The sequence below is a fragment of the Rhea pennata genome, chromosome 18, assembly GCF_028389875.1.
Source record: "Rhea pennata isolate bPtePen1 chromosome 18, bPtePen1.pri, whole genome shotgun sequence".
Lineage (NCBI taxonomy): Eukaryota > Metazoa > Chordata > Aves > Rheiformes > Rheidae > Rhea > Rhea pennata.
This window is the reverse complement of record NC_084680.1, coordinates 11,004,915-11,147,008: the sequence shown is the minus strand read 5'-3', so window position 1 is coordinate 11,147,008 and position 142,094 is coordinate 11,004,915. Positions and strand designations below refer to the sequence as shown.

General features: G+C 53.2%; 1 protein-coding gene across 1 annotated transcript; it reads right to left on the bottom strand.

Annotated features, from left to right (window-relative positions):
• Positions 1 to 25,120: 25,120 nt before the first annotated feature.
• Positions 25,121 to 136,328, bottom strand: RXRA (retinoid X receptor alpha). The gene is made up of 10 exons (XM_062590732.1): positions 135,986 to 136,328; positions 69,599 to 69,864; positions 62,509 to 62,659; positions 61,366 to 61,545; positions 44,765 to 44,934; positions 38,766 to 38,895; positions 33,311 to 33,443; positions 32,108 to 32,199; positions 30,184 to 30,289; positions 25,121 to 25,846 (listed from the first exon to the last, which is right to left on the bottom strand). The coding sequence occupies exons 1-10, from the start codon at positions 136,011 to 136,013 to the stop codon at positions 25,699 to 25,701; spliced, it is 1,404 nt and encodes a 467-aa protein (XP_062446716.1). The 5' UTR covers positions 136,014 to 136,328; the 3' UTR covers positions 25,121 to 25,698.
• Between the last annotated feature and the right edge of the window lie 5,766 nt (positions 136,329 to 142,094).

The following is a 142,094-nucleotide window of genomic DNA, read 5'->3' as shown; positions in this document are numbered from 1 at the left end:
CAGTGGCCTGCAACCCTCTCCATTCGTCAGCAGGCTCTGCACAAAGTTCGTTCAAAAACAGTCTTCAGCTTGCAACGCTCAGAAATCCCTGCCCAGTTTGAGGTGTTATGCTAAGGCACATTTGCTGTTGCTGTGGAGGCAGGAGTTCGAGCACAGATATGGTGGGAAACGCAGATGAAGGAGATAATGAAACTGCCCTGGCCTCTTTCATTTTCTGGGCTGAGGCAAAAGCTGAAAGCAGGCAAACCTGGAGCAACTCAACCTCTCCGCAAGCGTTTTCCTGCTCAGGAGGAGTCAAGGACTCTGCTGGGGTTTGCTAGAGCTAAGGAAAGGGAGATATTACAGCCTAATGCAAATGGCACAAAGAAAACTGAATGTAATTAAGGCCCTAACAACAAATGTTGGACTTAGGTTTCATCTGTCAAAGAATCGCTTCATTGCGTCCCTGCAGAGGTATAAAATGCTGAGCAAACCTGGAAAAAAAAGACAGCATTTTTCATTTCCTAGACTGATTTATGCTCTACAAACAGTATCACATGCTGTCGCTGACAATTTCATGCTGAGTTACTTATGCTGCCTTCCCGACATAACGATATGTACAGATGGGAAGGAGGTTTGGTATGCCTCAAAAAGAAACGGGGGAATATTTCTAGTTGACAGCTTGTTTTCTTTGGTCAATGCATCGAAGGATTTCAGTTCATTATTTCACGTCTAGGCTCAGTTCCCAGCCACCAAAGGGACAGCTGAAGTTGGGGAGGTAGATAGAAACTGAAATACTTCCCCCAGTTTCGCCTTAGCAAGTGAGCAAGGCATGCCCGGGGACACAGAAATGCATTAATTACTGTAATCTATGTTCTGAAAGCCTAGGTTGAGCATTGTAGTGGGTAAAAGGGGGAAATCAGTGCTTTAAAGCACCTCTAAAGTTAAATGGCACCCATAGCACCCCCAGAGCCTCCGGTCCTGTTCCAGGAGGAGAAACTCTCGGAAGCGGGAGGAGGAGGAGGAGGAGGAGGAGCTGGCTGCAGTGCCCACTGGAGCTTCTCCTGGGAGCGGGGTGGCCTGGAAGCGCTTCCCAATTTCAGGCAAGCTGCAGGCAAGGATGCAGCTGATGGGAGCAGGGGCTCGGTGGGCTCCTCCGCACGCTCCAGGAGCTTTGTTCGCGGCGGTGTGTGGTGCCCTCGTTTTAACCCTACCTGTTTAATATCCATACATGATTTAGGATTAGTCTTGACTTCAAACAGGGAGGGTAGTGCTGTAACTTGATCTGAAATAGCGCACGGTAATAGCCTGTGCGAAGAATAGCAGTAAAGAAATAATGTTTTCTTCATATGGCAGTTTGGAAAGCCAAGACAGGAGTTGGGGGTAGGGTGCGGGGGGCTCAGTTATCGCCGCAGAGGTGGCAGCCCTGCAAGCAGGATTATCGGGAGTTACAGCAGGAATGCTTTGATAGCCAGACATCTTTTCTCTCATAGCATGGGATGACTTTCTGCCTTGCACAGAACGCTGTTACTGGGTAACTGGCTGCAAACTCCAAATGCAAGCAAAGCGAGTTCTGCACCCCCAATTCTGCCCTTGCATTTACCCGGCCGCATCCATGCCTCGCACAGGCCAGGGCTGCTAGCTCGGGAGTTGCAGTGCAGGAAAAGCAAGCTGCTCTTACTACATTTGTGTGTTTAACTCCAGTATCAATGAGAGGCACAAGCAATGTGCTCCCCTTTTGTGCTGAGAAGAACAAATCATGTGTTTAAGGACAGGGAGTCGAGCCAGTGAGAGTAAAATTGTTGCAAGTCCTTAAAGCTGGATTAGCATAAAAAATTATCTGACTGCCAGGGCCTCGTCAATACAGCGCCGAGGTCCTAAAGTTATGTTAAACATCCTGCTGATGGAAACTGGTGGGACTGAGGTCCCTAACTCTCCCTGCAGGCCTGTGCCTATCACCCCAGCACTATCTGTGCCAGCAGAATCCCTTGCAGAAAGGGGTTGGAGGCAGCTGGCTGCTGAGCCCCATAAGCTGTAAGTGCTCGAGATCTCATTTTCACTCCTGTCTCCCCCTAACAATTTGCAAAAAGCCAGACAAGCCTTTAAGGATGCTGAGAGGTCTGTGTGCACAGTGCTTATAGCGTCCTACTGAAGCACCTAACCTGACTCTCTCCAAACATGTCAGGAGAAGATATTTATTGCCACTGCAGAAAAATCTTGCAGAGGGTTCAAGACATCATCCCATGGACAGTGTTAACAGCTTGAAAAGGTCAGGCTAATAAAAACATACACACAGAGCAGCTGAGGTGTAAATTGGCTGTGCAGAGTCCATGTACAAATGGAGCGTTAAGTGAGCATGGCCACCTTGTTCTCTGCACAAAGCAGAGACAAGAGCTGCACTGTGCTGCGAGAGCAGGTCGTGCCCTCAGGAGCGGGGACCTGGTTTCTTCTCCTCTCGAGGGCTCTGTAGAATGAGCCTCAGCTCAGATTTAAAGTTAATGCAGAGCTGTTTATACAAAAGCAAAAAAAAAAAAAGAAAGAAAAATAGAAAAGAAAAAAGAAAGAAAAGAAAAGAAAAAAGAAAAAAAATTGAGGTAGAATCTTAAACCTCTACAGCTGTTCACTTCAGTGACCTTGATCTCCCAAGGACCCGGGCACCAAACCTCTCTTCCCATTCCCTCTCTTCCTCTGTACCCCATACTTTCCTCACTAGTAAGCTGAATTGAAGACACCTCTGCTCCACAGTGCCCTTGGAGACCTCCTATCAGAGCTTTTGGCTCCAATAAATGAACTCTCATGCTTACAAATTAAGCATGCGCTGCAAAAAGCTGCTGAATTGGGGCCTTATTCAAACTCAGCTCCCACTGCAGCCCACCCTTTGGCCCTGCACAGGCTTATAACTTAACTCCAAGCGCAGAAGGGGTCCTGGGGAAATCATCAGCAATGAAGAATGTGTGTGTCTGTGGTCCTAGAGCCTTCCTTTTCCATTTCCATTGGCTTCAGAAGATGGGCCATCCCTCAGAGCAGGGCAGATGTGCACCACATCACTCCTACACCTGATAATGCTAATGAGCAGCAGACATGGGGAGAAAGGTCTTTGCGTGTGCAACTGCTTAAACCCAGCTATAATTGTTAATGCACCGTATTTGCAATCCTGATATATTTGCTTTCCAGGAACATTTGTGTTTCATTGTTTCCAATATGCATGGAGATTAGCTTTTGGCTTTGATAACCCACAAAAAGCAGCAAAAATCCCATTCCCTCAGAGCAAACCTCACCAAAAGCCTGCTGGAGTTAGTGAAGGATTTGCATTGGCTTGAGTAAGCTTTAAAGGGGGCCTGGCTGTCTTCTACAATTATAATACACTTTAGGGAGAATGTCTCCAAATATGCTGATTGGAACTGCTCGTTTTGCTAGGAGTTGCATGGGTTACGAAGTGGAGCGGACCTCCATCGTGAGAGACGGCGTTCCCCAGCACGTGGTCTGGATGTTGCGCCAGAGGAGAGCTGGGCACTGTAAAAGTTCATGTTCCACTTCAAATAATTGTATCTGAGGAAAATATAGGCACTTGTGGAGCTTGCTAGCTAAATGACTAAATGTGCAGCAATTGCACAGCTAAAGACTCCACACAGAGAAAAAAGGAAAACTGGTGATTTCACACCAATGGAAAAGTTGCTTCTCCTCCCTCTGTCCCGTCTCTACCCATTCCCCTTCTTTAGAAGTCTGCAAGATCTTTGAGGTCAGAGACTCTGGAAATTCAGGATCCATCTCACAGAGTCTTGTTTTGTATTCTAGTGGAATAACAGCAGACTCAGGTAATAATATTCATCACTGGAATCAGGATCCTAGTTAAAATCTATCTAGGTGTGAGACACAGAGGTTTCTACAGGAACCTGGCTTTGGTTTAATTCCAGCTGGCTTCTCTATGGGCTTTGAAACTCCACTTTGATGGAAGCAGAGTTCAAAGCAAGAATTTGGCCCAGGTGCCACATATTGCCAACCTTAAAAAAAAAAAAAAAAAAAAAAAAAAAGAAGAAGAAGAAAAAGAAAAGGTCACAGGAAGCCACTGAACTTTACAGCTTCCACCTGAATCAGTTATTGTGCAAAAGTCAAGACAGACTCTGGGGCTGCCCCACACGATAAATGCATCTTTCAGCTCCTCAAAGTGGCCTACAGCCATGCAAACAAAGCAGTTGGAGGCTGTAACACTCTGGAATTGCAAGGAAACCACATCCAAAATGAGGCAAGAGACATCCGACTCGCCGGCTTGGGTGAGGCTTTTTTCCTTGAGCTCTTTCCAAGGCGTCTACACAATTGCAGCAGATGAGGAAATATATCTTCCTGACCTTCTGGTCCTCCCCGCAGCCAGCACACCTCGCCTCCTGCCTTGGGCTGTCCAGCAGCCTGAGGCATGAGCAAACACCTTCACGTGTTTGCGCAGGGCTGCTGGCCAAGCCCGGGCTGAGGTCCGCAGGCCTGGGGTCCTGCACCCCAGCAGGAGGGTTGCCTGGGTCTGGGGGAGGCAGCGCTCAGCTTCTCTGGGCTTTGCTCAAGTTGAAATGATGGGAAACACCGTATGTTTTAAATGCTTGCAGATTAAGGGCTGCTATTTGGTTACCCACAGACGAGCTGCCTTGCTAGATCATCCTCCGCAGCAACCGAGATGCACAGGGAACGTGGGGGACAGGGCCAGGCTCCCTTTGCATGGCCTTCCCCACCAGCAGCACAGCCAGGCCCCCACTTTCCAGTGCTCTGCAAACTCCACGTTCACTGCAGATGGGCCCCGAACTGAGAGCTAAGTCCAAAGTTTGCAGCTGGGTCTGGCTGAAGGCTGAAGGGGCTGAAGCAAAGTCCCGGTTCTCCGAACACAGCTTGTGCTGGGAACATAGGGACGTAGTTCAGCACCTGGCCATTTGCCAAGCAAGGGGGACATCCAAAGCCGGAAAACAGCTTTTTGCTCTAGTGATCCAGCCTGTGAGCTGTTCCACCTGCGATTGCTCGCGATCTCCTCCTCCGCCTGCCACCTCGTTGCACACGTCTTGGGGCCAGCTTAGGCAGTGTGGCTCCCTCCCCCAGTGCAGAGGCCAGGGCGAGACTCACTCACCCCTTTGCTTCCAGGTGATGCTCTCCTGCTATGTGTGATCAAGTTGCCTCGGCTGCAAAAAAAAGCTAGGAAGGTTTCCCAAGAGGAGCAACTCAAGAGGTTTCCCTCATTAGGAGGGAGGTCCCCATCCACCCACACGCAGACATGACTTTTTCACTCTCATAGTTCGTTCACACAGACCCAGAGAAGCTTTAATCCGACGAGGTCCTGGAGGTGGCATGAAGGTCCCAAGGGGCTGCACAGGGACCTCCGCACCCTCCTGACCCTCCTGAGCGCGGGCAGGGGTTTCCCAGAGCTGGCCAGGACAGAGTTCGGGGGGTTTTATGTTCTTTTTTTTTTTCTTTTTTATTTTTTTTTGCTTCTTTTGAAACCCAAGTTTTCTCACTAGATGTTTCACTTCAAACAGTCCTGGTCTGATGAAACCCAAGTTTTCTCACTGGGTGTTTCACTTCAAACAGTCCTGGGTTTTTACAGAAACAATCAGAGTCTGTGTCTTCGGTGGCAATGAGCGGAAAAATTCCACTGAATACTAATGTTTTCTGAGTTTCCATAGCCAAAAGATTAGGAAACAATCCCCTTTTCAGCCAAAACTCCCGGAGAATCTCCTCTGCCCTCACTAGTGATGAGCAAAAACACGCACATCTTCTTTAAAAAGAGACTTTTTCATACAAACGTCTGCATCAACAGCATCTTTTTCCTCCTAGATATTAAATAAAATTATTTCAGCCCAAGCTGTGGCCCTTTCCCACAGCGATTCCTTGGCACAGCAGCGAGAAGGGGCCCTCCGAGAGCAGGGCAGCTGAGCCGACCTCTTGGGTAAGGGTTTGGAGAGCAAACCCCCAGTTCTCCCGGGCTGCCGGCAGCGCGCACGGGAGGCTGACGGGCACCTTGCGCTGCCGCTTTGCGCCACGTCTCCTGATCCGGCCCTGGGAGCAATGCTCTGAGTGCACTGAATGCATCAGGATCAGCCACACAACCAGAGCCCCCAGGACTGATTTTCTTGCAGGATTAGAAACTGTTTTCCGCATTCCCAAAGTGCCACGATCTCTGGTAGAAAAGCCAAGCTCCGGGGGAAACTGAGGAACAGAGCAGGGATGTGGCACACCGCAAGCTGGGGCAGGGATGGAAAAGGTCCTACCGGCTACCTCGCTGAGCTCCCAGCTTGGGGAAAGGAGCGGGGAGCCGACACGGGTTTGAACTCTGCTCTGGGGTTTCCAAACGAGCCGGGTTTTCCGTCCCGCAGGGTTTTTCTCCCTCGCCGCCACGTGCCGAGGCCCGGCTCTGCTCCCCGCGCCTGCCGCCACCACCGCATCCCCGCTTTGCGGGAGCCAGGGCGTTATTCCAGAGGTTTCCTTTCACTGCCTCATGTTACGTTTTCCACTAACTGTTTTTTTTATCATTCCCCAGACTATTTTATGACAGTTTAACTCCTGTCAGCTAAAAGCCCAGCTCTCCTGTAGCCTCCTGCTTTTTCCAATGGAAACTCTATTAAATCTGATGGCAGCATCACTTCAAGTGACTCTATCCCAGTGCCAGACTCTCCGTGTAAAGATGCTGCATCTGGGACTCCTGAAACTCCCAGGAATCAGCACCAAAACAGGCAAGATTAGCTAGCCGTAGCCTGACAACAAGAATCCTCATGGCTATTAAAAACAGGAAATATTTGTGCTGGGCTTTAACCTATGTGAATAGACCACAAAGAGCTTTATCTAGGGAGCAAATATCCTAAATCTCATTTGGGAGAGGAGGAAGCAGGCAGGAAGTGGTGAAACGGCTAAGCCGAGGTTATCTCCGAGGCTGGAGAAAAGCCCCAGCCTCGTTGCGTCCGTCCTGCCGTGGCGCGCCTGGGGGAGTTCGCGCTCTGCCCACCCCGGGACGGGCTGCGCTGCACGAGGCTGCCTTGCAACGGTTTCTGCAGCAGAGCGGAAAAGGGAGCGCAAATCCCACAGCTTCTCAGCTTTCAAACCTGTTTCATCCGCAGCTAAAATGCCCCCCGCGCGAAGGCGCGAGGGAGCCGGGCAGGAGAGGAGCAGCGAGGGCTCCTGTTTAGCCTGTTCATGAGCACTGGGCTTTGAAAAAGTAAACAGTCACTTTTCAGTGCAAACAAGAAGAAGCCGGCATGGGACGTTTCCCAGCCTCAGCTCTGTCTGCTGGATTTCCGAGCCTGCGTGGGGCAGGAGAAGACCATTGCAAGACCGAAGAGCGGTTCATTCAGGTAGACACAGGAGGCATTTCTCCCTCTCTGAAGAGATCCACAAGACACAACGAAGCTTAGAAAAGCAATAAAGGAAAAGCCCATCTGGTCGGTGCCCTTCTTCTGATTCATAACGTTAAATAAAATGCCAGAAACTGATATTTTTTTTTCTTTTAAACAGCCAGTAGGTCCTTCATATTTTCCCACTTACATCATCCAACATGGTTTGAATCTACAGTGACTGGTAAAGCCTCAAAGGCATAATTGCAGTTGTCTTAGGAAAGTGAAATCATATGGTGTTCCCAAGATCCCTTCCCCCTTGCTTTTTTCCTTTTCTTTTCTTTTTTTTTTTTTTTTTTCCTTTTAATGTTTCTCACTCAGCTTCCAGATGTTTCCTGAGGAAAAAAAGAAAAAGAGCAAGAAGTGAAGCAAGGCGGAGAGGAGGTTGGAGCAGCGGAAAAGGCCACGTGGCAGCAAGAACTCCCCAGTTAAAGGAGGAGAGAGGTGAAAGCTGCAGCCTGCAGCCGTCGCTCAGAGCAGCCCCCAATGGCACTTTGGTTCCCAGGGCAGAGTGACCCGTGCTGGGCCACCCTTGCCCCATCTCACTCCAGCCCATCCCTTGCCATCCCAGTCCCACTGGAAGCTGGGCCAGACTCTCTGTCACCTCCATCCAGGCTGAGCCACCGTGGTCCCCAGGGATGGGCATCCTTGAGGGGCAGTGGACATAGGTGGCTTCACACCAGCCAAGTAGAAGAGCCCTGGGTGGGAGGTTGGAAGCCCTTTGCAGGTCCTGAGATAAGCTGGGGATGCTGAGCATCAATGTGTACCCTGGCACAGTCTGCCTTTCCCTTCGGGTAAATCCCATAGGCCTGCAGGACTTCTCGTAACCTTATAACTCAAACCCACTTCCTCATCCACTTGTCTCCCCATATCAAGGTGTTAGACCTCTATAGAGCCTGGACTTTGAACATTTTTTTGACAAACCACCATTTCCATGGGTTGCCAGTTCCCTCATGGAGGTACTTCCACTCACCCACAGACCTTGGGCTTGGGGGGGGAGTTTATAGCTAGAGAGCCTCACATGAAGCTCTCATCAGCTTACACTGAGGCTCAGGCACTGGAGGCATCCAAGCCCCACTGACCTTCACATGGGATAGAGGGTGAAAAAAATGTATGACTGTACCCGAGTGCCAGATGGCCTGTCGGAGGCGCAGCGCTGCTCGCTGACTCCAGAGGAGCTCCTCTGTCACTGCAAACAACCTCAGCGCAAACAGAAATGTTCACCCCATGATTTAGGCAAGCACAGAGTAGGCATATTTCCAATTAAGGCTGTAATTTACTGAGCTGGCTTGAAGGAGGGTAACGCAAACTCATGAAGAAACCCTGCCTCCTCTCTCCCCCTCTCCCTCTCCTTAGAGAAAGGAGAGGAAGGGTTATACCCCGCTGGAAATGCCCCTTTCTCCCTGCACTAACCCTGCTGGGCTGGGCCAAGCCTGCCAGACACACCAAGGGTAAAGCAGAAAACTGGGAAAAGCTCTAATGCCAGGGGATCAGGAATATGCTGCATCCTTGGGGGTACCTTGTGCTAAAAAACCCTCTCATGTCTCTCCCTGCCCTGAGATCTGAGGAAAAGCCGCACTGTCAATAGCAGAAGGTAGTAAAGGGTGAATTCAGGCAGGGGAGAGAAGGGCAGAAGGCTTTGCTTGCCATGACCGAACAGACCGGTCTTGTTTCCCCTCCCAGCAATAAAATCTCATTCTGCAACGTTTTCCTGCAGTTTTGTAGCAGCTGTAAGAAAGTGGAGGTAGCCACATTTTGCAGGAACAACCTTCCCTCATGGTTCACTGGCTTTCTCAGCTGAGGGAGCAATGGACTCTGCCGAGCTATAAACACTGTTTGCCTGCAGTATGCAGAAGGTGGGAGTCTCAGGAGGCTGCCACGATGATACGACTTGGCCACCAGGCCAGGCACACTTGTTAGGAGGCGAGATGGATACAGTTTACCAGAAATGAATCAAGCACTTCTTAGGGACTAGAGAGGTTCTCAAACTAGTACATTGAGGGGGTGGGAAAGGATGCAGCCAGCCAAGCAGTGTTGGGAGTCTGGGTCAAATTAATCTCTGAATCAACTTAAAGACCTCTAAGTTAAGTCATATCCAGTGTCTTTCATAGCATCAAAATCCTTATAGTGAAGGGGTGGTTTCCAGCCCCCTGTTGGGAGTACAAATGTAGTATGTCCAAACCTATTCCAGATGTTCTGCCTTTGCTGGAAGGAGGGAGGGACCTGGCTGCAGCCCCCTGAGTCTATTTCTGAGTTGCTTTAGAAATGACAGAGTGACTGCTATGTATCCTATCTCACTCCTCAGAACAGGTCTATTTACTTAAAGGACTTTTTAATTGTGCAAAATTCACACCAGAGCAGGGAGACAGGCACAGAAAGGGTTAAATGAAAGCCACATGGGAGCACACCTCATCTGAACAGCACCAAACACTGGGATGGCTTGTGCTTCATCCCAAAGCCAAAGTGGCCTCCTCTTCCCTCAACACAGAGTTTACCATTCCCAGCAGAGTGGAAATCTAGCTCCACCCAAGACAAGAATGAGATCTGGCTGGAGGCTCCAGAGCAGGAATGGGAAATCTGGGTTCTAGAAGATTACCTTGAGCTTCTACATAGTCTTAAGTTTTGCTTCTCATCTTAGGCCAACCAGATGTTGCTATCACAAGTCACTGCCCACCTCCACACAAAGGTCTATGTGCATAATCTTCCACATACAATAGGTCTCTATGTTCTTCTTCAGAGAATTCAGCATATAGGGATTGAACTTCAAACAAGGCATCACTATCTGCACAGCATGCAACACCTGCCAGTGTAGCAGCTCAGGAGTTACATGTTGAAAAAAATGAAAGAAAGGGGGTACAGAGAGAGAAGGAATGAATGAGAGAAATTGTATGGTATTCAGCTCTGGGAGCTGCAGTCACAGAGGCAGCATTAGCAAAGCGTTTGCTCTTGCACAACCCTCCCTAAATTTCATTTAGGCTTTTGGTAGCAATTTGACCCCAGTTCCCTATGCTGCTTTCCTCCTCTTTTTCTGGGTGTGCTTTTGCCCACACGCATGCACACACATGCGTGCGTGCACTAGGGCGCAGGTGCTTCCACCCTGCTGCCAGTCCCCCAGGGACAAACACCGGGCAGGCAAAGGGGAAAGGAGGAGAGTCCGTGGGAACCCCCTGGTGACACCGACGGCCGGGGAGGAGGGATGGGGAGGGGGGCGCAGGACCCGTTGCCAAGGCGTTGCCACGGCGACGCTCCCGCGCAGCCAATGGGAGGGCGCGGCGGCGGCGCGGGATGCGCGGGGAGAGGGCGCCACCCGGCGGGCGCGGGGCGCTCACGGCCGCGGCGGGGCCCGGCCCGGCCCGGCCCGGCCCGGCCCGGCCCGCGGCTCTCCCGGAGCCCCGGGGCTGGTTTAGGCCGGGCAATGCCGCGGCAGAGTGTGGAGCGGAAGGAAATTCGTTCTCCTTGCTTTTGCTTTGCTATGGATCAGTGGGAACCTACGCTCCCAAGTTTGAAAGTTTCCTTCCCCAGTGTAAGCTCACCATCACATCACCAAGCTTCTTCTGGATCTCCCCAAAACTGCTCTGAGATGGGCACAAGCTCTCTCTTGTTTGCACGAGAAAACAAAGATGATCAATGACAGCTGAGCTGTCAAAGTACTGCCAGCTTCCTGTGAAACTCGTTCGTAACACTGGTTAATAACCCTGGTTTGCTCTGGTTTCTCTTCACATCATATAAACTGTATAAACACACCAGACCTAGGGAGATTCTCCTCCCATATGATGCTAAATTGATGTTCTGGATTTTAATTTCAGATTGAACTTTTCCCATGGGGGAAAAAAAAAAAGATTGCTGTTTACTCAACATTATCAGAAGTGGAAATACTCCCTCCTCCTGCTCCTGGCGTTAAGGTTGCTAGAAACAAACCTGTGTGGGAGAAGGGCTAAAATTCACAGCACCTGGCACCAAAATGCTTTGCCTGTCAGCAGAGCAGAGAGCATTAGCGCAGGTCAGGGCTGTCACAGGCAAAAAAATAGCTTAAATTACGAAAGCTTACAAGCAGGACATAAATGGATGTACATGGAGGGGGAGGTCAAAACCTGGTGAGTGCAGCACTGGGAGTGCTGAAAGAGTATGTGTGTGAGATAATCAAATAGGGTAAAAGCTCAAATCTCATTGATTCCTAAATGAACCCCAATATCCATATCCACTCATGGTTTTCCCCTCTGTGCACAGGATCAGAGTGACCCCATACAGCCCTACATGCTCCAGAAACCTTGTACTCCTTTCTACTGAGTTCTACTCTGCCTCAGGGGGAGGCGAAGAGCTCCTCTCATTTGCTCTGGTTTCTCCTCAGACCATTTGTCCCGTCTTTGCACCCTCCTCTATCTCTGCTAAGCTCCTGGACCTTCAGATTTCAGTTCAAGTGTCCCTAACCATCCCCAGGGATCTCTGTGCATCTCTCTGGCTAAAACCTCCCTGCCTTTGTACCCAAGCACTGGGGTGGAAGCTGCTCCAGGCAGATGTCACAGGTACCTACCGTCAAAGCCCCTTGAGCAGAATGTCTCGCAGAGCCACAGGCTGTACTGTGCTGAGACAGAGGACTTTTGCCTAAGGGCTGGACATCTGAAGCCTTTGGGTGATCAGGGCTTGCTATGAAGAAATGCCCAGGCAGAGGCTTCAAAATGAGTCTTCAGGTTTTTTTTAGCTCCATAGGACCTGGATCTTGACTTTTAAAACCCTTTTATAAAACTCTCTATAAATAAATCATATTCTATGCACTTGAGTCAACATTAGCCTAAAAGTGCCTTTCTTATAGCTCATGTCAGGCAAATAAGACAGGCTTGATAACTGCAGAGAATGATTTATAAAGGCACCATATGGGAGCTTGTCTAAGGATTATAATTGATTAGCAAGCAGCAGAAATACTGCCTTGGTCCAGAGCATGAGTTTCTCAAAAGCTTATTTCCTTCCTGGGGCCTGGTAGTACAGTGACTGCAGTGTTAATTCCAAACCCAAACCCAGTGAAATTACCCTCCATCCACACCCAGCAGCAGCCAACTGCCTGAGGGTCTTTTCACCTATGTCATTCAGGAGCACAGCCCTGAAACTGGGACAGCGCTGATAACTGAAAGACATGTTTCACCCAACGATAGCAGAGGTGGGTGTTTAACTGCAGCAGCCCATAAGCCCTTTTATTTTTTTAGCACTTCAAGAAGAATTTCTCCTGGCCTGGGATCTGTCTAGACATTAGGAACAGGTATCAGGCAATGGTTATGCTTGTAGCAACAGCTCTAGGTGCTGACAGACAGCCTCAGGCAAAGCAGGGAGGGGAGGAAAGTATTGTGACCTCCATCTCAGTTGGGGATTTGGGGCTCAGAGAAGGAACAAGATCCCGTGGCACAGTGAACACTCAATACGTGTCGGTCCATTCTGGCCCCATTGCATCTCAGCTTACATGTGTGCCCAGGGCCGAGACGAAGCATCTGTGGTGGACCAGAAGCTGAGTCTTAAATCTCAGTATGAAGCTGGGAAGCTCTCAGCACTGCCTATGCCTAAAAACTTCTTCTTACAGACTTCTCTCAGTAGGCAGGAAGAGACAAATAAAAGGTCCTATTTAAAGTCTGTGACAAAAATTCCTATTTCTAGCAGTAGGCAGAATCCAGTGCACATAGACTAGAGCTGAGTTAATCAGAAATGTATATTTGATACCCAGTATAAACAGGGCCCTGCATGTTGCTGAGGTTTAATAATTGATTTGTAATTTATTTGCCCATTAATTCTTCCTCTTTCAGAGCGAAGCCGAGAGCTCCTGCACACTCGTCCATCATCCTGGCCAGCAGCGGCTGCAGCCCCTTCTCCCACAGAGCTGTCGGGGGTGACAGACTGGAGCCTCGTGCAGGCTGTAATTAGTTACTTACTTCAGGAGCTTTTTATAGGAGACTGTGTGCCTCTTGAGAAAGATTAACAAAGGGTTTATTTCCTGCGGGCTCGGGCCGCGTGTCAGCAAAACCGAGGCTCCAGAAATTATTGATTTGCTTTCCATAAGGTTTGTATTTTCAAGGTAAGTGATCTGGCTGTTACAGGCATCACATGTCCCAGGGCCCCATTCATCACAGCGCAGAAACAGGGCTGACCGAAGCACTGGGGGCAGGCTCAGGTTTAAACAGCGGCTGCAACACTTTCTCTCACTGTGACCATGCATTACAGCAGGAAAAAGGCTTTCCAGGGTGCTCCTTCCCTTCTAATCACAGAGAAAACATAATTATGCTCCTGTAGGTGACTGCAAGCCTCCCACTCCCTAATGCCAACAGAGAATCAGAGGTTTTACAGGCTGACAGTGATGGCAGGTTCCCACTGCACCTGGAGAGATCTCAGCAGCAGCTAAATCACAGTAGCCACAAATGGTGAGGAGCCTGGCTTGTTAATTTGAGCTATTATCCATAACCCTCAACTCAGCCCATTCAAAAATGAGTATCCCCAAACCATGAGAATGCTATAAAATCATGAGATTTAAAAGAAAAATACATATCCTCCTTCCTTTTATTTGCCATGCGGTTTCTGAACCTTCAGGACTGTAGCTGGGTCACAGTTTTCAAGCCTTCTTCTGCAAAGCAGTTAAGAAGCCTCCACTGTCTTTCAGAGCATGTCATCTGGGAAAGCAGGATCTCCATTTCTCCCCACTGCCCCAGTGCAGAAAGTCTTTCCTCCCATCTCAGCACATCTCATCCTCTTTCCACTGGCCTAAAAATCTCTGGCTGTAGGAAAGTGCTCTAAAGATAGAGGTAATAAAAAGAGAAAGAGAGGTGACATGGGTGTTGTGCATGCACCATCTGCCAGGGACAATCTGAAATGGGGAAATGATGTAGGGATGACTGGGCAATGGCAGTTCCCCAAATGGGCATGGAAGCAACATGGCAAAGCCCCCAGGGAAGATCGAGAGGCCCTGAGGCAATTTTGGCAAGAGAGAAGAGCATGCAACAAGCCAGTCTTCATGTGTGAAGTCTCACATAGAGCTGCTGCTCTAAATAAGGATGATGGATCAATCTCCATAAATCATAATCCTGCTGACGTCCCAGAGCTCTCGTGAGCAGGAGGGATGTTGAGGTGGTTGGTTGCTCTCCCTTGGCAGAGGCAGGAGAGAGATTAGTCACTCCTTGTGTTTCCTAAAACCATCTCCTCCCTCTCCCATGAGGCGATGTCTTGAAGAGAAGGAAGGATTTTGAAAATCCTTATGAAAAAAGCTACAAAGGGTCTTGGATCCTAGCAGAGGAGTGATTCCTTGGGTTCTTCAGGCTTGTAGGATCAAGCCCCCATGCTTCTGGGGTAGTGCACAGCAGTGGCATCTGCTTGGAGGATGTCCTGCCTAAACAGACACAAGAGCAACAGAAACTCCACCCAGGGCTCTGAACGGAGGCACAATGTTGTTCAGTGGTTGCAACTTGGGACTGCACAAAAACACCCTTTGCTGCTGTTTGATCTGGTTGTAACTCCCCCGAATTCGATAAAATTGTTCCTGATTTACATCCCCACAAAGAAAAGAGAATTTGACCCCAGGACCACATTCCTCAGCAAAGTGCAACAGTCAGACCCCACCAGCTCCAGTAACAGCCCTTAGACAGCAGCAGCCAGGGGACTGCTCCCATCTTGTGAGTGCTTTGAAGACTTTTCTGCGAATGTACTTCTCTTAAAGTTCAAAACATTCCAGGCATAAATTCTTCCCCTGCCTTCCATGCTGCTGGAAGTTTGCTACTGGCTGTATATTTTTAGATTTTAAAAATGTCACCCTCAACCACTCTGGACGCACGTAAGTACTGTAAGAAACAAACCATATAGACTTCCCGTCAATAACTCCAGCCTCAGATGGACTCCCTGCAGCCCTGGCAGAGTAAATTATAGCCTTCCCCCCCAGACGATGGCTGGTTGCTTATTATTGGCTTTCATCTTTATTGCCTCTTAAGGTAAAATGGTTGGAGTGACAACAGCAAATAGTTAGCCACAAATTGTCTCTCCTGCCAGCCTTCCTCCCACCATATCAAGGGGCAGAGAAACTGAGAGAGCCCAACATGGGCTCAGCAATGGGCCAGCCCAGGCTGTGCATGTGCCCTACTGTGACACTCAAGGACCTTCCTAAATCTCACCCAGCCCTGGACACCCCACCTTCTATCTTCCCTTCTCCTTCCACAGTCCCTGTACAGACCATGCTGTGCCAGAGGGGCACGCACCAGTGGAAAGACTGGATGGTGGCTCCATTTCACCCTGTCAGACATGTGCCAGCCATCTGCACTACTAGCTCTGTGCCTCTGCTGCAGGGTTTTATTCATGTAATAGCATCCTGTATTAGACACCAGTGACCCCACAGGCAGATGGATCATGCGAATGGCTCTAGACATAGTGAATGTTTCAGCTGGCTCATCTATTGATAACTACCAAAAATCAGTCCATGAGACCCATATTTGTGCCCACTCCATTCCCTCTGCTGCAACCAGAATGGTCTGTTTTGTGCATGGGGACTCAGGGCCAGGTAGGGTCAGAATTAAAGGCTGAACTGAACCATATTGGCTTTGTAATGCATAGCCTGAAAGTCATGGCAAACAATTCTGATTTACCTTCAGGAATCTCCTGCTATGAGTCTTTTCCAAGGTGTAAGTCAGAGACCATAGGGCAGAAGACATGGGAATTTCCAAAGCAGAAAGATGACAGATGTACCATTCTTCTAAAATGAAAGGAAGATATGTCAACGTGTAAAGGCCAGGCCTTCCTACGTAGGGGTTAATCCATGGGGTCTTTGGGGACCCACCTCCTCCCTCCAGATAGCAGAAAATTTTGCACAGTATGTTCTTTGCCATAAGGAGGGAAACATTTTTGGAGCAGGAACAGACAGGCCAGAGCAAGCTTTTCTCATCCAACTGGAGTCTGACGGGAGGATTTGGTTTCAAAGAATTAGGTAATGTCTTTGAATCTCCCAGGAACCCAAGTCCTGATGTGTCTATTCAGGCAGTAAGTCAGGAAGGGAAGCAGATGCTGGTGGCTGCAACCACACTGGAGCAGCTTTCCCAATCTTCTCCTTGCTTAGCACAAGATCCTGGCTTCCTTGCTCACCTGCACCAGGTTTATGTTATGTGAACTCTACACTGCAAGGCAAGAAAGCCCAGCAAAGGTCCTTTTATCTCCTCCCAGGCACAGTGGATTCAAGGAGGAGGGGCTGGAGCAGGGAGGGCTGCGCTTGTGGAAATGTCAGAGATTGGCCATGGCCAGTGATTGATGTGGGGCAAGACACCCTTGGGTGCCCTGCACTATCCGTATCTTCTGTTCTTGTGGCACCTCTTGGTCAGAACTCAGCTGATTGATTGACTGTTTTGGGGTGAGGAAGAGATTTTGCTTATAGCTGGACTGGTGGGATTGGCAGGGGAATACAAGGTTCCCTCAGTCTGTAGCTGTTGTGTAACCCTCTGCCCAGGCTTCACTGGGACATTTGATCCAAGTTCCCTGCCAAGCAGATGAAGCTGTTAGGCTTCCCAGTCTCCTCTTGTGTCATGGCGTTACTACAGCTGCATTACAGTGGTGACAACACCATACCTGTGCTCCCTTCTTGCCACAACCAAGACAACCAGAAAGAGACCACCTGAGCTGGGAGAAACAGGCAGGGAGCAGAAGGAGCAGGCTACAGCATGCCAAATTCACAAGCAGCAAAGCAGGAGCCTGGTGGGAGGCTGCCGTGGGTGGACAGGGATGGGTGACAGCATCCTCTCAGCTCCGCTCCCAACCTTGCGGGTAACCTTGAGTGAGGCAATTGCTGTTAGTTCGTATGGGGTAGCTCCTACCACTAAGATGTATGTGGCTGCACTTATTACAGAGTAGGATGCTTTTATGTTATAAATTAAAAGGTCCAGACAAAATGAACATCAAGAGCTGTGTCCTTAGGAATCACAGTGACTCAAACACAAGCTTTTTGTAAGAAAATAAATTAAATGACTTAGCCATTTTACTCATTGCTTGGGTCAATCTTTAGCAGTATCCTAACAAACACTTGTGTCTTCATTTAATTTTCTTCAGCCTAATACCTACCATAAAAGAAATATAGCAGAAAGCCTGTCTGATACCTTTAGTGAATTTCCATTTGACCCTCCCCCTGGGTTTTGATTTGAGTGTTGAGTGAATGAGCTTTAAAAGCATCTTTTCATTTAGTCTTCCATAGCAGAAAATCACCGAGCCAAGAATCATACCTCACTTTGTCAGTAGAAAAACAAGATGTGGGCTTAGTGGAATTGAGTTGCGTTGGAGCACGGTATGGAAAATCTTGCCTATAAAGCCAAACAAGGTTTCGCTGCCAGTGTTGTAAGGGAAAGAGAGATGCAGAATTTTTGTGGCTAGTATTTCTCGCCTGTGTCTTGGGATCTCAAGTTCTTTGGAAATGAAAAATACTCATTTTAGGCAATGCTTTATTTTAAGCATTTTTTAACTCTTTGTCATACTGCAAGGGGAAAAAAAAGAAAGCCCTTGTGTTATTTGAAGGAGAAAAAAATAGATGAAGTCCTCAAGATGCGGCATTTGGTGCAGGGGGTGTTGATCTGTGCGACTGCTGCAGGGAGTTTCTGAGTCGGCATGAGGAGGAGGACACAAAATAGGGGTGAACGGGGGCAACGAGCTGATGGGCTTAGAAAGGCCTTAGGTCTGGAGACGGAAGGGAGGAACCCTCTGGGGATGGGGACCAGCCCCGGCCGCCCGGCACCGCGGGGGTCTCCGTGGCCGGGAGGTGGCAGCAGCACGTTGCCTTTGGGACGCCGCCGCCACCGCCGCTTCCAGCCTCGGCCCGGAGAGACCCGCGTTTGCACCCTGGGCTGACCCCAAAGCGACGGACCCCGGCCCCGGCCCCGGGGTGAGAAGGCTACTGGGGAGAGGTCACGAGGAGAAAGCTAACCTGCTTTTCTCTGGCAATTATTAAGTGACAAATTACCAGGGAAGGAGCTCAGCTGTCTGTATTTATTTGTAAAGCCTCTCCGCGCTGCAAAGCCGAGGCATGGCGAGGCCCAAGGCTGCAGCCCTTCTCCTAAGGGTTTCAGCACAGCCTGCTGACACCTCGCTTCGTCTCTGTCCGCGGTGGGGATGTGCTGAACCGAGGTGGCCAGCTTGGTGCCACCAAGCAAGTCCCAGCTCCACGAGCAACCCCCTGCACCCCTCACACTGCGTGAGGACCAGGGTGGTGGGCTCGCAGAAGAAGCTGAAGTCCTCCCCCAACCCCCACACCTCCCGGAGCTCCACGTTTAAGGAAAGCTGATATCGGGGGCTCATTTTATTACATGACAGCAATCTCCCGTTACTGAGGAATCAGGCGGGGAGGCAAACCAGGCCCTCTGATCCCTGCAGAAGCAGGAGCAACGGCAGCAAGGTGCAGCCACCCCCTCCCTCCCCGCCAGCGAAGCGGGGAGCAGGACCCTTCCCACCGCCCTCATCCCCAGGGAAGGGGGAGCGGGACGGGGTGGGGAGACGCCCCAGCCTCCCCCATGAGACGGCAGCAAGCACCCATCAAAAAGAGCAGAGAAAAAAGAAAAAAGAGAAGAAGAGCACCTGGGCTCTGCCCTTCTTTCTGCTGTTAGTTTCCTTAAATATAGAAACGGAACCGGTTTGCAGGGCGAAGGGTGGCTTTCGAGCCAATGGGTGGGGGCAACGCGGCCAGGCAGCCCGCTGGCCGGAGGGGAGCACCACGGCGAGCGTTGCCCCACGGCTCCCAGCTCGCTCCACCCCGGGAGAAGCGGGGGGAAGGAATAAAAACCCTCGGGCAGGGAGGTAAATATTTACTCTCCAAACACAAACTGCTGCCTGGAGGTTAACAAGACAAATAACCAGCCTCCGAAACGGGAGCAAGCGAATTTGTCAATGCAGCAGGCCCGGCGAGCAGCCGCCCTCGTCTTGCAGCGCGGCGGCGGGACGGGCGAGCGGTGGGACGGCAGGACGGCGGGACGGCAGGACGGCAGGACTCACCCTCGGCCTCGCAGCGGCGGTCGGCAGCTGGCCGCAGTTGGGCGCGATCCCACCCTAGGGAGCAGCAGGCTCCCAGCGCCTCGTCGCAGCTCGATCCCCCGGCCGCCCTCTTCCCCCGCCCTTTGCAAGCCGCGTCCCAGAGCTTTGCAAATGAAAAAATATCGAGACGAGGTTGGAAACACACAGATCGTCACTAACCAAATTGAAGCTCTTATTTTCCTTCTCCATTTCACTGGCTCTGCAGCCGTCGGAGAGGATTTATCTCCCCTGTAAACCCAAGAGCAAGTTCAATCTTGTTTGTACCTGGCAACAAATCCAGGTTAAGCTAAGGCCACCGCTAACAGCTCCTGTTCACGCACACGCCGCGTTAGGGGCTCGCAGCACCTCCCTACGCAGCAATGTTCCCGCTCCAGAGGCAGATTTGACACCGGGAGGCGAAACGGTTGGAAAACAACACATTGTCCCTGCGTCTCCGCCAGGGGACAGTTTGTCAAAACGCTGTTGTCTCCGCCTGAGCGGTTAGGTGTGTTGCAAAACCACCGTGACCCCCGCGAGCGTGCCCCGTGCTCAGGACGTGTCCTCGGGGCTGCCGGCTCCCCCTTACGGCTCCGGCGCTTCAGAGGGAAGGTGCCAAAAGCCGTCCGAAAGCCCTCCAACGTGCCTGGCTCCGGGGTAGCGCCCAGGCGACCGCGAGCAGGAGCGTCTCCTTTCAGAGCCATGCAAAACCACCTCTTGGCGTGAGCTGGCCATACTTGGCCTGACGGAGGCTCGCTGTAGGCTATAGGAAAAGGTGGGACAGGACCCTGTGGTGGGATGGGGATCCCATGGTGGACAGGGCTCCCATGGTGGGACAGGACTCTGTGGTGAGTCGGGGACTCCATAGTGGGACAGGACCTTGTGGTGGGATGGGGATCCCATGGTGGGACAGAACCCTGTGGTGGGACAGGACTCCATGGTAGGACAGGACCCTGAGGTGCTATGGGGAACCCATGGTGGGACAGGACTCTGTGGTGGGTTGGGGAACCCTGTGGTGGGACAGGACCCTGAGGTGCGATGGGGAACCCATGGTGGGACAGGACTCTGTGGTGGGTTGCGGACCCTGTGATGGGACAGGACCCTGTCTGTGGTAGGATGGGGACCCTAAGGTGGGACAGGGTCCCTGTGGTGGGACAGGACTCTGTGGTGGGTCAGGGACCCCATGGTGGAATGGGACCCTGCTGCCCACAGGACGGGGCCCTGAAGGCTGCCGCTGCGGCACCGGGCTGAACTTCGCTGCCAACCACGGCGCTGCCGCCCACTCCAGCCCCCGCACCATCAGCACGCAAGAAAAGGGGATTTTCCATCAACTTCAGTGCGACCGGAAATAGAGCCTTACGGAATAACTCCAAAAACACCCACAAAGAACAAAAGAGGACTTGGACTGGGTTATATTTTAAAATGCTCATATATTTTCCTTTTTTTTTGGCCTTTTTTCTTTTTCTTTTTTTCTTTTCCTTTTTTTCACAATTCTAATACAATTGTTCATCAAAATACTGGCGTTTCCAGCAGCAGAATCTTTTTTTTTTTTTCCTTTTTTTTCCTTCTTTTTTTAAGTGAATAATAATATACGGTAGTGATTTCACAGTAAAACAGACCTGCGGGAACGCCGGATATACGTGACAAAAGACACCCCCAGATCAGCCCACCCCCTCCCCCCAAAAAAAAGGTTTTTGGAAGTGGGGGAAAAAATAAAAAGTTCATTCAAAAAATTATTTCAAAACAGGTTTCATATAAAGCCTTTAAAACGCGGTTAAAAGTTCATCACTCTTCTCCAGATCCCTGTCCCTGTGGTTGAACATTTACAGAGAGAAAGAGAGAGAAAGAGAGAGAGTTTATAACAATCTCTATAGAAGAAACAAAACAATCCAGAAAAAAAATATCCAAGAATACGTAAGGGATAAAATTACATTTGTACAAAAATAGATTTTAACTTTATTGATGCTTTAGATATTTTTCCTTTTCTCTCTTTTTTTTTTGTCATTCTAAATTTTAACGTATTTTATTTTTTTTTAGCTATGCACCCCATAGCCAAGGCATCCATCGCTAAGTATTGGGAATTGCTAAAGCTATTTTACTCAAAACCACCTGCTGCTCAAAACACAAAAACAGAACAAAAAAGCATCTTAAAATAGATGCATTTCCTTTGTCTCGAGTTATAAAGATCCAGATTTGGCGTATGCCAATTCGGGAAGGGGTTCAGATACAATGTACTCGCTTACATGAAGCAAAAAAACGTACGAGGGAAAAAAAAAAACAGGAAAAACAGAACTGACTTAAAACAAAAACACAAAAAGTCTGTAATTGCTACGGTTATAATATATGTATATATGTGAGTGAGGATATTTATACAGTGTATATATCTACAGTACATACATGTATACACACGCACATATGTATCAACTTAAAACAGGTCATGCAGGCGGTGGGGACAGCATCAGCTGGGGAGCCGCGGCCGGGGCGCGGGGACGCGGCGGCGGCCGCGCGTCCCCTAAGGAGGCGGCTCCCGCGGGGGATCCCGGCCCCGCTCCTCGGCCCGGCCGGCGCGGGGCCGTGCCGGGAGGCAGGCGGAACTCGGAGCGGTTTCGTTTTACGGTTCGGTTCCGCCACGCACGGCAAGGCGGCGGGGAGCAGCCGGGGTGGCGGGCGGGTGGCTGGAAAGCTGATGTTTGTGCTATCTTTAGAAAATTAAAGATTGTCCCACCAACAGAAAGAAATTTTTTTTAAAAAAATTAACATATGAATCACCCAAATCGAACCAGATTTTTGCAGGAATACTAAGATCTGGTTAAACAGAAGTCCTACCTCTCTAGTGAATAATGTGCCGCTTTTTTTTTTCTATACCCATGTATCACCTCTTCAAACAAGCATGTAGTATAGTTATAATTATTATGATGAAGCAAAAAAATTAAAAAGCCGAAAATGAAAAAGAATACAAACACAAAACTCAAACTCATGCAAAAGCACGTTGCTTTAAGGCTGCCGCGGCGGATGTTGGCGGACGCGCGAGCTTTCCGGGGCCGTTCGTGCCGGGGTTTTGCCAGCCAGCGCTCTGCAGGACGCTCGCGTGCGGCAGGGCCGCCGAGAGCCCGAGCGAGCCGGGGCGGCCGCGGGTCAGCGCTCCGCCGAGCGCGACGGACGGACGCTGCGCTGCAGCAACCCCGGAGCTCCCGCAACGCCCGCCTACGCCAGAAGCTCACCGAGAGCCCGGGACGCTTCTCAGTCTTGCACCAAATCGCTCTCCAGCGGGAAGTGTGACCCGAGACGTGCCATACGCTGCTGTGCCCGGGGAAACTGAGGCACGGAACAGCCCCACCACCACCAGCAGCACCACCCCGGGGCTGGGAGACCCAGCCGGCTGGCAGAGCCTTTGCTCTTTGCCCAGGGCCCCCGTCACTCGTGCCGGCGCGGTCTTAGCAGGTCAAGCCCCGACGGGGAAGGGATGCCCGGGCGGCGCGGGGGACGGGAGCCGAGCCGGCCGGGAGCAGCGCTCGCAGCCTGCCGCCCCCGCGGCTCCAGCGCCCGCTGCCGGCCCCTTTCAAGCGTTCGATCAGGGAAAAAAAAAAAAAAAAAAAAAAAAAGTGGTTCTACCCAAGGGAGATAAACAACAGTGAAGGTTTATTCTAGTGCAAGGCCGGCGGGCGCTTCCGCCACGCGCCGTCTCAGCGGGCCCCAGCGCTCCGGCCGGCGAGCGGGCTCGGAGCCGCTGCGCCCGGGGGCTCCGCTCCGACCCCTTCGCGGCGAGCCCCCGGCGCGCCGGGCTGCGAGCGCTCCGCTGGCCACGAACAGCCTGCTCATGTTTACTGGCGCCCTGTACGGATTTCATTTCTCTCGCCTAGTTTTCTTGGCAAATTCTTCCAGGGTGAAGCCGTTTAATAATATTTTCGGCGGCACGCAGGCTGCTGCGGAAACCCGGCCAAAACACTTTCCCTGCCTCTGCGGATTTGCCACTTCAGGCCAGCCTAAGGGAAAGTTACGACCTGAAATCCTGAGTATTTATTTAGCAGTGAGATGGCCTTATTAACGGCAGGGGGGACGGAGCCGGGGCCGCGAGGCGCCGGGCAGAGGGAGGACAGGCGGGGTGACGACTGCGCCCCACGAGGAGCAGGAGCCGGCGGGCACCGCGCCGTCGCCCTCGCCGGCACGCAGCAGCGGCCGGACGAGCCCGCTACAACCCCCGGGGAGGAGGACAGCAAGAAATACATTGGGACCTAATAATTTATGGCGTTAAAGCACGGAAAAACTAAAAGCGGTGGGGAAGGCCGCGGTCCGCAGCCGAGCACGGACACCTCGCCGCCGCGTTCGGGACAGACCGTCTCTGCTACGGAGGAAAAAAACCCTCAACAAGATCCTTCATTGTTTGCTCTGCTTTTTCTTCTAACTCATTTTTTAACTGGGGCTCTGGAGACGCCCGATTAAAGTGAAACCGCGAGGTGAAAGGGCAAAGCTCTCCGCGGCCGTTCGCCTCTGCCTCCCGCGCGAGCCGGCCCTGCGGCGCACGGGCTGCAACGCCAGGACGCGCGACGAGCATTAACGCGGAGGGCATCAGCCCGCGAAAGCCAAACCGACCATCCGCCCCTCCTCCTCCTCCTCCTCCCTGCCCAGCATTGCTCCTGCTGCCCAAGTCCATCAGCAAGTGCTCAGGCTGCAAAGGGTGAAAAACGAGCCGGAAAGAGCTGGAAACTTCCCCGAAGCGCAAGACCCGGCTGCCGGTGACGCAGCTTCGCCCCGGGGGGCTGCGGGTAGGACCAGCCGCGATCAACCGCGACGTCCCTCGGCAGGGCTGGGGGAGCCCCCACAAAGGTTTAATTAAAGAGCCGGGCCAAAGCCCGGGGCTCCGGCCAGCGGGGAGCCGGGGGCTCTGCGCCCGCCCGGGCAGGGGCTGCTGCCCGGCTCCCCTCCAGCCGGGACCTCGCAGCACCCGCCTCTGCCTGACGGAGGAGATTCAGGGAAGCAGAGGGGCTCCCAGTTCTTGCTTCACCACTAATTAACGTCCACAATTAACAGCCTGGCCAGGCACTCCCACTAATTGCTGCCTTGCAGTGTTTCGAACTGCAACTGCTGAATCAACAAGAGCAGCCCCCCGAAATGGGTGGAAACACCTGGTACAGGCTCAGACCCCCCCCCCCCCCCACCCCGGGCTCCCGCGTACCTGCAGGAAAGGAGCGTTTTGTGGGCGCCCGTCCCCAGCCCTGCCGAACCGGGGCAGGACCAGGCCACGGGGGAGCGGTGCCGCGGCCGCCCCAGAGCCGCCAGCCCCCGCCGCTCGCCCAGGGACCATCGCCTCCGCCGCAAAAGCCCTGGCGACGGACGGCAGCCGCGACGTGGGGCGGGGGTAGCGTGGCTTGCACACACGCGGTCGGCGTGGAGGGAGGCCAGCGAGCCCCCCGCGAGCTGGCACGGGGCGACGTCGAGTCCCTCGCAGCCTCAGAGCGAGCGCTGCAGACCCGCACGTTCCAGTTGGCTCGCGTCTGCTTGGCCAGCTCCGCAGCCGGGGGAAGAGTCATCTTTGGAAACAGCAGCGGCGCCCAGCTGCCCTTCCAGACGGGAAGCGGGACCTTTCCGGCCGCACCGAGGGGCAGGGGGGCTCCGTCTCGCTGTGCCGCTGTTCATCTCTCCGTGCAGGTCTTTATTTGCGGGGACGGGGGGAGTAAGATCAATCCCAAATCCTCTGCTTCAAATTGAAAGAGAAGGTGCTGTGCAGCCACGGGTGACTCATTTGCAGGGCACGGTGAGGGCTGCCTCTCCCTCAGAGAAGTAACTACTGAGACTACTAATAATAGTTGGAAACCAAAAATAGATTTTTTTTCCTCTTCTCTTTTTCAAAAACTCCATCCTCTGAAAATAGCCAGCTGCAATTCAGCGAGTTAAACCGCTCCCCTGAGCTCGTCCGAACCCCGCTGCCCAAAGAGCCGCCGCAGCCGGCTCGGATCGTCCCCCGCTCCCAGCCCCACTCGGCCCCGGGAAACGCAACCCTGACTCAGCAGGCACAGGGGGTACTGCAAAACCCGGCCCACGGTTCACTGCGAATAGCGAGGGTGACCCAGGTGCAGGGGAGAGCCACGGTCGCTTGTGAAAAACACTCCGTTCCCGCTTCTCTACATCTACCGTAGGGAAACAGTTACCAGCTCTTTAGACGCAGCAATGACAGCAAATGACCAAGGGTCAACATGATGAAGAGGCAAGGACTTCAGGGTGTCACCCCGGGGAGCAGACGGAGAAGATCAGACGGTGTCTCCAGCATCAGGGAGAGGAGGTAGGGAAAGGGGCCGGGGCAGAGGAGGAGAAAAGCAGAGGAAGGAGCCCCAGGAGGCCCCAGCCAGGCGGTAGGGACTGACCCAGCAGCAGTTCTCTAAGTCATTTGATGAGGTGCTTCCAGCATTTCCATCAAGAAGGTGTCGATAGGCGTGTCACCTATTAGCTTGAAGAAGAAGAGGTGCTCCAGGCATTTCAGGCCGATGGACCGGAGCGCAGGGAGACGGAGCAAGAGCTTGGCAAACCTGGGAGGGCAGAAGATGCAGCATGGTTAGAGATCCCACTTGTGACTTCATTTCTGCCCGTGCCCTGCAAAGCTTCTGACACCGCTCCTGCTCAAAATGGATCTGAGTCAGACATAGCTGGGGTGACCTCTTTTGCTACCAAAGTCATGGGGCTAAACCCAGAGAAATGACTCATGGGTATTTGTATCCCAGTCCCTGAAGATCAGGCAGCCATGGTGAAGATGATATTCACAACAAATAGCTGGGAGCAAAACCGAAAGAGTAAAGTAAGAACTAAAGGCAGTCCCCTCCGGACTGAGGTGCGCTTGGCTTCATGCACGTGAGTCACGCTACATGCTTCGCCAGCAGCTGCTCCGAGAGTGCCCTGAAACTTTTGGGAACTCCTTATGCCACAACCAAGGAGAGGATAAACATACTGAGCTAGGCTTTTCACGTTCAGCAGCGCAAGCAGCTTACGCCAGTTTGATTTTGATCAGGGAAAACTGAAACTAGCCATGGGGATGAGGCGGGATGGAGTAGATGCTGAGTGTGGGTATCTCACAGAGGTAAGCAGCAGTTTGCCTGGTGTTGCCTCTTTCATACAAGGATTTGGCACCTCACATGCAGCTCTGCACAGATGTCACTCCAGGTTACTTGCTGCCACTGCTCTGAGCCCTTAGGGCCTGCTTGCATGGCAGAAATCTGGGATGAAGGCACTTCTGGGGTGAAGCCAATGAAAGGTGACAGCAGCTTTTAAAGCAAAGGTTTGAAGCTGGCAACAGCCCTAGACCTAAAGCAGATCTATCCTGGGGAGGCACCAGGCAGCCCCCTTGTCTGCACCCGGGCCGAGGGGGTTTACAGCAGCTGTTTCCCTGCTCCCTGCCTGGCACGAAGCATCTGGTGGGGCTCAGCTAACCCCCAAGCTAAACAAAAGCCCTTTCTTCCAACCCTGCCCCGCAGAAACGCTTTTCAGGTTGCACCCATGATGCTTTTAAGAGCACTGACAAGCAACGAGTGCTGCATGCGGCTCGGGGAGGGGAGAGGCAGGGGGGCTGGAGAGAGCCGACAGCGCTGGAAGAGGGAGTTCGTGAAGGACAAAGCGACCAGCGCAGTTCCAGCTTGGAGAAGCTCAGCCTCGCTCTTGCTCTAGGCAATTGCCAGGGTCCACTGACTGCAGCCAAATCTATGCAGGCAGAGGAGATGAAACCAAGGGCTGGCCAGCTGCACTGGGGAAAGGCTATTGCACGCTGGCCTCCGGGCCAGAGCAAGCTGATCAAGCCAGCTGGCTTGGAGGCCTGCTGGATGATGCACATTGGCAAAGGAGGCCACAGAGCAGGGAGAAACCACAAGCTTCTCTGCACCAGGTAATCTGTGCCAGGACTCTGGAGCAGGCAGCAGCATGGCCCCCGGAGGTGGAGGGTGCCCCCATCTCATCACATCTGCCTGCATGAGCATCACTGTAGAGACCCTCGGGTGGACTTCGTGCGGTCTCAAGAAGAGTCACACTGAGGGATGTCACCTCCTTGCATGCACCCCACAGCTTTTTGTGTGCGCTCTCGAAAAGGAAGAAAGGCCCTTTAACCATTGAGAGCGCCGTTGTTTGTTTTCACCGCTGCAGAATCAGGGCTTCGACACAAGCAATGCAGCACAACGGCCGGAACCGAGCCAGCACAGGGAGAAGGGGACTCTAAAAAATACATACGTAGAGAGACATGCACAAACATGCAGATATTATATATGCATACACACTTTTCTCCCCCCCCCCCCCCTTTTTTTTTTTTTTTTTTTTTTGCTGAGCTGGCGAGAACAGTGGGACAAGAGCCAGGAAAAACAAATCAGTCCTACCATCCCATTCAGGAAGTTTCACTTTAAACCAAACCATATGATGGCTCCAGCCCTCAGATATGTTTAACTGTGAGATAACCAGCCCGCAGTGCAATGTGCCAGGGCTGCGGCTGGGAGGGGAGAAAATAGCCCTGATTACCCGCGGCTGCTCCATGTCACGTACACGCCGTGCCCTCCCTGTCCAAGGAGCAGGGGGTGCCCTAGGGGAGGGAGTGCTGCTCAGTTTTTCCTAGGAATGTTTTTCTTCATCTCTCTGCAACAGAGAAGTTCATTTTTGGTGCCATCATGTTTACGCTGAGCTTGCAAGCCCTTGATCATGGACTAGTTAGCCAGGACTTTGCTGAAATCACGCACCAAAGGGTATTTGAAATTTGGCAGTGGCAAAGCTAAGCGTTCACCGCAGCGTGAAACAGGGGAGGGTGTGCAACGCCTGCACAGGCTCAACCGTGCATTTGCTCAACCACAGGAAGAACTTGTTTCCAGCCCCAGATGGTGATCACATTGTGCCATTAGACCAGGAGGATGGAGAGCACTCCTGAGAGTTTTCATTTCGCTATTGTGTAACTCTGGATTCCTAGCCTACGAATTAACCTTCCCGAGCCATTTGGATTGAATTCACTGTTGTCCTGTGCCATAACAGCGAGGCAGTAAGGTTAGCAGTGCTCAGTCATGGCTCTCATACGTACTGCCCTAAGTGTGTTGTCCCTAAAGCTTTTTGCAAAAGAAGGTGTCAAGATCTCTTTTACAGAGGGAAACAGAGAGGCTCAGGGAGGTTAGCTGCCCAGTTGAAGATCTTTCAAAGCCAATGGGAGATCATCATACTCAAGAGCCCATGGTCCAGGCCACTGGATGTAAAACACTCCTTTCTGTATCACTGATCACTGGTGTAGCACCCCTGGGGAGCAGATTTTGACCACTGTCTCAGCAGCTTTGCTTCCTCATGCAAGGCCACTTTGTGACAGTTTGGCAAATGAAAAGTGGGCACAACTGAAAGTGGTAACCAGAGAGGCCACATGCTCCTGAGACTTGTCAATGTGCTGTCCTGCTCCCAAGTCCCACCCTAGCCTGTAGGAGTGAACCAGCAAGGAGCCATATGCACGAGCCACAGGATTCAGCTGCAGACACTGGATGCCTGTTTGAAGCTAAGAGAGCTTCCCACGGGGGGAATATTCCAGGAGAGCTCCTGGCTGGATTTCCAAATGCAGCTCTCCTTGTGCCATTTACGGCTGGCTGCACATTTTGAGCCCAAAGGGAAACAGAGCTCTTCTGAAACTTCAGAACAGCCAAAGTCTAGGATCTGGATTTGCCTAGGGGGTGCATTTAACAATGCTTTACAGGAAGAGCAGCTAGTTGGCCTGGGGTCCAAGCAAACTACACAGAGGGAGGAGAGGTAATCATCCCTGCTCTATGCACCACGATCATCACTCATTTCCCCTCCTTGCTGCAAAAATCAAACACACCCAATGGTATCTTCATCCTAATTTTCCCCTTCACAACCCAATCATGAACATCCAAGAAGCCTCTTAACAATGTGTCTGCTTTCAATCGCCAGCACACTGATATCCACAGCGGTATGTGGAAGGGGGAAACACAGTGCAATATTGCTTCTGAGGCAGTGATCTGCCCACTGCATTCACTGGTCTAAGAGCATCTTTTTTTTTTTTTTTTTTTTAAAGACATCCAGGTAAGTAAGGCCAGGAATGCAGGTGAGATGCAAATTCTAGTTGCTTGGGCTGTTTTTCCCAATATTTACGTCTCAGCAGTGATATGTACCAGCAGCAGTTTCCAGTGCTTTGCTTGGTTTCTTAAATGACTGTCAATAACTTAGCTGGCAGTTGCCAGCTTCAGGCTGTAACTGGGAAAATGCGCCCACTCAGCTTTGGAGCAGTCCAGGAAAGCATTCCTAATTCCCCCTCCCATTCCCAGCTGGATTGGAGGAGGAGGGGAGGGGAGAAGAGAGCATCAATTGAGGCTTTCACTTCCCAGCAATGATGCTCATCTGCCACTGAAAATTAACTCCGTGTGTGTCTTGTTTTTGCTGTGTTTTGTTCTCAGTGGTTTCCAAAAGGGAAATGATACCCGTTCCCTCGTGCGCTCAATCCACTGTTGTTGCAGCAGGAGCCAGGACGCTCCAGGTCTCACCGTTGCCTTTACCACGTGACCTTTACTCTTGGACTGGCTACACCATTCCCCTGCACCACACTTGCCATTTGCTAGCATGGGAATAAACACCTCTCTCCCCTTCATCATGGGATTTTGTAAGGATGTCCATAGTAAAAGCAGGTAAAAAGTTTTCTCTGCAGAGAGCTTCCCACACTCAGAGGGCTTGGGAACACGGTGAGAGCCCTAAATAAAAGGGACCCAGCACTCACATGCTGCATGTGCAGCAGACTATAACCTGGAAGGTGGGCTCTCAGAGACCTCCTCCAGGCTGCAATGCCATTTCTAACAAGTCTTTGCAGTGGCTTGAGGTACGCACTGATGGGGTCGAGGGGGCACACCCAGCAACTCACCTCCCAGGCTGGTCGGGGTATTTGTGTTTGCAGTACGCCTCCAGCGACGCATACACCTTCTCCCTTAACGCCTCAACTTCAGCTGGGTTGGAGAGACCTTTCGAATCTGCAAAGCAATGAAAAGACCATCCGTCAGAAGGGACGCAAACTTCAAAGCTTTTTAGGGTGGTACAGGCAATAGGCACTTCTGGACTCACAACCTGGTGAGCGTGTACAGTCAGCTCTACCGTGCTGGCCACCAACAGTCCCAAACAGATGAAGGCACAGAGCCTTTCTGTGGTCACAGGGTCTCAGCCCTAGATTACTTGGGGCATTAGCCAAATGCATCAAGGCCTTATAGGTTTGCTCTGTGACTACAACCCTATTTCATCAGATAGGTCACATCTCAAACCCAACCATTTTGGCTTATTCAGTGGTTGCAGAGCCTCATCCAAAGGCTTTACCTCCCCCTCAAGTCACGGGCTTGTGGGATTTCTCCCTCCAACATGAAGCACTGTAACAAGGCTGAAAGAAAAGCCCCCACACTGGCAGGTCTCCCACAATTCAGCAACTATCTGCAATCCCAACTCGATCCAACCCGGGACTGTGGTGCTTCCTGCATCTCCCAGCGGGGCTGCAGTGGGAGGAGACACTGTGGCTGTTTTTAGTAGGGTGAAAGGGACAGGCAAGTAAATGATATCCCCAAACCCATGCATGATGGGAACCTCTCTAGATTCCCCTTCTTTTACCATACATGGCTACTCCCAAATTACAGATGATAAATTACTGATGATTACAATAATAATAAAAAAAAACAAACAAAAACAAGAAACAGTCACTGAACCCTGCTAAAATGCACTGGCCTGGATAGGGTGGGAAAGGCCAGAAAAGGAACAGTGTTCGTGCACAACTCATCGTTCCTGTAAAGAGCAGCAGAGGGCACACAGGCATAGGTGGATGGGGTGGCTATAGATGCAGAGGTTTTGTTTCTGCTGCTGGACCTGTTTCTGCTCTGGACTGACTCACTTTAAAAGAGAAAATCCCCCAATAGAGATAGGCAGGCATCTGCATCATGTCAGTACATCTACTGAGGTACCATGACTTTGCTACCAGAAATGCTAGAGATAACCTCCAAGACTGAACCTCCTTCCCTTGGGCAGCAAAGGCCAAAAGGGAGCAGTAATCTAATTTGAAAGCATCCTGGATTCTGTAGAACCATACAAGTTGAGGACAAAAAGGTTCTTGTCTGTCATCTTCTATTTTATGAGCTAGCTTTGTACCCTTCACCCTTTCCAAGCTCTGCAGGTGACTTATCCAGAAACCCCATTAATAAAATCTCTAGGATGTTGAGATTAGGCAATAGAGGATAATACCCATGCTCTAACTTTGCCCTAATCTTAGATCTCTGGATTCACGTTTGCCCCTATTCAGGAACAGCTTCCTAAAGCATCAGAACCTTCCTTTCACAGTCAGCTGAAATGCTAAAAAATAGGAAGACCCTGCAAATCAATAACATTGAAGCCCCTCCACTTCAGCAGAGAACACAGCCCATGGTAGAAGTTAGTCCCCAAAAAGTGGCATTTGTCCTCTCTTCACAAGACCTCAGCTGAATAAGGTTGCACTTGCAGGGAGAACATTTTGGCACATGAAACGTTGCCCTCTACAAAGATCTGTTGGAAAGGGAGGTCTGGGGAGTTCAGGTGCAGTTACGGGTATGGAGCTAGATCCATGCCTGGCCTGCCAGCAACATACTTGAAAGGTGAAAGGCGCACGTGTAATACTCATTCTGCTTTCACTCCTGTCTTCTGTCTCACCCTGTTCTCGGGGCCTGGTGCCTAGAGTGATTTGCAACAGAGCTTTAGAGGTAATGAAAGAAGGAGCCAAAAATACAAAGCATCACTCAGGAGAAGACTGGAGAACTGAGAGAGAAGGCAACTGCAGGTACCGGGATTGAAGAGGACAATGGCTCGCAGGCAGCCTAGCTCTGTCTTATCCATCTGCATGTCTCGCATTTTTGACACGAGTTCTGTCAGTACTCTGCAAAGGACACAAAAAAATCACAAGTGTCAGTGTTAAAAAGAAATGAAAAAACACGGGTCAGACCCAGAGTGAGGTCCTCTAGGGCATGTTTAATGAAGTCATGGGATAGTGGTCATTTATACCAGCTCAGGATATGCCCTCATTTTCCTCCCATATCAAAAATAGTTTGTTAGGAACATCAATAGTTCCTGTGAGATACAACAGGGACCATAAGACTTGGCTTCATACATTCACTGAGAGGCTCTGGCACTAAAGCAAGCTGCCTAAAAATAAAAAAATAAAAAAAACACACAGGTATCTAAAAGCAATTTCCTCTGCCGGTAATTTTTATTAGTCCCATTGCTCTTACTGCAGGTGCTGGTCTTGAAATATTTTCCACGCATTGCCCATTTTTTCCTGTTAGATCTTGCAGTGAAGTCATGATCTTGCACTTATGACCTCACAGGAAACAAATGATGTCACCCAGGTCTGAAGAGCAATTTCCTTGCAAAGCAAAAAAAGCAAAAGTGCTCTGGTTTCAACTAAGCCATCTCAGGATGAGTCTTGGATAAAGAAATAATTTAAGCAGTGTCTGGAGCCACACTGTGGGTCATACGCTCTGGCAGCCGTGCTTTAGAACACTTCTCCAAAGCACAAGATTAAAAGGAGGGGATATGCACGTGGAACCTACTGGGTACTTCTGGTGAAAATAGAACCATATCTTGGTCCAATTAAAGATGAAAAGAAATAAATGAGTGCCCTTCTCATAATGTTATAAGCCATCTGGACCCCATGAAGGCAGCTTTGATTTACACTGGGCAGTCCTCTCAGTGACTATTTTGGGCTGTAGGTTTCTGCAGTTTTAAGAGGAGGGATTTAATGCTCCTGCCTGCAGCAAAGACCATGATGTTTTTGTGCAAGCAGCAGGATGGATACACCTCAGCCTGGGCTCTTCTGACCAAGAGCCTATCTGCCAACAAACCTCTATCCAGACCTCAAGCAGGCTGCAATATGAGAAGCGGACAGTGCATGCCATGGGGTAGACCAGTGGACAAATAGAGATGGAAATGTCTAGTCAAGACAGACTGAGATGCTTTCCCCACTGTCCATCCCCTCCCCATCTTCCCACCTGTCAAAGATGGCACCAACACCAGCACTGTGAGCACTGTTCCGATGCACGTGGAGCCCGGTGGCTAAGAGGATCCCATCTTTCACAGCTATGGAGCGGTGGGAGAAGGAGGCAATTAGGAGCTCATTCCACCCTGGGGAGGAGAAAACAACCAAGGGTCCAGGTTAGAGCCACGAGGTCATCAGGGGGTTCAGGAATCAGCAGTGTCACTTCTCTGACACTAATCTTCTCTAAGAGAGGAGGAAATGACTAAAGATCTGCCAGCACTCCCTAGCAAGTTCCAGATGTCAGAAGATGAGGGACCATTCCCTGACACACAACCCTTTCTTGGGTGTCAGGAAAGGGGAGAGAAAAAAAAAATCCATAAGCAATGAATGCACTAAAAACGTAATAAGGAAAGTAGTTTCCTCCATAACCCTTGTAGGCACTAGTGCAAATAACCCTCCATCCCGCTTTTCCCTGTATCAACCTATGAGTGGGTGTGCAGCGTTGTGCTCGCAATCTGTCTTTACACTCCATGCCTCGTAGCAGTTAAAGAGCAATTACTGTTTTCTATCAGCTAATTAGGTTTACTTTTAAGCCACAGTGAGGCACACAAGTTCATTCACCATGATTCAACTACGTAAACCTGGACCATGAAAACTCTTGCTGAGATTTGTCTCTTCTGGCCATCTACTTTGACTGTAAATACAAAGTTGAAGGGAGCAACTATCTTCAGACCCATGGTTGCACTGCACTACTGCACTACTACGCAGAGGTCCCACATCCATGACTGGTCCACCAAGGTCCTTCCCACATGGCCAGTAACAAAAGGTTTCCAGAGCTGCTTGAAAAGCAGCATTTGCCATATTCGCCTGGATGCCAAGGGAGTAATTTGAACTGGTTACAGACTGGAAAGGGAAGAAAGACACAAATTTCCTCCCAGTCTCCCCATTCCCCATCCAAATTTAATACTTTCTCAATTTCTAGAATTTGTTACCAGCTGAGTTAAAAAGTGACTGAAACAAACCCAGAACAGGTAAGTTTGAAGGGCTGAAGTTTCAATGACTTTCAACCTGCTGTAAGGAGAGGCATCTGTGATAAGACATGTTTTTTTGCAACCCTGGAGAGTCTCACACTCCTCCTGGGGCCAAGATACTCGATCTGAAAATGTTCTGATGTCCAGAACACAGAATTGCTTGGTAGGGTCCAGAAATCTTGGGATATTTGTGTTTTTTTTTTTCTTCCATGCTGTAAAAGCAAGACAACAATATCCTTCATCTCTCCTGCCACAGGAATATGCCTTTTCTCGCTGACTGGGGCTTGCAGCTCAGGAATAAACACAAGGTCCATGTGTGCCGTATTTACCCACTGTAGCAGAGAGGAGTCGTGCCATTAGAAATGTTGACAAGGAATAAAGTTCACTGTTTCCTAAGTGGCTACAGGATGTTTCCACCCCAATCAAGGGAACATTTATTTGGCTATTTACTGGGTGGAGCCTGGCACTTCCAAAGGGATTGCAGCACTATGAAACACAAGGAGAACTGAGCTCCAAGACTGAAGACGCCCTCTTGGAGCCAGACCAAGGGTGACCCACAGAAAGGCGCTGTAGGTGCTTCCAGTTGTCCATCACATGCAGACTCGCAGCAATTCCACACATAGATCTTCTGCACAGCTTTCATCAACAGCAAAAAACCCAACACTGGTTTGCAATGTCCTTCCCCAGTGCCAACTTTCGTAACTCTGCCCTCCCAGCCATGACCTAACACCCATCTGCGGCAGCTCTGCAAAACCCCAGTGCCACCAATTTGCATCACCCGAGCAAATCCGCAGCCAGCCTCAGAGCAAGGCTTGCCAAGACCATGTGAAAGTGTTGTGGCTGCAGGGCGCCACCAACATCTGCACTGTTGTTATTCCAGCTAAGAAGCGTGGATTAATCAGCATTCCCTCAGAAGAATTATTGCCATTTAGAGCTGGGATGTTTTGGCTGAGATTGGGACCCTACTTCTACCTGGTGCTTTTGGCACAGAATTCCTGCCCCAAAGAGCTGACGAGCTAAAGGGACAATGCAGAGAGCAGGGGAAAACTAAGTACTGCCACAGGTAGTAAATCCGAGTTAAACATTAAAACAAGTTTGCTCAAAGAGTTTTGCATTTCAGTCGACCCACTGAGAAAGCAGATCAGCTTTCCTGAGGCTTGCTAGTCCTTCCATTTCAAGTACAGGAACTGAGCAAAAGCTCCGAGGATGCTTTTGCCCACCGCAGGTAAGGTGCACTGGCCAGTGCAGTGACCACTGCACTAGCCCATCTCACTGCAAAGCATCCCCCCTCACCAGTCAATCCTAAAAACCGAATTTCCATTCTAGAGATCTGTTTCTCTGCCCTGCTTTGCAGACTGTACTCAATGCAGAGAAAGCTTCAGGTGACTGCCATCTCAGTTGCAGCAAGTTTGGGGAAAAAAAATGAAAACTTGAGGAAAACAGGCTTGAAAAGTCAGGTTTCCTTCTCAAAAAAAGCTCAAAGAGTGAAGATTTTTAAATGATTCAGGATTACCAAGGAAAGTTACTGCTGGCACAGCCAGCACCACTCCTCCAAAGATGCATGTTCCACTTAATTTTGCCTCAGAGGATGCATGAATGAACCTGACTAACGCTCTTAGCTAAATTTTAAGACTTAAATATTTCATGTGCAGCTGTTCTCAGCAGGCCGCTCTCTGCACTCAATAATAGATAGAGCCACTGGTTAAAAGACTTTGCGGGGAGGTTATCTGAGGCCCCACTCGACCGAGGCGCTGGGAGCTGCGAGCCGGTGCCAGGGCCGCTCCTGGTGCTCTGCCCTGCTGGGTGCAGCCCGTCCCGCGGGCACGGCTACAGGACACGCCGCAGAAGCGGCCGCACGGCAAAACACGCATCGCCTGGACACAGCGGGGTCCGTGGCCACCTTGCCCACCGCCCCGCGGAGCCACCCTGGGAGCTCCCCCCCAGATCCGCAGCAGGTTCGCACGCTGCCCCTCTCCAGGAGGGGACCCCGGGGCCGGGCGAGGTGGCACCAGGGAAAAAAAGCTGAGATGGAAACATCAAGAAAGGGGCCGGAGCCCAACTTTAGCAATAGATACGCTTGATATGAAACAAGCCAAAAAGAGAGCGTAGGGGATCGTTTAAAAAATAATAAGCAACAACATAAAAGCAAGAATGTCAGGCCACCAAGTCTCCAATTTAGAATTTATTAGCTGCCTTCCGCACAGAAAACAAAACCTTGAACTGCTGTTGTGGGTTTTGTTTCCATTTCACATAAGTGAAATATAGCTTTTTGTCTGAATTCAGCTCTTCCTCGTAGTACTTGCGGAAAGCCCTTACTTCAAAGACTTCTGCAGAGATGCTTCCCCCCCTTCGCTCTTTCTCAACAAGCAGCTCTAGAGACCCTCTTCGAAAATACACCCTTCCCATTTTCCAGAAGCAGCCCTGAGCCAGCTGTACAAATACCAGTGGGCTGAGCCAGCACTCACTGGAAGCTCCAAGAAACATCACTACCAAAAGGCAAACTGGAGCAGTCAAGAGAGGGCATGTGACTTGCTCAAGCTCAGAGTTCAAGTTTTGTTCCAGAGGAGGAATAAAACCCCAAGATTCCCCATTCCCAGACTATTGTTGTAACCACAAGACAAAATACATGACCAATATCACATTTTAGTAAATTAGAAGTGTGGAAATTCTACGCGAGTAAATGGTGGGACTTAATTGCCTAGAAACCACTGAGGCCCAGCATTTTATTGAGATTCCAGGAGGAACAGGATATTTGTATGAAGGGCCAGGATATGTAGTTACACTAGTCAACAGTTAATGAAAAAAATGCAGAAAGTATTAATAGTCATGCATTTGAGCTACAGTCATCCTCTATTAAAAAAATCAGACCAACAACTAGTGTTATGTGGTGGGAAGGAGAAAAACAGTGATCCCATCATTTTCCAGCTCTGGAGCCCTTACACTTCCTTCTGAAACAACCTTGACAAACAGACCATGGATCAGACTGTTCTGGTAGTTCTTAGTTTTGTGTTGAAGTGAATACCTGTGATTCTTAATGCATTTTGCTGCCCAATTGCACAGGCATCTATTTTGTGGCATACAGTTTCCAAGCAGTAAGAAATCAGAAATGCTGCCATCAAAGTGGATCAGTAATGGCTCTTCTAAAGAGGCCATTAAACTGAGGTCAGACCGTGCAGGAAGAGGAGCACGCACCCTGCAGGTTTTTCCTCTTCTAAAATTCCTTATAAAAGGGCCTTTTGGGGAAACAAGAGAAACGTTAGAAGTATCATCTCACTACCACTTCATGACAAAGCATCCCACCAGTTCCCAGTGGGAGGATGCCTCTAGCTGCCTTTGCTCATGAAACAGGGGCCACTTCTATTCAGAAAACAAAAAAGCGTAAGTTTTCCTGGTGGGCTTCAGAGTCGCCGTCTTGCTCTGGCTTTAGATGGCTGATGGACTGGTTTGTTCCACTTAGTTCACCTGTTCACCCCAGTCTGCAGCTGCACCTCTGCTCCACTCCAATTCCTCCTTAATTCCTGGCTTCAAGTAATTCAGGGTTTTTTGCTTTTAATCGCCAAGCAGAGAACTGGGCATCACAGCCAGCTGTCAAAGTCTTTCCATTTCCTCTCCCAGTTTCATCCTTCATATCAACTTAGTCATTTGCTGGAAGCAGTTTCATGTGTCCCACTGACAACTTGACTTCCTCCTTGCTTAAACAAGAAAAATTCTCCACTGCGTCAAGCCACAGCCTGTTTAATCACTTATCTGATGATTGGAGCTATGTAAAGAGCTTCATGCCTAAAATGCACCCTTGTCAAGATCTGCCCTTGATTTTTTGCCCTCCCCAGTCTTTGTACATAATCTGCCAGCAATAAGGACTTGAATTTACTTAATGGAAGAAGGTCCTTTTCACAGCTAACTGCTTTTAACCTCCCAAAGCCTCCATTCCTGCAGACTCCCTGCAGCGCAAGGAAATTTAAAATAAGCCTGAAGAATTTTATTTTCATCTTGGTGGGTGGGAGAGGGAAGGTTATATGTTTTTCTCTCCTTTCTGTTTTTAATTATGATCAAACATCTTCTACAAGATTTCATGGCATCCCAAACCCGCTTGTCTTTCAAGCGTCTGTTTGGAAGATAGTGCACAGTTCCCCGATTTAAATAACCCACCACGCATCTCTGAGAGCCTTGCTCCTCAGAGATGAAGTCGGGCCATTTTTCAGCTGATTGGCAGCTGGTGCTACATTTTGGAACACATTCAGTAACAAGTCCCTTGGGGCTTTTTAAAACCTATTTAGCAATTGAATTATCAGAGGCTATTATTCAGAAACAGCTAACGGCTTTCAAGTTGCAGGGAACTAAATCTAAGCATAGTATCTGTCACTTGCAAGACATAACAGTCCTAGAGCCCTGATGGGGCTTCTCACTGGCGCCCACGTGGTGAAGCTCCCCACTCACCTGCTCTGAGCAAGATGACCTGGTCATCCAGGGGCAGCTCGGAGAAGTGGGGAATCCTCTTTGCCCACTCCACCAGGGTGAAGAGCTGCTTGTCCGCTGCCTGGCAAATGTTCGTTACCGGGTCATTGGGCTGCAACGAGAAGATTTAAAGGCTCAGAAGACGTGGAGCAGGAAGAAGAGGAGAGACTGGACAAGCAGCTGAAGGGGCTTCCTGCCTCTATGCAGTGTTTAACAGTGTTATTCACTGTTCAGGCTAAAAAGCCAAAAGGCAGGAGGGAGCAACAAGGCAGGGGAGGAAGAAGGCTCATCCTGCAGGACAGCTGGCTCCAAAACAGGCCCCAGGAGTGCTGAGACACCAGCGAGCGCCCTGTCTGCTGCACCGACTAACCAACTCACTTCACGCTGGCACCAACTCCAGCCAAGGGAAGGACAGTCTCCGGCATTCACGCTACCCAGCCTGTGCGACTTCCCAGTGCTGGAATCTCATAGCTCAATAAAGCAGCAGTAATGGGGGCATTACAGAAAAGGAGAAAAACCCTTTCTTTTGAAATAGGATCCAGTAACAGAAACCATCTGCTCTCAAGGAGGACAGTCAGCCTAAACAGACCAAATCCCTGTTTAAAGGAACTGCTAACAGCTCAAGTGGGCTTGTGATTAGGAACTGGAAGAGACTGTCTAACCCTGGCAAAGAAAGACCTCGCTAGTGCACAAGTGTATATATATGGTTTACCTCTCTGGACATGGATGTATGAGCCCCTCCGCATATCCCACTGTAATCCCCACCGATTTCTAGCAGCTTTGATTGTACGATTATTTTTCTTCCATGCCCTTAAAAGAGCAGTTTCATAGTCAGAGGAGAAGTGTTTATTTCACCTTTGGATCGCACAGGGAAGGGGTGCAAATTCAGCACAGCTGAAGCAGGAGCATGCACTGATATCAGTGTAACCTCTCCCGCCTTTAACAGTCTCGATTTCGTCAGGAAAAGGCCATTGCTCACTGAGAGTTGGCTCTGCTATGGCAAATACTTCTCCCAGATCAAGCTGATGAGAACCACACAATTCACATGTCTGTGTCCCACCACATGCTCTCTTCAGTGCACAAACCTCCATTCTTCCCCCTTTTTCACCTGCCTCTTTTCTACTGGCCACACTGCTAAACTCCCACTTGCCTGCTCAGTTATTTTCTAGATATTGCAGCTTTCCAAAGCACATGCCAAGCATGGACACTACAGCCATGGGGTCTCCCATGCCCCCTCCTTCAGCCCCAGTCTGCTGCTCTCTTACTGCCTGTCTGGGATGAGCTCACACACTCCTGCAGCCCCCCTGCTGCTTCCCAAACCCACAGACCTGGGGAGAACAGACACACAGGGCTGCAAGGGGAACATCCTTGTCTCAGAACGGCGCACAGAAGACAAGGCCACCACCACAACGGGCATGACACTGGGGATGTTTCTGGCCCCAAGGAACAGGGAGGGAAAGCTAACAAACAAAAGGTAGGAGGTCAGGGAGCAAAAACATCTTGAGGTTATTTTTTTTCTTACATCCCTTACTAGCTGCTTGATCAGAGCCATCTAAATACTCACAAAACAAAGGAAGGAGAGAAATGCTACTTCTAGAGAGGGCCTAAGTCCAAGGAATAAAATATAACCCCTCTCTGTTACTCACCAAGGGTCCAAATCCTCTGCCCCAGCAAGAGCTCTGCTCTTGCACTCATACAGAGCCACTTCCAGGGACCCTTGCTGAGATTGCTCAGCAGCTGCCTGACAGCAAATACTAACCGTGTGCCTCAGTGGCCAGTGCCTCTGGTCTTCTGGGCTTAAAATAACTAGCATCTGGCAAGCACAGAGGCACTCGACTTCAAAGTATTTTCACCTGTTGCTTGCAGAGATTGATGGGAATGGGCTCATGTTCAGCATTACTGCTGAGGAGCTGGGAGTTTCATTAAGGGAATTTTCCCCTCCTGGCTCTGCCCCTGCCACAGAGCACGACTGACAACCTCCAGGGGCTCGAAACAGATGAGCTTTGCCCCAGGAACCAGTGCTCTTCCCCAGGGGCAGGAGGAGTGAGGAGGGACTGGGCTGTCCCCTAGCAGATGGAGGAAGAAAAGTAAGACAGGATTTCCTATAGACAACAGGATTGTCTAAACTGGGTGGGAAGAGGAGATCTGAAGGATTGGGTGTTTCATTGGGAATATGGGCAATGTCAGCATTCAGAGGAGTTTGAAGGGGTGCTTTAGGAAAACTAGATGTTTTTGCCAAAGACTTTATTGGGGCTTATACTTCTGTGCAGGTTGTCACTGTCTTTAAGACTCCTTCCTTACACAGCAAGCTAGGCTCTAGGTGTCACAGACCAGACTACCACTGCTTCTCTGAGAGCGGAGTGATCTGCACCTGGTAGTGCTTCAGACAAAGTCTCTGAAAGGAGCCCAGCCTGCAAGGTCTGAGTTTTCAGCAGCTTCAGGAAGCACTGATGAGGCCAGGACCATGGGCACACCTGCCCTGGGGACAGGAGAAGGGCCAGGCCCTTGCCACTGCATGAGCCCATGCACATGCTTTAATTACACTTCAGACTGCAGTTCCAGGAACCATCATGGTGTTTCCTGGCAGAATTTTAATCACTGTAGCTTGAGAGGCAGCTGAAAGTATCATTCCTGCAGGCTCAAAGAGCCCTGCCTGCCTCCAAGAAAGGATCTACCAAGCAGTGCTAGAAACTCTTCCCATGCATGGTAAGCAAATCCCCTCCTGCAGTAAATAGCAAGGGCATGGTGCCGACGTGTGACAGAACGAAAGGACACTCGGGCACCTGATCCTTCTGGAAAACAGGAGCTTGGAGACATCTTCCAGAAAATAGTGACTTGAAACCAGCCGCTCGAAGACCAATTAAGAGCTAATGGGGATACCACTTCTCAGTTACAGGAGTTGCCTTTCACTGGCCAGAAGCACATCCAAAGTGGTGCTTACACTGCAAGAGCCCAGCTTCTCAGCTGCTGGGGACACAGGGGCTCTGACACGCAGGCTCAGGCAGAGAGGCAAAGGCATCCTTGTACGTCACCTTACTGCTGAGGGACAGGTATGATGCACTGAGAGTGTACAGCCGTGTCCAACTCTTGAGGGGCAGGGGAGCACATAGGGGTCTCAGGGCTTCCTTGGACACAGACCATATACGAATCCTGCAGAAATGTCCATTCAAAGCTTGTGGGAGCCTCCCAATGGACTTATCCACTTTCCTACTGTCAGAAGTCTGACAACTGTCACAATTAGCACCTATTTGCAGTGGCTGAAGAGCTGTTATCAGAGGCTCATAGGTGCTGTTATTTCAAGTGCGTGTTTTAGTGGTAGTCATTGAAACACCAAGTCTTGGCAGGCTCCCATCATGCAGGGCAGAAGGACAGCAGATTCAGTGTGCCAGATCCCTCTGCCTCAGCTGCTTCCTGCGTGGCTCAGTGCCCTCCTCTTCTGTGCCCTGCTACCTGCAAGGATCTGACCCCTCTGTACTTCCCTTCACCAGTGTGGGGTTCAAACTGTGAACGTACCCCATCTGCTCTGATGAGAGATCAAGGTGGCCTGACAGAGCCATGCCTTCCATGAGTCTCACTCCACAGTTCCATATCCAGCCTCAGTTCAAGCAGCACGCTTCATCATGAAAGACTTGGTTAGATACTAGCAGAGCCCAACTGCCCTCTCCTTTTACTGGCTTTGAAACTTGTGCTAAAACCCCACAGTTCGTGTCTGAGGCTGTACAAGTGGAAGAAATCAGTGGCGGTGTCAAAGCTTGGCAAAGCAGAGGGACCTGCTTCCACCAGAGGAGGGTCTGAAGGCCAAGAGCAGTGGTCTGGGAGGCCATGGCAGGAAAGTGATGGTCACAAACATGAGAGCATCTGGGAGAGGAGGTGTTACCTCCCACGAAGCACTGCCAGCTCCATCCCAGCCTGACACTGCCTAGTGGAAAAGTCCTGTCAATCACTGGAGCTGTCTAGCTCACTGGCAGCATTGAGAGCGGATGTAGCAAGGTGCAGGGCCACAAATAGAAGGACTCAACGTATGAAGCTAATAGGAAACAGCTTGTATTTTACCCTGTGTCTGTTAGGGACTGAATTTGTCTAGGTTTCCATCACATCAGCTCTCTGGTGAGGGCTCGGGAGGGCAGCTTCTCCGGCCTTCCTCTCCTCATCTGGTGGCCTCGTCACTGCAAGTTGCTCATCTCATACATCTGCTAAACCTGCTACAAATGTCACCTCACTGACAGAAGCTGCTTGACAATAATAGGGCATTTCAACAAGCCTCCTGCTTCTATTTAGATGCAACACACATCCCTGTTCACAGTAATGTGTGTTGAATTATGCAGGAAGCAGCTTTCAATTTGCTACAAGAGGCTGAGGAGACGCAGTGCCAGACGAAGCCATTTATTTCAGCTCCCTCTCTGGGGTTTGTTTTCAAGTCAGCACAACACAGGCTACAACTCCCCTGAAGTATTTTTAATCCTGATAGCCAGTGGAGCCTTTCCGACCCCCTCACTAACCACAGCAGCACTACCTCCTACTGCTTCTTCCCCAAAAGCCAGCTGCAGCTTTACAGGGACGGGGACCCTCCACGGCTTTGTTAGGATGGTATCACTGCCTGTGGTACGTAAGTGAGCTTCAAGCACAGGCAAACACCATGCCCCTGCATCCACTTCTGGAGAGCTTCATTTAGGAATCAGCTCTGTCCTTAGCAGTAAGTTACCTTTATTAAAAAACCTCACTTACCACGTTAGCCATAAAGCACCCTGGTAAATAAAGGCCAAGCAGAGCATCCCATAGGAGCAGTCAAGACTTGGACCGCTCCAAGGAACAGACTCTGAGATACCCTACCAAGACCTGCCAGATAAGGTATTCCCTACTCAGTCCTCATATGAAGAAAGAGATAAAGCATTATTATACAGCAGAAAATAAGTACTGTAGTCCCCTTCTACCTCCCAGAAATAGCTACATTTCATGGTCTCAACCTTATAGATACCTAAGAAAGAGCACTGGGAAACACAGAGCAATACTTTGGCTTATGCTTTCTACTCTCTTGGTTTAGCTAGCCCATGTGCTCCCAAAGCTCTAGGTGGATTTCAGTGCCCTCCAAGAAGACTAAAGAGCCCAGGAGATGCCCCCTTTCTCTGCATTAGGGCCTTTTACATGGACTATGCATAGGATCTAGCCCAAAAACAGAACTTTAGAGGATAGGTTGGCTCTTGTATTTGGAGACAGTTGCTTTGCAGAAGGACTTTCTCTGAATATGGCTATAACCAACAGCAAAGGGAACCTGTTAGGAAAGGGGATGAGGACAGTTTGCCTCTGTGTAGTTTCTCAGTCTTTTCCTACATTTCTATCAAATACTTGCTGTTTGGACAAGGTCCTGTTAGAGTCCAGGTGCTTCTAGCAGGCTCAGTGATCATACAAGCCTCTGAATATGAAAGAAATTTGAAAGCTAACTTCTCTATCGGGCTTTCTCTTATTAGAGCTAAGCAGCGCTACAGTTCAGCCTTTGAAAAGTCACGCCCCAATTTTATAGCTCTTATCTTTTTGCACTTCAGTTACAAAGGTCTGTTTATTGGTTTGATTGGACTATGAGCTCTTCTGAGCATGGAGTGTCTTCCTGGCTTTTAGCACTAACGGCTGTAACTAAAACAAAACCACCTCTGTGAGCCCTTTTAACTCTGCCTTACAATATCTGTTCCTCTCTGTGGCTCTGGACACACTACCCTTCACTTCAGCTCTGAGACAGAGCTCATTACATGGGGAAAACAGGCTTTGCTTTTCTCATACTTTCATTTAAGGTCATATATGGAGTCTAAAGCAGGGTCAGGAGGTGCGTTTCAGAGCCTTGCTTTAATTCTTTAACATTAAGATAACCCATCCTCTGATCTAGGCTCACTGCTGCATTCATGCTACATCAATACTGAGGTCCCACAAGCTATTCACCCATGCCTCGCGTGCCTGGGATGGGGTCATGGCCGAGCGCAGAGGTGCCTTACCGAGCTCGGCGTCAAGCCCATATTCGCTTCAATGTATGTCTCTGTCTTTGGCTCCACTGCGAGTTCAGCTTCCAAGATCTTCTCCACGGGCATGTCCTCGTTGGCGCTACTTGTTGACTCCACCTCGTTCTCGTTCCGGTCCTTGCCTCGCTGCCTCTCTTCCTGGACAGCTGGAAACGGACATGAAAGGGACAGCGTCAGCCTGGGGAGCCCCGCTGCGGTGCCACGGGCCGGACGCTGGGATCCCAAAGCTCCACGGGTCACTTAGCCGTGGAAACCTATAGCAATCTTGGTCCTTGCAGCCTGTAGGAGCACACACGCAAGCTGCCTTGTTCTTTCATTTGACCTTTTCACCAACACCCTCAGTCTCTGACAGTCCCGCTGGGTGTGAGATGGGGGGAAGTCACAAGGCAGCTCTCCCGGCTGGGATGAGCCGCTGCGCGCACATTCCTCCACGAGCACAGCGAACGAGACTGCTCCAGCTCAAACCTGTCCTGTGCCCACACGGAAGGTCCCCTTTCAACAGAGGGAGAAGTCCTAGAAACAAAAACGGTTAAAGACACATGATAAAAAGGAAAGAGTTGCTGCGGGAAAAGGAAATGGTTGGGTACTGATACAGGGGAAGAAAACGACAAGGTGAAGTGCCAGGATGAAAAAAGAGAGATCGGTCAATTTAAAGCACGAGTCCACAGTTTGACCATCTCTTGAGCCTGTTAGTGCTGAATTCCCACGGAGGTCATGCGGGTGCATCTAGCTCCTTGGCTCTGTTCGTGACGCTAATGAGGCTCTTGGTGGACTTAGGGTAACACCATCCTGCCACAGATTGAAACTGAGATCTGCTATCATATGCCCTAGGTAAACACGATGGAGACTTTGTCACAGAGCTCTTTCCACACGGACAGGAGAGACCTGTCCCAAATCCTTTGCAGTAGGATTAATCTAGCCAGAAGCATGTCACATGCTGATGACTTAATGTCATAGTACCTAGATAAAAAATGCTCACTAGATGCTAATAACATAATATTAACTCTCTCCTTTTGAAATCAGTACCCACACTTTCACTAAACCTAGAAAGCAGCTTCATGCAGATAGCTGCACTTGTAGTTTCTTTTCAAGACATAATGTTAAACCCTCTAAATCTAATACCCTTGTGCACATAGTTGTTTCCTGCAGTATGTTTTAGCATATTCTGGTTCACCACAGCTCAAGCAATAGGTGTTTCCATCACTTGTCATGAGAGATGACTTTATTTAGCCAGCTCTTTGTTCAAGACTGAATGAGGCTTTTAGTAATGCAGAAAGCCCACTATTTATCCTAACACTCTACCTCTTTGCTGAATTTGAACCTGGTTATGTGATGTTAAGAGAAAACAGCAGGGGCACAGATACTGTTCCAGCAAAATCAGAACTGCCTGTAACACAGTAAGGCCTTTTAGATAATCAGTGAAACCAGCTCCATGCCAAGTGCAAAAATAAAATCTAGAATACAAAATTCATTTCTTAAAATACAGGAAATTAAAACACATGCTAAAAAAAAATCCTATATGGACTCTAATCGTAATAATGCAATTCCACCCCAGCATGAGAAGGCTTGTGGCTGATTTCCATGGGTCTAACTCCCTTCCTACAGTAACCGGAGGTGCAATGTGTTGCCTGCTGCATGCCAACAGACCTTATGTTTCGTTTTCTGTAGTGTTTAGACTCCTTCAAGTATGAAAGTTGTTATGCAGAAAAACAAGAGATTATTTTTGAAAACAGATCTTGAGGTTACAGGCTGCATACGCGACAGAGGCACACACTGGTTTTTGCCTGGCTTATCAGACCCAGGTAGATTGCTGTTGTCAAAACTCACAGATTCGTGTCAAGGCTTTTGTCCATCTGGACCCTATCTGACGTGGATCATCTCTTTACTTTTGCAGGTACTTTTTCAACATAAAACACTGCTTACATTTCTTTCTCCCACCTCTACTCTTGTCTTCCCAATCTTCAGAAAACTAGAAAATTTTGCTTAATGCCAACCCTTCCTTCAAATGCACAGATGTCCCAGAACTCCTTTGGGCACATTTGAAGAGATAAAATAGCTACTAAATAACAGAAAAGCCTAAGAGAAAGGCAAACCTTCAACAAATGGGATTTTACAAAATGACTTAAATGCCAAAGATCTGACGCACGGTTGCAGCAGGTCTCAAGGATAAAGGTACAAAGCATGGTTCCCCGCTCCGAGAGTAACAACTGCAAAAGGACAGCCTCTGCCGCCCGGGGCCAATCTGTCAGGAAGGGATGTTATTCTGAAAGACACATTCTCGCTCATCTACAAGCGACTGCATCGGGCACTGGGATTCCTGGGAAAGCTCTGTAGAGGTCAAATGAGACAGTGGCTACTTACAGTCTTAAACCTACAAATCTCAACCCCAATGAAACCAATAGAAGCATCCTCGAATGTGAGAAATCAGATCTGCTGGAATGGTTATGGGGAGAGACAGTCTTACAGGACATCTTGGGTTATGATGGCATTTGCTTGTGATTAAACTGAATTTTGCTGATACAAACAATAGACAGGAGAGACAGATGGAAAGAGATTATACACGTAAGTACTTATTTCTATTCATTTGAGTTTAGAGCTGCTACCTGAGAAAGTTTGTACCGCTGTTTGCTGTTGGAGCTGGTCAGCAGAAAGCTGACTCATCCTAGCCTGCTTAGCCCAAACCTAAATCCTCGACACTCACCCTTGCCCAGCTGGCTGCCTGCAGCGACGACACACCAGCCAGAGCAGATGGCATATTCTCACTTAATATGTCAGGTAGAAAGATAAACCAAGCCCTTGCAATGGAAACTGTTACCTGCTTTGCTACTTGGCACTTCTGAGACCATACAGCACTTCTCCAAAGCCAAGATGTGCCTGATATCACCTGAGACTCATGTGTCCCCCCCATCCCAAGCCTGAGTGACCTCCATCCAGCCCTTATTCCTATCTCTCTGCCAATGCTTAATCCAAATCTGGGCTCACCCTCCTGAACCACACAGGTACCCTGGTTGCAAGAAAGCAGCACCACGCTCTGAGTGTCACTATCTGCCCTCCCCACTAAGCAACTCTACACATGCGACTTCATCTGAGTTTGCATCAGTGGTGACTGTCCCTCTCTGGTCTGAAGCAACATAATGTCCAGTTCCTGTTTCCTTCGAGGAGAAAGCCCAGGCTGAAGTAGCACACTACCAGATTAATCTCCCACACTTCAACCACAAGCACATCCTGAGAATTAAGCATCTCAGTGGCACAGCATGCTCTGATTTTATCAGCACTGCTCTCCTGTCACCTCCTCTGCAGGGCTCAGCACAGTGAGAACAGGAAGCCACAGATTTGACAGCCTGTAGGTAATACAGAGGGGTGTTTAATTAGGACTTTGCTGTCTGCCTGTGAAGTGAGAACCTAACCTGAGTGTCAGGTCACTTCAGAAAGAGAAGCCATTCAGAAGACCAAGCACATCAGAAATGCAGTGGAAAGGCTAAACGGTCGCACAGAAAGGTCATCTCAAGCCTTCCCTCTCCACTGCTTTGAGCAGGAAACAAGAAGCGGCTGCAGGAGAGCTCTAATCCGCTGACACTGTCGAAAAACACAAATCAGCCTGCTTCATTTCACCGTCGGCAGAATCTGGGTGAGAATAGCTTCATGCAGACAGATTAGCTCAAAGGAGAGTGTGTTTATGAACCTGACCTGTTTCTAATGTTTCTAATGTGGAAACACTGCAACACACCACCCAAACCTTGGTTTTTTTGGTTGCAGTTTGAAAGGCTTTTGAAGATACATGTGAGGCAGTAACTGCTCTACAGGTTGACTCAGTTTCAGCCCCTTGTAGAAGCTATTTTCCATCCCTGTGTAGCAGCTCTAGGAACAAAGTGGGAACAGCTTCATTCTTCATGTGACCAACTAATTCTCCCCTGCAACAGATTTACGCATGGCCTTAGGCATAGGCAGGGCATTTTATCCATGTCATGTGCTCATGAACACCCCTCATCAGCACACTCAGATGGTCTTTTTACAGTCATCTTGTTGTTTCAGGTGTGGCATTCTCAAATTCTGTCTTCAGGATCGAGAGACTGAATTGCCTTTCTGCAGTTCTCTGCTTTTCTATTTTCAGATTGACTCTAGAGTATTACAACAGCTCCAATGGTGTCTTGTCCAACACATTATCCTGAAAAAATCAGGGATTTGCAGATTGCATTCAAGACTTACAATCTTTGAACTCCAAGACTGGATGTTGGGCTACACACATGCACTGATCTTTACATCCACTGGCCTGAGGTTCAGAAGTGAGGGGACATCCAGGGTGCAAGGAGCAGACAAAAGTATCCAGGGAGCTGCTAGTCATCCGACTCCTTAGCAGAGTCCTCCACGCCTTTCTAATCTCCTCTATGAACCTGGCAGTAGATATCTGCAATTTACCACTCTCCAGCCTTAACCAATACTCTCCTGAATCTGCAAAAGACCTGACATGATGGTGCTTTTTTGTAGGCAGGACAGGACACACTCCCATTTCAGAAAAGGACAGGGACTGTGTGTTTATTCAGATGCAGAAAAAAAAGCAGGTGGGGGTTGGGAAAGGAAAGAAGGAGTAAATGGGCAAATCTTTTTTTTTTTTTTTTTTTTTTTTTTTTTTGTCATGCAATATGGGATGTGAGTGTAAAGCAAAGTCTTCAGCAGTGAGGAGAATCCTCATCATAAACACCTGAGGCCTTACCTCTGGAGTCCACTCCCCACTCCCACCAGGGATTAGTCACAAAGAAGAGCATGGTGGAGCTGACAAAAATACATTTTTCACAGAGATTTCTTCTGGGAGTTGGGCTTCTCTTTGGCTTTTTTTTTTCCTCTTTTCACTTATCTTTAAAAAGAAAGAAAAATACAAACTTTGGTAGCTGCATTGCAGCTTATCTGGTAATATTGAAATGGGAATACCTTGTTCTTCTTGGCTTCCCAGAAGTCTTGTGGGCCGGGATGGATGGTGCTCCATCCCTGTAACACAGTAAAATTTAGAAACAAAGATCATTATATCATTTGATGTTTGTTTATTTCTGTTGGATTCTGGAGGGATTCTTCTTTCACATAAGTTGTAAAGTTACAGGGTTTATCTTGTTCTAATTAAATAATAGTCCTCTCTTAAGCATAGGGGGAAATTCCCTTGGAGAGATAGTGGGAAAATTAAGTCCCTTCCAGGAATTTAATCGTGTATGCCAGCTAAACTGCACCTTTTTACAGAGGACTATACAACGTGGAGTTACTTGATGCTTTCATGGTATCACAAGAAACAGAGGCAAAGTAAAGGTGGACAGAAAACTAAAGGGATTCTGTGACTTGCTCCTTCAACCCAAATTCTCTCTGGTGGCAGGATCAGCACACACTGACTGTAAGAAAAAATAAATATTCTTGGTTCTGGAGAGGCTATCTGATGTCCTTCCCTCCTATCTTACATGCAATGCTTTGCAGGATTAGCAGTGACTTGGCAGAGCCTGGGAATTTAGGAGGCCTGGTTCTGCTGCTGGCTCTGTTCTCACTCTGCTCATCTTCCGCTTTTACTTTTCCCCTCTTCCTTATTGTCCCTCTCTGTTTAGTGAGCTAGGTAAAGAAACATCCAGCTTCTATTCAGGAGGGTCTTGGGAAGAGAATTACACAACAGTGCCTGCAGTAGCAAGGCACTGGCTTCCATGGCCTCACGAGAACCTTTCCAAACCTCTGTTGAGCCTTCTTGCTCTTCCTGCGATATAATACAGTGATAACGAGCTAAAGGGCTGCAAAACATATCCCCACTCTTCTGTACAGAGCTACTGCTCATCAGAGCAAGGAAAGGTCTGACAAGGATCCCTCAAGAACAGCGTGACTCTGCTGTCTCCCATCTCACTCATCTACTGCCTTGGCAAGCAGGGAGCAAGGTGCTCCTTCAAGAGCAAACAGGCTTGTCTGGGCAAACTACAGAGCTTGTCCAAAGCGGAGCTGGGAAGGCCAAAGGGGAACACTTGTGCCCTCATCCTTCCACCCCATCGCTCCAGACTGGACCATCCACTGCACATGCTGTGAGTGTTAGATGAGATCCACCTGTAAGACCATGTTATTCTCAACGATGCAGATTTTTCTGTCCGTCAGGATGGCACAGCTCTTGACCAACAGTGAGGCTCTGTTCATCTTACATGCAGCAGGTGAAGCAGACATATTGCTTGCTGAAACTCATACTCAAAAATACTCCTGTGCGAGACAAAGCAGTCCCAAGCTGTTATTACACCAGTCCGGTCTCATGCATTGTGTTTTCAGAGATGAACTTCCGCATGTTCTTCTCTGTGTTGATGACTGTGCCAGTGCTTTTATTTTTCTTCAAGGAGATTCATATGGTTGAGAGGTTCTTAGTCTGATTTTCTTAATGCAAGGGAAGCATTTAAAACTTGAAATCCACTTGAGGAGAAAAAAGATGTTGCAGTCAGAGAGCTCTAAGAGGCAGCCCCACGTCCTCCAGCTATGTCTCAGCTGAGCCAAGGACAGAAGCTTGTTTTCCATGGCACCTGATGAAGAGGCTCTCATGATATTTTGCTTGATTTGGCTTGTATTTGCCTAAGGCTGGTTGCTGTCATTTTTCATCTAGAGCTCTCAAGCCCATCTGCACTTCCCCAGGCCTTGGTACAGCGAGATACAGAGCCCCATGTGTTAAGATCACTTTTCAGTGGCCTCCCTCTTTTTAGGATTGCCTCATCCCATGCATTGCAGACGAACCTCAACCGCCTGGGCCTGAGGGCTGATGTGCCAAAAATGTCAGCTCTATCCAGTGTCAGTGTGCAGATCAATACCCAACATGTTGCCTTTGCTCTTGCCGCTGCATCTAAGACTGATGGCTATGTAAGTGGGTTTGAGTCCATTTCAAAGTGAACTCCCAACCTAGCTCAGGTTGCCCTAACCCTTTTAGAGCATTTGAAATCAAACTAGCAGTGTGGGTAGCTGTAGTTGAGTAATGAATTTGGCAACTGCAGGAGAAGAATAAGGTGGCCACTGAGGCTGTGAGGAGGACTAGGAAGGCACAGCAGACAAATTACTATCGTATCATCAACTCCTGTCATTTCATCACAAGCCTCAAGATTAGCATCATAACACTCCTGTTAAAATTTTGAGTCATGTGATTACCCAGAATCCCAATTCTCCTTCAAAAGCTTCCTTTCCCTTTCAAGCCTTGGACTTGCGGTGAGAAACCTGATGCTGTGATCTGCACACCAATTAGTTAAAAAAAAATCAAACATACATTCTGTTTTAAAAGCATGGCCATAGATGCAAATAAAAATGCATCTTGAAATTTCTCACACTGCTTCAGCAATATTTTGCTGAGTGGCCTGGATCAGTTCACAGGGTGTCAGGGTGAGGGTGGCAAACACAGCCATACCGCACACATGCAGCGCGCTCGGACAGCACATTTAGCCCAAGCCAGCTGCGAGAGGAGCCTGGCGCCAACCAGCTATTCCTCCCATTGCACTACCCTGAGAAACCAGTCCGCTCTCCACCCTGCTGCACCTAGGTGCCCGTACCTGCTACCTCGCTCAGGATCTCCAGCTCTGCACCGTTTTTAGTTCAGCTCAATTTACCGCAGCAAACAGCCTTGCACGGTCAGCGGAGTCTTTGCTTTGCAACCCCCATGGTCGCCGGCCACCTCGGGAGCTCCCAGCTGACTGGCCGCGTTGGGTCAGCCCCACTCCGCAGAAGGGACAACGACAACAGGCACTACACTCCCCGCGCCCCGGCCGCCCGCCATGTGCGCTGCCACCTTCGACAGCCACTCTGCTTTTGTGTCCGAGGAATTTTAATGAGGGAAGCAAGAGGGACAAAAGGGTCAGGGCTTGCCACCAATGCGGTTGCCAGAACGAAGCATTTTTTGAGAGCCTCCATCAGTAGGAATATCACAGGGCTTGTTTGTTTGTTCAGAGAGCTGGAGGCTATGGCAGCTTGTAATTACCACTTACCCTGCGTTAATACAGATGAGCACTTGTTTCTGAGACTAAAATCTATCCTTCCAGGAATAATAACGGGGATGACTGGCTGAGCTTTGTTTCTTTTTGTAAGGGAGAGGAAGGGAAAGAAAAATTCACTCTTACCAAAAATGAATCAAATGGGTTTCACTTTGAGAGAGAGATTCAGCCTTTAGATTCCCCGAGCCCAGGAGCCCAGCATGGCAGGAAAGGGATGGACTGGCTGGGGTAGGGCAAGCCCTGGAGTTCAATCCAATTACAAAGCGGACTTCTAGTGAGCAAAGCACCTTTCTCTAGCGTGCACAGCACTGTACGAAACGCCAGAACAAGTACTCACAAATGGTCAGAAGCTCCGCCCTGCAAAGCAGGACAGATTTTGGTCCAGAAAGGCCTGGTCCAGCTGTGAGTATCTGCACCTATCTGACCTCCGCTGGTCCTTCACAGACCATGGTCTTTTCATTCCATCTATTCTGGCATCTTGCACATAATAATAGAGGCCTTACATAAGCTAAACACCCACTCCAGCTTTGGACTGGCGTCCTCCAGCCATGGTGTACTGAGCTATCGCATGTCCGAGCAAGCAGGCTGGTGCAGCACAGAGCTGCTTCCCTGTAACTGCCTTGGGACAAAACAGATGTTCTCGGTGGTTAAATACCATTTTTCTATTCCTTGGCAACTCTGTCATCATCACCTATCCCTCCACCAAAAAACAGCCAAGTGCTATAAAGACATTGTGATTCCAGGATGCATTCACAGACCTATTTGCTCGTCAGCTCTCACTAGCAACAGAGAGGCTTCAAGCGAGAATTCAGGCGATAATGAGTCCAGATGCTCATTCTAACATTTTAGCTGTAAAACAGCCTTCCCAGCTTTGGGACAATTGTTTTATAAGCATCCCACCCAAGGCAGTAACGGCCAGAGCTACAGAAATAAAAGTCTCCTCAAAACCTGAAAGCTTTCTGAGCAGGTTTCTCGCTCCAGGTAGGCTATCCTTTCCTTTGGACAACACACTGAGCCAGGCAGTGTGATCTTCTTCCACGGGAATTTGTGTTTAAATATCTTCCTCCTCAAATGAGCACCACATACAAATAGAAAGCAGGTTGCCTATATCCTGGCCAGTCACTGTGATTTGGACCAATGCCTGCTAGAAAACCAGCTCTGTAAGAAGGGATGCAAGAGATGCTCCCCTCTTTGTTCCTTGCCATTCTGCAACAGATACAGGGATCCAGAGGGCAAGCAAGGGTAATAGCCTAGGGCATTCGGACCTTTCTAATTCAGATACATTTTGGAGACAAATATAGACCTCATCACCAGGTCAGCCAAAGGCCTCACAGCATATCACTGCTGCCATTTCATGGTCTGGGAAATGAGACACCAAACTGAGACATCAAAGCCCAAGCTTGCACATGCTGCTTGGAGCAGAGTTGGGAGCTGATGGTATCCACATCTAACTCTCTACCTGTTGGGCTACGCTCTTATAAAGGTGGTGTGTACACTTTATGCCTTTCAGGAGATATCCTGGTACAGGTTGCTCACGGGTGCCAGCGTGGCAGAGGGTCACCTCTGGCTCGCAGCCCTCCTCCTGGAGAGCCCAGATGCTCTGATGGCCTCCATGGGGCAAGACCCAAACCTGCTCAGTTCTACAAGCCTAAAAGTGGGTGGCTGCTTTATTTATGAAGTGCTGGGTGGAGAGTTATTGGGGATTTCCATTTCACAAGTGGTGGAATTTATTAGGCTCTGATGCCTTTTTGTGAAGCTACATTTTAGCCATATATCATAGGCATCTTGAAGTGCTTATGCCTGAGGTACCTGTATATATCAAAAATGCCATGATACCTGACATAACTAATTCAGACAGCATTTATTCTGCTTCGCCTTCATGTAACTATGCCTCTTTTTTAAAGATGAAGGTTTCTATTACTGCAAACAACACTAAAAGCTGAGACACAAGAAAAAAATGGTAGCCTTTTCTTTAAAATTTCAGTTGAATAATGTATTTCGTTTTTCTTTTACAATAGGCAAAATACTGCTGCAATTTAAAAAAATGTAAAAATGTAACTTCAGTGAAATGGAGTGTTAAAAGTGGATTGAAACATTTCCATGCAGTCAATCCAAAAGGGAAACTGCTTTGGAAAACAAAAGCAAAAAGCTCATTTCACTATCAAAATCTGGACACTGCAAAGTATAAGCAAACAGCAACTTTGACAAAGAAAGCGGACTAAAGCAACGAGAGAGAATCACAAATCAACCCCCTTTTCTCAACCTAACAACATCCTTAAAGAAATCATTTAACCAGCTGGTTTAAATAGCAACTCTTTAAAAGGATATAAGAAACAAGCTCATTAAGCTGAAAAGCATTTTCCATTCCAAAATTACCACTAAAAATAACTGTACTCTTGAACTCTGCCCCTTCACTAGGGTATTGCCATTTGCCTGCATTTACATTCTCTTGGAACAGCACGTTGTAAACCTGAATTCCTGCTCTTTCTCCCCAGATTCCTCTTGCTCTGTTTCCCCAAGCTCCATGAGATGGGGATAGCGTGGTTGCCAGGGAGTTCTCTAGATTCGGGCATTGAAAGGGGGGATGCACAGCCACAGCAGGAGGAGTCGGCACAGGTCAATGACAGCTGTATCACTCCAAGAGCTAAGCACCAACTAAGTCATCTCAGGATAACAACACAGGGAAAGTTTGGTCCCTCTGGAGTAAGTGATTTATCTGAGCAGTTCCCAGGAGACAAGGAGAGAAGCTGAGCTTTCTAAGTTGCCGGCAAAAGTAACTTCCTGGAGTGCTGCAAGCTAAACTCACCCTGGGCTTAACTCCCTCAGCCCTGCTGGAGCTTAACGGCAGTGCAAACAACAGGAAAAACAATACACAAATACAGGGGAAGAGGAAGCATTATTTTAGACAGTGAAGTTTAATGAAGTCTTGGAGTCAGAGATTAGACATGCAACAGGATGGAGAACGTCCCAGATCCTCAAAGCACTCCTCTGGATCATGTCATGGCAGCAGACAAAGGCAAGCTGCAGCCAGACCATGCTGAGGCCACTGCGGTTATAATATCTGTCCCAGGATTTTGGGAACGATCTTGGGAGTCAGTCATGCAGCGCGAGCTGCAGTCACTGGGGGAGGACAGATATCTGGCCTCCAGATGGGCTAAGAGTTTCCTGGTGGAGTGGGAAGAACAGTATGCTCCCATGTGCTGAGCTGCAGCTACATCTGTCTTGCCCGGTTGGCATTAAATGCCACTGGGCAGCAAGCCTGGATTGCAGTCTTAGGATCTGCTAGTTGTAGCCCTCAGTTTACAAACTGATGATCTCAGCATGTCGAATGGAGACAATTTGGCGCAATCAAGAAGCCACCAATGTCAGGACACGGCGCTCCACCACTCGCCTCTCCTTCCTGAAGCAGAACTTTGCTGCGCAGTTTCCCAACGTCTGCACTGTGTGAGCTGTCCAAGGCTGCCGGAGGGAGCATGAGAAAGGGCTCCTTACTGGTATTTCCTGCTTGTGTGTGATCGCAGCAGACTCTCCAGCATTGGATGGGCTGGGACAGTATCACACAAGATTGCAATGCACAGCAACACAAGACAGCGGAGTCTGTAAGTCTCTGAAGCTCATTTTACCAACATCTGCGATGAAGCTGGATTTTCTGGCTGGCAGCAGTTCTAATCCCTAGCGATCAAACTCATTACATCCCCCAAGCTCAAGGAAAGATCCCTCCTTTTAAATTGCTGCACAGATCCTAGCCACCGTAAATAGGAGAGCCTTGCAAGGGACTCTGTTCAGCCCTCAGCTAAAGGTACTGAATGCAAGAGGCCTTTATCCAAAGACCTTCAATGTATGTTCCCACTTCTTCATAAGATGTTTTCCTCCCTGAGGAAACTCAAAAGCAGTTTCTTCCATTAAAATATAAGGCTGCTGATAAACAGAGGCACTAAAGCTGTTTAAGGAATCAAGACCATAGACCCACCATAGACCCTAATGAATAACAGATCAACCAGAGAGACTTACACTCCTGGATACAAACAGCCACCCCCACAATAATAATCCCTGTATTAGTCAAGATCCCTGATGGTAATCTTAATTTTGTTGACTATCTGGTATTTAGTGGGAGAGAGAGTACAAAAAACAAAGCCAAACACAGCTGGCAATAACTTATAGGGGGGAGAAAGTGCTCTCTGTTGCTGGTTTACTATGGCTTCAGTATATCAGATTCCATAAGGCCCATTCACTATGAATATGATGTCAGTATCTAAATTTTTTTTAACAGAGAACAGCCAAAAGAACTATAAGAAATCTTCCACTTCTGTAGCCTTTCACCTCTTTCAGCCAATCTGCTAGATCTCATCTCTTAGGCAAAGCCTCACACTACAGAAGCAACCCACCTCCCTCCTAAAAGTACCTTGCAGCCACCCTGCATCTCTCGCCTCTGTGGACGTGCTGCCACGCCTGTGCAGGCCAGACTTTGGAAGGCGCCTCTTTTCCAGAGCACATGGTCAAGGTCCATCCCTCCAGGTCTGACCAAGGCTGCTCCTGGCACTCTGGGCTGGAGACCTGCCAGGGGTTGGGGTCAGCCCCTTCCTCCAAACATCTACTGACTGCTAATACATTGGATTTCTCCTCCACTTCAAAGATCTCCCTCACGTAATCCCCGCATCAGAAGATCAGCCAGCACTGCCTGAGTGCACTTGTAGAGCTATGAAGATCCCATCTGTCACACTTTTAATAATTGGCTGATCATTATGAATTCATTTGGTATTCGTTGTGATAATGTTAATCAAGATGAATTAATAGAGTCCTCATACTGTATGTGCTCCCTGGGGAATTCTACCACTATTTAGAAACTAATTAATGGACCTATAATTTTAGTGGTGCTGCCCATGTAATCACTGTTAATGGTAGGCATGAAGCAGTAACCTGATGCTACACAGGATGTCAGAGTAGTCAAGCCAATAGGAAGGAGATGAGAAGACTCCCAAATCATCATAAGTGATGGCTAAGTAAATCCCAGCTCCAGATGGTTTCCTTCTTCTTCAAACCGATTTTACTGTACACTGGATTCTGTCCATAGTCCTAACTCAGGGCTGAAACATTGCTGCCCCTGATTCTGTGCACAAATGCTGAGCTGGGCTGACTTCCTCAAGGCTCAATTTATTGAAACACAAGACTTGGTTCCTTGTGCTCTTTTTAAGTGCAAGCGAGCTCTTTGGTCCTCCTGGCTGGGCAGTCATTTTTCTCCATGCAATTGTCCTGCATGCACTGAGTTCCCAAGCAGGCCTTAGCCTGCTCTGCCCCTTGCATGCATCAGTTTGTTCATTCCCTAGAGTTTGCCAATGGACCCATCTTCCACACACTCTTCTTCCTGATCGCATTTGGGTGAGGGTCACCACATTTGAATGTCTGCTCTCCTTTCAGCTAGGAGAAGGGCACCACGCACAATCAGGCGCCCCTTCCACATGTTTCTCCCATCCTCAGAGAGCTAAGGCTGCATGTCCTCAGCCCTCATCACCACGATACTATCCTAGAGAGAGAAAAAAACAGGCACAGTTCTTCTGATGTTACGGTTGTCAGGTCTCTTCGCAAGTATCTTTCCCTCACTTTGGCTCACTGAGTTCTGTCTCCATCACTGGTAATTCCTGTCAAGTTCTTAAGTCTTGCTCAGCTCCGTCCTTCCACCTCCTCCTTGGCCAGGCACAGCTGGGGAGATATTTCCAAAGAGTCACCTCAGAGATGGCGTGCCCTGCCTCTAGGATGCCACTACCCTTGACCTTTCCTACAGCAGTTTATCAGACTTTCTCCACTCTCTGTTCTCCCTGATGCCTACAGATTTAACGCATTATTGCTGATGTTACTTTTCTTACAAATGTCAGCTAAAATTTCCAAGGGCCTGAAAGAAAAGGAGGCCTCTGCTCCTGATGAAAGGCTCTGAATGCAATGCCAGCCTTGTGCAGGAAAGTAGAGTAAATAAATGCTCTACATCAATATAGACCTGTATTTTTCCTCCGAAACATGCTGCTGCTGAACACACAGGAGATTTCTTGGCTTCCTGTTAGTCACTTGAATCTCTCAATAAAACTATTCAGTGAGTACAAGCTGAAGAGCTGTGACCTCTCTCCAACTAGCAACTCCTTATCCAGTGCAAAATCCCGTATCTCTCAGTTCCCCCTAATGCTATGTGACAGCGCTCTGTTGGCAGCAGTGCTGCAGCTGGGCCTCTCCCCAGACTGCATCTTTCACAGCTTTTCCAAGACATGGCAGCTCTGCGACACAGCTTGTGACTGTGACTCCACAGGTTTCTTGAGAGGGGAGGCACGGCTTGGGCGAGCGCATGAGCGGGTTAGGGAGGATGGGATGCTGGTGCAAAGGGGCGCCTTGCCGACAGCTGCCTCCCAGTGGTACCTACTGCCCGCAAAGAGCGACTGTGCCAGCAGAGAAAGCAGATTGCGCAGTCTTGCCTGCTCCCAAAACAGTCTGGTGCAGAGTCTAGATCGCCAAATGCTTTTGCTGAATCACTTTCTCTTGCCTCTGCTAAGATGGAGTTGAGCAGAAGCCACTGTGTTTTAGACCCAATCCTGGCAGCATGCCACGACCCAGGATGGCTCCTGCACAGCGGTGCTCTTTGCTGGAGATTAGACTTTCCTCCCTCCATTTCCTCCTTCTCCTGCATGTTCCCTGCTGGCTTCTGAATGGATCGTGGCTCTGCCCATCGCCATCCCAGCAGAACATCCTCCTGGGAGCCAGGGTTATAGCAGGACGTGGTATGGGAGATGGTCACTAGCACCCCCAGCTCTACCCAGTGGTGTATCTCAGATATACCAGCTGTACATTTTTGTTTCTGATGAAGGCAACAAATTTTCATCTCTTCCACTCACTTGAACCACATGCTCTCTCAAACAAGGTTTCTGCTACAGCCCCACCTGGCAGAGCCACTTCTTCATGTGCGGCCCATCACCTCCGGTCTCAGAAAGCTTCATTTCCAAGCACCAAAGGGTTAAACTTTGCAAGGCCACGGAGATCCCTTTGGAAACCCGGTGCTCGCTCGGCCACACCAGCTGCCCTTTCGGTCGCTCGCCGCTGGAATCTCCCAGCATCGCGAGCAGAGGCTTTGACATTTGAAGAATCTGCATGTTGTGGGTCCTTAGGTAACCCCGTAAATCGAGCGTGTCAGGATTTGTTAAACACTAGACACAGCTCCAGCACTGCCCTATTTAATCAGTGCTCCAGACAAGACTAACTGCTCTCCAAAGAGACACATTCTGGAGCTCTGCTCTCTGCAACCAAAGTGACTCCGCAGCACTGAAGGAAGGGGTTTATTGCCAGCCAGAGAAGCAAATATGGCTCTGAAGACGTAAGGTGAGAAGGTATCAGAGAACTGAGTAGGACCAAGGGATCATTTTCACATCGTGTCTGTTAAAAGCCTATTCTGCCAGCAGTTTAAAAGAGACACAGTCAGCATTTAAAAAGAGCGTTTAAAAGAGGCACTGCCGGGGAGTTTAGAACCTAAATTTAAATTCCAGTAAGGGCAGGGATATCTTTTTATGAGACTAAACTTCTGTTTTTCTCCCAATAGGAAAAAAAATCCTGTATTGCTACTGCTAGAGAACGCCACTGAGTTAAGAGCAACCTGATGCTCTGAGCCAGTGCCCGAGGAACAGGCTCTGGCGAAAGGAAGGTAACTCTCTGTTTCTTCGCCCATGCTGAGCGAGGTGTAAAATACAAATGGGAGTGCAGCTGGGAAACACACACGTCTCATCTTCTCCCTCGCAGCACTTGGATTAGTAACTAGCATATTAAACACAAGATCTTTATCTTGACAATGTCCCCTTATCAACGCTGGTTTTCCAGGATTCAACATCCTGTGTTGCATGGAAAAAGAAAGGCCAAGCCAGGTGGCAGCATTTGTCACCTGAAATACATTTCACCCTGAAAGCCTTTTACTGTAACTGTTATACCCAAGCTCACCTCTTTCCGAAGGGGCTCTACAGGGAAAGGAAAAAAACTTCTCTCCTATTACTGCTCCTGGTCTTATTTAACCCCTTCTGAATACGACCCCGGACTTGGAGGCTTTCTTGTCCCAGATACACAGACAGGCTGATCCGGTGCCTTGTGGAAACGTCGCTCCTGCCAGTGCGACTGGGACAGGCCACTGCTGTCTTTCTGTGCCAGCACATTACACCTCCCTGCACAGGGGTACGAGACAGCGGATTAGGACACACTGGGGAAAGCTTTGGCCCTGCCAAACCAACAGCTACATTCCCATCACCTCCAGTGAGGTCAGGAACCCAGTATTTGTCATCGCCGTTCCAAACATGTGGCAGCCAAATCAAAAAGGGTGTGAAATGGAGAATGCGAGCTCCAGGTCAGCAAGTGATCTACAGAGCGCTACTCGGTTTCAATGCACCCGGGCGGCTCTCGTGAGCTGCGCCGGGCAGCTGCTCAGTGTCTCTGCGCACCGGTAACGATGGATGCTTGCTTACTAGCATGTAACCATCCACCACTCTGGCACTGCTTTGGGACTTACCACTATTTGGAGCTAAGAGGTCACGGCTGTGGCGCAAAGGCAAAGTATGAGAAACCCGTGCTCAGGTCAGTCCACTGCTCTCTTTGCCTTACCTTCTCGCTTCATTCCCATTGCAAGACACTTCTGATACCGGCAGTACTGGCACCGGTTCCGCTGGCGCTTGTCAATCAAGCAGTCCTTGTTGTCACGGCACGTGTAGGTCAGGTCTTTCCTCACTGTGCGCTTGAAGAAGCCTTTGCAGCCCTCGCAGCTATAAACTCCATAATGTTTACCTGCAGGGGGGATGCGAAGGGTTATGCGAAGGACTCACCAAGCGTCCAGGGCACCCCCAGGTCCCCATTTTGCTCTCCCTCCCCACCAAGACCTTTCAGTCTTCCCAAGGCCTTTCATAGCAGTGCTTGGGAGAAGCAGACGTTTCTTGAACCAGTGAGCATGTGTTAAAGAGCAGTGGCTTTGTCTTGACATTCATAAAATCAGGAGGCCCTATCTGGACTATTTACACCTTGATCTAGAAAAAGCCCTCACCGCTCCTTAGCCATAGGTAAAAGGATACACAACACTGCAGTGAAACGTGGGGTATCATGGAGCACCTCCCTTTACTCCTCATGACCTGTCTGAACTCACCCTGTCACAAATCAAGAGTCAGCTTGCTTTCCATCACACACCTACCCCTGTTCCTCCTTTTCCAGTCATGTGAGCCTGACAGGAGGCAGGAGGTGTCCTTAAGGACCTCAAAAACTAGATGACCAGAGCACTTACGGAGTGGAAAGCTTTTAAAATAGCATGAGAATACAGGGAAATAGCACATCTTTATCTCCCAAGAGTGCAATGACTCTATGTGAAGCACATCTTTTTATCTGGTGCTATATGACGAGACCAGCTATGGATCAAAGGATAGGGTAGACAGAGGGACACCGAACTAGCTACACTACTTAGAATAAAACCCTGTTAGGCATAGATCTTGGGTATTTGCTATACTGAGGACAAGGCAAACTCTCTTGCTAAATTCAGGATATGATGAAGAAACGAGACCTGAGTCAGACACATTTCCCTTAGCTCTTGTCAGAATCTACCTCCAAGATCAGACAGGCTAGAGGATGCTTTTCTTTAAGGGGTCTTTTCTCCCCCCTCTCTGCACTCACCTAGGGAGTCTGCACACAGATACAGTCCAAAATAAAACAGGCCACCAGCCCTGCTGCTGCAAGCCATTTTCTGAGCTAGGCAGTGAGTCTTACCTGAAGATCTGTCCCCGCAGATGGCACATATGTGCTTGGTGAAGGAGGCCATAGTTCCTGAGGGATGTGCTGGCACTTTGAGGACCCCATTGAGTCCCAAGGGTGGTTTAATGTCTTCTGAGCTACTGACGGGGTTCATGGGTGAATTGAGCTATTGAGACAAGAGCACAGTGGGCAGCGGTCACAGGGGAGAATGCAGTCACAACACACCTGGGACATGCACCCAGGACATGCACCCAACCTCCTCCCGTTCACACTCAGTCAAGCTCAGCCATCTTCACAAGACTCTGAGGATGCTCCCAACAACACATGGAAAAGGGTCCAAGCCACCGCTACAGTGGGCTTGCCTGTGTTCTCAGACATAGGGAGCCAAGAGAGATAGGGAGAGCTACATCTCAGGGCTCCCAAATCTGCTACACTTAGCACTTCCCATGCAAGCATCCTGCTAATGCTGACACCCCACTTCACAGTCCAATCCCATCCTGGCTTGCAGCCTCCTCTGCTACTCTTGGCCTTGGCTCTATACCCTGATTGTGTCCAAACCCATGGAAATTACTTCTCATGAGGCCAAGCACAGCTTAAAACTCATAATGTCCATAATATTGAACCAAGATGAGGATTCGGGCCTATGACTCCAGAGGTGAAAGGCCTGAGTGCTCATCTGCTGCCCTGGTGTAAAAGCAAGTATGATGCTCTGAGATGCTGCCAGCGAGCAGAGCTGGGCACTGTGTCTGGGCACCAGTATGACACCAGACCTCCCTCCAATCCAGTCACAGCCCCAGATGGAAGGAATGAGGGTCAGCCCATCCCTTGTACATCTCCAAGAGAGCCACAAAGAGCTGACACCACTGCCTAATCAGCCAGCCCCATAAACGATGTTCCTGGATGATTTAATGGGAAGGCAAATTCCTCCTGCACTGCCAGACTTCCGCCCACCTCCACAGGAGAGCCCTTATCTAAACGCACTCAGAAGACTTCCCTGCTTCACGCCACCTGGGGATGCGGAGCAGAGAAGATGATTTGCAGTGATGATTCGTGGGAGAGCTGCTGGCTGAGAGCAAGAGCTTGCAAGGATGATGAAGGCCAGGACACTAGCGCTTTAGCTCAACAATTTATATATATCCTTTTAGCATTATCTCTCCAAAGGAAAGCTTCACAGCAAATAAATAGATCCCAGATGCAACAGGGCCTGGCTTTCCAGAACTGGCTTGTGTGGGACACTTCCCTGCAATTTATGGCCTTCCAGCAGCCTCTCTACACATCTCTCTTTCCTACCCTGTTGAGCACATGGTTCCCAACAGAGTCAGTGAAGAGAGCAGAGCAACTGCTGTTAAAGAAGCACTTAGACCAAGGGTTCTGGCGTAGCTGCATAGCTCTGGTATTTGAATGAACAATTCCCGAGCCTGAGTTTATTTTCACATTGCCCCTATGCAGCAGGGCAGGACTATTTTATCCTGCAGTGTACAGAGAGAAACTGAGGCATGGAGAGATTTAAGATTGCTACACCTTGACAGCAGAAACAAGCTCACACCAGCCTGGGTTGCTGGGGCCAGACTGATCTAAGCTATCTCTGCTATCTCTGCCTCTACCCACCATCTACACAACCCTAAATAACCCCACCAAGGCATGGAGGAAAGGTGCAGGAGAGGACAGAAAATAGCCCCAGCTTCTAAGTTACAGGCTGGAGTCCTTATCTCTGTGGCCCTCCTCCTCCTCATGATCTCAGTGGTTATTTGCAACAGTCATCCAGAAGTTATAAAACATTTTGTGCAAATTATCAACAGAGAGACCGAACTTCACATTGCTCCACACTGCTGTCACGATGCGCTCACAAAACCAGCAGCCTCTGTGATGCACAAACATGCCAGACCCGGTCCCAAATTCCCTCCACGCACACATTTGTCCAGCAGGTCACATCCTTTTTCTGCATTGCTGCAAACGGTTCTGGCACCAGCCATGCCTGCAGGATCTGTGCAGCCAGCAACAGTGTGGGGGCACGAGTCGGAGGAGTCCCTGTGAGAGAGGCCAGGGAAACTGGAGGTTCCCCCTTATCAGGCTGCCTGCCCCACACGGGCTGTGCTGCCTAGCTCCACAGCTCAGTCCCCACACCAAGGCGCAGATGGTCCTGCAGATTGTGTCCGCACAATTAGGAGGCATCTCCCAAGGTTGCAGGACAGTGGTAAGAGGAACCAGACAACTGAGGACTTAAAGCAATACTCCTTGCCTTGCCTGCAACACTCTACCTCATCGAGGTTGTTTCAGGGCTGGCCACACGGCAAACAAGTCTTTCATAATGAGCCTTTCAATCCAGCAACCAAAGGTTTAACACGCTCTCAGGGCTGGATGGGGAAGTCTGGCCTGCTCAGCTCAGCGCCAGTGATGAACGGTGAGGCTTCTCATCCAGGGGAGCAACCTGCCAAGGACTGCAGTAGCTTCTCCCCCCCCCCCCCCCCCCCGCCAAGTTCCGAATCCAGGTTGCATATGCGGAATTCATGCTTTGGTTTGTTGTGCTTCTCTTCCCTAATAGAGACACGCAGCAATTGGACTTGTCACAAATTAATTCAGGGAAGTCCCAGAGCTTGTGGTATGTCAATTAGAGGAGCGCAGCACTTCCTCTGATTGTGAAGTCTCCAAGCTGGTGGGGAATATGTGGCAGGCATATGACTAATAACTGCAGAACTGAGCAAGGCAAATCCACCCTGGAGAAATATGATGGATCTACCTCCCTCTTCTACCCTACAGCTAATGAAATCAAAGGTAGCTGGGACTTGGAGCTCGCTGAGGAATATGCTCCTGGGTTTTACTGGTGTGAGTGGCGTTCAGCTACCCTGTGCTAACGAGGCAGGTGTGATGAGCAGATACGCAGGTGGGAGCCTCTCTCTTCGGGATTTGTCACAAAATCAGTGAGAAAGACATGAATTTCTCCTTGCTCTGTCAAGACCAAGACAAGACCTAAGTCCTGCTGGTGGGGCCACAGCTCTGTGCAACTCTGAGAGCAGCAGCCGGGGCCGCAGGCTCTGCAAAGTCAGCAGTCCCTTCTGGGGAGCATGCAGCAGTGCTCAGCTCTCCCCCATGGGACAGCAACGCTGCTTGTACACACTGCCTCGTCCCTTTGACTTTTGGCCCTTTTCCCCTCTAAGGATCAGACCCTTCTGCCTGCTCAGATGCCAAGGTTTTTGAGGGAACCTCCTCTTTCACTTTAAAGTCCTTGCAGCCAGTCTGCATGCTCCACTAAGGTCAGCTTCACACAGGATGTCTGGCCCTCACGCTCCCTCCTTGAAAATCTCCAGAGACAGGATGAGGCATCTCAGACCCCTCCAAGGATTTGGTGTTACTGACGCTAGTAATTTGCTTCACTGCATTTTGGGGGAAATGGAGCCACTGGCCAGTTGCAGCTGATGGCTATTGCTCATATCTTGTTGTGTCACCTGTCCCGTCCGAGCACAGAGCAGGGCAGCTGCCTGATGGAGATAAGCCCCTTCGCCACCACTTCCCCAGCACCAGCAGCCCGTGGCTATTGCAAGCCTATGGGGAGCAGCCCTCCAACGTGGCACAGTGAGGCTGGGCGAGCACCGTGCTCTCCAGCCTCGCCTTTGCGCCAGCCCACGGGGAACGGGGGTCCTGATGCCGCCCCTCCGCAGCCCTGTGAATCAGCAGGATGCCCCGTTGGGAGCTGAGTCAGCTCCCGCGACTGGGAGAACTCCTCAGTTCCCCTTCCAGCGCTGGCCCGAAACCTCAGCAAAGGCGCCACGTGCACCCCAGGGTTCCCACACTCCCTCCTGGCGCCTGCCTCGCGCCTTCCTCTTGGGTCTGACGGCTGCAGAGCAAAGCTCGCGGCGCGCGCACCCGGGCAGGAGGCTGTGGGAAAGGCAGCCTGGCAGCCCGGCTCGCGCCTCCGCGCCGCTCGCCGCTCAGCGCTTCTGCTTTTGCTGCAGACAACCCCCGGCTCAGCAAGTAAGAAAACGGCGGGTTGGAAGGAGGAGGAACTGGGCGCTCCACTTCCCCGGCGACGCACAGCGGCGCGTCCCAGCAGTTGGATCGCTGCCCGAGCACCACCACGACTCTGCGGCTCCTTTCCACCTCCTTTTTAGTTCATTGCTCCTGGGGACCAAACCACGTCTTTCTGGCCTCCCGGCAACTAGCGCTTTACTTCTCCTCCCACCCCAAGGAAAACAGCCTTCACTGATCCCCTAGATATCCTTAAAAAGAGCACTGTCTAGAGGCACAGCGCAGCTCTGGGAAAGCAGTCACAGCCTAATTCTGCATCTGATCTCTCCCCACTCGCCCCAGGCGCCTCCAGAGCTGCTGTCAGAGATGCCTGGGGGCGTCTGCCACAGGCGGCCGCTGCTGTAATTTTGCAGCTGGGTCCTGCGAATAGCACTGAAATGAGCAGAAGCGAGAAAGAAATACCCAAAATGTAAAATCCCTCCCTCTCCCTCCTTTTCATCTCTTACTGAAAATCCATTCCCCCCCCCACCTCCAGAAACTTTAGGTAAGAGGGTTTAAATATGTTTAAATCCTTTAGGTAAGAGGGTTTAAAACAGAGGAAACATCAGAGCTCCTAGGTGCAACCTCCTGGCCAGGCCAAGACTTTGCTCACCCACTGAGCACTGAAATCCTGCTCTCGACGAAGGCAAACTGCCCGGCACGCCGCTGCTTTTAGCCAGCTCCTCTCCCGCGCACCTCACCCTGCCCGCCCGGCTCAGCCCAGCATCATCAGCACACGCCCTGGCTCTCCTGCGGGGGGGCTGCTCACATCCGCCGAGGGAAATCGGAAAGGATTGGAGCTGGGAGCCGACAGCATCCTTAACCCTCCCCGACAGCTCCCTCCCGGCCCGCTGCCGGCAGGAGCCCGGGCTCCGGGGGCTCCGGAGGGGCAGAAGGCGCTCGCGGGGGAGAGGCGCCCGGGGGGGGCTGTCCTCGCCTGGGGAGCGTGGGACTCACCGCCCCGCACACCTCCGGCTCCCCGGGTCCTTCTGCTCTGCTAGGTTTCCGGAGGTAACAAGGCATGGCCTGATGGCAAGTGGCATCTGCCATCTGATTCAAACCACCTTCCATCAGCGCTACCTCCACTCTGCGACGCGGGCCCCACGCTTCATTAACCCCGGCGCGCTGGGGACTGGTACGACGACAAGGGGCTGCGTTCCTGCGCTCCCGCCTGCTGCCCCACCGCTCTGCAAGCTCAGGTAGGCGCCTCTGCCTGCCGCTGGGGCACGGACTTAATGCACTCAGACAGGGGACAGATGGTAGAAGCCATTAGACTGAAAATGTCCTGTCTCCTCTAGGAAAACCACTTAAGACAAGTCCATGAGCAAACGACAAGCGCTTGCACCGTATCGTGAGGGCATGGAGTCGCCGCAGGACCGGATCAGTCGCCGGCGCGAGCTGACCGCGTTCTCAGTTCCCCTTTTTACCCTGTGGCTGACTTTTATTTCGGTTCCTCTGGCCGGTTTGTCCCCAGAACAAACCGCGCCTTGTAATTGGAACTCGGGCTGCATCTCCTCTTCCCCCTTTCTCCTCCTGCTTGTGGCTCACCTCCATGTTGCTTCACATCTCCCCTTTCCACCCTTCTCCCCCATTCCGCCTCCACCAATTTGGCGCTCTCGCTGCTAATTTTGCTCTTGCTGCCAGTTCCCAGGCGTCGTTTCAGTTCTCTCTTCCCCACCCACGAGACAGGCGGCATCCCGTCTACCCCAGCACATCCTGGGGAGAAGGAGCCACCGAACCCAGCCGTGCAGGGCTGGACAAGCCGGGGGGGAGGCCGGTTCCCAGCAGATCAACGGGGTCATAAACTGGGGGACTTGATTCAGCACGGGAGAAGTTTGGTGCAAGGCAAACAAAACTACCTTCGCTCCGCGGCTGGTTTGAGAACGAGCTGAGCTTTTGGGGAAGCCGCGTGGGAACCCCGCGGAGGGCTACTGACAGCGCTGTGCTTAACTCCAGCCCCAGCAGACACAGCACGTCCCTCCCCAGTCGCAGGATAGAAAGACCTGTTATCTCTGGAAATAAATCAGGCCAATATTTAAAAATAAAGGTGCCGGCAGGTGTTTGACTCCCGGCAAGGCCCTGAAATAAATAAACCAGCAGTGAGTGGCAGGTGGTAGCCAATTCCTTAATCTGCCCTTTTACTAAACATATAACGTGCAAGCAGCCAGCAACAGGTGGCAGGGGCTAGCCAGCTCTCCCAGTCCTTGCTATTTTTAAAAAGAGCTTATCTCTTGATAGCTGCAGGGTTTTTTTTTTTTACATAATCTTCAATCAGCAACCAGCAGTCTCTCCTTCCTCGAGGAGCAGTAAGCCCTGCCTGAGGGAGGAGAGGGGCAGCGGCAGGGAAGGGCTGTGCTCGCAGGGCAGGCGAGACCCCGGCGCGCGTCTCGGCGGCTGAGCCCTGGTCCGCGGAGGGGACGCGCCGCTCGTTCCCAGGAGAGCACGGGATTGCTCAGGGAAGCGGCACCGCGTCTAGACAGTCCTAACCTGGCTCCAACTTATCCCAGGGTAAAATCAGCTCGCAGCTGACCCGGAGATAGTCACTGCTCCCCTTTCGCCCTCCACCTGCGAGGCTGGCAGGGCAGGACCGGAGGGGTAAAGCACCGCGAGCTGTCAGACGGCTGCGCCCCAGCTCTGCTCTGCTCCCCTGCAGGTCCTGCTTACCCCACCAAAGGCAGCCCCAAACCCGGCCGCAGCAGCTCTGGCAAGAGGAGCAGGACGTCTCTGGGTCTGCTTCCCAGCCGCGTTTCTGCTCTGCGTCCCCAGGCTGTCCCGGACAGGGCTCGCGCTGCGGCTCCTCCGGCCGGGGGCCGGGCGCGAGGTCCTACAGCTCGAGCTTCTCGCTGCTGCTCTGGCTCGACGCGCTGCCTCGGTCCCAGCAGAGCCGCGGCTGGGCCGGCAGGAAGGGAGCTTGGCCGGCGCGCAGCCATGCGCGAACCCGCCGGGCTCGCCACGGCCAGAACAACGGCAGCGGCACGGTCCAGAACCGGATCTGGGACAGGAACCAGCGGATCTCGGCTTATGCCCCACTAAACGGGAAGCAATTCATTTCCCACGGCCGAGTAGCTTAAACCCCCTAAATCCCCTGCTGCCTTCGCCTTACCTGCGGGCTGCTGGTTCCGAATCCCAGGCTGGGGGTGGAGGGGACGGACATCGAGTGCGGACCCATGGGGGAGCTGATGACGGAGAACGGGGGCCCCATGCCGTTGATGGGAGAGCTCAGGGTGCTGATGGGTGAGTGGAGCTGACCCGGGGAGCCCAGCGAGGAGCCGATGCCGGGCCCGATGGACGGATGGAGGGAAGGGGTAGCCATGGGGCCCCGGCTCGTTGGAGAGTTCAGGGATGTGGAATTGACTTGGTTTGAAAAATCTGTAACAGAGAAAAGAAACACCACAGATTGAAACTCCACTCTAGGACATGCTCTGGCGTATCTCCACACCAAGCCCTGACGAGCCCACCCACCTGTGCTCCCCAACCACTCCCAAAAAGCTGCTTTTCAACCCCCACACCTTTGCTTTCTCCGACAAATTCCTGATACACCCTCCTATTTCAACTCAATCTTTAGAAATCATCTGCTGGAGTACCTACAAAGTCAGTAACACAGGCTAAGAGGCTGAAAGCAATTCCAACTTGGGGGTTCATCCCCACCGCCGCAGCCGTCCTTGCTGCACTGTAATTCGGATTTAACGCAGACGCTCGAGCTGGGCACGCAGTGCCGGGCCAGGCCACGCACGAGACGCACGGGCGGTCGAGCGGCCGCGAGCGAGCTCGTGAAAGGCGGCGCGGCGGCCTCGCGGCTTGCGCTTGCGGCGGGGAGCAGAGCCGGGCCGTGCCGAGGAGGGGGCGGAGGCGAGCAAAGCTGTTTTGGGGGCGACGCTCCGGAGTGCGTCCGTGCATCCGCACGCGCGGTTCGCCCATCTGTGCAGGGCATGGGCGTGCGGTTTGACTCCGCGACGGAGAAGCGAGCGCGTGTGCGGACGTGCGGCTTGCGTCCACAAAGAGGAAAACGCTCGTGTGCTGTACGGGTCCGGCAGAAGACGGAGCTCGGAGGGGAAGGCGGCGGGGCTATTCCGCGCTCCTGCGCAGGCAGGGCCGCGGGGCGCTGAGCTACCAGCCCGCAGCGGGCCGCGCCGTCGGCAGCTTCACGGAGCGGGGTGCTCGTGCGCCGGGCAGGCCCGGAGGGCGCGAGTGCCTCTGCAAGCTGACCCAGCCAAAGGATGCCCGGGTTTCCAGGCCACTTCAGGACTTTGAACCGGAATTCAACTTCGGGAGCTTTCTGCAAGCTCGCGGCTCGCAGGCTGCGTCCGTCCCGCTCCCGAGCGGCTCTGCCGTCCCGGGGGAGCGGGAGGAGGGGAGCGGGAAGGGGCGTTTTAAAAATAGACACCAATTCTCCGGAGAGGAGACACGGAGCCGTTCCTGGCACGTTTCCTCCTCATCCTGTCACGCTGCTTGCAAAACAATCCCGCGCGAGGAAGAGGCCGGCTCGCGGGCCCTCGGGGCGGCCCGCGCCGAGGAGCGGCCCGGAAGGCGAGGGGGCGGCCGGCGGGCCCCGCGCCCCACGGGCCGCCCGGGTTTTCCCCCCGGGAGCACGGCACCGAGAGCGGGAGGCGCAGAGACGGCCGCGGGCGTCTAGGGGCTGTCCGCCATGCCGCGGGGGGGGGCCTTGCTTTTGGCCCCAAAGGTAATTAAATTCCCGGAAATACCGTCGTTAGTCACCTGCGTGGGGTTCGTGTGTCCCCCCAGGAGCTGTCTGCCAGCCCCACTGTCCCATACGGCATTTTGAGATGGGTTGATACGGTGGCAGAGGAGCAAAGCTTGGTGATCAGCATAACCCCACGACGTCAGGGGAGGGAGCGAAAGCCGAGAACGACCCAAAACATGTCGCGTGCCACGTAGCCACAGGGCCACGGGACTTCGAAGCATCAGTTCGCAGCTTTACACGCCGGAAAAGCGCGCTCCCGGGATGCACGCAGCCAGCCCACCCCCGGGAATCTCCCATCGCGGGCAGGCAGACGCCTCCGGCGCTTTCTGCCCAGCCTCGGAGCACCCAAGGGCTCCGCTCCCCGCACGGCCGGGGGGCCGCGAGCCAGGCCCGGGGGGGCGGCCGCGGCGGCCGGCGCTGGGAGCTCCCGCCGCGGCCCGTAATCCTCCCGCCGCCGGGCCGAGCGGCTCCCGCCGCGCCTGGCAGGCAGCAAGCCTCGGACGCGCTCTCCCAAACTTGTAGACATAACAGGATTACAAACGCTAAGAAAGAGGCTCGTTCCCCGCGGAGATAATGCCTTAAACGAGAGCCAGAAACGGCATCCCCGGGGCAGGGGGCTCGGATGCAAAAACGGAGAAGGGATTACTGCACTCCGAAGCCGACGCCTTGCCAGCTCCCTGTGCCGCGGGTTTCCCGTCCCACCGGCACGCACCCGGAGCAGCACCTGCGGGGAGGCTGGCACGGGCTCTCCGCAGCTCGAGGCAGCGGAAATTCCGGCATTCGGGAAGCACCAAAGGAGCGTTGGTGCCTGCAGTGCCAGGGGCCCGGCCCCCGTCTCCGCCGGACACGGCTCGGGGCGAGGGGGGTCGGGTCCCTGGAGGGCTGGCCTCACGTTGGGTCTTGCAGGATGTTGATATAAAATAATCGCCGGCCACCACGTCACCCGTGGCCGAGTGACGTGCGTGCGGCACAACAGGAACCCTAGGAAATTCCTTGAGGCTGCAGGATTTGTTCTTGGGGTTTAGCAGATTAGGACTGTGCTTCCTGGCTCACCGCTTTTTGGTTTCTGGAACAGGTCAGAGGAAGAGTGGGGTCCGGCCAGTCCAGATCCCCAGGCTGCTGGAGGACAAGATCCTACACTGTACCTGTAGCCGCGTGTACCTCGGTATTCCCATCCCGAGGGGTGACACAAGCCACAGGACTGCGCGGGCAGCCAAGGGCAGCTGGCCACCATCAGGTCCTGAGCACGGAGCTGCTCTGCCCGCGCGCGCAGCCCGCTCCTTCCCGACGGCACCGCTCCAGCAGCGCCTCTCCCGTGCCACTGCTCAGCGGCAAGGGGGAAATGTGCGGCAGAACTGGCCTGGCAAGAGCCACAGCAGATCCCCGTGGTCCAAGAGCAGGAAGAAGCACTCAAACAAAGCAAGGCCGAGCCTCCGAGAGCTGCATCGGAAGGTGCGTATCGGTCCTCTTCCCAGTAGGTGTGCGGGGGAAGTAGGCACTTGACCTGATAGCTACAGAAAGGAAGTGAAGGACGGTCTTTTCTCTTAGAACAAGATCCTGAATATTTAAGGCAACTAAGTAGGAAAGGTCATAGGCAGGTTGCTGGCGACCAGCCCGTGCCTACTCCAACACATCACCCAACTAAGCATGAGCTGGGCCCAGCCTGCTGTCCCAGCTCTTCTCCCAGAATAACCATCCCCCTGGGGTAAAACAAGCACCCCGAAGAACGCAGCTCCCCGTTCCCAGGCGCCTGAGCTGGCTCCCTCACCCGTCCTGTGTACATGGTTGCTTTCCAAGCAGACGCATTCCCCGGCACCCACTGAGGAGGAACTGGGTGTGTTTTGCAGGGCTGGTTTGGAGAAAATACTTCAGGCAAAAAAATGGAAAAAAAAAAAAAAAGTGAGAGAAGGGGAGGAGTAACCTTGTGTTGAACAGGATGTCGGGGAGAAATGCGCATCGGCACAGACACGTGTTTGGGTGTGTTTTCATCACAGCCAGCCTGCTCCAAACCCCTTAGCCAAAAGCTCTGAAATCTGAACCAGACCTGAACTCTTTCAAGAGCATCATGACTCAAACCCTGGTTCAAAGCAACCCCTGAAGTTTCCACTCTTTATCCAAGTGTTGCCTTGTCTGCAGTGATGCAAAACGTAGCTATGAAGGAGCACAGCAGTGGGAAATGTTTACAGCTGACAGCTCCAGTAAGATTTCACCCAAACTGTCACTTAACTAAAAGAAAACAAACAAAGAAACTTAAGACAAAACATTCATTTTCCAAGTAGCTCTTCAGAGCTTGATGTCTCTCTGGCCGCAGGTAGCAGCTCTATTTCTGCAGTTGCCGCAGGACACATTTCTATCATTGCAATTTCTTGCTTTCTCCATGTAACAAATATTACCGCAATCTCACCCGGACTTTTGGTATCCTCCCCTGCAGGAGGGTGTTAAAACCCTAAAGTGCTCCAGGGTTGGCAATAAGCCTTCCTGGCCAGGTCAGCACCAGGGGACCTGCTCGAGGATGGACAAGGCTGTTCTTTGTTCAATGACCGGTGTGCAAAGCGATTGAAAGGATTTAAATTCACCCCCATCAGTGTATTGCCCAAGACACAGAACAAGTTCTGCCCCACGGGACAAAGACAGCAAAGGACCTCATGCCAAGAAGTGGTGCAAACTCCAGTGAGGAAAGACTGGACTGAGTTTCTGTACAAATTCAGACGCACAAGTTTCTGCAAAGCTGCCCAGCTGGCACTATCCATCTCTGCTGAATACAAAATATACATAATGTGCAAGTAAGTGGAAAAAAGGCGTTGCACTTTTCTTTTCCTTAACAAGGCATGTACCTTAGACAACTGACTCGATACAGCTGTTGCCAGCCCCCTGGCTCAAGCGGAAATGCTTCCACGGGAAAGATGTGTTTGGGGAGAATCATGACCTAAGGCATCAGGGACGCTGGAGCCATACGCTCAGGGCCAGGGGTCTGCACAACACCTTGAAACCATGGCCTATCTGCCAAAACTCTGCTGCCACTTCTGAAAGACACTTCTCCTCCAGGAAAGTCCTTGTTTTCCCTCCTCTGCAGAGGTTGAGGAGGTGATCCTTCACCATCTCCTGGTACTAAATGCATCAGCCCAGGGGGGAAATGAGGTTCACCTTGCAGGACTCAAATTGCATCTGAGGCCAAAGCAGGGCACACAAATACAGCTGGAGTCACCCCATTCACAAGCCAAGCACAGGATGGCACTGAAGTTAAGGTCTTAAATATCAAGGCTATCCTCTCCCTGGGGTTCAGCTAACTCAGCAGCAATTGCATACTTATAAGGATCAAAATTTGAAGAAGGAGAGGCTGTATTTAAGCAGGAGCTAAGCCACGAAAATACAGAGCATTCGGCCATTCCTCTCTCAGATCCCAGCCCAGCCCGCTCCATGTTCAAGGGTTTTCATTGGGACCCAGCTGGCTCCCCGCAGACCCCAGCCCACTGCCACCCACTGGCTGCTCCAACGGGGCAGCACTGCTAGCTCGCCGCCTGGGACGAGGGGGTTAAGGAAGCAGGATCCCCAGAGTAGGATCCTGACCTGGACATGAGAAATCCACCCTCCTCTCACCCCGCAGGCTGCCTATAGGACCTTGAACATTAAAAGAACTTCAGAAACAAACAAATTCCAAAAAGGAAGGGAAAAAGACGGTCCCAGATTAAGAAAACATCTTTAATATAAACAAATTTAAACAATTAAACACCAAAATTGATGGATACCATTTGGACTGCAGCAGACTAGGGAGGTATTTTTCCAAACCCATTTTCAGTTGAATCAATGTGAGACTATTCATTTTTCTTATGTAGCTTTGCCATTTATAGCAGTTTTGTGTAACTATCTCTTGACCAAAATAAACTCTTTGCCTGTTTCTAAATACAACAAAAAAAAAAAAAATCTCAAAGCATTTCCCCTCCTTGCCGCACCCAAAAATTGCAGCTATTTTCTCTGTATATCCTTTGTTTAAACACAACGACCTCTTATATCTCTTGTAAGATGCCCCATGGCAGCTGAGAGATTGGAAACAAGAGCTGTTCAACAGCTAAACAATTTGCATTGACGCTCTTTTCTTTCTCTAAACTATGAAGCCATGAGCCACAAAATTTGGAAAGGAATTTTCCCAGAGTGAAGAATTTTATGGTAGGGCCACATGATCCATCTGAAGCAGTCGAGTTATGTGGCTTCATGGAGCCATCCTGTGATTTTAGCTTTCCTCCATGGCAAAGCAACACGTTTTGGCTTCAACCATTGCACCAAGCATAGAGACAGCGGGGGCTGAGCTGGCGTCAAGATAAGGAACCTGTTTCTTGTTTTTCTTGCACACCCTGTAACTTATACCATGCCTGTCTTGCAATATCTCTTTTGGGTGACATAATCTCTGTTTCACATGTGGGGAAACTGAGGCATGGACAGGCTTTAGGACAGGTCCACAATGCCCACCCTCAAAGAAACAAGAGGAACAATCCCCAACGAAGCTGCGCCTGCAGCAGCCCTGCTAGCAGACGCACTCAGGCCCGCAGAAGTATGGCGCAGGCTTGTGTGACCTTGACCAAGGTCAGGCAGGAAACTGGAGCCAACGCTGGGAATAGATCCTGGGTATTGCAAGTCCCAGGCTAGCATCTCAACTGCTGAATCAACCTTCCCCATATTTCTTCCTTCTGGCTTCGTGACAGACAGCACTCTTAAACTATTATTAATTTTAAGTAAAGAAAGAAAACATCTTTATGAAACATTTGTCCCTGTTTTCAACCAGCTGCACTATATACTCAGACCAGTGCAAACAAGTACAAAATGTCCCTGCGCAGCCTCACTGGTATTTTCCATCCCCTTGGCAATCTTTGGGCCAAGTGAACAAACACCTTCTTTGGACCGACAAGCTTCAGATGGGGCCGGGAACGGCAGGCTAGACCCTCCCGTGGAGCTGCACGTGCTGAACACGCCACCAGCCCTTGCAATAGTTTCCTATTGCATCTTACTATGCTGTACACTGCGATCTTCAAGTGTGGCTGCTTTTCCTGAGTATGTCTGAAGCATTAGTAGCCTGACACCCAGTAAAAGCTGTTGCTGATACGGTAACATCAATAAAGACTGTGATTTTAACTTTTCTATACCAGCAAAATGCAAAATGCCCCAGAGCAGAAACAATTACAATGGAACAGAGGTATTTTCCCAGTATAGCTCATTTGTACTAGAATAAACTGTACCAGCATAAGCTTTTGCCAGTATAATCTTCATTTATGCTTAAGAGGCTTTTCCAGTAAAACTATAGTGACCTAGCTCTATTGGTAAACATTTTCTAACATATTCAGATAATTTACTCGGAAGCTACGTGGCTCAGCAGTCTGATTATGAGAGAGAGGAAGTTAAAAAACATATCTCAAGTCACAATAGGTTCTGGTACCCATGCTTTTCTGCAGCCAGAGAAGGCTGCAGCCCCCGGGCAAAAATCGCAGCAGCCCGTCAGCGCGAGATCGGAAGGGCTGCCTGGCTCTGCGGTCTCTGTGGCGCAAGCAAGCGTGAGCCCATCTGTTTGCAAGTCCCGCACGCGATTGCGGCTAGCACTGAGCTCCAAGCCTAGAAACAAACACAGATTTGGAAGGCTGCCCACACCTCAGCACTTCCTCTTTTTTTTTTTTTTTTTTTTTTCCTTTTTCCTTCTCAGCACCTCTTCCTCCTTAATCAGAAAGCAGATCAATTCTGGGTATTAAACAGCAGGAAATTCTAAATTTGGGTTGCCACTCCCTTCCTTAATTCAGCCCTCTGCTTTCAGTGCATTGCAGCATTTGGGGCCACATGCGGAGCTGATCAGAACCAGCAGCAGAAGTCAGATTCTCAAAAGTCTCCTCTTCCTCTGTTCTGAAGTATGACTATGATGTTGACTAGGCTCAAAACTCAGCCATATAAATGCGTGGAAATCTGCACGTAGATCCTATGCATTAAGCTTTTAGGACACTGTTCTTTCTTTTGAGGCCTTTTTTGTGGGGGTAGGTTCCTCTAAACATGCTTGCCAGTGAAAATCACTGTCCACTTTCTGCCATTCTCCAAAAGCAGCACTGATGTTTCCTAGCATGCTCTCCACCCAAAGAACCTCCAGCGATGGAGGCTTTCACATGCTGTCCTCTCTCCTTCGTCAATGTAGCCATCACAGCAACACTATGCAACAGCGGCAAAAGCCTGTGCCCAGTGATGTAGCAGCAGGCACGCTCAGAAAGCAACTGGTAGGTGGCAAATCTGGGCAGGGCACGAGAGTGCGACCACAGTTCTCACGTGAAATTTGCCATGGGAACATAGTGACCACAAGAGGTCAGGTCATCACTTTTGTCCCCAATCAAAGACTTGAGTGAAAAGAGAGTGTGTGTACGGCATATTATTTTAAATAGCCTCTGGACTACAACCTTGAGTAAGGCTGTTCTTAATTTATACCAGCATAGCCGAGAACTGAAGCGGCCCTGCGCTCTCTCATCCCTGCTGCTTTTGTAGTTTCTCAGGAGCCCTTAGTAGTCCCATCCTGCAAGGAGACACAGATGTGACTTTCTCAGAGGCAGCATAGTCACTGCCAATTCCAGTCCACCTGCTTTGAAAATCTCTAATCTCCATTTAAACCTTGCAAGAAAAAGAAGCCAACTAAGAATGATATAAAAAGCCCAGAGCATAAAACATACTGCATTTTTAAATCTAACAAAACTCTTCTAAGCTTACTCAGCCATGCAAAGAGATGAGGATGGATCAAGAAATGTCCCTTCCCTTTTCCAATGACCAAGGGTACAGAAGCAGCCCCCAGAGTGGCTAGTGCAGCCTCCTTGCCTGTGGATCAGACAGTGCATGACTCGGGCAGACCTTCCCACCAGCAGAGAATCTGCCTGTTGCAGCGTTTCTGTTATCCCAGAAAAGCACCCAAAGGACCAAAGGACAGGAAGGCTCTTGTGGGCCAAGCACACGAAGCTGCAGCATGGGCAGCACTTTGCCCTGGAGACCCCGAACTGCAAGAGGAGGCAATCGCCTTAAAACCCCACGCAGGCCTCCCCGGGAACAGCCATCTCGAGATGCCACAAGATGCAGCTGCAGGTTACCCACCACTTCGTTCTGAATATTGCTACCACACTCATCCCGCAGCTACGAGCAAAACCGCACAGGAGCACCGCACAGCAGGGCTATCAAGCGTGTTAGCCCTGAGAGTTTTCTTTAAGGCTTCAGCTACTGGAGTCATGCATGAGTTTTCATCAAAAAGTTATTTGAATTTTTTTTTCATTTCTAGACTTGAGTGTAAAGAACAACCTGAAAACATTCCTTTCAGACACTTTTTAAGTCTTAACATGGGAGAGCAAATGTAAACATTACTTTCTACGAGTGTTTAGAAATCAAAACTTGCAATTTCTTTTGGGAACCTGCTTTGTGATTTCAGAGTGTTTCAGCAACCGCACTCAGCACTTTCCCTCGAGAACCACTGCATGATGCTGCTGCAGTTCTAGCTGCTCTGGGTCAGTGAGAAACAGGGTTTCTGCTGCTTTCTGCGCTGGGTGGGTCCCTCCTCCCCAAGAGGTTTCACTTTGACCAAACTAAAACCTCAAAACCACAAAGTTTCTCACCCCAGACTCCTACCTCCCGCCTGCGAGGTAGCCAAAACCCACTGGCAAGGCTGCTCAGCACGGCCTCAGCAAAACTGAACGGGGCGCTGAGGCTTCGAGGCTCTTCCGGGCTCTTCGATCTTTTGCGGTCTCCTTCCAGGAGGGCTTTCCTTGGCTCACGGGAAGCCAGCCTCCGCTCACCCAGCGCTCCTCCGGAGTCCGATCCCCTGCGCGCTGCCCACTGGGCCCCTCACCACACGCACCCTTTATAAATGTTAGATGCTGCCTCCTACCAGCGTTTCACCTTACGGGGTCGGCAATCTGAAGGCCACGGCATGAAATTACAGTGCCCGTGAGGAGCTCTTCCGCCGTAGTGCCGCACTCTAACCTCTCCTTTCCCCCAGCCCAAACGCTGGCTGCCACCAAAGTTCACCAAAACTTGTGCTTTTCTCCTGAAAAGACGAAAAGAAGGAAGCTCAAAAGCATCCCACCACTGGGACATGGGGAACAGTAAACTTTTCAGCACCACTTCTCGGTGTGAGACAGAAGTTTCATCCAGTCTGCCACAGGGTAACGCTGGCACACGTTTGTCCATTAAGCTCCAACACTCGTTCTGCCACTCTATCCTGCTATTTTATTTTCTCTTCTGTCCTCCAAAAACAACTTAGGGATGGGTGGAGCAGCATAGATAAAATTAGACCTCCTAGAGCCAAGGGGAAGGATGACCTTGTGGTTACAGCCCTGGACTTGGACTCACAAGAGCTGGGTGGCATTCTGGCTTCTCTTCTCTGGGCCTTGTCGCTTCTGATGCAACTGTCATGAGTGACTGAGGACTTATCAATGTTCACACTTTTTGCAGTCTGGCCTAAAGCACCCCAGGCTCCCTCTGGGCAATGCTACCTCCTTCCCCACCTCATCATCTCTTAGGGCCTCCAAAAAAGAGCCCAGAGACTCAGACTTCCCTCTACCTCTGAACGCACACTGTAAAGAGGAGGCAGAGACCTCCATGGCATAGCAGCCCTAGCAAGAAGAGCAGTGCACAGATGCGCTGCAGGGTCGCGTGGGCTTGCAGACGTGTGCCTGCAGGAAGAGGCACAGATGTCCCACACTAGGGCTTGCAAAGCATGCTCAGCTCTGCAGTGGGGGCTCGCTTTGCTTTTTTTTCCTGATCAACTCATCCCACCCTCCCAAGAGCCCTCTAAAAGTGCTGCTTGCTCCCGGCTGAGGCCGCTTCATCAGGAAGCTGATGGGGGCTATTCCCATCTCCGAGGGAAAAGGCCTTAAAGAGGAATATTCCAGAAGCAGCTCTCCCCAAGAACTGTCGTGTCACCGGAGGAAACGCTTACAAAAGCCTCTTCCTCCAGCCTCCGCGCCAGCGGAGCTCGAGTGCTCCCCAGCTTCCTGCCCCGCTTCCCCGAGTGCCCCCGCGTCGCGCCGTGGGCACCGGCCGGGCCCCGCTCGCAGCAGGGCTCGCAGGCTACTTCCCTCCCCGGCGCCGCGAGCAAAGGTCCCGTGGTGCAACCCACGCTTGCCGGGTTTAGGTCGGCGCTCCCGGGGTGGCGAAAGCGCGCGCGGGGGAGCCGCTGGCCCCGCGGCCGGTGCGCCGCGCGAGCGCGGGGACGGAGCCGCGCGCGGGCACGGCCACCGCCGGAAGCGTGAGCAAGCGAGACGTACGGAAAGTGTGAGGAGCCCGTTCAGGGGAAGGGAAAGCTCAGCGCCAAGGCAGAGCCAGGCGGAGGGGAGCGGGCGGCTCGCGACTCCCTTCCTCAGAAGGCCGGGAGTGGGCGGAGGGGGAGGAAGGAGGGGTGCAGCGAGGCAAACAAGGATTCTGCTGATAAAGCAGATGTGACTCAATCACACGCTTGTGCAAAGATGTCACAACAGTCCTGAGAAATTGCAGGCTCCTATTTCATCCCTCAAGGGCCGGCGCTGTCCCCGCGCTCACAATGCACTCTGTTCTGCTGTCAGCGGCTCAGCAAGTGCCCCTAATTTACTGGCTGGGAACCCGCGGCAGGAACAGGCAATAATAGGTACAGTGTCCCGCTGGCTGCCAGCGGCTCCGGGCTGGCAGCAGCACTGGGGAGAGGTCTGCCGAAGGACTGAACGCGGCGGCTCCTCTGAGTTCACGCTGTTGCAGTCGGGAGTAACCCAAAGCGTGGTCTCGCTCGCCTTCTCCCCCGCCAAGCCCTCTGCTCCCTGCTCAGGGCTGAGCGTCCTCTCCCTCGTGCCAAGCTGATGGGTCCGTGTCCAGCCCCCCCCGTCCCAGGCAGGCACCATGCTCTCCGAGCTGGCCAGGACTGCGTCCTGCTCGCAGCGCTTCCCTGGTTTATCCAGGCTTGCAACCTGTGCCGCCCTTGAACTTGAGATGCCATCAGGGAGGTTTGTCCTCCCTGCTTTCCACCCCAAAGACACTGCCTCCCCCACAAAGGGCTTCGTCAAAGTATTAAGTGGGAAGGGGCACTTCACCCACCTCTGCTCTTCCCAGCAAGGCAACCGCTGGGCTTTGCTCAGCAGCCTGCATGAGGAAGATCAGTGCATCATCCTCACGGCAAATGCTGACCTTTGCATCCTCCATGACTTTATCCCCATTCTCTGAAAGAGGCATGGTGAGAGCAAAAGCACAGTGGTCCCGCAGGTTGCTGAAGCTCATTATGGCCTTTTAATTACATTCAATTGCAGTTTTATGGGCTTACGGGCAAATTGGAAGTGATCTAATTGCCCTTGAGGGGGTGCTACGCTCTGAGCTATGAAAATCCAAGCAGGATCCAGAGAGATGCAAGGGAAGCTTGAAAGCATTAGGCTCATTCTAAGAGAAAAGGGAGAAGTTTAGTTTCACGTTGAACCTCCCCCAGGGCCTCCCGGTAATGAGTCGCACACGTGGCACGTGCTGGATCTGCGAGCGAGCAGAGCCGCCGTGAATCACACAGAGCTGCAGACGCGAGACGTGAGGGCTACACCCAGCCCTCCGCGCCGGGAGACCCTGCTCGCGGAGAGCACGGGAGAGCGCGTGCCTCTCCGGGGCGGTACGCCCCACCTTCTCCCAACCAGCACATCCCCCCCATCCATCCTCTGGGACGCAGGCCCCAGCCCCACGCAGGGCTCCAACTCACGCAGCTCGCATCGGGAGAGCTAACGGGTGGGCTGTGCAGAGAGGAGACAGCCCGCAGACAGACACGCTCTCCTTTCCTCTCTCCTTGCTTTGGAGGGAGCCGCTACCTCAAGCTCTCAAAAAATCCTTTCAAAAGAAGGTAGGAAAAGATGCAGCAAAAAGAAAGTACAGTTAAAGGGGGCTATGAGCTCTTGGTACCTCCATCTTCAAAACTGGGCTGATAATCCATGCCGTCTCCGACCAGTTCAGAGTGAAAGCTCTGGGCCAAGGTCTGCTCCTTGGTGGACACGCATGTGCCTATGTGTCACAAAGTGACTTCAGCCTGTGTTGGGGCTGGCAGCTCATGGGATTAAACAATAAATGTTAAATAGTAACAAGGAAGAGAGAAACAATCTAATTTTATGTGGGTGGAAAGAGCTAACGTAAGAACTGGAAACACATTGAAAAATATTCTGCTCTCCACCTCCTCGAGAGCATCCAGTGCTTTTGACAGCTGCTGAAGCAGAACGATGCTGCTCAGGGCTCACTGCAAAGTTTCCACATAAAACAGGAAGCATGGGGTCCCACTGAAGAAAGGTTTGCACACCTGGCCTGATTCAACAAATCAAGAGCAAACTTGGCCCACATCTTCTGACCTCCCCTTGCCCAACCCTCATTTCAGCACACAGACTGCCTTCCTGCAAACAGATCGGTTACAGCAGCGGCCAGTGCAGAGGTGACTGGTGCTAGTGAGCTCCAGGAGGGGTAATATGAGCTTCCAGCAGCTATTGCACAGTGTTAACCCTTTAAAAGTTCAGCTACCCTGCCCTGCCTGCAGCTGGGAAAAGGGAGAACCAGAAGCTTTCAACATTCTCCCTCTGAGAGATCTGACATGAGCCAAATCCTAAAGACCAGAAGCAGGAGCAGCCTGTCAGCTCTCCCCACCACCAGCTTTGAGCTTTGAGGGCTAAAACATGCAGTTTCCCCCTAGCTGACGAATCCTAGAGGCAAACAGAGCCCCAGGAGAGTGATGGAAAATGCTACAGCAATCTAAGCTGTTTTTGATAATTACGGAGATTGACTGGAGGCACTGCTAGGAGTGAAGGCATCTCCACACTTCTGTGTTGCTCGTCTGTTCCCGCCTCTATTCAAGGTTGAAAGCAGCAGCCAGCTTGAGTTGCTGTAAAAGGCCCCACATTGAGTGTGCGTGGCAGCGCATTCCCCCGCGCAGCCTAATTCCCAGACCACTAAACACCAGCGCCAGCAAGGGCTGAGGATCTCTTCGACGGGACAAACTCAGCGCTGGGGTGTAAGGGTGGGACTTAGGACATCTACTTTCACCACAAGCAGAACAACTGTTCGCAGCTTGCCGGTCCCTGCCTGCCCACCACCCACAGGAGATGCGGAGGATATTGCTGTGTTTTGTGGAGTCCCTTTCGATTCTAGTTTCCAGGAACAGCGGCCTACAAAACACCGACCAGACGGATTATATTATGGTGCTGTGTGCACGCATTAATCCAGATTTGAGATAATTACAGTCATTCACTTGGCATAATGGGCTTTAATTGATCCAACGTGGCTGGCGCTAGTGCTTACCACCAGCAAGCAGCTGGCATCGAAACACCCTGAAGCTCTTCTGCCACCAGCCACACCAGCATCAGCAAAAGGAAACGTGACCTAACCCACCGAGAGCCTGTCTTCCATCACCTTATCTTCCGCCTGGTGCCAAACCATTAGCCTCCTGTCCCACAAAGCAAGTTTCCTCTGCCTCCAAGGCTAGGTCTGGACCTTGCTGGTATGTGTGTACCTATGTCTGTGTGTATACACACACACACACACACTTTTTTTTTTTTTTTTACATATACACACGTACATACATATATATACACACACGCATACAATTATAATTGCTTTTCTGTAGTCCCTTTTAGGAGATGCAGGACTACAGCAGGTGACTGCAAGGCCAGAACCACATGGTTCTTCATGTCTACCAGGTGAGACCTCACAGGCCTGGCTTGAGTGCAAGGTGTCCTCTGTTCAGATGGCATCTTATGAGCACCTGACAGTTTCATTATTAGGAGCAATACAAGCGCACACAGGGCTGAAACTTTCTCCCATTGAAATACCATTCTCCTGGCCTCCTTGGAGAAATGTCCACCTCTTATTCCAAGCTGAGTGGGAAGCTGAACAACAGAACTCCAGAGGTCTGTTCCCACTAGCATTTTTATGCTTTAATGATTAAAGCATATATAAAGCTGGAAACCCAGGATGGGCAAAGGAGTTTCAGAACTGCTGCCCCTTCCCATCTCAGCCACAACAGCATCAACCCAAGCTCCCTATTTCTCTCCTGGCAACTGAAGCATGCTCCAGAGCAAGTTGATTGCCTCAGGGACAAACCACCCACTTTGTGCACCACAGCTGGAGGTCCAAAGGAGCCTGAGAATTGGGTGCCTACGTGCCGCAGGAAGACGCCTGACAAGATAGGGAAGGCAGCTGCCAGATCCAGTTTGCCTTCAATAAAAGCAAGTTCCCCCTCAAAGCCAGACAGCACACACTATTTTTAAAGAGAACGGAGCTGCCTTCTGTCTTATGTGACCCTCCTAGGGTTCAGTTAAGACAACTGGGCAAGAGGCAAAGCTGAACCCCACCCTCATATTTCCCTCCCCAAACCACTAGCCATGTGGCTGGCAAGATGGACAGGCAGGTCACCATGTTGTCCTCACTTCTGAAGGCAGAGAAGAGGCTTAGGGGTGCCATTCGCCCCAGGCAGGCTACAGCAAAGGATGTGCTGCTTGGAAGTGGCCTTTGGGCTTGAGTTTCTGGTTCGAGTCCAAGGCTAATTAGGCTGCACCAAGTCCAATCAGATAGCCTCAGCTAATTGAGTTTGGTATGATAAGGTCAATGTCCAGTGGGTCTCTGCATTCCACATATTTTGTCAGTCTGCAGATAACCGACAAGGCCTGGGACTAGGAAGGGAAAGGACCCTTAGAAAAATGTTTCCTTCATGTACAGACAGAACCTTTCCATGCTAGAGAAGCAAAGTGGCTCCAGATTAACCCCTAGGACACTACAAGCATCTTCCTTGAGCCCAAGGAAACCCACAGCTCATGACGGATGAAGATGCCCAAATAATAGCACTGGGACAGAGCTAAAAGTGAGTGAACAGAGAATAAAATAGGGGGACTATGTACTAGGCTCTGGTGGGCATCTCTTACAGCGTCACTCAGACAATCAGGCGCTTGGTGAGTTACTCTGTATGGAATACATCATCAGTGTAACTGATCTATGAAATCATACAGCAAGAGAAACCAGCTAAATGCCCTGCCAAGCAGCTATCAAAAAATGGCTAAACTGAAGCTAGTTGCCCCAGAAACCTAGGACAGGATTAGTGCACAACACTGCACCCACTAATAGCTGCTGGGATCCTCACTCAGCCTTTGCAACTTGCACCCAGAAAGACTCTGCTGCTCTACTCAGAGAGCTCCCAACTCACACACAGTGGGGGCCTGGACAGTAGCAATTGTGGCTTGTCTCAGCCATACCTTCCAGCTGATTTACTCCCAACTAATCAGCACAGAACAGCTGGAGCAGAAAGCCAGTTGCTCTCTTTATGACAGTATTTAGTGATGTCCCCTCTCTAGGAGGACTGTCGCTTTCTCCAGTAGCACTGCTAAAGGAGACAGCATCACTCAGCAGGTCCTGTCTGCTCTCATTTACACAAGGGCCCAATGACACCAACCTACTGGTTGGTGCACTTGGCCAAATGCAATGAAGACCATCAACAGCAGGGCAAAGGGACTTTGTACTCATAGATAATCTGTGGTCTTGAACAAATTAGGGTCTGGGATGCAAAAACTGGAAGGAATCCTACCAGCATACCAGCAGCTACATCAAGTACCAAGGTGAGTCCAGCAACAGCCACACACAGCTCAATACAGAGCACCAACCTGACCCACGCAGCAGGGGAAACACTAAGGCTGTGACCAGGGTGTGCTCCACACTCTCCCCATAGCTACCAATACCTCATCCAAAGTTGGTTTAGATGTGTCTACCATAGACTTTAGCCATATAAAGCCTACTTTATATCTTATAAAAGTAGAGTTTATTAGAGCTAACACACTACTCTGTGAGCAAACGTGGCTGCCAATACACGTTCAGCAAGTTCCGAGACATGCCTGGGCATTACGACTTGGATTTAGTCAGGTGAGGAGCCTGGGGTGGGACTGCAGAGAAGCTAAACACTAGTTTTATGGAGAACAGTAAAGAAGATGTAATGAGTGCCAATTTGAGAAACTAGCCAGACAAGACAGCCAGAGCAGAGCCTGTCCCCAAACACGATGAAGAGGCAGCGCTTTGTCCCAGGTTTCTGGTTGTGTCAGTGCTTCATTCCCAAAAGAAAGTAGGAGCTGTGGAAAAGCCCCGTACAGACCAATCCCTAGACATACAGTTGAAATCAAAGCTGCTCTCTAATTCCTATTTTGACCCCCACGCAAATGCTGCAAGTCATAAATAGTAGAAACACCCTGCAAAAGGCAATGCACAACGAGCTTCCCCCTTCCTCTCCCCCACCAGCCCTACTTTGCCTACTTTTTCACCCTGTATGGGTGAAAACAAAGCTGTCCCACAGCTAACGCTAGCTGGGAGGCTGGTTTGGAGGTGGCTACACGAGCGCACTGCCAGCTGCTGAATATCTGGGCAGAGAAACGGGCAGCAAACTGGGGAGGAGGAGAGGAGAGTTGAGCAAGGCTTGGAGGAGTCCTTGCTCCAATGGTTATCCACAGAGCTCTGCCAGCTCCCGACTTCTACGACAGATTACAGAGAGGAAAATTACAATGTCCAGCTTCCTAAAAAACAAATGCTTCCTTTTCTTCTTCTTTTTTTTTTTTCTTTCCTCCGTCTTTAACCCTGCTTTTGCTCTGGGGCCTCAGCATCATCCATCTGCCCAGGCGGGCAGGAAGACGGCAGCCTCGATCTCCGCTAAGCACCAGCCGCGCGGCGGGAATGCCAAGCGCGATCCCCGCACGTCCACCCCCTCGATTCCCGGCTGCTCGCGAAGGGCCGTTCCTCTTCAGCTGACAAATACACAAGACGTTTCATTAATAAACCTCGGCTTCTCCTAACACTCCTGATTACGATCTCTCGGTTTGCATCCGCGCTGGTATTACACGTTCGTCTCAATTATATATTCCCTTCTCTTTAAATCCCCACTTATCTCCCTGGCCATGTAAATCACCACGTGGGCTGGCTCTTTTTTATTTTCCTTTCTTTCTTTTTTTTCTTTTTTTTTTGTTTTGTCCCCCTGATGACGGGACCGCCCTGCCGGGCCGGGTCTCCCCCAGCCCCGCTGCGTTCCCCCTCCTCTCCCCAAAGCGGGAGCGAGGAGGGCGCAAGGAGCACCGGGACATCTCCGGGATTCAGCCGACCCTTCCCAGCGGGATCGGGTGGCCCCGGGGGGTGGGAGGCTGGAAAGGTTGGGGGGGGGGCCCTCCGGCCACCCCCCTTCCGCCCCCCGCTTACCTCCAGGGCCCGCGGTGGCGGCGGCCCGGCTGCGCCTTTAAGAGGTGCGGAGGGGCGCGGGAAGGAGCCGGCCGGTTTCCGAAGGGACATTAATTTGCCAGGGTCACATGTTTCGCAGCTGCGGCCTGGCAGTGATTTATACGGCGCTGAAGTTCATCAGAGGGAAAAGTACTTTCCAGGCGCGCCGCGTCCCCCCCCCCCCCCTCCTTCTCCGCTCTCCCCTCTCCTCTTCCCCTCGGCTCTTCCTCGGCCGCCAGAGCCGCCCGCGGCCTCGCCGAAAACCCCCCAGACCCATCCATCACCCCCGGGGCGGTCGTTCCCTCCCCTGCCTTCGCCGCCAAAACCTAAAGAAAACTTCCTCTCGCCTCCTCGCCCCACCGAGGAGGGAGCCATTAATAAGGGGCAGCGCCGATGCGGCTACTTCGGGGGGCCGGGGAGCCTTCCTCCTCCTCCTCCTCCTCCTCCTCGCCGCCAAAATAAACGGCGGCCGGGCGGGCGGCCGGCGAGTGGGCCTCCCCTCCGGCGGCCGCCTCCACCCCACCCCCTGCGCGCCGTCCTCCTGGGAGGTTCAAAAGTTCAAGATTTTCACATTTCCCTAACGTTATTTCAGGAAATTGCTGGAGAAAGGAAAGACGGCGCTGCCGAAAAAGCAAGGCGCGTGCGGACGGAGCGAGGGACCTAAGGAGGAGGCAGGGCTCGGCGCGCGCGGGGCTGCGCTCGCAAAGGGCCCCCCTCCCGGGCCGCTTGCCTCTTCCACGCCGCTGATTTCAGCAGAGTTTTTCCCAAAGCATCCGCTCAAAGCAAGGTCCGGGCTCGTCTGAGCCCACCAAAGAAAAGCGGCCGTGACGGTGCTAAAGCAGAGACGCCACCGCGCCGTTCCCGGTCGGACCCGGGAATCGCCCCGTTCACGGCATTGCCCTCAGCTGCGCTTACCGGGCCGCAGCTGCTGAGCTGGTAGCCACGTGTGAAATGGGTTCACACCTGCGCCGGCTGCAGGGCCTTGGGCCACGTCCTCTCCGTGGAGGACCCCAGGGGCCAACTCAGCCTGGCCACCACGCTGAGCCACCGTGCGAGGTGTGCTGGCCCTCGCACTGAGGAAAGCCAGGGTCTGGATCCAGATACAGAATTACAGCTTGGGCCCAGATGTGCGAAACTTGGCCTTCCCAAAGCACACGCAGGGCTCCACACAAAGCCTGTCATCAGCTTTGATGTACTTCGGGGTTTTCTTGCTTTCCCTCCACCCCCTCAAAACTCCTCGAATTTTAGACCTGAGTTTTGGGTTTGCACAAACCTCAAAACTTGTTCAAAAGCAGCTGAGCTGCACCTGGTTTTCAACCAAAACAGGTTAAGCTACAGACTTTGCTGAAGGTTCACGGGAAAGGTTCATAAAACTACCGAAACTCTTGAAGAACCTGAATTTGGGGTTATAATGAAATATGAAACTTGACTACTTTCATGTGGTTTGGGGTTTTTGTTGCAAAACATTTTGTACAGCAGCTTTCAGACGGAGCATGACAATCTAGAATACGACAGAGTGTCTTTAGGAGCAAGGAATTCAGATACACCCCAGCAGTCTTCAGCTGGCAAATGATTAACTTTTATTTGAAGCCATCTCATTAGCGTGGAGCCTGGAACCATGCCACAGCATGCTATGGGACATGGGGCAGAGCTCTCTGTGCTGGCAAAGACCCAAATTAGGAAGAATGCGCGGCACTATCAAATCAGTATGCGTCCAGAAGCGATATAGCTGCATTCATGCCTTGTGGCAAGAGTATGGCTCGGCACACAGGTAGTCTGGATCCGTCTGCACTTGTAGCACAGACATGTCCTAACATGCAAAGAGACATGCCTCATGCATGTTCCTTCCAGGTATACGTGGGAATGGATGGAATTGCACCTATCGCAGTTCAAAGGTCTATCTCATTCAGAAAACAGATCGTTCTCTAGTTTTTATCCTTGCAACAAACTGAAAACTCTGAAAAACTACAATTTTTTTAACAGCATCTTTTGGTCCAGTAAAACAGAAGCCACCATGCAGAAGCCACAGAACAAAATGCTTGGTTGGAGCAGCTGGTCCTAAAGTTCATCCCTAGTTCTTCTCCACCATTCCGTATTCTAACCAAAATGGGACAGCCCAGGAAGACTGTGATCCTTACACAACCAGCCAGGCCTCCCATGGGAAAGAGTGCTTTTCACTGTGGAAAGCAATCTCTGCTGACGATGACAGCAAAGAGAGGCTGGCAAATCTTAAAGCCAAAGTATTGTTTTATTCCTTCCAAGCATTAAGTGTGGGGTTTGGGGGGTCTGTTTGGTGGTTTGTTTGTTTGGGTTTTTTAAAGTACTATTTGCCCAGTTCCTTTGATGTACATTGTCGTTTTCTTGCTTCAGCTCCCCAGAAACTGTTTTACTCAAGAAAGCTGTTCTTAATAAAGCCAATATATAAGCTGCTTTTCCACCATTAGCCAGTGGCCTCTGATCTTAGGCATTTGGGACCGGCTGGTGCACAGCCCCTGCCCACCATGCCCAGTGAAATGGAGCTGAGTTTAGGCTACCAGTCGAGAGTTAGAGCTGCATAGCTGCCCCTTGGTCAACTCTGAAGGAAATGTATCCCACTAAATCTCCCAGGCAGAGGTGCTAAAACTTAGAGCTTGGTAAGACTCTCACCTACACTGTAGGATTAACTGGTGGGGGAGGATAAAGCTTAATCACATTAACCCCACTGTTTCCAATTGGAAAATACAAGTAATACATGTGTGCATGTGCCTGTGTCTGCAGCTAAGATCTGCATCTACAGCTGAAAGACAGGTTCTGTTCGTGCAAACACACATCTGCAATTTCTGCAGGCATTACAGAGAACCCCTTGCAAATTAGCAACATAAGCATCCCAGATTATCGATTTCCTTGAAGGAATGTGATTTTCCCTGATGAGTTCTTCCCATGTATCAATCACTCTCATCCTCCATTAACCCCTTGCACTTGCTCGCCAAAAGCTAACTTCTCTCAGGGTGTGTATGGTTGTTTTCCATAACAAAAAGTAGCTGACACAGCTAAAGAGGTTTCTGAAGGTGGCACCTGAATTCTGTGGACATGCAAAGATGGTAAATTGGCTAAGTAAACTAAACATTAGCAGTGGTGAAAAGAGTGCCTGCTTCCCTGGTCCCCCTGAGACATGACATAAACAGGGTATTCCCTTGCTCCCACGGCCTTCTGGCTTTATCCAGACAACTGCAAGTGGAAAAGAACAAAGAAGGATCAATATCTGTGTTTTCACACCTACACTTCAGGCTCTGGCACGATGTCCGTAACCGGGACAGAGCTGTGAAGGTGTGATCCCAGGGACACGCTGCTGACAGCAGGGCCATTTGATAGAGCTCCGGGCACCGGGCATCGTCTCAGAATGAAACCTCATCCGAAACAAGAGAGTAGGACGCCCCAACCAGATGCCCAGAGGTCGACTGGAATCCATGACATTTAGAGAACCAGTTAAGGAAGTTTATATTAATTATAGAAATGTGCTAATGTGCTAGGAAAGCCACCAGCCCTAAACTGCCATGCAAACACAGCAGTGCTCTTCCTATGCTGTTGCTCCCCTTCTGCTGGCTCATATGCCCATGCTGCCAGCTCCACCAGTGCATCCCAGTCCTCAGTTCATAGCAGCCTTTGCTACTCCACATTTGCACCTGCACCACAATGCTGCCTATTCTCAACCTGGTCAGTCCTACCTCCTGCTATTTAGTTCCCTGGCCTCTTTTTTCTACCCCCTTACATACTTTAAAGCTGCCCTTGCCACAGTCTGATTGTGCTACAGAAAATCTGTGAAACAGTCCAAGTAGGTTTAAAGCTGCATTGGAAACTGTGTGAAGTTTGGTGGCTTTTGATGCAGAACCAGGTGAAGGCCACTGGCTTCACACTTGATTTGTGTTTGTTGTTCTTTGCACTCTAGGGATGTTTGAAAGCATGACAGCAAGGAGGCAAGTCTACCGGAGTTGCAGCTCTCAGAGGAAAAGGGCTGCACAATTTCCATCAGGCTGCACAGTGCAGTCTGGGCACATACAGGCTTACAGGGAAATCAGAAATTTTGGACCGCTGCCTCTCCTCCACTTGGACTTTGGCTAAGACCACAACGTACAACCGACTGAACAAAAGGAACAATTCTGCTGGGCACAAAATTCCTCCCTCTGCTACTCTGCCAAACCAAGGCTGTGCGATCTGCATTATATAAAGCTCCTTATAAACTCGCTGGAGAGAAGCGGCAATTTCCCACTTGCAGAAAGCCATAATGTTTTTTGCAACCTATAACTGGGTGAAAAGAACCAAAATCACTAGAAACAGAGAATGGGGGAGCTCAGAGAACCAGTAGTTGGATGTAAGTCACCTTCTGAACATGGTCCAAGCTAGGAAGGGATTAAATTCATTCATATCTAAACAATAAATAATAAGAATTAGAACCATTTTGCAGTGTAGTCCTTTCAATATGGCCTGATTAATATATTCCTAATGAGCCATAGTAAAGATTTCAAAATCATCTAATTGGAAGTCTGTTTCCTTTTCTGAAAGGCCCAAGTCATTTTGGGGAAGGAAACTTGGCCTCCAAAGACACTTCAGTGCTGTGGAACCGTTACCCTGTGTCCTGAATGTTAATCAAACACTCGACTTCCCCAGGGCCTCGATTTAGAATCAATATTCTCTATTATTCCCAGAGCTGCCTCCGAGGTGGCTCACGCTGTACGAGGTTACAGTGTCAGCCCTGCCTTCGGAGAGCAGCAACCTGCATCACGCAAGCCCGAACGCGATGGATAGCCACGCTGGCAGAGTTTGGCAGCACCAAGGGGACAAGGCGACACCCAAACGCTTCCGTCTTTCTCCCAGCTCCAAAAGGTACCCAAAGTTTTGAGGAGCTGCTGGCACGCAGAGCCAGAGCGCCTGCAGGCACCGACCTGGACAGGTCTCCAACATTAGTCATGCAGCCAAGAGAGAGTTAAAACCACAAGCAAAAAAAAAAAAAAAAAAAAAACAGAGAGAGAGAAGCGACGTGAAGCCTTCCAAGCACTGCCATGTCCCAGGAGCGCCGGAAGTTCACACCGCCTTTCGGCGTGCACGTGGGGCAGATCGTCTTCATAGATCACCGAGCACGCACCACCCATGTTGATGTACTTTTCCGTTTGTCTGGCATTCCCAGAAAACACTAACTTCATTATTGATTTGTACTCATTAGTCATTTTTATAACCTGCCTAGCACTTTTACTGAAGGCCGTGACTAATTTCACTTCCACATGCTCAAAGGGGTTAGAGCCTTTAACTCTTTCAGGATGCGCTCGCTGGGTGCTGTCGATTCATTCACAGTTCAGAGGCTTTTAATCCACCGCACAGAAATGTTCTCGCTGCCCGGGCAGTGGAGCGGGTAGGAGTGAACTTCCCCTGTCTGCTGTAAAGCAGCAGTAACTCGTAAACCGATCGATGCAGGTCGATCGGGGCCGCTCTGGTTTTGCACCACGTTTCCATTTCTTTCTCAATCCTGAACTGCTCTAGCAGAAAAGCAGATGCCTCTGGTAGCCGAGATGAGGCTGAATAAAACTCACTGCTGGCAAAAGCGAGCGAGGAAAAACATGGCCTATCTGAGCACTGGTCTCTGCCAAAACAAACCACTTCCCTCCCCATTTCGGAGGTGAGCTATTGGTGCAATCAGCACACGCACTTGTTGGTTGACCAGTTTTACTCTGTGTTTGTACAACATCCAACGTATTTGTCCATGGCCCACGGCTGAGACTTCAAAATATATACGAACACTAGACAACACGCTCAGAGAGATTCTCTTTTGGGAATATACTTGATTTAGACTCTAATTTCCTCAGTAAGGTCCCACAGGCTCCAGAGTCCATTCTGCATCCTCAGCAGAGATTGGGTGGAGAGCTCACCATACCTCACGTGCCCCCACCAGCATGCAGCCTGCCCATGAGCCCAGTCGGCAGATGTAACAGGATGGCAACATGCCTCAGATCCTCACCCAGGGCAACTCCGGGGACGCTGGTTCACTTGCCTGCTCTGACGAATGCCCAGCCATCAAATCACACCTACAGGGGCTGCAAACCAAGCCAGACGCATGCTAATCCACCCACTGCCCCAGGGCAGACCCTCCCCGCTGCGTACCATGCCATGCCTTTCCTCAGGGCCAGGCAAAGCACCTGAGAAATCAACACCAAGGTGAGGAAATACCCAATAACGGCATCCCCGAGCAAGCCTCAAGCTCCTCGGAGCACAGCACAGGCCACCCAGGCAGTGCTAACAATTGCTGTCCAGTGGTACAACGGCCTCAACCATGCATGATGAAGAGGTTATCCTCAACAAGGCATGAAGAGTGCCTCCCTGCTCACATCCCACACGGCTCTATCCAGCCCTTGAGTTACTCATGCATCCTCAAGTGCCTCCTCATCAAAAGAAAAACCAACAGGGGAAAAACCACCAAAGGCCCCCTTCTGATTACAGGAAATAAAATGCTTGGTAAGCCAAGCTGGCAGCAACCGGGGTCCTGACATGAAAGCCTGAGCGACAGACCAGGACGCTGACTTGCCCAGAGTGTGGAGAACTGCTGGGACTCAGCCCTGGATTTGGCACGCCCCACTCCTGTTCCTAGGTGTCCAGCAAATAATCCCTAAGCGATTGTCAGAAATATCTACATATAAATTATACTCCTTCAATAATTTTATAAGAGTCAGAATAAAGCTTGGACAAGCCTCATAGTAAGGGTGAGACTTGGCCGTCCCCAGCAGAGGGGCAATCAGCAATGACCATTTACCAAGACAAAAACTCCCCAAGCGCCCACGAGTTAGAGGCAACGGGGGCTCCTTGCAGGCAGCTCTGCACGCCCATGTTCCCAGACAAGAGAGTCAGGATCAAACTCCCAGAGGGGAAGGTCCACTGAGTTAAATGTAGCAGATGCTGTTTTCAAGGGGTGGGATACAGGGAGTACCAAACATGACATCTGTAATTATGGAAAGCCAGATAAAGAAAATCAAATCTCATGCTTCAGGGCATAGGCTGATGAGTACAAGGGTCAGGAAGGAATTTCTCTCCCCTTACACAGCAGTGCACAATTGGGTCAGTGCATTACCGGGTGGTGCAAGTCCTTGACTGTTTTTCTCTTTTCGTTTTGAAGCCCTGCGATCCTGTCACTGTCAGAGGCAGAAAGCTGTATTTGAGGGAGCAATGGCCTTATCTGGTATGGCAGAGCTGATGCCTTTCCTATCACCTTCCTTGCTAAAGATCAGCATCGCTGTTCCTAATGGAAAGATCACGTGAGGACCTCTCCATGCTCCTGATTCACTCAAACCCACACCTTTTGCTTTGCTGTTCTGATGCTGATCGTCTCTCCCATGCTGTCTGCTCCTTCTCACACACCTCAGTCTTAATTACCTGTACTGTAACTGTCAAATTATAATAGAAACTCCTCTGGGTAAGGACCTTTCCTTCTTCTGTGTTTGTAAAGCACTGCATACACCTCTGGCACTGTTTAAATAATAAACAGTAGTAATAAAGCCTGCAACGTTGGCTTAGAAAATAACAGCACCAAAAAAGGGGTAGAAGATATAGAAACTACCAAAGAGCGCTGATGGCTTTGTTAACAAAGACTGGAAAGCATTTGCGGTCATAGTGGTTGCTCTCACGTTACGTTGCGTCCAGCATCCTTTCTCTTCCTTAAGCAACTTCTGTATGGTAAAACTCACTTAGCCGAAAGGATCTAACCACAGAGCAGCGGCTTGAGTTTCAATTTAAAACAAAGCGAGCAAACAAATGCAAAGATCTTCTACAGTCTGCATATATCTGCGTTAGACCTTTGCTAAGCCAAACTTTGCCAAACCACACACTTCATAATCTGGACAAACTATTATTGGCCTTTTCCCACTGCCAAACAACTATTTAACAGCAGATGCGATGCCACGAAGGGCAGCATTTTTAAAAGTGCTCCGTATCAGTCTTGCTCTACCTCCACTGCAGTCGATAACTTTAACACCAACTCCACGAACGCACATTTTGCAAATCCCATCAGACAGTATTGACTAGTTTCTTTTTTACTGAGTAAGGCCCATGATTGCGGCAACATGAACTATTAGATTAATTAATGCTAAGCACTATCTGACAGTATAAACGCACCCAAGTCAGTAATACTCACTGTTACCACCTACCCAGGGATGAATTAGGGAAACCTTTCGCTCCAAAGATGTCAAGGGTAGACAGGCACGTGGCCGTGCAGCCAGCCTCCTGCGTGGCACAGCCGCCTGCCGGGACCCCAGCACTTCTGGGCTAAGCCCAGCAGCTGAGTCTGTAGCACGAATCCTTCCACCAGAATTACCAGACTGACCCAGACTCTGTCCCTGCTACCTCACCATCAAGCTTATTTAGGAGTTTAGTGCACGAGGTGTTGTTCCAGAAAGGTATAAATTAGCCAGCGGCAATGAGAGGGTGGATGTCTACCTCCGAACCTAGCTTATATCCAGCAGACAGGCCGCAAGCATTGTAGACATGTGCACCATGCTGGCTGCGCAGGCATGTGCACAAACACACCTGCAAGCCAGTGAGTCATTTCTGTACAGCAACTCGAATCCAACCGCAGGTTGCCAGGGGAAAGGTAGAATCAAAGGCATGAAAATGTTCTGAATGGAGATCAGCATGTCCAGGCTTGATCCTTACAATCCAGAAGGGGAGCCAAGAAAAGAAAGCAAGTACAGAAGGTTGGGATGGAGCAATGGGAGGTTCAGCATTGCAAACACATTACAGATAAGTGGAAGAATAATCTTCAGGGGAATGTTTGAAGGAGCCTGTGGTGGCTTGCTTGGAGGAAAAACAGAACAAAAAAAAAGAAACAGAAACAAAAGAAAGAAAGAGAAAAAAGAAGTTCTCCAAGCAACTCAGTGCTGTGGTCAGGCACTGCAATGGCTACATGCGGTAGCATCGCTCACCAGCACGAAGAGCACTTCCTCCCCACAGGGTGTTGGCAGGGCCAGGACACGGTGATGAGGACTTGGAAAACACAAGCAGTGCAAGACACGGAAAAGGCCAGGTGCTGAGTGGCGACTCTTGGGCAAGGGGAAGCACACGCTGCTGGGGATGGAGTGCAGAAGACAAAGGATGGACAAGAAGAGAGACTGGGAATGACAGCGCAGGATTGAGGAACGCAGATGGAGAGGAGCTCCTGCTGGGGAGCTGGTACGGAGGGATGGGGAGAAGAGGCAGCTGATTCAGGGTATCTGGGCACTTTGAGCGGGCTCCTATCGTTACAGACATTTTGCACCCCTGGGTAAGGTATTTAAGTTGCCCGCATGCCTCAACTTCCCCAGGACCCATTAGGAGTCGTCTGCCTGCCTCCACCTCCCTGCGCTGTGAGGCACCTGACTCAGAAAGAGCCACAGATGTGCCCAAATGCCACAGCAATGCAGGGCCCGGGCGAAGGCAGCCAGCCGCAGCTGCAGGCAGCCACCAGGCACAGGCGTCTCGCTGATCCGCCTTCCTCCGGCAAACACCCACCTCGCAGCTCACGGTGGCCCCACGGCTCATGCAAAAGCAAAGAGCAAGAAACAGCCCTTCACTAGCTTCTTCCCTCATCTTGCCCCAGGGCTCCCTGCTCCTTCTAGCCCTTCTCGAAAGGACGAGCTAAGGGGACTGTCCTGGGCCATGCAGGGCAGCCCAGCGTAAACTGGGACAACATCAACCGAGCTGGGAACAAAGCAATGGTTGTATCATGGTCACTGGGAGAGCTGGGAGAGGATTTTCTTTTTTAAGCAAAAGGACTTGGAGGGGGGATTGTTTTCGGGTTTTCTGCGGATTTGTTTTTTCCCTTGTTAACCAAAAATGTCAATGGAACCAAGACTGTTCCCAGAAAAGGACTTGTACAGATGGATTAACTTCATGTTTGGGGGGAAAGGAGGGGGAACAACAATGGAAATTGTCAAAAGATCCCATGACATCATTTTTTAAAGTTCTGTATTGAAACAAATTATCATTTCAAACTGCTCCTTTGCAGTGACAGGAAACTCTGTGTAAAGGCTGAAATCAAACAGGAATGTTCCCAGTGGTGCTTTTGGGGTCTCCAGTCTGTGCACGAACATGGTCAAGGGCTCCAGACTCCTGGCTCGGAGAGATTTCCCAGTTCTCACATCCTCCAGGAAGGGAGCTGTGCCTCAACCCAGCCCCAGGCCTCCACGACCTTTGCTTTCCTCTCTTTGCACTGGGAACTCCGGTACGAGCAGGGACTGCGGTTCAGCACTGCGGCCCCTCCAGGTGCCTAGCGTCTCTCTCGTCCGCCATGCAAACATCAGTGCTTTGCACCCAAAATCCAGGCTCTAACCCTTCACGTAAGAGGCAGATCAGGACTGTAGTTACTAAACTCATTTGTCCTCTCTACCCAATCTCACTGCCATGAGGAAAAACTTGGGAAAAACTCACTCCAAACCCATCGAATAATTTCCCCAACGCCTTTGCAGCTGGGCTCTTCAGGACTGTGGACTCGCACTTGTAACGACAGGCCGGCTCAATCTTCACATCCCGCGAGGGCCGAGAGAGCCCCCATCTCCACTGCCGAGCAAGGCCGCCCCAGGGGCTGAACTGGCTCCGGGACCAGAGGAGTGAACAGTTTCCTGGACACAGGGCAAAGCCCTGGGGAGACCAAAAGGTGAAGCTGGATGGATGAGGGCCAAAAGATAAAAATAAATAAATAAAAATAAAAGGAAGAAGTACAATCCGAATCCCGAGTCAGGCCTGCACTACAAAAGCGGACGGGCTGCTGCTTCTGTGGGAAGTTTGGCTGTGTAGCTCCAACAAGCATCCCCCAAATCACATCCTCCTCCTTTCTCCCACCACCTCTCTTTTCCTCCTCCCTCCCCTGGTTTCTATTACAGCAGTTCAAATCTGCCATTTGCCACAAGCGCTGACTGAATCTGCTTCAAATTACCATAACAATGCTGGGCCCCAAGTGGACATGTAAAGTGTCTCAAATTTATTGTAATTTTAAGCCATTCCTAAAACTGCACAGGCATTGCTGGAATATTTCCCCCTCCTTGAAGATACTCCGATGACTTTGCAGCCCAGTATGAGGGAAGCTGACGATAGGAAGGGTGAAGAGCTGGGCAGGGGGAGAGGAGGAGATGACTGAATCCAGCTGGCCTTCGCGCAGGGGGGGCTGTTTTCTTTGCTGGCCGGGCTGGGGCATGTGAAGAAAGCAGCGGGGCTCCCGCGGCGAGGCGCGAGGGGGGCAGCGTCCCTTGGGACTCGTGGCGATGCACGGGGCCGAGCGGCTGGCCGACCACGAAAAGTAGGATGGGGGAGGTAAGGAAGAAGCATTTTTGCTAAGAGCAGGATCACTTTGCACTGCAGAAAAAACGTTTGATGGGTGTCCTGGGACAGAAGAGCCTACCAGGCTTTCTAGCCTTCCTGGAGAGCTCCTTGCCCGGATGGGGCTCTTCCTCGAGCGGCACACCAACCTCCTGATCCGAGGTGGTTTTGCCGGTAGGGCTGCACCTTCGCCCCCGGCGCCCGCTGCCCTCGCCGCAGCCCTCTGCGCCCTGCCCGCGCCTCCCGAACCGCTGCCAGCGCCCGCGCGGGGCTGCCCACGGCTCCGCAGCCAGGCAGCCAAGCAGAGCCGTCGCCCGGGGCCAGCGCAGTGCTGCCGCGCAAACTGCACCTATGAAACTGTTACAAGAACTAATTGATCACAGAAGTACAGTAATTGGAACTTGCAAAGCATAGATAATTAGCTTTTATTAGTTCCTGTAGATAATCCATTACGCACTGATTAGACCTAAGTAAGGATCTTACAGTCCTAGTTTGATTAATGGCAGATTATGGATATTAAACTGGAACTGATAACTTACAGTTTTCCTTCTTGCTTTAGAAGGAGTACATCACACCACGAGCTACTGTCAGGAGAAGTTTTCTACGTGTCCAATTTATCTGGGGAGAACTCAGGCATGTCCAAAAACCTGATCCAACCTGGAACCATTTGTGCCAAACACACCAGGGACAAGAGCTGGGCCCTGGAGCCACTACCGCTGGGTGGCAGAGACCCGGCTCCACTTCCACCCCTGCCCCAAAGTCATCGGTACTCAGCGACAGGCGAAACCACGTCCAGGGCCCCCCAAGAGGCTTCAAAGCAGATACAGGTGCCAGCAGCCGTCCAGAGCAGCACGGCTACAGCCGGAGCATGGAAACACCCTGCAACCTGGCCAGACCTGGCAGCGGCACAAAGCTGTTCTCTGCTAATTAAATAACCCAACAAATTACGGGAACACGCGGGGCTGCTCAGAGCCCTGCTCAGAGCCAGGGCCTGCGGGCGGCTGCCGGGTTTTAAGCCATCGCTGCTCCCGCGGGCGACACCGCCTCGCGCGCCCGTGCCCGCCGTCGCTTCACCTTCCCCGCAGAATCCCCCGCCGCAGGTTGCATTTCTAGTGCTCCACGGTGACAAGCGTCTTCCCAAGGCTTTCCGGAGGCTGGAGAGCTATCAGCTTAGATCTCTGCAACTCGCTCGCCTGATAACAGCTACGTGGCACGCGCGGCCTTATTAGCTCCTAAATAGCAATTTTTTAGCTCAGAACAACATGTCCCTTTAAACCAAAAGCGGCAAAACTTTTCCCCAGCAGCTTGCTGCGTGGCTCGCACGTTTTCATTTCCACGGAAGGCCAGACTGTGTTTATTTTGTGCAATTATCTCCCCGAGACAGAACATCAATAGGTATTTTGCGCCCGCCACGGCTTGACTTGGAGATGCCATCAGTAACGCCGAGGATGTTATTACGAGCTGCGTAAGTGTTGTCCGCTCGCCCTCTGCCACCGTGACCCCCCTCGGAGCCGCAGCGGCGCGGTTTCCCGTGCGAGGGGGGAATCCCTTGGTGGGATCTGCCCTGGGCATCCCGGTGCCCCCGCTGTGGCCGCACTTACGCCACTGCCGATTTGCAGAGCAATGCAAATCGGTTCGCAGGCTACAGAGAGAGGAGGGTTTAATTAAAAAAACAAAACAAAAAATAGCGTGCGTGATTATTTCAGGCCCGTCTTCAGCCGCAAGCTCAAGACAGAAGGCACGGGGATGGGGATGGGGGGGCATTTTTCAAGCGGATAAACAAACCCTAGCGCCGAACGGATGTGACATGCCAAGTCACAGGGACAAAATCCTCATTTCTTCCTGGCCCGATAACCCCTGGTTTATCAGCATCACGAAAGGGATTAAGAAGCAGAAGAGGAAGGGAGGAGAACAGCAAATGCAAGCAAGGAAGGAAAAAATAAAAGTTGAGATGCTTCCCAGAGCCAAGGAATCCGAGCGCGAGGAAGCAGGGAGCCGGCCGTTTAGCATGAACCTATTAATCCCGCATGCTCGTGACTGCCAGTGCTCGGGATGAATGAGATTTACTGCCCATTAAAATAAAGCCCTTTCTGTAGTTTATAAACAATGTTGCCGCTCGGTGGGAGGTTGGACATTTTAGTTCATTATGCAGCAAATAATCTCTGTCACTTTTTATTTTTAAGTTTATTTACATGTATTTTTTTTTTTTTTTACCTCTTCCTCCTCCTCCTCCTCCTCCCACCCACACCGCTGCAAGCAGCGGCCTCGCCAGCGCGTGAGCCGAACGGGAGACTCGGCCGCGCAGCTCGGCTCGGGAGGCCGAGGGGGAGAGCATGCGCACGCGAATCCTCCGCTCTCCGCTTCCGTGGCCATTGGCCAAGCCATTAAAATAATCCTGTTTACGCATCAAAAATGGTCCTTGCATTAAAAAGAAAACAATTTCGTCCTAAGAACGAGGTTCGCCGAACGGTTAGTGTGTCAGAGCGGAGCTGCGTGGGCACCGAGAGGTGCTCAGCAGCTGGCCTAGGAACCCAGGGCAGGATTCAGCCCTGGGGAAAGCCACCGACACCAGACAGCGACGTGGCCCGAAGCTCCAGGGCCTCGGTGCCGAGGGTGCCAAAGACCCCTACGCTGGACAGCCTGGAGCGCAGGACAGAGAGTTGCCCGTGGGGAATGAAAACCGACGGAGGTCCCTTCCCTTTGCCTCCCTGTAAAACCGTGGGCTACCCAGAAATGATAGTCCTTTACTCGGAGCTTCTGCTCGCACAGGGAGATGCAGGCAAACATCTTCTCGCAGCGGGTCAAGGTGGCACGCGAGGGATTGCAGCAGGGTGCAGTCGATGAAATATTTCCAGCTAAAGCCTTGCGGCACCTCCAGCTGCCAGTGGCTGTGAGAGCTGGACACTTTCCAGAAGCTGGGGAGGCACCACAGGTTCCTCCCAGCCAGCGGCAGTCCCCAGCCCTTGGCTCAGCACCAGCACGTCGCCAGCAAGCTCCTCCGAGCCCGGAGGGAAACCTGCGGCGTCAGGCGGGGTGCTGCCGGCTCAGCCGGACAGGCCACGTGAGCTCGGTGACGCTGCCCACGCACAGAGGTGGGCCAGAGCGCGAGGGAGGAACCCAGCAAGCGCCCAGGTCACCAAAGCTGCAGGAACTCCAGCCCTGTCTATCCCCGGGCCAGGGCAAGAAGGAACGAGGGCATCTGGCACTGGCCAGCGGAGATGCCGTGAGGCTCTTCCCAAGAGGAAGGATGTGAACTCCCTTCTTAACTGCACTCCACCGTGGGTCACCGATGCCCTCCTGAACTGCGTTTCCACCGCTGTTTCAAGTGGCTACCGCATCCTCCTCCGTTTCCTCCGGTGGACACGGCTGCACGCAGCTAAGCCCTGCCGTGACTCACCCCCGGAGCGGCTGCAGCGCGCGGCCAGGCAGAAGAAATCTCTCCTCGAGATATCTAGATCCTAAAGCACTTGAGCAGACGGCAAACGTGCAGGCCATTGTATCATTCGCTCGCTATCAAAAGCTCACGCAGTGGCACTTAATTACAGCCCCGGAAGCAGAGGCTCCCTTAATAAATCAAAGAAATCAAGTCAGGGATGGTGCACCGAATGGAGGAGGGGTGCGGGGGGGATAAAGAGCTTACAGTTTCCCACTGGGTGTCCCCTTTAGATAACAGATGCTCTCTCCTTAACCTCTCACTTCATCAGATCAGCTCCAGCTGTGTTTGGATCAAGCGCGCAGCCTGGCCCGCGTCCAGCCTGCCTGCTTCCCGGGTCCGGTGCCAGCTCCGTCGCTCCGGCTCAGGGCCGGCCGCGCGCGCCGGGGCTGGCAGCGAGGAGGGGGAGCGCCCAGCAAGCCCGCGGCGTCTCACAAAGCACGTTTCGCTCCTCCGCTGCTTCCAGCAGCCCAAACTCCATCCTGGGAGCTCCTCCAGGAGAGCGGGAAAGGGCCGAGCCTCGGTGCCCGCAGCGCCCGCGGGCTCCTCGCAGCGGGGCAGCAGCTCCGGGGCTGGTCGCGGCACAGAAGCCCCTTGCAGGGGATGTTCTCGCTCCCCGCGAGCAGCCAGTGCTGCTGTCCCAGCCAGGAGATGACACTTAGTAAACAGCTTCCAAAGGCCACGCTAACAGCTCCATACCGTCCCCGCCGTAAATCACAGGATGAGCCACCTGGGAAGCCCTCCCGCTCCCCGCCGCCCATCGCGCCACCCACCTTCGTGTTTATTTGTACGTGTCACCTCCTCCTCTCCCTTTGGCTCCCGGCCCGCCGGAGAAACTCATTGATTAATAGGGCTGGAAGCGCATGAAAAGGCGATCCCTCCCGGCAGCGCCGGCACGCGCGGAGCCGCAGCCCCCGCTTTCGGCTCGCCCCACGCCAGCAGCTGGCCGCCCCGAGCCTCCGACGCTCCCAAAGTCCCGGCGTTAACCCCGGGGAAAAGGCAAGAGCGCTGCCGCTGCCCCACGCACAGGGCCGACAGCGTCCCTCTTCCCAGCGCGCAAACGTGCCCGAGGACCAGAGCAGAGATAAAGCCTTTGAGAAATCCCGCTGCCTCTAATCCCCCCGCAGCACAGATACAGCGGCGCATTATCTCATCGGGCCCTAGCGCAGTAATTACCCAGGAGACGGCTTAACGAGGACGGGACACCCACCCGCCAAATAACACTTAAGCCCGGCTCCTTTTTGGTTGCACAACGCAACGCCGGGCACGTCTGAGTGCGCATCTGCGCGCTCCCTCGGAGCAGCCTGGCCAGTTGGGCAGCCGGAGAAAGACAAGTGGAAAACAACCTTGCCGCTGCCCAGCAGCCCAATTTGCGGGATTTGCAGGGCGAGAGGGACGTCTCAAGCCCGTTCTGCAAGACCGCAGGAGGCCGCTGGGCTCAGCCAGCCCAGATCGCTCAGCAGCTTTTGCAAATCTTCGCCGTGGCTCCGAGGCCGACTGCAAGCTGTGCTCGTGTGACGCAAAGCGAGCCGGTCGGAGGAGACAGCGCCGGGGTCACAGCTCAGAGAGCAGCCGCGGGGACGAGACCCAGGTCTGACGGCGACCGGCTGCCCTCGGAGCAGCGATATCTCGAGATCTTTTACAAACAAATACCGTTGCTCATTATCTCCGCACTGAAGTCACAGGCTGGGTGAGATGGGTACCGAGCTTTCTCTCGCTGATCTGGAACGGGCGCCAACATTTCCATTACTAATCTCCCAAGCCACGGGCTCCCTCCCCGTCCTGCATCTGCAAGCTCCCTGGCGGACACTGGGGCTGATCCCAGCTCTCCCTCCACCTCCCAGCACCCCCACGGGAGGAGAAGGGACACCCCCTCCTCTCCTGCTCACGCACGGCCCGGCTGCTTGACTCCTCACCAGCGCTAGCACATTGCTGCAACGCTAAAACCTCCTCCGACCGCCCCCACAGCTGCAAAGCAGGCAACGGGGACGGGAAATTTTCTGAGGTTTGATTTCACTGAACCCATATCCACATACAGCCGCAGCAAAGAGGAGGCGGTGGGAAGAGGCGGTTCCTCTCTTCGAGGCAGCACAGGGAGAGCCGCAGGGCACCAAGAACCCCTGGAGAGCCACTGCTGGCTATTAGTGTCCCGGAGAGCTGGGACATCAAGTGCTAAGCTCAACCCAGGCCTCTGCACAAAGCCTAAGTACCAGCTACAGCGAAGGCTACAGCCCCGGGGAAGGATTCACAGTGGGAAAATCAGCTCCCAGCATCGCCCCATCCACCTGGGCTTGCAACTTGGAGAGGACATGACCGAGACGCTGCCAACCCCAGACCCGTAGAGCGCCTCGGGCCACACGGACCAGCCCCTTAGCAATAGCTGCCTCCAGGGAACTGAGCCACTGGAGAGCTACGGACAAGGCAGAGCCCGGGGGTCGGCACCGGGAGATGCCCAGCATCCCGCTGCACCTCAGCCCTGCCAACAACCGCGTCCCCCGGAGCTGGGAGACGCTGGCACAGAACCGCCTGACTCAGATACAGCCTGATCTGTCATCTTCAAAACTGAAATTACTTTGCACGCCTCGGCAGCAAAGGATCCAACATCCTTAAGCAGTGATGGCACCTTTAGGACGGGGATTTATGTCACGGGCGCCAGCCCCTGGCCCGCCGTAGGGAAACGCAAAGCTTCCGCCCTAGCAGCAGTGCGGCACCTGCCTTCAGACGCACAAAAGGCGGCTCCTTGTTTCCAGCAGCCTTAAATCACAGTGACGGACACCACAGTTAGACATGGGGAAGGCTTTCAAAGAGGAAGGAGAGCGCAGGGGAAGAGATGAGGGACAGGAAGGACCACGGACGAGCCAAGCCTGCTCGTCCCTGCTGCCTGCATCCCACGGCAGCCCCGATGCCCAGACAAGCCCTTCGCGCGTGGGCCTGACATCCAGCACGTCCCGCTCCCCCTCCCCAGATCAAGTATCTTGAGGCAAGAACAGAGACACCAGGGCAGACCCTGAAGCAGCACGGCCCGCTTCGCCGAGAGGAGCAGTGCCGCTCAGCTGGGGAGGGTCCGCGAGGCTGCTGCCTCGGCCCATCCGCCCTGTCCCCAGCTCCAAGCACCACGAAATCGTCCATCAGATTCCCAAGACCCAGCAAGGTTAAACAGCCCATCAGCATTACACCTGGAAACCACACGCCAGAGAGCTCCTTCAACCCCGGCCACCTCCCCCTCCCCTCCCCTCGCTTCGCTTCTCCTTTTTAAGAGAACAATTAAACTTTGGCCTTTTTGTCATCCATAATATATCCTGATCACAGGGCTGTTGTGTCCTCCCTGGCTCCTAATCCATCCCATCACATCTTACCAACAAGAGCTGTGACCCCAGAGCCCAAGGACGGATTAACGCAGGGCCTCCCGGTCGCGAGCGCTCCTCCTGCCCAGCACGCCCAGATGCCTCCTGCTCATCCATTGCACGCGGGGCAGCTGTTTGCCAAACCTTCCCGCGGCCCCTCCCCGCGCCGCGATGAGGGCAGACGGGATGTTTGACTCCATCGCGTGACGTCACGTGCCCCGAGAGCCTGCGCCGGGAAGTCAGCGCGCGTTTCGACACACTTTGGTTCATCAGCTGTTCATTTCGACATCCTCGCGGTAAACCTTTTCTTTTTTTAAAAAAAAGAAAAAGAACACCACCCTGTCACTCCCTCGCAATTCCTCTTCTGCTAGCTCCATTTCATCCTAAAGAGCAGTTGTCACCTCCAAATAAATATTTATCAACCAAATTGCAGGTGTCTTGGGCTTCCCACCTCCTCTTCTTTCAACTACTCATCTTGTTGACACCAGAGCTCTGCTGAGCTCCGAGACGTCAGCTGATAATAGCTCCGGGGAAGGTTTCTACTGTCTCCTTTGAGTCTGGAGTTCAAACGACTTCTCAAAAATTCTCACTAGACTCAGTAGGAACACCCAGGTTAAGAGACACCTTACAGCAAACTGATGCTGAGGGTGATGGATCCAAAACTGGTGGTGAGAAGGAGCTTTCCCCAGTTGTCTTCTCCATATAAAGTCTCAGACACGTAGCTGGGCATGTAAAGTTCAAAACCAAGGGCTAGTCCCAAAGGATAGACTCTGCACCAGCCCATCCTGGCTTGCTCACGCACCGGTAGCAGTTGGCATGGAATAAAGACTTCCTGGGCAACATCATCTCTTTTGTGCTTTGGGCCAAATCCAGAGACTCTCGGTGTCCTCTGCATCCTTTGGGCACAGCTCCTTGGTGGGAAAGACTCCTGGCACTGGAGCATCTTCCACCAGTTTTGGGCTGTGGGAAACTCACATGGGGCTTAAAGAAATGTCTGCTACCCTCTCGTCCTGCTAGCACACTGGCTTTCTTGGCTTTGGAAAGGCAGCCCCTGATCCCCTGATCAGCTGGTGTGAAGTGTGATCCAACATGCCATGGAAGGCAAAATGACTTCTCAGCTTCTCTCTAGCACTCTGGGATTTGTCCTGAGCCCTGTCAGCTGGGGAGATCAGCCTACATCACTTATCGCTGTTGCCCGGGAATCTGGTCCGTCACTAGTGAAGGCCCTCTGCGTTTCGCCCTCTGCAAAATGCCGCCTCTCATGTTTGGTTTGCTGGCCTTCGGTTTGCTTTTATCAACACTTAGTCCCAAGAGTCAGAGCTTCTTGAAAACTGAGCAACAGAGCTTCAGTCCTGCCTTTTAACTGCACAGGAGTTTTGTTTCAGTTCTTTGCCACTGGTAATCTTACGAACACGCTGCTCATTCTTTTAAAAGCTCGGGTCAAAGAGTCCCAGCACTTCTGCTCAGAACTAATCAAATAATAATCCAGCTACTTGCAATGAGAAAGAGTTTAGCAGGTCAACTGCTTCCCTGCCTGCAGGAGGCTCTGAACGAAATGCCTGGCTCAACAAGGGAGCCGAGATGATGACAGTGTCTGATCCGGCTATCATTTTGCAAGGGGAGCTGTATGCCGAGACAGGAGCAGTCCTGGGCGGTTGCAGCAAGGTGTTCCTCCCCCACCCACACGTCTTGTCGCGCTCCAGAAACACTGCGCAAACGAGGCATGGCACATCTCCTGAACCCTGAGCTAGGCTCTCAGCTCTAACTGTGCGGTCATACAACCACCGCCGGTGGGGCCACAGGTGGCTCCTTCAACTCCAGAGCTGTGTCCCTCCACCAGCACAGGGACAGGGTCCTACATCCAAGGTACAGATGCCCTCTCTTGAACTCTAGGAACTTTCAACCCTAAAGGAAGCTTGCAGATGAGACCTAAATTAGGACAGACCATTGCTATGCTCCATGTGCATCTCATGGAGGAAGACAGGACAAGAGGCCAAGGGAACATGCAGATAACACCTTACTAGAGTCACAGCCCCTGGCCTGCAGAAGCCCTGTGGTATCTGTGTTTTCAATACAGGGATGAACTTCTCTGCCCCTGGCATGGCCCCAAACCTGTAAGAATCAGGAAAGGAAAGCCAGAAAGAGCTGCAGATCCTGCTGGTTTCCAGCAAACTTCCCCCAGTGATGACCTCTGGGAGGCTGGACTGAAGCCCTGGCTAAGGGTGATCCGACAGCCTCATCCGACACAGCTACAGGAGAAAACAGCCTTGCTGGAGCAGATGCACAGGTTGGCAAGGCTGGGCGGTATTTCCTGCGGACGAGCCCAGGCCGGCAGAAAACAGGGAGGTGCAGAGCCAGCCAGGCATGTGCAGGCTCTGTAAAATGGGAAATCAGCCCCGAGTGGGGGCTGCGGGGTCGGGGGTGCTGGGTGAAGACTGCGAGAGCGGTGGGAGCCTGCACAGGGCTAGCCTGCATGCTGTGTCCCTGGAAGCGAGCAGCTGCAGGTACTTGCTCCCCGGAGCACGCAGTTCATCCATTGCCGAAACAAGAAAAGAGAGTTGCAGAGCGTGAAAGGAAGAGGTGAGAGAGGGTGGGGCGTGCTTTGCAGATGGCTCCAACCCAAGAAAAAAGCCTTGGAATTCATATAAAAACTGTAGAATTTAATTATCAACTTGCTTTATGGGATGAGGTGCAGGGATGTGCTGTGAACCTGCCTCTCGCAGCCCTTTGCCCAGGCTGGACTTTGCCTCCTTGCAACTCTGGCTGGGGCTGGGCTGGATGAGGGTGAGCACCTCTGGCTGGTCCTTCCTAGGCCTTGGGCTCTCAGCAGGATGGGAAGCTCCAGCTACCTTGGGTGGCCAGCAGAAAAAGTGAGCACCAAGGGGACTACGGACTTGAGCAGCAAGAGAAAGAGCAGGCTGGCAAAGTCCCAAGGACTTTCACTGTAGGGACCATTCCTATAGCCCCAGAGAGGTCACTACAGCCCACTGGGCAAGGTCGTAACATCCAGGCGACGCAAAGCAGAGAGCCGCCTTCAGAAACACAGCCGAGATGGATCCAAGAGATACGTTCACTCGCTCTTAACCAAACTCTGCAAACTTTGCTGAGACAGGAATCCTCAGCTCCAGCTCTCTGCCAGGGGAAATAACCTGGTCCAAGAAGAGCTGCAGGCTCTACTAGGGAGGCAGCCCCGGCTCTCCAGAGGCAAGTGAGAACAGATTGCAACACCCTGAGGAATTCCCCTGGCTGGACTCTGCCCCACAGGCACAGGGGGGGAAAGTTAATTTTAGGGAACTTGATTTTCATTGAGTCTCCAGGAATCCAGCGTGCAAGGTCTCTGGTTAAACCAATCATGCTGTATTTGTACGTCAACTTGCCAAGTAGGTACAAGGCCCCGTACCAGCAGGAGCCCAGGCGCTGGTTCTGATCCAGGTTTCCTGCTCAATCTTTCGTCAGGTCGCACCTCCTCCCCGCGGCTCTGTCCCGTCGACGCCTCCGAGGGCACCACCGGCGCACACCGCTGCTGGGAGTGCCCGGGTAGCGAGCCCGCGGCGGCTTTGCAGAGACGATGGCGAAGGGGCCATTCGAGTGCCTGCCGAGGGGCGAACAAATGCAGGAACTGCCGACTGTGATCCTGCATCCCGGAGTAACAGCGGAGTATTTCTAAAAAAAATACCCTTGCAAACTGTGTCCTCTTATAACACGCGCCACGCTCAGAGCACTCATCTGCAGGGCAGATCCTGCCCGCGTTCTGCCAGCGCACTTACGGTACGGGGCTGAGGTACACGTGTTCACCGACCCCCCTCCCCTGGCTGCCTCCCAGCGCACTTCACCTCACCATCCCAGCCTCCCGGCAAAACGATCGGGGGGAAAAAAGAGAGAAAGAGAGGAGAGAGTCCAAAAAAGACAACTGCAGCCCAGGGAGGTTTGCATGTGGGAATGGAAAGCTTCCCAAACCACATCCCTGGGCAGCCCCGAGCACCAGCCGTGGGACAAAAAGGAGCCACAAGAAAAGGGAAAGCAGCAACCGGAGATTACTGCTCTGCCACGACACAGAAGATGCTCCTCACCGGGGCCACACACCGCAAGCCAAGGCAGGAGAGCACGGGACTCCTGCACTCCCAGCACCATCCTCGCCCCAGAGGAAGGGCCAGTGGGTCCCTGTCCCCTCCGGAGGCGCCACCTCCAGCACGGCGAGGGGAGGGTGCTCCCACTCACCTCTTCCCAAAGCTGGTGGGCGTCGCACGGTGTGGCTGTGGTTAAAGCACTTTGCTTGGACCCTGCAAGCTCTCTTGCCCTTCTTTATGCACAGCCAAAGGGATTTAGCCACCTTGCATGGGCCGGAGGATGACACCTGAGCTCCCCTCCAGCCCCAGGAGCTAAGACCCCTTCCCTGCCACCACACAAGCCAGCAATAAACCCACTCAAGACTGGGAAATGCTCAGACACCAGCACAGATGGAGCATTTTATCAGCCTTCGCAGGGAGAAAGGCCCTTGGAGGCGGTACATCCCCGTTCCTCCCTCCTCCCTCGCACCCTGCCTGCATCCCGCCACTGCTGCCACCGCGTCCCCTTTCCCCCCTCCTCCGCCCCTTCCGAATTAGCAACCATCGACCTCCTCCCCCTGCGGAGCTGACATTAATACGGCAATGTTTGTTTAACAACAGCTCCCATTGATCTGTAGTCTGATCCCCAAAGTCAATACAAGCTTTCGCCAGAGTCTGGAGCACAGGATCTGGCTCCAGGGTGCCCCATCAAGCTAAAATGTCTGTGCACGCTGATAGCATCAGATGCTGTCAGTGCTGCTCTGGGAACCATTAGCTTTAATTAGCTGATGATGCTGTAGAGGCCACATAAAACAATGAATCGGATTGATCCCTCGTGTAACACTATTGACAGCGGAGTTGCATCTGGGATCAGTTTGGTGCCGGATGCATCTGTGGGGTTGGTTTATAAAACCAAGGCCTGTTTTCTTTTTCTTCCCCTCTCCCTTTTTTTTTTTTTTTTAATTTTAAAATCTCATCATGGCAGCCCAACGAGTTTAAAAGCAAAACCAAAGTAAAAGAAAAAAAGCCAAAAGTCAGCTCGAGGGAACGCTCCCCGATTCCCGTTAATGCTAAGTTAGGGCATATTTAACCGCTTCCGCCAGCCGTCGCTGCCAGAGACCCCCCGCGCGCCCCGCTCGGCCGCGCGAGCCTGCGCCCAGCGCACGGATCCGGAGCGGACCCGTGCACCAGGGAGAAGACGGAGGGAGCCGCAAGCCGCCCTGGGCGTGCAGAGCGAGCGCTCGGCGCCGAGCCGAGCCGAGCCGGGCCGGGCCAGCGGGGCGGGGGCAGCGCATGGCAGCCGCCCGGCTCCGCCGGCTGACACCCCGATGTAACGCTTTCCAGATGTGGCCGCAGGAAGACAGAAGCAGAGCTGTTCCCTGCTGAGGAAGCTGGAAACGGTCGGAGATAATGTGGAATTCCTGAACCGGAGCCAGGGCCTGCCTGGGCCGGCGAGGAGCGGCAGCGCCGGAGAGGCAGAGCGCCGGGGCCGGCACAAAACTCCTCTCTCTTTTGTGCGTGTGTTTTATTTTGGGAACGCTGCATGTAAAAGCCCTTAATTTATCCGCCGTGTGGGCTGCCGGCCGTACCCAACAAACGGAACATTTTCTCCGTACCCTTGTGCGGGTGATAAACAGCCACCGCGCAGAGGCAGCAGAGACTTTTTTCTTCGCGGCGATAAAAACGCTCCCAGCAGCTCCAAGTTTCTTGGCTTGTAGATTATTATTTTTCCCTCCCTCTCGGAGGGGAGGCCTCAGTCATCCCCCCGCCGCCCCGGTACAGCACCGAGCGCGCCGTCAGAGCGCGCAGGGGGGACGCTGCCGCGCCGCGCCTCGCCCTCCCCATCTGCTCCCTCCTCCTCCTCCCAGGTAAACGAAGCGGGCAGAGATCTCTGCCCCGCTCCGGGCAGGGATACGCAGCCGTCCGCACGCCCTCCCGGAGGGCCGAGCCCCGGCAACCATCCCGGGAGGGACCCGGGGCCGCGGGGCACGCGGGGGGAGCGCCCCTCGGAAGGGCCGCTGCTCCTGTCCGCCCGCCCGCCTCCGCCGGGGCCGCGCCGCCACCCGCCCCGCTCCGTGCCCATTTGCACAGCCGGTCGGGACGGGCGTCCAGTCAAGCTGGCGATAATAGACTTGCAGAGGGATAAAACGGATGTTTGCCACGAGCAAAAAAAAAAAGCGGGGGGGGGGGGGGCACAAAGCTCAAGCCCAAGGCAGGAAACTTGCTTCAAATTAAGCGTGCCCCTGAACACCAGGGGCTCACGTGCAAGAGAAAAATAGGATCACGGTCGGCTTTGCAACCCCAGCGCACCCCGAGCCCATCAGGTGCCCGCTGCAGACCCCTGCCCTGCGGCACCGGCCCCCCAAAGACCCAGATCCGGCCTCTTTCCGCCTCGATCGCACTTCTAGCGAACGCCGACGTTGGCTGCAGCTGGCCTGGATGCAACCAGCCGAGGCTGAAGGTAGCCAGGTAAAAAAGTGCAGCCGGCGGGCAGAGCGCCCAGCGCAGCCCCAGCCCTCGGCAGGGCACCACCGCGGCCGCCCCGAACCTCGTGGGCCCGGAGCCGGCGCACGAAACCCGGCCGTTCATCCGGGCTTTTTTGTTTTGCTTTTTTTTTTTTTTTTGTTTTGCTGCTTTTTCTGCTGTGCCGCTCCCCCCCCCCCTTCCATTTCTGGCCAAGGCAGATATCTCAGAAAAACAGCATTTCCTGTGCTATTTCAACACTTTCTTTTCTCAGGCGGAGCCATCCGAGACCGGCTTCCAGGGCTCGAGGACGGGCTCTGGAGCGGGCCCAAGAGACGAGCGACCTCGGGGACGGCGCGTCGCTGAGAGCCGCAGCCCCGGCGGGGCGCCCGCGGGCACGGCCGCCCTCGCCGCCCGGCAGGACGAGGCGACGCTCCCGCCGGCGTCCCCGAGGCAGGGCGCGTGTCTGAGCGGGGCTCGGCTGGCGCCAGCGGGCGCGAAGGTCGGCGGAGAAGGAAGGCGGCCTCGCGCCGCAGCCCCGGCCGCCCCGCGCGGCCCTGCGCAAAGGGTCCCGGAGGTCGGTTTGAGCAAAAGCTCCCTCCGTGCACGAACAAACCCTATAAACGCATCTTCGGGGGGAGAAAACGCGGGGGAAGGATAAATAAAAGGAAAACAAATTGCACGCTGCCGGGCTGCCGCGGGATCGTGCGACCGGCCCGCGCGGGGCTGCGGCGTGCGGAGGGTCTCCCAACGCGAGCTGGGCTGCATTTTCCCAGCCGCGGAGGAGGCCCCAGAGCAGAGGGCACCGGCCCAGCTTCGCTGTTCTCTCCTTCCAGAGGCACCAGACGATCCAGAGCGACCCGCCGCGCGCTGCAAACGCGCCGCGGCTGCAGCCGCAGCAGTGCCGGCAGCAGGAGCAGCACCGGGGAGAGCAGGGGTGGAGAACTGCCCTTTGCCCGGGGTCTCACGGGGGCTCCTCCCGGCCCATCCGAAAAGGCCCAGCGCCGTGCCGCCTGCTTTGCCCCTTGTTTTTGCTCGCGGTGCCCAGCGGATGGGCAGGATGCTCCGGCGCGCCTCGCTTTCCGAGATGCTGCCCGGTGAGCCCCCGGCGCGCGCGGGGAGCCGGCCGTCGTCTCCTTTACGACGTCCGCTGCTCCCGGTTTATTCTCACGTGAGCGAACCCGTCGGCCACCAAACGCGGAGGGAGTAATTCAATTTAATTGCCTTGGCTCCTGCACGACGCCCGTGAGCGCGCTGCGGAGCGAAGGCCGGGGCGGCCGCGCCGCCCGCTCGCAGCCCGGAGGCGGCGTCACCGCGGCTGCCGCCCGCCCCGATCAAACCTGGGAGCGAAACGCAGCCCCTGCGGAGAGGCACGAAACCCCGGCACGTCCCACCCCTCCTCCGACACCGCCTCGCCCTCGGAAAAGCCAGCGTGGGAGCGGAGGGGGCTCCAGCCGAGCTCCCGTCACCCGTGATTTGTGGCGTTAATATGCCAGGGGAGGGCAGGGAGGGGACGACGGGGTGACAGCGGCTGGCGGGAGCCGGCTCCTGGAAGCCAGCGAGCAGGGTCAGAGCTGTAACGCTGATGGATCTGGGGACCTGGTGCAGCACCGGGCGCAGAGGGAGGGGAGGGAAGAGAAAGGGAGCAGACGACGAGGGGCGGCGAACAGCGCAAACGCGTTCGGTCTTTGCACGGCAGCGTCGCACGAGCCTGTCGCAGAGGTTTCGGGAACCGGACCCCTCCGGCAGCCGGGCAGGGAGCGTCGCACCACCCAAGGGGCGACCAGTGGCAGCGCGGAGGAGCGAGGCCAGGCAAAAACGGGACAAGGGGACCGCGCGGCCGGGGCGCTGCAGGGCTTCTTAAGACCTTGGACGCTTGAGACGCTTAACCACAAGAATATCTCGGTTATCCTCACCGCAAGCGGCCCGCGCTCGCGAGCAGCTTCAAGGGCAGGGAAGGCTCCCGGGCGCGGGGCCGGGGCGCGAACGGGGAGATCTCTCCAAACGCTGCTCCTCCTAGCCGCCCCCACGGCTCCTCCCCGGCACAGTTCACACCCGACACCGGCGGCGAGGCACACGCGATTAGCAACGGGCCGCAGCCAGGCCCGTTAAGGAGCCACTGCGTGGAGACAGCAACGTTTTGCTGGGAAAAGGGCAATTTAATTATCCTATCTTGTGTTTCGTGACAACACAGGAACACGCTGCTCAGACACAGAGCGCGCTGTGCAGACAAATAGCATCATTTACAGCAATTTCAGCTCTGCCACTAAGATGAGGCGGCTCCTGGCTTTGCAGGAAGGCTGTTACTCGTGTTCACTTGCTTCCCCGGCAGCAGGAGCTTTTCCAGCCTCTGCTCCGGCAACGCCAACCCCCTGGCTTTTTGCACTCGGGATAGCAAAGAGGTGCAAGAAAAGGGACAAAACGTATTTTTCTTTTTTTAAACACGTAAGAATCTTTCAAATTGCAAAACCCCCGGAGCGTTCAGTTCAGCTGCTGCATGCAAGTCCTCCATAAGGCTATTCCCTTCTCACCCATAATTAACATTCATCCACTCATCCAGACAAGCCCAAACTGGTACCTTTTCACCAGGCCCCTTCCCTAGCTTTCAGCGATCCCAGCTGAAACACAGGGTCTGAGCCACCCCCCGCGTTGCAAAACCCCAAATCTCAGCGACTCTCTGAGCCGGCGATTTACACAGGGAAGCGCTCGAGCTCCGGCACAGCCGAGCCGCCCGCGCGCTCCTTCCCACGGGCGCCTGCCGGGGTGGCGGAGACGCGCTAATTAGTGCCTTAATCAGAGTCGTTAGCTGGGAGAGCGCAGGTGCGGGGGCAGCAGCGGGGCTGAAACGCGAGAGCCTCCGGCACCGTGCGCGACGCCGGGCCAAGCCGCACGGAGCAGCTGCTCCCTGGGACATCCCGGCCGCCGGCCCCGCGCCGAGGACGAGGAGAGCTGATGAGGCCGGCAGACGTCACGGCTTTTTCCACCCAGGGACCTGGTACCTTCAAATCCGGCGTCAACGCACGCGACTAAACCCAGGCTGCGGACAGTGCTCCAGCAAGGACACGGGTGCAGCCCCCCGCACGTCGTCCCAGGCAAGAGGGCAACCCCCGGCCGGGGTGCCGCGGGGGCCCAGAACGTCCCCGCGCAGGATGCGCCCTCCTCCGCCCCGCCGCGCAAACCCCCGCCCGCCCCGGGCCAGCCGCCCCCCTGCCCCGGCGGCCTCGGCCGCCTCCCGCGGGATTGCAGCCGCTCGGCCGCCGCGTCCTCGAGGACCCTCCCGCGCTGCTGCTCCTCGCAGGGCCAGAGCCGCGCTGAGAGCAGATAAGCGTGAGCGGGAAGAAAGGGACTTTCCAGCGAGGAAAGTTGTCTTCCTGTCACAGAAAGGGAGCAAAGGAGAAAACGGATTTCTCTCGGCTTCCCACTCAACGCCAGCATCGTCCAAGAAGCCTCAACAGGCTCGTAGCGCCATGGCCAAACCGCGCCTGGGGCCGGAAGGGGTCCTCCGACGGCAAACGGGGGCGGATTTTGTGCCAGCCCGGTTGATTCGTGCTGCCTCAAGTTCCGCAGCAACGCTGAAGCCACCTGAAATCTCCGGGATTAGGAAATTCCCACGCCCCGGCACAAACCCAGCGGCAACTGCAAGTGATGAGCTGGCTTGTTCTCCGACCTGGGAAACGACCCGACGACCTGGGTTAGGGACAGGTGACAAAAGCAGGGAGCTTTCCACTGGCACCGGCACCTCGGGGAAGCCAGCACTGCTTTGGTTCCCGAGAGGAGCCCGCCGCCTGGGAGCGTTTCCCCCCAGGATCCCCCTAAAAAGCAGCTGCCAGGGGTCAAGAGTTGCAGACGCATCCTCAGCTGCACGGCTTCCCACGTCGCCTCTAAAGCCAACGGAGAAACAGGAATGTCGGCTACACGAGCACACGGACCACGCCGGCAGGAGCCCCCAGGCAGTTCTTATGCTCTTCGCCACCTGCACATCCCGAAACGTGGAAACGTGCCGGCGCACGCCGCGGGCCGGCCGGGCTCGGGCATCGCGCTGACCCGCTCCGACGGCTGCAAAAGCGCGTGCCGGGCGCAGCTGCCCCTCGCGCCGAGCCGAGCCACGCCACTCGCCTCCCCAGACCCTGGGTCAATGCCTCCTCCACCGGCGCAATTTCGGGCTCCAGACTGGGCCAGCACCCAGCCCTGCAAGCTTGGCTTTGCGGGCGGCGAGGGGCCGCCGCGCCGCGGGTCCCAGCAGCGGGAGGTTTCTCACCGCAGCTGCGTCGTCCTCGCTGCTGGGCTCCGGGAAACCTCCCCGCACGGGAGCCCGCTGGGGCCGCCGCGGCCAGCGCGCGCGGGATTTGTGCCGCGGATCAGAGAGCCCGGGAGCGGTCGGGGAGGAGCGCACGCTAACCGAACCCAACCAGCCGTCGCCGAAAACAACGCGTCCCTGAAAGGTGCCCAAATCGGAGACGAGCAACGAGAGCCCAGACTGAAGGATGTTCACGCTGACGTTTCTTGGGTTGTTTTTCTTAATCAGATCCACTGTCAACACACAAAAACACACAACTCGCACCCTAGGGGCACTCACTCCTGACCCCGGCTCAGGAGCAGCGAAAACGCAATGATTCAACCTCTTCCTTCGCCGCGCAGGATCGAGCCCGGCGGGGCCGAGCCCTCCCGAGGAAGGGCAGCCTTCCTCCCCGTGCCCGCAGCCCCTCGCCACCGCCGCCGCGGCTCCTCTAAACCCGCCGGCGGCGGCCGAGGAGAAAACGCTCGCGCTGAAAATCCGACCGTGCGTCATTCAACTCTCATTTTGATTGTTAAAAATTCATTAATGAGAGCAGATTGGTATTATATCGCTGCCTTAATTAAAGAGGGCTACGGAACAGCATTTTAAATAGCAATGTCATTTTCTAATTGACACAGCTACGTTATAAAGAAAAATACTTAAACAGAACTTGAAACTGAGCCGGCTTCTTCTGACGGCAGGGCTCATTTGGGCTTAAATTTTTAATCCGCTCATGAAATATGTACAGGCAAGGAAAGGGATAACGTTTCTCAAGGTGTACGATTCCTCTCGGCCGCGCCGGAGAGCTCCAAGGTTATCCTGGGGAGGAAGGCGGCCGGGAGATCACCCAGGCCGGGCGCTGGCCGAGCCGATTTTCACCCCGTGCAAGAGCCCGTCATCCAGACCCTCCGCGAGAGCCGGGAGCGACCCCCCGCCCGACCCTCCGCTCCTCCCGCAGCCGGAAACAGCTTCTTTCGGCTAAACCCGGCGCCCCCTCCCTCCCTCCCTCCCTCGCGCGCGCTCAGCGCCTCTTCCGCGCTGTGTAAGGTGTTTCGTACACGCGACCTCCTCCAGCCTCCAGTTGATCCCACACGTTTAAGAGCACAGACACCTCCTGTTTTCCACTTAGGAAAAAACCCGGCCACCGCTTCAAGTGCCAGGGCAGCAAATCAGGCATGAAAACCGCGGAGGATGCCAGAACGCAGAAGCGGCTGCGGAGCGGCGCGTCCCCCCTCGCCCGCGCGAGGCGCGAGCCGGGGCAGCGGTCCCCGCTCGTGCCTCCGGCGGGTCCTCCCGCCGCCGGCGGCACCCCGCGCCCGCTCTCCCCCGGCGCGCGCGGAGCCAGGCAGAGCGAAGTCGCGCGGGAGCGAAACGCCGCGGGCCCGCGGGGCGGCTCCTTCGGGCGCTGCTGCTAGGGCAGAGACGCAGGTGCAGGAGCGATTTGGGAGAGGGAAACGCCAGCAAGGGACGGAGGCGGCGGCAGCTCCTTCGCGGCGCCTTTTGCACCGAGCCGGGCGGGCGCGCGCGGGCCGAGCACCCGGCTCCGGCGTCTCCTTCCTGCCGCGAGGGGCCGGGGCCGGGGCCGTCCAGCTGGCTTGCACAGGGGCCAGCCGGGCTGTTTAATCAGCGAGAGCGATTCGGCCGTGATTTCTTCTGATCAAACATTACAGATGCTCCGTTTCGAGCCATCTGGCAGCAGCCCGCGTTTGCTGCCGCAGCGCCTCGCGGCCCCGGGAGCGGAGCGGCGAGCGCGAGCAGGAACGCGCGGCCGGACGGCGGGGGCCGAGTCCCCCATCGCCGTCCTCCCCGACGGCACCCCGAAGCCGCCGCCTCTCGCTCTTCGTTTTTAGGGCCAAAAAGTGACGGGTCCGGCCAAAGCCGCGGACGATACGGTGCCGCCGCGGGACGGGGCCGGACACGCCGGAGAAGCCCGACTCGGCGCCGGCACCGGCCGTCGCGCCGCCAGGGCAGGCGAGGCCGGAGGGAAACCGCAGCCGCGGAGCCTCGCAGCCTCGCGAGCGTTTTCCCCGTCCCCGCTCGGCGGCTCGCTCGCGAGAGCCGGAGCAGGGCTCGGTGCATTAAAAATAACTGAAGGGAAGGGCTCGCACTTCATTACTTTCGACAGAACTGGGTCTCGGTCACGCCAAGCGGCCGCCGCGGCAGCGCCGCCCGTGCCGCCGGCCCCCGCTGCAGCTTCTCGGTGAACCGCAGAGAGTTAAAGGCTGGCGGAGGCCCCGAAGCACGAGCTTTATGCATATGTAGCCAGTGTAATACAATTATGCATTAATATATAACCAACAGTCACGGTAATATAACATTACAGTAGGTAGATTATCCCATCTCCTGTAATTTATTATTGTTATTTGTAATCCATTAGTGTCCGGAGCTGAACCGGGGTCGGAGCGCGGCGTCCTGGCATACTTCAGCCCGCCGCGGCACGGACGGGCCGCGGCGGGGAGGGAGGGGGGGAAACGCAGAGGGTCGCGCCGAATCCTGCCCGGAGCTGCCCCAGCACCAGCACCCCCAGCACCCCGGCGGGCGAGGCGGACGCGGGGCCGCCGATCCGGCCGGGATTGCCACCGAGGAATCCCGGCTCGCCGCGCAGGGGCAGGAACAAAGCCCAACTGGTTTGGCGCCGCCGCCGATTAATCTTGATCGACACCACCCTCCGCAGTGAGTCATCCCCCCGAAGTCAATTTACATTTTTATTAAATCGCACAGGAAAATTAGAAGCGTTATTACTTCCCTCCGATTCAATACGCGTTCTGCGTTCCCCCACCGTTCACGGGGTGGGAAAACATCGCAGCTTTCCGGTTTAACCGTTTCTTCCCAGCTTTCCTGACCCCAAAGCATCCCTCGGTACGGCCTGGAAATAAATCAGATTGGCCTTCGCATTACGGAAGTAGCAGAGAAACCAGATACCTCCAGGGAAAGCCGAAGGGGCAGCAGCGCCGCTCGCCCGGAAGGGACCGCGGCGGAGGGAAGCGGCGGGCGGCCCCGCGCGCGGGACCGCGGCGCGCTCGGCCCGCCGAGATAAAACCACGCGCGTGCCTGCACGCCGGGCCGGACGAAAGGGGCTCCCCGGGGCCATCGGCGCCTCTGTGCTCGCGCGTAGGTTTAGTGGCGTTAAAAAAAAAATTTTTTGTAATTAATATTTGCTCGAGGGGAAGGCCCAAGAGCTCCCACCGGGATCGCGTCTGTTTAAGCGGGTACTCAGACCGAGAGTCCTTGCTCCGAAGAGCATTTAATCTGACTTGGTCAGAAAATTATTTCTCCAAGACAAATGCTCTTACGATGAAACTATTTCTCAAGGATGAACGCCGGCGGTTTGCAACAGCCAATCAATTTCAACTGCGTTTCCTGCGGACGGAGCAAGAGGAAAGAAGGGAATTTCCATTTTGCGATCAAATTCTGAAAGTCCTGTATTTTTCTCCTAAATCAGGACAAAAGCACGGTTTGAAACGTCTGCGCTTGCAGCCAAGGGGGACGATTCCAAGTTGCAGCCGCACGGTTTGCAATTCAATTAGCTCGGCCGCAGACAAGGCCCCGGGGCTCACCAAAAACCAAGCGAGCTGCCCAAGGCCGAAGGGGAGGCGCGGGGGCAGTGCCCCGAGCGCCGCGCGGTCCCCCGGCCCCCTCCGACGGCGAGGAGGGCAAAGCCCCCGGTTGCGCCGGGCCGGCTCTCTACGCCACTAGGATGCTCTTTGCCCCAGGAGCCTTTTGCAAACAGGCAGCTGCTCAGACCCGGCTTTACACGGGGAAAGCAGGGTCCGCGCCGCCCCCCACCCCGGGCTCTTCTCCCGGGCTGCAAAGCAGCCGCGAGCGGAGCTGGGAGAGGGAATCCCCTCGCAAGCCGGGTCTGGCGGAGGCAGGCTCCCCGCTCGGTGGGGTGGGAGCGGAGGCGAGAGGCGGCTTTGGATTTCCCAGGCTGCCTCGAAACAGCCTTTCGTGAATTCCTCCGGTGCCTGCAGCATTTCTAAAGTCCTGTTTTTCCACTCCAGCTGCCCCCCCCCCCCCCCGCCTTGTTTTCCTTCTCCGGCTGCTGACCCAGATTTCATAATGAATGAATCCATGCAGCGCTCTTCAGACTTTAATTATTTTTTCACTTTTTCTCATCATACATTATGCATCAATAAAAAAAAAAAAAAGGAACGAAACACAGCACAATTAATTTAAGCTTGAATGGTTAACTCCTGCCTATCACTAATAGCAAAAGGGTCTGGAAATTGCAGCTCTTACTTTAGACCTTGCATTAACACTGGAAATGAAAACAAACAATTTTTAAGAGGCTGCAGCAGTCCGCCTCAGACAGCGGAGGGCAACTAATGTATCTCTTTGTAAGGACTTCTTTTCTGTGCTCTTTAAGGGGAGCCTCTGCCCCGTACCTGCCCCCTCCTCCCCTGCGCTCCGAGCCCCGCGCGGGGCCAGGGCAGCGAGGCAGCAGGACGCCCGGCTGACAGCGCGGCCGAATCCGAGCAGCTGCTTTCGCGGGCGAGCTCTTCGCCGGAGCAAATCCCCCCCCTGGGGATCCGGAGCAAATCCCCCAGCCGCGGCTGGTTCGCTGGATCGCTCGGAGCGGCGACCGCGGCAGCGGCGAGCACGCGGCCGGCTTTCCTAAACTGCGCCTCCAGCCCTCCCTCCGCTTCCCCGCCGCCTTCCGGCCCCGCGCGCTCATCCTGCAAAGCGCTCAGCACCCTCTGCAAAGCGCTGAGCCTCGCCAGCCCCGGGCAGGCTCAGAGGGGAGTCCAGGAGCGGGCGCCGGGGCAGGGGGTCGGGCTCCCGGCGGACCCCGGCGCCCGGCCAGGCTGCAGCAGCACCCTGCCAACTCTCTCCATCGTGAAATCCCGCCTGCCCTGGGACGCCAGGGAAGCTGGTGGAGACCCACCCTCACTGCTGACAACCACCTGGACAGCTCCTCTTCTAAATGGTGAGACTTCAGTAACTCCAGCTCCTGGGCACAAGTCACCCAGGCGAAGCCCCCCCCCCCCGGGTTAGACCCACCGGAGAGGCGACGTCCCACCCTTCCCAGGAAGGGGAGAAAGACGCCTCCAGGAGAAGACCAGCACCCACCTACTCTATCAATCCTGACCCTTCCAGCCCAAATCCTACCCCTGCTGCAGCCAAACAGCACCTTAAGGCTGGTCGGGATTTGACCCTGGATCTGCAGAGCTCTTCCTCCAGCCCTGCCCGGGGCTCATCCTGCCCTCTCGGCACTGCGCGCGCTTAGCGACGGCGGCAGGAGGGTGAGGAACGCCCGGCCAGCCCACCCCAGCCCTCCCCGTGCTCGGGCGCGCTCGGTTTATGTCAAGTGGATCTGATTTTGTACTATCGTACAGTACTAAAGCAGCCCACGTGCAAAATATGTGATCGAAGCCATGGGAAGCATATGGAAAAATATCTCTAAGCACAAACACCGACCTACTGCGTGCGAGCTGCTGAAAGCCATAAATCTACAAAAAAGGGGGGGGACAGGGGTCACCCAACCCGAACGCGCGCCTCCTCGCAACCCCGCGCGCTGCCCCGGCAGCAGCGGTGGCCGCCGAGCTTCCCAACGCCTTTGCAAGAGGTTTCCCGGGCACCACGGAGAAAGGAGGTGAGCAAGCGCTGACCGGAGCTCACCGGAGGTTTCCGAGCCACCCTGCTCGCCGGCGGCCCCGCCGGAGCCTCCTCCGGGGCGGCCAGGAGACCCGGGCCACAGAGCACGGGGCCACAGTCCTCCCCGCCGCAGCCCCGGCTGTCCCCTGTGCTCCCTCCCGCGCGGATGCAGGAGCGGTGCTGGGAGCCACCGTGGCCGGGGACGGTCTGCTCGCGAGGGGCTGAGGCACCTGAACCCACCAATTTTCATCAGTCCTTCTGGCAGGAGGAAAGAATAATCCTTGGGGAAAGATGTTTTTGGAGGCTGCTGAATTTTTCTTGGCACTGCTCAGCGCAGCTTTGATTCATTCGAAAATCCCAAGCATTTTAATAGAGCCAGAATATTTGCTCGGAGGATGACTAGCCCTCCGCAAAATCGTTTCCAGCCTGCGAGGAGCCGGCGCATCGCGAGAAAGCCTTGAGCTTTACGAAGGCGCTCGCAGCCAGCATCCGCAGGCCCCAGGCTCCTCCAAACGCTTCCTCCTTCCACCTGCCGCGACGCTGCCCCAGCTGCCATGGCCGGTGGGACCCCACGGAGCAACCCAGGGTGGGGGGAAAGGCTCCACGATGCTCACAAGCATCCCCGAGAGCCCCTCAGTCCCCAGCCTGCATCCAGCAGGCAGCCAATTACTCCAGCCACCCTGAGGTCCACGTGGCTATGGGTGCTCCACCAAGGCTGGGTGCCATTCACCCAGCGGGGGTAATTTCTGCTTTGCTCCCACACAGCTTTTGGCGGTGGCCCGTCTCCGCAGCAGGAGCTGCCAGTGGTGAGCAGCTTCTCTAACCCTCTCCTATGTTGACTTTGGCTGGCTTCAGTGGTGCCTCTTCCTTGGGGCCACCTCGCAGGTGGTCAGCCAGCGTCGGCAGACTATTTTCCCTCAGCCCAAGGGCAAAGGACTAATTTTTTTTTTCGCCCTTTCATCTATTTTAAGATCAGACACCTAAAATTAGCACCACTTGCACAACAGGCCTCTGAGCTTCAAACCTGCCCTCCCCAAACAGCAGCTGAAGCAAGTTGCCATTTGAAGCATTTCTACAAACTTCTCCAGCCATCAAAATAAGTAAATAAATAAACAAACACTAACCACCTAAGCCAAACCGTTTGCTCCAGGGGGATTTAAAAATAAATGTACCTGCATAAACACTGCTGCCCACCTCTATTACCAGTAAAGAGCAGGAGCCCAACCCCTCGCACAGGGCCCCCTTCTCTGCAAAACCTCGGCCGTGCTGAGCACACCACAGACGCTTCTCAGAGGCTGCTCCTTCTGGGGACAAAGGGGAAAAGCCAGCAGATGCCAGATCACCTGCGTGGGAGGTATTTTCCAAGAACATAAAAAACTAAGGAGGTCTCACCCCCCAAAAAAAAGCTAAGCCGGGACTGAGCAGGCAGACGGACAGGGGAAGACCCAAGAGATGCTCAGGCTTTGAAGTCCACGGGTCTTGGTTTGCCTCTCTCAAAAAGGCAAGTGGATGAGCCTGCACTGGGATGCGAACTGGCCATTCCCGAAGCCCTGGGTGCTCCAGGAGGAGCAGGATTAGGCCCCGGGGCTCATCGCACCCTGGTGTTAACGCTCCTCGAGGGTGGGTGCGCGGCAGTCTGAACGGTGGAGTTATTGCCCGCACAGACCTTGCTCGCAACGAAACTCTTGCTTAGTATTTGTAAAGTACCCCGGAGTTAATTAATTGCCGTTAGTTCATTAGCTAGACTTTGCCCGTCTAAGCCCTCGCCGCGGTGCGCCCCTGCAACAGCCGCCCTCCAGGAACGTCCCCGCGCTGCCAGCTCGCTCGAGCAGCCTCGCGGGGGCAAAGCGCCCCGGCCGCCCCTCGCTCGGCTCCCCCGGGCAAGGCGGCGCGGGAGACCGAGGCCGCCGGAGCCGGCCAACAACAACAAACTCGCGCGCGCGAGCGACAACGGGGGAGGAAAAAAAAAAAGAAAAACGCAGCGAGGAAACGCTATTCAGCGGGGCTCTTCCCGAGCGCGCACTGCGAATACCGCCGCGGCCGCCTCCGGCTCGCTCGCTGGAAGGGAATTCGGCACCTGCAGACGGGAACGTCTCCCGCTTCGGCGGCCGCTTCCAAGGCGAGCGCGTAGCCGGGCCCGGAGGTCCTGCACGTCGGGGCTTTCAAGCCTCTCCGAAGTATTTCTCTCTTCTCTTTTTTTCCCCCCCTTTTACTAGCCTAACACGGGATTTGCTCGCCGCCCGCATTCAGCATCTCCATCACCACTATCCTGTCCCCTGAAACATCCAGCGGCAGTCGTTCCGCTGCCTGACCACGTATTTTGGGCAAAGCGGAAAAATCCCTGCAACTATAATTTTTTCGCACCGGAACAAACCTTCCCTTCCGTCGCTTCCTCCTCCAGGGGCTGTGCAGGTCGCAGGATTCGGCCCTCGCCTCGGAGCGCGCCGGGCCGGCAGAAAGCCAGGACAGGCTTCAGACACCACCAAGTTAAAAATACCTATCTTTTTCAGGCAAAAGTTCAGTCCCCAAACGGTAAGAGAATCGGGAAAAATGCGGCGGGCCCGGCCGGTGGCCGGGTGCCAGCGCGAGAACCTCCCTTCGGAGGAATCTGCACAAGGAGTCTCAGCTAATCCACCCAGGACACACCAGCATTTCTTCCTGGTGTTACTGGGTTGGGTTTTTTTTCCGTCTGCTCAGCAGATCTGCCGTTCGCCGGGAGCGCGCGGGCAGCGAGGTCCTGCCAGGAGCCCGACGCCGGGTGACGGCCGGAGCAGCAGCCTCGGGACCTGGGTTTTCTTGGCACGAGGCCGGGGATTACAGTAGATTGAACGAAGGAGGCCGGTGCAACAGCTAGCAAGAGCACACAGCCTTCCTCAAAAAAAAAAAAACAAACAAACAAAAAGTGCCTCAGTTTCCCCATCGGAAGCGGGAGGCAAACCGCGCCTCTCCTCCAGCTTTCGGTGCACGGCCACTCACATCTTTCGGGTAAATCCCGCGCGACCCCAAGCAGCGCCGCTTCGTTCCTGGACACCCGCTTTAATTACAGGTACCGAGTTGGCTCCTGCCTCTCCCAAGAGCCGTGAGCTAATTTCCCGATCCCCTTTCTCCGAGAGGGTCTCAGGAGCGCCGCGCCGCTGCCGCACGCGAACCGCGGGAGCCGGCTCTGGCCAGAAGGCCCCAGGCGGGGCCGGCACAGGCTCCTGGGGGCACGTTATTTTCCTTCTTTTTCTGTTTTTCAAACAAGGGGGAAAAGAATTAAATCATCCCCCTAATTCCAGGAAAAGCAATCTGCAAGCGTTTCCCCGCAGCACTTTATCTGCGTCTTTATTTCTCCTCCGCAGCCACGAAGGCGGCAGCGCCCGGGGCACCGCCGAGCTCTCGCCTTGCAGCCCGCCGCGGCCCCGGCTTCGCACCGCCGGTGCCCCGCGCTGCCACTGCGCTTGCTGCCTTTGATTTAAATCGAGCCACGAGACAGTCTGCTGGAAAAGAAATCGTCAACTGCAACGGCAATAAAGTGAACCGCGAACCAGAGGGTCTCGGCTGGGCCGGCGGCTGAAGGTGGCAGCAGCCCCTCGGATCCTCGCCCCGGGGACAAGGCATCCTTCCTCGCCCCCCGCTGCTTCCCCCCCCTTCCCAGGCTTCCCAAAGATAAAAAGAGGGGGGGAAAAATTAAATAAATGTGTGCACGCCTGCCCCCCCGCACGGGCCGGCCCCGGCCCCGGGCGAGCGTCGCGGCACGCAGCGATGCTCTCCCGTTCCTCTCTTGCAGGATTAGGCACGCGTCTTCTCCCGCGCCGCTTCGCGGAAGGCAGAGAGGCGTCTCGTTGCTGCGGCCCCCCCGGGGAAATCTCCCCCTCCCTCCGCGCCGCGCTCTCGCGGCCTGGACGGCGGGCGAAGGAAGCTTTCCTGCATCTCAGTCTGCTTGCGGGCCCCTTCTGCATCGCTCCCGCCGCCGGAGAGGCGCTTTCCGGCACCGAGTCACCGCGGGCCGAGCCCCAGAAAACGCCCGGGCCAAACTCCCACCCCCCCGTTTCGCAAGCGGGAGCATCGTTGTGAAATCCAGCTCCTTCAAACAGGAGAGCAGGGCAGAGCAAGGGCGAAAGCAGCCAGAGGTGCTCTGCCCCCGTCCGCCCGCCGCCCGCTTCGGCGGCTTGCAATCACCGTTTCCAGCATTTCTCGCGTGGGTTTGGGGTTCTTTTTCCCCCCTTCTCTTCCTGATTGCTGCAGAAGAGATCCCAGCGAGGAGCGGAGAGCAACGCTTCAGAGCGGCAGAGCTTTTCGTTTTAACAGCCCACTCGCACGCGTAAGGCCGAGCCCACGCCGCAGCGCCGGCAGCAGGGCGGCCACAGGCTCCGGGTACCCGAAACCGAATCCCGTCGCTCTTCCTCCCTCTAAGCTCTCTCCACTACGGTAATCAGTGTTGGTTGTAACTGCAGACTGCGCTTTTTTAACTGCCAACCATGCTGCAACCTTTTTTTTTTTTTTTAATTATTATTAATTTGGGGGCTTTAAAACTATAGAGGAAATCATCCAAAAGAAGTTTGTTCAACTAGCCTGTCAGTTGGAGGAAGTAAAATTAAAACAGAAAAAAAAAAACCAAAAAACAAAACTCTGAATCTTAATAAATCATACGTCCACACGCACAAAATCGGCGAGATCTGGGCACGCCTCCAGAGCCAGGCAAACAGAATATAACGGAATAAGGGCTCTCGCGCCGGGCGCTCTCGCCCCAAAATCCCTTCCCGCGGCTCGGCGACGGGGCCAGCCCCCCTCATCCGAGCTAAGGCACCTCCAAAAACTCGCCAGCGGAGGGGCACGGCCAGCCGCTCGACTCGGCTCTCGGGACGAGCCTGAAACCCGCCGCGTCGCCCCACAGCCGCCCGGGGCTGGTCCGGGCAGCCCCACGGGGCGCCCGCCCCGGGCAAGAGAGCCTCGTGAGCGCCCACGCGGGAGGGAAACGCAAAAAAATAAACCTCAGAAGTGGTCTTACCGGGTGGGGAGGGGAATAAAAGCAAAGAAAAAATGCAAAAAAAATTTGCCAAAAATTGCAAAAAAAAAAAAAAAAAAGACTTGCAAAAATATTGCAAAAAGAAAAAAGAAGGGAAGAGGCAGAAGGAATAAGGGTAAAGATGTTGGAATAACATCCCCCAGATACGCAAGCGCACTAAGAGGGAGGCAAAAAGCCGGAGCCAAAGACCAGAAGGCTGCGGCCGAGTCTCCGGCCGGTGCTTTCAGCTCGCGGCACGGCCCCCGCCCGCACACGGATGCCGCCCGGCCACGCGCGCAGCTCGCCGGAGCGAAGGGGCAGGGACGGGCGAAGCGGGCGAGCGCAGCCCGGGCCGGGCAGGGCACCTCCGGCAGCTCCGCTTCCCAGGGCGGACGGCCGCCGGGCGGCTAAAGGGCGCCCGGTTCGGCTCTCCCGGCGACCCCCGCGGAAAGTCCGCCGGGCGCCCTCCCGCCCCGGCCCTCGCCCGGCGAGCGGGGCTGCCCCTCCGCGGTAACGCGCGCCGGCTGCCTTCTCCCCTCCTCGGTGCCACCGAGAAGCCGGGCCGGGCCGCCGCTCTCCAGGGCTACGCGTACCGTTTTCTGAAAGCGGGCTGATGTCATCGACCGGTATTTATAATGCTGAAAACATCCCAAAGCGCCATCTCTTCCAGCTCCCAAGCACACTGTGTACTCTTAATAAAATAATTGCAGTGATGAATAGCTCCTTATAACATTCCTCTTCCCCAGCTACCGACAGGGCCAAGAACTGGGATGGAAAGTCTTTTTTTTTTTTTTTTTCCTAACACTCTTTTAAGGTACGTTCTGGATTTCACCTTTTTGCAACAAAACAGACACTGAAGACTTGGAAAAGATTCCAGCCCCGTTCCGAGCTGCGCCGCCAAGTATTTCCCCACCGTTCACGGACATTAACTACAAGCTCCCTCTCGCCCAGCGCAGCCGCGTTATTGCCTTAATACTGAAGTCTGCAAATCGCCGTGGGTCACTCTCGGCCCTCAGTTAAACTTAGAGGATGTCGAACCCGCTCGATGAAACCGATGCGGACGGAGCCGCCGACCCCGGCGGCGCTGGCCCGGCCCACGGCAGGCTGCCGCGCGCGGGGTCCGCTCCGACGGGAGGCTCCTTTCCTCCCCCTCGGATACGGGGAAAAGCGGTGGGGATTGATCGCCTGCTTTCAAATCCCGATGTGCCCACGATTTCCATGCTGGTAATTACAGAGACAAACCAATGCGCTGGTTTGGGGGGGAGTATTTTGATTTTTTGTTTTTGTTTTTGGTAGAGCCACTTCTGCCAAACTAACGTGCAAAGCTGCGTTGAGCCAGGGCGCACGCTGGCCTCACCTTCGCCCGCTGCAGCCTCCCTCCGCGTGCAAAGCGGGCGGTATTCCCGGCCAACGCCGGCGTCCTGCTCTCCGGCTGCTTCCCGCAGCACGGGAAAGTCGCTGCACCCAAAGATGCACGATCCCAGCACCACGGGAGCACGGCAGGGAAGGGGCAAGGACAAGAAAAAGGGGCATCCAGGCCAAAAAATCCCTCCGCTGACCCACGGCCTCCCATTTCCAAAGGCTAAACCTGCCTCTCAGACGAGACCCAAAGCAGAGGGAGCGACCTGCCACACGGCATCCGCTGGCTTTTTCCGTGAAACCAGGAGGAGCTGCCAGGCAGGCAAGAAATCAGATCCTAAAGCTGCCGCTGCAAACGCCCGGACACCTGCGCGCGCCTCCGTCCGCTGCAGAGCGCGGCAGCGACCGGCTCTGCGCCGCTGTCCCCAACGTACAGCCGGCTCTCAGCCGAAACGCCGGCAAAACCCTCTCGAACCGGATCGGTTGCAAGCAGCAGAGAAGACAGAGTCGGGGGGGGGGGGGGGACACGCGCGGCGCTGCCTTGCCCCGGGTCCCCGCAGCACCCGGGGCAGCGAGCGGGTCCCCGCGCGGCGCCAGCCTCGCCGCGACGGCCGGGCGCTCTCGCCGCCCCCGGCTCTGCTCCGGTGTTTAGATAAAGTCTCCGGCATTTACAAACAATAGGTATCGGCTGGCCGGCGGCCAGGCTATCTCCGGCAGGGATCGCGGCTGAGCCTTCCCGAGCGCTTCAACGAGGGCCGCAGGCGGTCGTCCCGGGGGTCTTCGCTCTCCCCCCGCGCCACGCTCGGCGGCCCGGCCCCGACGGGGGTCCCCGGCTCCCGCGGGCGCAGACCCGGGTCGCCTTCCAGCGGGGGCCGATTGCATCCCGCCGCCCGCGGCCCCCCCGGCCCCGCTCCGCCGCGGGCTGCTCCCCGGGGAGCGCCGGGAGCCCCGCAAACGCCGCGCGAGCAGAGCACGACCGCCGCGCCGGGCCGAGCTGCGGGGAAAGCCGCTGCGCCGCGCGGGCTCCTTCGAGCAGGAAGGGAGGCTGGGCGGCCGCCGAGGTACAGGAAACCCCTTTCTACCTCGTGCATCGCGCCGCTTCCTCTGTATTTCTTTAACCTTTCACTCGGGGCCTGATTTATGCCTTCACACTGATTTTTCGCACGCGTGTACGTCCCCGCTCCACGCGCCGCAGCTCCGCGCCAGCGGAGCGCAGGCAGGAGCCGGAGGCCGTTTCTGCGGGGAGCGGACGGCGAGAGCCCGCGCGTGCCCTCCGGGACGAGCCCGCTCCCGCGGCGGGCGACGCGCGGCTCCGAGCCGCCAGCAGCGCCCGCGCCTGCCGGGGGCAGCTACCGCGAGACCCCGCGGGCAGAGCCCGGCATCAGAGAGACTCGAGCTGGCGGGGCAGGAAAGGATCCACGTCCAGGGCGGCCCGGAGCATCCCAGCGGCGACCGTCGCGGGGCAGGAGCAGGGCAGGGGAGACGCTGCTAACGGAGGAACGAGCCCTTGCGAAGGCTGAAGGCTCCAGGGCAGCATCCAAGCGGGAGCAAGACGGTGCCTGGGAGCAGGAAAAGCAGCAGAGAAGCATCAGGGCAGGCGTGCAGGGATAAACCACATATAAACACATCGACCCGCTAGGCCTCCAGTTTGGGGCTTTTTTACCAGCCTTGCACTAACCGAGGGGGTTTCAAGTCCTAAAGCCCCACACGGTCCCATCCTTAAAGCCGACAACACCCGGCCCGGGGCGGCGGGGAGGACGGGAAAGCACGAAAGCGAGCGCGAGGCACGACAGCGCCTCGAAGCCCCATCTCCATCGGGCCCGACGTGCCACTGCTACGAGCCACCCGCTCCCAGCAGCCCGCGAGCCCTGCGCCGCCGCACGAGGGAAACGCGGCTGCAAAGGTTATCGCTGCGGTGTCTGACCGAGCACGAAAATCCAGCCCGGAAAACAGAAAAGGGAAAAGACGACAGAGGAATCGGAAGAAGGCGGGGGACGAGAGGGCTGCGAGGAACGACCAGTTTGCCCACGAACCGTCTTTTCTTCAAGGAAGGCGAGAGGGCTCACAGCAAATGAAAACACGTTTCCATTTCAGGAGAGTTTCTGGGAAAATAAATGCCAGATCTGCTATAAAAGTTTATCTGCGTGCGCGAGAAAGGGAGCGAGCGCGCCTGACTACGGCATGGAGATGTCATTACTTCCATGCATCTGCCTTACCCAATTTTATTTAGCTGCTTTCTGCACCATTTCATGCTCATTCTGCTGCTGAGCTAGACAATTGCTTTATAACTCTAGGGTGCAATTTGACTGTCTGCGAGCCGCACGCACGCGTGCGCGCGCGGATGGAGCGGCGCCTCCTCGCGCCCCCCTCCCCTGCCACCCTGCTGCTGGGAGCGCGGGCTGAAGGCTTGCCGAAAAGATAAATAAAGAAATAACAGAGTGAGGCAAGGCGAAAATTAAATTAAAACTCTAAGCCACGGTCTCTAAGGCAGCACGACTCGGAAGCGGCGCGTGGGGAGCAGTGGACCCAGAAAGCGACAGCTCCCCGCTAAGAGTTAGGGGGAGGAACAACTCAGGTTGTTGCGGTGCACTGATTTTTCCGTGCTTTGCTTTTCTATTTATTCATTTTTAACAGCAAAACCTTGTCAGAAAAGACACGTTCTCAGTTTCTGTGTCAGCAAAGGGGTGTTTTCCGAGGCTACGTTTTTTTTCTGTCTGAAAATCCGGGAGCAGTCGGCGCTGGCGCGCGCGGAGATCCTTCCGTAGGGCTTTTTAAATTCTTATTTGCAATGTTATTTCGGCTGCTTTGCGCTGCCTTGATGTTTGAGCTGCCTTCGGAGAGACAAAACCGCTCCTCCCTCCTCCTCTGCCCTCCCTCCAGGCACACGCTTTTCTTGGAGGAGGAGGAGGAGGAGGAGAGGGGAGAAATAAAATAAAAGACGAGCAAAGAGGAAAATGTCAGAAAGCTGCTTTTCGTGCGCGTGTCAAACGTTCAAAGTTATTCCAGAGTCTAGTCTTTAAACGCAATAAAATACAGCAACTCCTGACAAAATCGATTAAAACAAAACCACCCAGGCAGTTCCCCGACGGCTCCGCACCGAGGCCGAGTGCCCACCTGGGCCATTTCGGAAGCGATTACGGCGCCGCCGGGCCGGATCCTGCCGCCCCGCCACGTCCCTCTGCTCCGGCGGAGCCCCGGCTCCTCCGCCGCCGCACGGCCGCGGCGAGGATGCTCCGCGGCTCCCGGGCGCCCATCCGGGGCCACCCCCTCGCCCTGGGCTGCCAGTGGCCCCGGGAGCTTCCCGAGCACCCCCGGGGCCCAGGCGCCCTGGCCCGCAGCACCGCCGACGGCGCTTGTTTTGTTTCCTTAGCCGCCCTGCAAAAACAAATAAATAACAAATAAATAAATAAAACCTCAGCCGGGTGGCAGGAGCCTGGCTTACGGGAATCCACCCCTGCTCCCAGGAAGCAATACTCCAGCAGAAAGGTTTTTAACCCGTTTCTTAATAAATATTTATTTTCACGTTCAAGATGTGGGTGGAACGGAGCCAGGGTGTATTTTCCAGTGAAATGTTTTGATTCCCCCCCTCGATTTTTTTTTCCGCCCCCCTCCAACAGGAGCAAAATGCCAACGATAATATTTGCAATGAATAACTAAAATTCTGCGGCTTTCTCCCCCGCTCGCTTTTAAATAAATAAAATGCCCTAAATACGAGAAGTACAGACGCTCTCTCAAACGCAGCAGGACGATGTGGAGTAAATTCACGGACTCTCAGAGGATTTATTCAGCTGTCACAGCCAAGATGCGGGTAAAGAGAAAAATTCCTTTCCGACTTGTTTTGCATATGTCAACCGGGCGAGGTCAAGCCCTACGTTACACTTTAGCGAGAAAGAGCTGAACCCTGCGCGCACCGCCTCGTGCTCCTCCAGGGACGCGGTCCCGCGCGTCTCCAGCGGCCCCAAGGAGCTGCTGAGCCTCTTCCAGAGGCGGGTCACGGGATCCCGGTTTCCTTCCCGGGATGCTCAGACAAGGGGTGGCACCTTCTCCGGGTTTCGTCACGTCTCTCCCTGCAGCCCTTGCTGCCAGCTGCGACGCGAACGCAGGCGGCCCAGGGCAGAGGTGGGAGCGCGCGGTCGCTCCCAGCCTCCTGTCCGGCTCCTTTGCCTTGTTTGGGTTTTCCCGGCGTTCCCGCTCGGGATTCAGCGGTTTCGTGCACGGCCAGTTGTCACCTCGCACCCCAAGCGGCCGTGACCGCCCCTGGCAGCGGGAGCGGAGGACGGCCGGACCTCGTGGAGGCCGCCGCGCAGCTCCAGGAGGGAAGCAGCCAGCTCAGGCTTCGACAGCAGCCTCGGACACCGATCAACTGTTTCGTCCCTCCAAGGGCCTGACCCTCGAGGGAGGACGTCCTCAGCTCGCCCGCTCCCCTTCGCTCCCCCAGCACCCACCACCTCCTCGAGGTGCACGCGCAGCAGAATAAAAAGCAGCAAGAAAAGGTTTCCGATGGCCGCTGAGCCCTGGTGAAAGCACGACTCCCCGTGCACGCCGGCTTCCTTGGCGGTTCCCGTGCCCACCACCAGCTCGGGCCTGGCGAAACCCTCAGTCGCCGCCGCACCCCAGCGGCCAGAAGATCAGGACTCTCCCTCGCCTTGCCAGCTTCAGGAGCATTTGCACGATGGCGTTTTCTCAGTTTTCCCCTGCCAGGGGCCTAGGGACGGCGCAACCCCCAATGAGATGTCCCTCATCATTTAAGACCTTGTAAAAGAGAGATCCGCAGCCCCAGACAGCTACTCAGGAGGCGCCCGGTGGACCACGAGGTGTTTACGAGCCTCACCCAGCGGCCGCTCCGGTATCTGAGCGGCACAGCTGTGTCGGGAAAGCCCGCTCACCGGCAGATGTGACCGCAGGCAGAGGGGGCCTCGCCGCCAGAAGACCCCGATGAGCAGGCTGGAGACGTTCACCGGAGCCAGGAGAGCCCAGGGCAGAGCCGTGGCCCGGCCTCGGAGATGCACGGGGACGCGCCGTCCTCCCGGCAGCCTCTGCCTGGCATCTGCCCCCGGCTCAGGAGACGAGCAGGAAAATGAGATACTACTATTAAAAGTGCCCAGAGCTGGCCCTGCTTCCACCCATGACATCAGCAGGGTTATCTGAGTCGAACCGCGGGCAGCTCTTGGCCAGGGACCTCCTCAGTTATCCTTTTTAGACCAAACTGAGCTGAGATTTTGCTGGGGCCACACGGTAACGGAGCTGGATCGTGGCCCCCGGCTGCTCTACCTCTCCAGCTAAGGCGCAAGGCAAACGGAAACCACGCAAGCTTTTGCGAACGGCAGCTCCCGGCCACGGGACAGGGCTGGCAAAACGCTTGTGCTCTGCAAGGCGAGGCCACCGTGCCCATCGGACCAGCCGGCCTCCCGCCACGCGCCGAGGCCCCGGCGGCCCCGCGCCGACCTCGCTGGCAAGGGCTTCGTGGCATCTCCGAGGCTTTTCTCGCGCTTCCCGGCTCTACCTGCCTCCTCCCACGAAGGACCCGCTGACCTTACAACAAAAGCAAAATTTTTCCTGCAATTAGCAACCAAAGGCCAGCAGATAAAGTTTAGGAGTCATTTCTGCAGCGGCACAACGCACAGCAGGTACAAACCCGGACGGTGCATTTTAAACAGCTCCCGCAAGCAGCTGAGTCTGCTAATAAGCAAGTGATGTTAAGTTGTAACCCACCCCCCAGCCCAGCCAGTGCTGTCCTGAAGTAGCAGCGTTGTTTTTCCCCTGGATGCTCCACTAAACAGATCATTCCCAGGGTGCTGAACAGCATGTTGCAAAGACCCACCCTCTCCTCGCACTCCCCACCACATGCACACACGCATTTAGAAATGAGCAGATAAATCAGTTGTTTTTCATTTGCACCAGCGTGAAAATCCTTACCCGAGACCGCAGCAAGGTGACACACGTTCCCCCTCTCCTCCCCCCCCCCGTCAAAGTCAACATGACTAATAACACAACGTTTTATTTAGCATCCGCGGCGTACCGAGAGCACTCAGGTCTGGAAAGAAACGCAAGGATATATGTAGGGATCTGATCCTGCCCACATCAGCTGGAGGTTTGGACACTCTCTTCCACAAGAAGCATCAAAGGAAACGTAAATACTTAAGACAGCCGCCCCCTGAGATTAAACCACTTTTGTGCAGTAAGAGATAGGCACTCTCTGCTGAGGTGGGTGGTATTTGATGACTCCAGACACCTGCATTTGATCTATCCAAAACGAGTCTCTCTGACTTAAAACCAGGATGAATCTGGGGGCAGACACTGCAGGTGAAATGCACTGAGACTAGACAGCAACTTTGGACAAGTCAACACAGCAGCATTTTTCTTTTCTTTTTTCTTTTTTTTTTAATCTCACAGCAATATCAATGAGGGGCACCATTAGCACAGTTTTGGGGAATGGCAGATCCCCACAGAGAGACCCAGCAGAGCCCCACAGAGAGACCCAGCAGAGCACAGGGCTGGGCTTTCCCTGCCCAAGCCCCCCGGCCAGAGTGGTCCCGGAAACACTCCGAGTGGGCAGGGCCACTGGGGTGGCTGCAATAGGGTCTGTACTTACTGTTAGAAAGGAACAAAATAAATTGCAATTCTTAATAAATACATAAATAAATAAAAAGAATCCCAAAGGTTGAGTGCCAATTTAAAGCCAAGAGAAGTCTGAGTGCAGGGGCTGCTCGGGGCAGAAGCGGCGCCAGTGCCACCGCCGGCCGATCGCCTGCGCCTTGCGGTGAAGGCGGCAGGATTGGCCCCCTCCTGCCCTCTCGCCCGGCCTCGGCTACTTCGCTAAAACTCCCCCCTACCCCGCTCCGAACACCGAGCCCTGGAATATCGCTCCTGAAACCAAGGCACACGGAGGCATCTGCCTTTACAAGCCAAGACTTGACTCAGCCGCTGAGACGATGGCAAAACCCGGCTAGGAATAGATAGTAAACGTAACCAAAAAAAAAAAAAGAGGAAAAAAAAAAAAAAAAGAGAGGGAGCGAGCCGGCAGCAGGCTCCAGGCGCGCCGGGAGCCGCGGCAGGGGGGATGACACGGCGGGCAGGAGGCGGCGGCTCTGCCCGCTCCCCTTCCCTCTGCTCGGCTGCGCGCCCCAGATGCCGGCAGAGGAAGGTGGAGAGGGAGAAAAGGCGGCGGCGAGAGCGAGCAAACCCGAGAGGGGACAGCGAGGGAAGCGACACGGCCGGCTCCGCGGGCGCCGAGCCCCGCGGCGGCACCGAGCCCGGGCAGCAGGGCCCCTTTCCCGGTGCCTCGTTTGAAAATGCCGCTTGCGCCGGCGTCGCTGCGCTCCCTCTCCCGCTGCCTCCACCAGCGGCCGCACGCCCGGCCCGGCCCGGCTCGGCCCGGTCCCGCTCGCCCTCCACCGGGGGCCGCGCCGCCCTCGGCCCCGCAGCGCCCCGTCCGCCCGCGGCGAAAAAGAAAAGGAGTGGGAAAAAAATATCGAAATAAATAAGAAATAACGAAGCGCGCAGGGGGGCAGCTAGGGCAGGCCCGCGCGGCACTTTCCCAGCGGTGCCCCGGCGCTGACACCGAGCCGCCCTCGGCGGGGGCAGGGGCGCAGCGCATCCCCCGGCCGCGGCCGCCCCCTCCCCGGCCGCCGGCTCGGCTCCCTGGAAGGGAGGAAGGGGCAGCTCGGACGCTTCGTCTTTCTTTTTTCGATTTTTTCTTTTTTTAAAAAAAAAAAATCCCCCCCCTCCCGCGCCGTAGGAATTAAGCAGCTTTTCGAAACAAAACTCACCCAGCGGCAGGAAGTGTTTGGTGTCCATAGCTGGTGTTTAACTCATGCCAAAAGGATTGGTGAAGAGCGGCGGAGGCGAAAAACACACACACACGGCGCGCACAGGGGAGGAGAGAGAAATCAAAGCGAAAGAGGGAGAGGGAGGGGGGGAAGGGAGGCAAAAAAAAAAAAAAAAAAAAGAAAAAGAAAAAAAAAAAAACAGGAGGAGGAGGAGGAGGAGACGGGGGGGTACCGAAGGCTTCAGCCGCGCATCGGCGGGCTCCGCGGCGGCGCAGGCAGCGCGGCCGAGCGCGAGTTGTTGCAAACTCCCAACAACGTAACTCCGGCACTTGTGTCGGCTCCGCGCCGCGCCGAGCCGCGCCGAGCCGCGCCGGGGCCCGCGCAGGGGGGAGCGAGCGCCGCGACCGCCCCGCAGCGACCGCCCGCCCCGCGCCGCGCCCCTGCGCGCCCGCGCCGCGAGCTGGCGCAGCTGCGAGCTCGGAGAGGGCGGGGGGGGGGGGAGGAAAGGGGAGGGGGAAAGAAAAAAAAATAGTAGTAAAAAAAAAATTGGGGGGAGGTGGAAAAAGCCTCTGGGCTCAGCGCCGGCGGGACACTTGCGCGCGGCTCTGGCAGGGCGGGCAGCCAGGCTGCGCCGGCCAAGCAGGGAGGGCTTGGGGTCGGCGGATGGGGGGGGGGAATTGGGGCTCTGCAGAGGGCATTGGAGGACCCCTGCCCGCCCCCCCCGGGGCGCCCCGCGGGAGGCCTCGCTGCGCAGCCCCACGCGACGCCCCCGAGCAGCGAGACCCCGGCCCCGCCACCCCGGAGGGAGCAGAGCGGGAGCCCGAGCTCCGCACGGCTCTTCCCTTTTCTCGGTTTGTGTCACAAGTCAGTCGCTGCTCAAAACACAATTTCTTTCATTTCTCATATACGAGGCACAACAAATAACTCTGTGAGCATGCGGTGCGCCTGCAAACTTACCTCCTCCTGCCACCATCCCAGCCCTCCGGGTACCACCCCATCTCCGCTGCTGGCTGATCCCAGCAGCGGCCGCGCAGCAGGGCCCCGGCCCCCTCCCCAGCGCATCTCCAGCTTTAATAAATGGCACTCAGCCTTTTAAGAACGCGTATTAGTGACTTGATGGACCAAAGCGACTCTGCTATGCATGAAGCATATTAAACATCGTATCGACCCTCAGTCCTGACGGCCGTAACGCGCATAACAAGCAGGCTCCGTCCGTGGGGCTGCAGCCGCTCGCGCACGGTGAGGGTGCAAGCAGGGAATGAGCGACACAGCCGCACAGGAAGCCTGAAATGACATTGGGACTGGGCCAGGGTCTGGGGCTGCATTGGGGAGCTCCTGACACAGAGGCCCCCTGGAGCACTGCTGTCCTACGCATGGGGGTTGGGGGAAGCACGGTCCCTGCACTGGGCCAGGCTCCTAGGAGGGTGCTGGTTTAAGACAGACACAGAGGAGAAGTTGCCACAAAGCTCAAGGTTTCCCGCAGCCTGTCACCCCGCTCTGTGTGGCAGATGAGGCTGTACAACATTCCCAAGGCTCCTCTTCCGTGATTTATTCTTGAATTGGCAAAGCATCTCACATCATGAATATTAGCAGCCTAGCACCTTCTCCTGCACGTCCCTTATCTTTCATTGCCATATCCCTAACACCTATATCAGTCTGTCTTATACCTATCACTCTGGCATCTAAATATACAGGACAGGCCAGGAAAAAAGCCTCAGTACCCGATTTTGCTCACAACCCCTACCTGGTCTTCTGTTTGCATCTGCCAGGGGATAGGCCTTGCCTTTCCTTTTGGGCAGAGGCACAGACAGGTTGTGAAATGCAGGGCATACAGCTGGCAACCCCTCCGGATCCTCATAGGCACCAGCTCCCAACCCCTGCTTCTTCCCCGGCGCACCGAGCAGTAATGATGCAATGCAACTCAGTGGCTTTAATTATAACAGAAACGAGAAAAATGCCAAGACGACCCATTTTGCGTCAGAGGCAAATGGTTGCAAACTGACACTCATGCAGAGCTGCAGAAGTTAAAACAAAACATCTTGGATCCTTTTTATCCTCTGCTCCTGTAATTTCAGCATGTCCAAACAGATTTTGGTGTGTGTGTTTATAACTGGTAACTTCATTTGCTCCTGGGCTGGGACCTTATATGCCAAGTTTCATCTCCAGCTCAGCTTTTATGGCTGAGTTACATTAAGTCCTAGGAGAAAAGGGAGGGAAAAAGGAAATACATAAAAATATAAAAGAAAGGAATTGTTAGGAAAAGCAGAGCCAAAGCCTTAACACGTGGGTTGGCAGGGAAAAAGTCATAGACCTCATGGCTACCTGACAACAAAAAGGTTGAAGCAAACTTTCAGTAGAAACTGAAGCTCGTGTTGTGTCTCAGAACACCCGAGTGATAAGGAAAAAGCACATCAAGAGGCATTTGCTGCTCCCTCCCACCCCTTGCTGGGGCAAATTTGACCCAGTGGTCCCATAAATAGTGCAAGACCTTTATGGGTTTGAGCATGTCCAAGGCAACCTGATAGCCTGCCAGCTGGTGTAAATAGCTTACTCCACTGCAGAGCACAAGCTGGGGATCTGGCTCCAAACCTCAGGATCCCAAAGCACGCTTGGGTTGATAGTTACACCAGATATCAGGGTTATTAGACCCATGGCTGAAAATCTACCTTTGCAGCCTCTAAAACATGAAATTACCATAACTGGTGTACATTTCACACTCCTCTCTCATCAAGCTGTTTAGACTAAATTAAATTTCTCCCTAACCAGCCTGTAATAGTTCATGTTAGATGTGGACCTACACGTTAATTGCAGTGACAGTAACAGGTCTGATCCTGCAGCCCTTATTTGGGTAAAGCCTCCCACTGAAGCCAAAGGAATTTTGCCCCAGAGAAGGCAGCTGGATACAGTCCTACATTTCTTGTCTCCATCTCTTGAAGATGCCAGAAGGTAGTAAGGATATTTCTGTGATATTACAAATCCTTTCTTTCCATTTTTTGTCTGCCCACCTCCCTCCAGTTCTTTAATGAACTATTAATTTAATAAGCTCCACCAGGCTGCCTAATGCCATGCTTTCCTTCAGCATGGCATTTCCTAGCTATGGACTTCAATCACTGCGGGGGGGGAGGTACCTAAGGTAAATTTTGCAGATCATTGGCTTGTATATTTGCTTGATGCAGGGACACTTGAAGATCCTGCACCATCTCAGAGCACTGTCTCATAAAACTCTTCAAGTGGCTCTTATTCTCTCTGCCCTAGAGTAACACAAATGCCTTTTAGTCTGGGACTGTAATGAAAGAAAGCTCATGCAATAGCATTACCTGGGGTCTGTCTGTCCTCATCTGAGCAACCCTTAATGCCTTTGGCTAATTCCAGCTCAGTTTGACAAAGTAGATCACAATCACAGTATGGTTGAGGTTGGAAGGGACCTCTGGAGATCTAGTCCAACACCCTTGTTCAAAAGCAGAGTCACCCAGAGCATGTTTCACAGGATTGTGTCCAGGCAGGTTTTGACTATCCCCAGAGAAGGGGACTCCAAAACCTCTCTGGCCAACTTGTTCCAGTGCTCTGTCACCCTCACAGTGAAGAAGTTTTTCCTCATATTCAGGTGGAACTTCCCATGTTTCAGTTTGTGCATGTTGCTTCTGGTTCTGTTGCTTCACACCACTGAAAAAGAGTCCAGCCCCATCCTCGACACCCTGCCTTAAGGTATTTGTAGACATTAATAAGATCTCCTCTCAGTCATCTCTTCCCCAGGCTAAACAGGCCCAGCTCTCAGCCGTTCCTCACAGGGGAGATGCTCCTGTCCTCTAATCGTCTTCATAGCCCTATGCTGGGCTCTCTCCAGTAGGTCCATGTTTCTTGTACTGGGAGCCCAAAATTGCTGGATCCCTCAGAACCAGATACCACATTCCTTCACACTTCATGGAAATAGATGTCAGTCAAGAGAGTTAGAGGTGCCAGTCTGCAGGGCAAGCTCAGCCGTATCACCTTGCTGTACACCAGAGGCTCCACCTGATGGAGTGTCTATGTGGACGCCCAACTCTGAGCAATGCTGCAATCCCCCCAAAACAACTTATTAGACACTAGAGAACCCAAGTACAAGACAGGCACACCTGGAAGCATGCTACTCTTCACAGCACTGCTTGGTCCTGTGCAAACTGCACACCACAGGGCACATCAGTCTTTATGCAGCACAAATATATATATCCCAGGCTGTGTTTCACTGCTGCAGCAGCTGAGCCAAGTAGGCAAAAGCTTCTCCCTCCATCCCCACTCTCTCCCTCTGTCACCTCCACATGTGCTCAAGACATTTGGGGCCAAGGGATTTGGGTGCTTGCAGGTGTCAGCAAGAAGGAGGCACTGAGTTGCTTTAGGAGACCAAGAGCTGAGAACACATTTAGGTGAGAACTGAGTGTCTGGGTCCAATAAGAGTATGTGGAAATCACAGCTTCATTTATACTCCCCACCCCTAAGTGATTTCAGCTTCTTTTCTATAAGGCAGAATTACCTGATGGGACAAAAGCAAAACCTGCTGTGGTTCCCTACTGTTTCATATCTTCTTATACAGTGGGCAAAAAAAGCATACATTTCCCTCCATAGTTGCATATTATTACAAGTTTAAGGATAAATATAAAGTCTGAGTGACAAAAGAGATGGAGAAGCTCCCATGGCCATGTCTGGGCTCCACCTCCCCAGCCCGAGATGGCTACAGCTGCCTTGATGCACGGGCAACTACGGTTGCAGCCACACTGGGCCAGCACTGATGGGAACGACGCTCAGTGCCCCACCGCTCTTCCTTTCCCTTGCACAAGGCTATGTGCAACTCTACCAATCTGGCTGTCTAGATGAAAACCCAAATACGGCTGGGGAAAAGACCACTTGTGCACATTTGGTGGTCATTTACCAGTATCCTCCTCAGCACCAGCAACCTCCTCCCTTAGAAGTCACTGCAGGCCTCAGAGGCAGCAGGCAGAGCACCCTCCCACCTGCCTGGCCACAGCTCCACCAGTTCAGCCACCCTTGGGATGATGGGACCTTTTTCTGCCTGGCACACCCAGCTTGTAGGTCTTTGGGACAGGACTTACCTCTTGTTCTCAGGGGAACTCTCAAAGCTCTTGCTTCCCAGCATCAGCCATGCTCCCTCTGCATCTAGGGCAGATGTACCGAGAGCCAGCAGGGCTTCCCAGGACAGGCCAGCCGCTACAGGACTACGCGTACCCTGGAGTCTGAGAGCAGGGATAGTGCACTAACATGTGACCAGTCCCTAGCCCAGCTAGCAATCTCTTGCTGGTCTGTGTTGCCACCAGATCCATAAACCATCCTTGCAAACTCAAACCTCTGCAGAAAATGGGTTCCCATCCCTAGGGGAGGCACTGTACATGCAAACCAGCAAAAACCTCAAAAAAGGCATTTCCATAAGTGCTGGAAATGGAAAGCCACTGCTTTGTTTTTCCCAGCAGCATTTAACAGGCTGATGTTTGTTTATGAAGTGAAATACACATGATTTATTTGATCTGCTGGAGTTGGAGAGCTGCATTCCCACGCCAAGGACAGGCAGAGAGATCACACTCCTCTTTTGGAGATAAAATAACATATTGTATGGTCAGAAATACTGTACTGTAAGCTGCTTCAGAATAGAACATTAAATGCTTGTTAGAGACCTCCTAACTTCCAAGCCATAAAGCTGCATTTGTTCTTGTCCGTCTCTGCATAGAATAAGTCTTAATAAAAGTGCTCAAGTAGTTAAAACAGGTTAGGGGATGAGGTTTCAGCACACCTGGTTCTAGTCTGGATCTGGCTTGAACAGTCTTAGGGGAGGTTTACTCCCTTGTGCTTTGCTGGCAGATTGGGTTTAACATGTTTCACCTGGTTTGCAGGGACAGTAGTTTAACTGATTGCAGAAAGACTCTGCAAATGGAAAGTCTAGATCTGCCTTTTATAACACCTGGAGAGCTCTTCTCATCACCCAGGCCATGGCCTAACTGCCAAGGAAACCAGCAAAGAAAGCATTAACTGATGGAAAATGAAATGCAGCACATGAACTACGAGATTTATAGTTCTTTGGGGAAAGCGTGTGGAACATCACCCATCCAGCAAGCAGGACACAAGC

Coding starts and splice junctions, on each gene's coding strand:
- RXRA (XM_062590732.1), bottom strand. CDS start 136,013: ATGGACACCAAACACTTCCTGCCGCTGG. Junction 44,935..61,365: donor AATGGGAATGAAGCGAGAAG/GTAAGGCAAAGA, acceptor GTCCGTTTCCAG/CTGTCCAGGAAGAGAGGCAG. Junction 32,200..33,310: donor GTTGGTGCCATCTTTGACAG/GTGGGAAGATGG, acceptor TGTCCTTTGCAG/AGTACTGACAGAACTCGTGT.